Source organism: Dermacentor andersoni, chromosome 11, assembly GCF_023375885.2.
Source record: "Dermacentor andersoni chromosome 11, qqDerAnde1_hic_scaffold, whole genome shotgun sequence".
Taxonomy (NCBI): domain Eukaryota; kingdom Metazoa; phylum Arthropoda; class Arachnida; order Ixodida; family Ixodidae; genus Dermacentor; species Dermacentor andersoni.
Window position 1 is genome coordinate 44,767,395 of NC_092824.1, and position 135,709 is coordinate 44,903,103.

Genomic DNA, 135,709 nt, shown 5'->3' on the forward strand with positions numbered 1-135,709 from the left:
TATTTTATCACTGTACGGGAACCCTCCTAAAATAACAAAAGAAAGATATATATCTTCAAATATGTATGGCCTCACATGTGCAGGTCATAAATACCAGGTTCTCTAGCCGAGTGCCATCCGTGCGGTATAACCGAGCTCAGATTGGTCCACTTCGACTGATCAAATAGGGCACCACTGTATATTAAATGAGGCGTACAACTTCTGCGGCACCCGCCGTGGTTACTCAGTGGCTATGGTGTCAGGCTGCTGAGTACGAGGTCGCGGGATCGGATCCCGGCCACGGCGGCCGCATTTCGATGGGGGCGAAATGCGAAAACACCCGTGTACTTATATTTAGGTGCACGTTAAAGAACCCCAGGTGGTCGAAATTTCCGGAGTCCTCCACTACGGCGTGCCTCATAATCAGAAAGTAGTTTTGTCACGTAAAATCCCACAATTTATTTTTAAATTTAACTCCTGCGGGGACGGCACAGTATCCGCCTCCCGTGCAAGAAGACCGTGATTCAAATCCCGGGCCGCACAATTCTCCACCGGAAAATACCAGAAAAAAAAACCGTGTGTTGAGAAAATTGCACAAACAGGCCTGGAGTGCGGCCTGATCCCGGTGACCAGAACCGGTAACGCACTCTCTCACCAGAGCAGGATTGGCCACCCTGGTGCAGTACTTGGCCACAACCTCCTATATGAACACAACAATCAAACCCCAGCCATCAGTCCCCAGCAGCTGCGAAGCAACTGACCACGGCGGCGGTCAGACCTGCGACGCTGCAGAGGGTGCTAAGAATACCTGGCTCCGGACAGGCCGCCATCGGAATATGAACCTGGCAACGTTTAACGCTAGAACGTTATCTAGTGATGCGAGTCTAGCAGTGCTATTGGAGGAATTAGAGGGCAGTAAATGGGATATAATAGGGCTCAGTGAAGTTAGGAGGCCAAAAGAAGCATATACAGTACTAAAAAGCGGGCACGTCTTGTGCTACCGGGGCGTAGCAGAGAGACGAGAACTAGGAGTCGGATTCCTGATTAATAAGAACATAGCTGGTAACATACAGGAATTCTATAGCATTAACGAGAGGGTGGCATGTCTTGTTGTGAAACTTAATAAGAGGTACAAAATGAAGGTTGTACAGGTCTACGCCCCTACATCTAGTCATGATGACCAGGAAGTCGAAAGCTCCTATGAAGACGTGGAATCGGCGATGGGTAAAGTCAAAACAAAATACAGTATACTGATGGGCGATTTCAATGCCAGGGTAGGCAAGAAGCAGGCCGGAGACAAGTCAGTGGGGGAATATGGCATAGGCTCTAGAAATAGCAGAGGAGAGCTATTAGTAGAGTTTGCAGAACAGAATAATATGCGGATAATGAATACCTTTTTCCGCAAGCGGGTTAGCCGAAAGTGGACGTGGAGGAGCCCGAATGGTGAGACTAGAAATGAAATCGACTTTATACTCTGCGCGAACCCTGGCATCATACAAGATGTAGACGTGCTCGGCAAGGTGCGCTGCAGTGACCATAGGATAGTAAGAACTCGAATTAGCCTTGACTTGAGGAGGGAACGGAAGAAACTGGTACATAAGAAACCAATCAATGAGTTAGCGGTAAGAGCGAAATTAGAGGAATTCCGGATCAAGCTACAGAACAGGTATTCGGCTTTAACCCAGGAAGAGGACCATAGTGTTGAAGCAATGAACGACAATCTTATGGGCATCATTAAGGAGTGCCCAATAGAAGTCGGTGGTAACGCCGTTAAACAGGAAACCAGTAAGCTATCGCAGGAGACGAAAGATCTGATCAAGAAACGCCAATGTATGAAAGCCTCTAACCCTACAGCTAGAATAGAACTGGCAGAACTTTCTAAGTTAATCAACAAGCGTAAGACAGCGGACATGTTATACATGGATAGAATTGAACAGGCTCTCAGGAACGGAGGAAGCCTAAAAGCAGTAAAGGAGAAACTAGGAATAGGCAAGAATCAGATGTGTGCGTTAAGAGACAAAGCCGGCAATATCGTTACTAATATGGATGAGATAGTTCAAGTGGCTGAAGAGTTTTATAGAGATTTATACAGTACCAGTAACACCCACGACGATAAGGTGAGAGAGAATAGTCTAGAGGAACTTGAAATCCCACAAGTAACACCGGAAGAGGTGAAGAACGCCTTGGGAGCTATGCAAAAGAGGAAGGCAGCTGGGGAGGATCAGGTAACAGCAGATTTGTTGAAGGATGGTGGGAACACTGTCCTAGAAAGGTTGGCCGCCCTATATACACAATGCCTCATGACCTCGAACGTACCGGAATCTTGGAAGAACGCTAACATAATCCTAATCCATAAGAAAGGGGACGCCAAAGACTTGAAAAATTATAGACCGATCAGCTTACTCTCAGTTGCCTACAAACTATTTACTAAGGTAATCGCAAATAGAATCAGGAACACCTTAGGCTTCTGTCAACCAAAGGACCAGGCAGGATTCCATAAAGGCTACTCAACAATAGACCATATTCACACTATCAATCAGGTGATAGAGAAATGTGCGGAATATAACCAACCCTTATATATAGCCTTCATTGATTACGAAAAAGCATTTGATTCAGTCGAAACCTCAGCAGTCATGGAGGCACTACGGAATCAGGGTGTAGATGAGCCATATGTAAAGATACTGGAAGCTATCTATAGCGGTTCCACAGCCACCGTAATCCTCCACAAAGAAAGCAACAAAATCCCAATAAAGAAAGGCGTCAGACAGGGAGATACGATATCTCCAATGCTATTCACAGCGTGTTTACAGGAGGTATTCAGAGACCTGGTGTGGGAAGAATTGGGGATAAAAGTTGATGGAGAATACCTTAGCAACTTGCGATTCGCTGATGATATTGCCTTGCTTAGTAACTCAGGAGACCAATTGCAATGCATGCTCACTGACCTGGAGAGGCAAAGCAGAAGGGTGGATCTGAAAATTAATCTACAGAAAACTAAAGTAATGTTTAACAGTCTCGGAAGAGAACAGCAGTTTACGATAGGTAGCGAGGCACTGGAAGTGGTAAGGGGATACATCTACTTAGGGCAGGTAGTGACCACGGATCCGGATCATGAGACTGAAATAACCAGAAGAATAAGAATGGGCTGGGGTGCGTTTGGCAGGCATTCTCAAATCATGAACAGCAGGTTGCCACTATCCCTCAAGAGGAAAGTGTATAACAGCTGTGTCTTACCAGTACTCACCTACGGGGCAGAAACCTGGAGGCTTACGAAAAGGGTTCTGCTGAAATTGAGGACGACGCAACGAGCCATGGAAAGAAGAATGATAGGTGTAACGTTAAGGGATAAGAAAAGAGCAGATTGGGTGAGGGAACAAACGCGGGTAAATGACATCTTAGTTGAAATCAAGAAAAAGAAATGGGCATGGGCCGGACATGTAATGAGGAGGGAAGATAACCGATGGTCATTAAGGGTTACGGACTGGATTCCAAGGGAAGGAAAGCGTAGTAGGGGGCGGCAGAAAGTTAGGTGGGCGGATGACATTAAGATGTTTGCAGGGACAACATGGCCACAATTAGTACATGACCGGGGTAGTTGGAGAAGTATGGGAGAGGCCTTTGCCCTGCAGTGGGCGTAACTAGGCTGATGATGATGATGATGACCCGAGCTATAGCTTCCTCTTAAGGACGTGAGCTGCGAAGGTAACGAACACTGGCGCGGAGCACGAACATGCGCAGCGTGGGCTACGAATACCCAGAATTGAGACGATCAATTGGAACACGTAAGCAGTCATCACGCCATTGTTCTGTGCAGATGTCGTGCCGATCAGAAATGGCCAGAACGAAAGAGTCGGTGTCATATGCATCATATGCAGGGTGGTGGACAGGACTAAGGGAATGGCAGCCAGCATCCTTGCGCAAACGGTCTAACTTGTATAAAACAGCAAATGAATATTCTCCAACCCGTAGCGCTGATCTACCCTATCGTCCAGTGGGGTCTTTAAGTGAGGAGAGCCATCACAAAGCGTGGCGATAGGTAACCACGAAAAACGTGCGGCCGTATAATTAGCAGCGGAATATGGCAACTTCCCCAACTAACGCCATGTCGTTCTGTAATTGAAAAATTCCACTCGGCGGGTGACAGGAGGCGGCTGGCATATGTAATTACGCACTCTTCGTTGCGCTGCCATTGTAGAAATACAGCCCCAACTCCTCGGTCACTGGCATCCGTGTGGGCTTCAATGGCGGCAGATCGATCATAATGAGCCAGCAATGGGGGAGCCTTGAGCAAGCGTACGAGGGTGGAGAAGGCTTTGGTTTGAGCAAGGCCCCATGTGAAAGCAACGTCCTTCCTATGTAAGTCGGTTAGTGGGCGAGCGGTTTCGGCGAAATTCCTGATAAAACGACAGACATACGAGTGTAGCCCAACAAAGCTTCTTACGTCCGCGGCGGAATACGAAACAGGAAAATACTGGACAGCGAGAATCTTGTCAGGGTTGGGTGGAACGCTAGCGGCACTGACGAGATGGCCAAGAATGGTCATTGGACGTCGTCCAAAGTGACACTTGGACGAGATCAATTAAAGGCTGGGGCGTCGGAAAACTGCAAGAACAGGCGAGAGACGCGTTAGATATCTCGCGAAAGTTGGTGAAAAATATATGAAATCATCCAATTATAACAGCAGTGTGGATCATTTATAGCCGCAAAGTAACGAGTCCATCATTCTTTCGAAGGTTGCCGGTGCATTACAGAGGACGAATGTCATAACCATGGTTTGGTATAGGCCGTCAGGTGTTACGAAGGCAGTTTTCTCACGATTCATGTCATCGACCGAGATTTGCCAATAGCCTGATCGGCAATCTGTCGATGAAAAGTTTTTGGCTCCGTGCAAGCAATCGAAGGCATCATCAATACGTGGCAAAGGGTAGACATCCTTGCTTGCGATTTTATTGAGGTGTCTGTAATCCAAACAAAAGGGCCAACTTCCGTCTTTCACGACAAGGACAACAAGGGACGCCCACGGACTGCATGATAGTTGGATAACGCCTTTATTCAGCGTCTTGTTGACTTCTCTTTGCATAACTTGTCATTCAGCATGTGGAAGACGGCACGGCCGGCGGCACATCCGATTGGCGTCTCCGGTGTAAATTCTACGGGCGACCACCGGGAGGCCAGATGTCACCCAAGACATGTCTCTGAGAAGAATTTGAGTCGAGCACTAAAATTAAGAAGAGGGAGCGAAGTCTGATTGCCTTTAACAGTGAGCAGGGTATGAGGAACAAATTTTTGTTTCAAGCATTAGGTCACCGGTGGGACGCCGTCATAGACGCCGTCAGGAACAGATAGGAACAACACTAGACTGAAGCACGTTGTGCCTTGAAGCTACAGGTGGATGTCTTTGGGAGAGTATAACCATGGTTGCGCGACTGCCTGGCTATAGCAGCCGTGGGGCAGTTCAAGCTGAATGACACATTATTCCGAAACTGTAAGAAAAGGAGTCGTTAGGCGCCCCGCGATTCCAATGCCAGCGGTGCACATACCAAGTACGGTAGGCGTTCCTCCATCGGCGATGCGGAAGCAGCCTGAGCCAAACAGGAGCTAAAATAGTGAAAAGCCAGCGGGTGTGAGAACTTTGTTCAGGCGTCGGCGCAATTGGGCACTCATCACGCATACGTGCGTGCCAGTGTGAATCAGTGCTGGGACACTGACGATATCGATTAAAACGTCCATCAAGTTATGTTTGGTCAGCAAATTGATCAGATGGCTTTGCGGTCGAGTCGTCAATATGACGTCACCTTGGGCAGCTGCATAGTTTAGATTTGTGGAGACGGGTGTCGGGATGCGTCGGGGACGGTGGGCAATGAGTCTGCGGCGATAGGGACGATGGTCAACGAACTGGTGGCAAACGATATTGGTGAAATCGAAATCACGACGAGGGACTGTTCCAAGGAGCACGAGTGTGATTGTTTCGCTATTGCGGTGTCATTGGAGGCTGCTAAGAGCGCTCGCTCTGTTCGGGGCGATAAAAAGCAGTGAAATACGGTCACAGAGGGGAGGAGACTGTACGGTTGTTACAACGGCGAGCAACGTGACTGATACGCCGGCAGGCAAAACAGATTGACCGATTATCTGCGGTTCGTCCCTCGGCTGGATTTCGGTACCATGCAAAATACCGCGGACCAATCGATGGATAGAGAGAACGAACTTTATAGGAAAGAGCACACGAGCGTAGGTAACTCTTCCGCTCTGCAGTGGGCGGTCCTCTCAGTCCAGGAGTCCAGTGGCCTTAGCTGCCCTTCTCGCTCGGCCGACCATGTTGAACTGGTCTGTCGAGTCTGAGCTGGACAGCGCTGCCTGCCATTGCTGTGTGCTGCGATGTGGTATGCGTGTGATCTGTGGTGTGCTTGCGCATGCCTATTCCATGTGGTATGGCATCGCGCATCGATCGTAGTGTGGGCATTTAGAGGAATATAGCGCAGGGTGTATGGCGGGGTAGAGACCCAAGTGAGGATATGTGTATGTATTTGAGTTTTCGCCATATTACGGCTTCCTCTCGCGTCAGAGCATTGTGAGGTAGCGGTAGTGTCCTTCGTCAAAGGCGATGGTACTGTACAATATGCGGGTGGGATAATGGTATGGGCTCAGGGTGGAACAGCTAGGCTTGACCATCTCGCGGCTCCTGGAGCGCATGCGCTCGGGCGTAGGCATGTGCCTGCCGATTGCCACGTAAGGACTCATGCCCAGGAGTCCGCACGACTTGAATGTATGCGGGAGCTGGTACGCCTCAAACAGAATGCGATGTGCGACCCTGGAGATGTTGGCCCTGGAAAAATTTCTGCGTGCCGTCTGATTGTCCGTTAGAATTATGGCGCGCTCCCAGGGTGGTCTAGTCGTGATAGCTAACGCTATAGCTAGTTCCTCGGCCTCTGCAGCGCTCGCTCTGGAAGCCAATGACGCATTTATTTCGGTCCCGTGATTGTCCTCTACGCTGGTGACCAATGCGGTGCTCCTTGATTTGCTGACGGCGTCTACGTCTAAAACATTGGAGTAGTTCTCATAATTCCTCGTGAGCGCCTGTGATCGGGCTTGTCGCCGTCCGACATAGAAGGTCGGGGGCATGTTTCTGGGTACTGGTGAGACGTGCATGGTTTCCTCTATTCACGTTGGGATTTTTGTGAGTGCGCAGGTCTTCCGTACCGAATATCCAAGACGTTATAAGACGCAGTGTCCCGCTATTGTGCGTTGTAGCCTTTCCTTCTGTTTTACCAGGTGCGCCTCTGATTTTCCGTGCCCTGCTGTACACCCCTGTCTCCTGGCGGCGAAAACTAGCCGTTCCGAGTGGGAGTTTGAGCGATTGCTTATACGCCTTGCGTATCATCCGGTCAAGTGCTTCCACTTCCAACTTCCACATCGCTGAATTTTGAATGCAGTGCCCAGTACGCCATGCGGCGCACAACCAGAACCTGCACAAGTTGTATCTGGTCCTGTACCTTGAGCCCCCTCTCCCTGCTTGTCATTCCTTGCATCAAGCGCACGACGTGTGTGGTCGTGTATTGTAACTTCTTCATAGCGTATCCTCCACCCCCGACCTTTTGTGACTGTAAGCCGAGGATACGAAGTTTCTCGACCATTGGGATTTCTTTAGGACCTATTCGCAGCTGGATGGTTGGTGCCTGGGTTGTTAAACATCCTTTTGAGCGCTTCTCGATTATGAGGAGCTCCGACTTCCCCGGCGTGCATGGCAGTCTGCATGTCTCCGCGTATCATACTACGACGTCCACTGCCTCCTGCAGTGCCTCCTATTGTTCGTATATGCACCCTCCGACCGTCCATGTTGTGATGTCCTCCGTATACAAGGCATGTCTGATCCCCGGTACTTTCTCAAGTTGGGCTTGGGGTTTCATCACGGCCACGTTGAAAAGGGTCGGCGACAGCACTGCTTTTTGTGGCCTCCCTCTATTAGTTGTGTCTACTCGCTGTGACTTCACATTTCTCAGTCCATGGACCTAGAGCATGAGACAGCTGTGAAGCGACAATGACACATATAAAATTAACTCCAGCACTAGTTATTTCTTCAAGAACTATTGCCTGCACAAATGCTGCTGCACGCACGTTGTTCGAATTACTGGGGCGGGAAAAAAGAGCTGCAGGAGCCATGGCCTCAAGTTATCGCCGCGCTATCCGCGTCAGGTCATCTGACAATGATGGTCGTTGCACTCCTAGCCTGTCGTCACTCCTTTATGATGTCCTGCACAGTTGCGTAATTCACGCGCATGAGCAGTTTGAAAGCATCATCAGTTATCCCCTTCATTAAATGCCCAACCTTGTCTCACTCAGCCATATTGCTATCGGCCTTACAGCACACAGCCAGCATGTCCTGGATGTAAGAGACGTAAGATTCTTTCAACGTCTGGGCACGGTTCACTTTCTTAGCAGTGCTCTTCTGTCTGGCGGGACGGCCGAACAAGTCCCTCAGCTTCTGTTGGCACGTGTCCCACTCTTTAAGCTCTTAAAAAGAAAATATAAGGTTTTGCGTGGTTTTGCGTGCCAAAACCACTTTCTGATTATGAGGCACGCCGTAGTGGAGGCCTCCCGAAATTTCGACCACCTGGGGTTCTTTAACGTGCACGTAAATCTAAGCACACGGGTGTTTTCGCATTTCACCCCACTGAAATGCGTCCGCCATGGCGGGTATTTGATCCTGCGACCTCGTGCTCAGCAGCCCAGCACCATAGCCACCGTTAAGCTCTTCCTCGTGCTTGTCTTGCCACACCTTTGCCGTGCCTTGCAGGTAGAAGACCAAATTATCCAACATAATCGTCGGATCCCATATATTGTGGGCACTTATACACTCATACTTGGTGATGCAGTCTTTCACATCGAGTTGGTCGGTGCCGCAGAACGTTCCTGGATCACGCGGTCAAGCCACAAGAACCGTCGTACATACATACATAAATACATACATACATACATACATACACACACACACACACACATATATATATATATATATATATATATATATATATATATATATATATATATATATATATATATATATATCATGGCATAAAAATTATAATGAAAACTTATAGCATAAGAAGCCATCAAGGGCACCAAGGACAACAAGGAGGAAATTACTTGTACTAATTCAAATAAAGCAATTATACATTAAGCACACACACACACACACACATACACACACACACACACACACACACATATATATATATATATATATATATATATATATATATATATATATATATATATATATATATATATATATATATATATATATGGGTAAAATTTAATTTCGAATCCGTGTTGTACACCAAAAAGCATGCTGGCAATAGATGTGAAGGCAAACTCCCTTTATACGCTTAGATAGGTTTATTGTGATATATATGAGGAGCGTGTACGTCCATTTTGAAAACTCACGATTTCGGCGTATGAAGCTCAGCAATAAATGTTGGCACATCGCCGAGGATGAGGTGGGCAGCGCATCACTCACGGTGGATGAAGGATGACCTAGATAAGAAGAGGCGAGAGGCAGTGCGGAGGACGTAAGCGGTAGAACGGGCGTGGTGCCAGCTCGCCGAGGTGACTACAGATGACTACAGCGCCGAGCTAACTCGACGCTCGGAGAGGCACGTAATCACTTTTGAATCGGCGTTTGGAAAGATGAGTTAAATAAACAATAAGGTAATAATTAGAATGACAATGGCCGCAGAATTGCGAAAAGGATGCTTACGGGAAGTTTAACATTAGATAATCATATAGAACGAAATCCGTAACGTCCGTAGCGCAGCTTCACGGCAATGCTCGCATGATGGCGAAATCTGTCGTGTAGTCAGTCGCGACAACGGCGCATTTGTTGCCCGTTGCAGACGTAGCAAATGGGCCTAAGAGATTTGATGCCGACGCGAAAGAATAGTTGGGACGGGACATCGGCGGGATGTAAGCCTCCAGAGGTTAATAGATCAGGGCGTTTGGCGGTGCTGACAGATTACACAGGCAGTAACGTAGCGGCGCAAAGAGCGATGCAGGCCGTGCCAGCAAAAGTGGCGTCGTACTATATCGTAGGTACAAGACACACTGACGTGGCCGGCGGTAGGTGCGTCATGCAGCTGCTCAGAAACTTCTAGCCACATATGGGGAAGTAGGATGAGCCAAAGTTCCGGTCATCAGGCTGACAATTGCGTCTGTGCAGAACGACGCCGTTCCCCAGTACGGGTGGGCTGACAGTGGGTACAGGATACAGAGCAGCTACCCGACAGATAAGGAGACGTGAAGAGGCATCAGGGGCACGATCGGAGATTTTCTTCGATACGCGTCCTGTTCGGTTGCTGCAATGTCACAAAGTGGCAGTATGCAAAGAAGTTTCTGAGAACGGGGCGGAGAGAGCAGTCAATCGGCAAGCGGTGAACTCCCCGGAAGTTTACCTCCCTCGTTTGTCGTCTGCTTGCAGACCGTATGCTACAAAACGAAATGTTTCTCGTCTTCCAATGCATGAAATCTTTATATAAAAGAATCTATTTTTTCTTCTCAAGCTCAAATACGTTTTCAAATAGTAGTGCGTGTGACTACTGTAATTTATAAATATTAGTTTCTCTGCGTCGTTCCTAGGTGCTGTCGCACACAGGGACAAGAATGCAGAAAAAAAGAAATGACCGGAACACTGGCGCACTTTTCAAGAGAGAGCAACATTCCAGTGGCTCGCTGGCACCGATGATGGGGCCCATTTCGCTGTACAACCAACGTACTCTTTGTTTCGATACACTGTCTTTCGCTTTCTGTCATTTCTTCAAACGCGTTTCCCACCGCCACCTGCTCTCCTTCCTCCTCGAGCAACGCTAGCGCAAAACCTAAGTTCCCAATGCAAGCGCAATTTTTCTCGAATTAAACTATGGATTGCATCCGAACGTGCTATTCAGCTGCCGAAGCCACCGTCTCGATCCAATCCAATCCATCAGACGTGCCATGCGAAGCCGGTCTCGCAACGAGCGATGATCGATGTCATCTCCAAATTTCCGAACTCCTGTCGCGCTCGGCACCTAGCAGACGACGTGCTCGGTGGCAAGATGATTGACAGGAGCGTGTTGTCATTTTGACGTCACCAAAAAGGTGGCTGCGCCCCGCGGCTGGCGACGTCGGCGCGGAGGAGGCCAATCGCGCCCGCCGGTAACCGAACGAACGCGCCGAACAACGATCTCCGATCGCACCCCAGGGCATTGCTCAATGCGAATTTCGTGCGTCTAAAATGGCTAGGAGGCAAGCATTGGTGTCATGGGCATCATGGTCTGGACTGTCGACCGGGTGACCGAACAGATAGTGGGGGTGGATCTGTAAAGTGCTAAATTTATTTAGAACAGTGAACGTGCGGGCTTGTAGCCGCAGCGCCCGCCGACCCAGTCGTCCACTCGCGTCTTTCGCCTATTAGAGCCAGCCCAGGGCGTGGTGGTCAGTGATAACGAAAAATGGGCAGCCAAATAAGTAAGGGCGTAACATGGCTACTGCCCAATCTAACGTGAGGCACTCGTGTTCCGTGATAGAGAACTTGCGTTCTGTGGGTGAGAGAAGGTGTCTAGCCTACGCAATTACACGCTGTGCGTTGTTCAAGTGTTGAACAAGAACAGCTCCTATTCCATGGCCACTGGCATCTGTGAATTTCAGTAACAGCAGCTGGGTTGTACTGAGCCAGCTGCTGCTGGCTCACTACGACCCAGCTGAATGGGGAGCTGTTAGCTAACGGATGAGGGTGGCGCATGTTTCGGCTTGTGCAGGGTTCATGAGAAGGAAACATGTTTCTTTAGTAGGTCAGTGAGTGGGCGCGCGGCATGGATAGTGTTCTTCATGAAGCAATGGAGGCGCATAGTCCAACAAAGCTATTGACATCTACTGTGAACGATGGTACAGGCAAGTTATCGACCGCGCCAGTATCGTCAGAGTCAGGTTGAACTCCTGCGGCACTGACAAGGTGGCCGGGAACAGTATTCTTGCGATGTCCAAAGTGGTTCTTGGACGAGTTGAGGTGCAGGCCAGCACGTCGATAAACAGCAAGAATTGCCCACAGCTGCGTAAGGTGACTCACAAATGGCGGGGGAGGTTGACTAACATAGACAAGTGGGCCATTTATACCGCCGAAGTGTAGAGTCCCGAATCCGATCGAAGGCTACCGGGGCATTACAGACGCCGAAAAGCATAACTTTTAACTAGTAAAGCCAGTGTGCTGTTACGAAAACGATCTTTTCACCATCTATGTCATCTACAGAGACCTACCAATACCCAGAGCGAATGTTTATGGACGAAAATTCCTTGGCTCCGAGCTTGCAGTCCAAGGCCTCATCAATACAGCTTGGCGCATGCCCTTCTTGAGATGTCGGTAATCGACGCAAAAGCCCCAGTTTCCGCACTTCTTAATACGAACCACTGAGGACATCCACGGACGAGACGAATATTTGACGACGCCTTTTGTCAGCATTTTATCCACCTTATGCTGCATAACTTGTCCTTCGGCATAAAAGCGGTATGGACATCGGCGTATGGGATTGGCGTTCCAAACCTGTCGCGATAAGAAGCTCAGAAGCGATCGTCCTGCCAAGTCTGTCTTGTGGAGGCTTGGCCTGATTGAAATCGCCTGCGCATGATGCTGCAATTTGTGGGGATTGACGAATACGCTGGCGCTGCTGCGCGGGCATTCACCTGTTCTGCCATCCCTATGCCTCGACCACTTTCCACTCGTCTGCGGTTGTCGGCGGTGGCGCTGCACTCGTGCTCCATTTGCGGTGGGGGCGCTCAGGATGCCGCGTAAGGGCGCAGATAAGTCTACTGAATAAAACTCAAGGCAGCGATATTCCTGCTGGCCCGGCCTCTCCTTCTACTGGTGTCCTCGCCGCTCCTGCTTACTCTCGTCGCTTGTCCTCACAGTTTGGTCGCTCGCTTCGGGGCATGCGGCTTCGCCTATAGACTTAAGCGAGACATTAAAAGTTGTTTCGTAGTGTTTGAGCATTTATTTTGACCCGTATGTGGGCTTCTTTATTGTGTGCTGTCCTAGGAGAGATGATGGAATTCAATGAAATCGGCAGAAGCAGATGATTTTTGAGCTTTTTTTGGCAGAGTAAGTGCGCACTTGTTTTGACTCTTTGGGTTGGCTGCCTGCTTTCAGTTAAAAAACTTTTAGAAGAACTTCTTGCTGGGAGAGTTGGCACGTGGCTATGTTAGGAAGAGTTGAGCGTATAAAAGGACCAACACCGGAAAGAACGCTCTTTCCTTCTACGTCCCTTTTTCCGGCGTTCGTATTATTGTACGCGCAACTCTTCCTAACTAGAAGCATTTTGAGGCTAGTTTCATAGACAAGTTCCATTTAGTGTCCATTTCTGTCTCTAAAATCGAAGCTCTTTGTATCGTGAATATTGTTCACGTAATATACACGATCTTCATATACCTTCCAGCCTTTTATTGGAGTGTTATTACGTCCACGACCAGTGTTTCTGCAGGCAATAACATTCCCGCGGCTTGCACAGCGCAATCGCCTTCGCGAGTTATTTCTACTGCATTGATCAGATTTGTTATTTCTACTTCTAAGACTCTTGCATGGCGTAAAAGGGCTACGACGAAATCAAGGTTTCGCCGGTGCACGCGAAATGCGACGCGTTTGTGTGTGTGTAGCAGCATGTAGCACCTACTGATTCAACAACTCGATGTGTTTGCGCTGCTTGCAAGGGCGTACCTGCGTACCTGCAGGTACCACATCTGCTGCCATGTGTCTACCTTGCGTAGCTGTATAATTTAATCATGTTAGTACCACGATGATCAAAGGTAAGGGAAGTGACATATTCGCCTGAATAACGCGAGATTCATGTATAAATGTGCGCAATCAACACAGAGCATCCCAACGATTGTCTTCGGTGCGTCATGACGCTGTCATCTCAGCATGCAGTGAAAGTCGTCGTACACCTTCATGGCAAACTAATGGGTCACGCTGCCTCCCAGAGGCAAACATAACAGAGGAAGCTACCTTTACCTGATTTGTAAACAAAACATTTGCGTAGACGAAGCGAACACATGAAAATGGATTCCATTAATGAGCTTTTTACAAACGTTGGCCTTTTCAGCTGCAACGCAATTGTAAAACGCGGTAATTGATCTCCGTCTGGCGAAATTTATTTACAGCGCCTAAGAAAAGCTTGGACTGACAAAGCGATGTACTCTCTGTTGCACAATACTAATGCGCGTTACATTTTTAGCACAATATATGACAGAACACAGCCTACGCGCTCCATAGTTTCATACACTTGTTGACGATAGCGCAATCAGGAAAAAAATCTGAACGTGCACCGAGAATAGCACCCGTGCATAAGTTTACCCATGCCAGAGCTCCGTACCTGGTCAACAAATAAAAAAGCTCTGTAAGCAAGCTCGCTGCAGCGTCGCGACGACCAAATGTCATAGTGGCAAGTTTGCCGAGAGGCCGACAGAAAGAAAAAACAAAAGCGCGCGAAAACTACCACGTGATGGTGCTCAACCAGTCCGCCTTTTTAATTTACCTGTGCTGTCCTCTGCCGCGCGCAGCGGGAACCATTATAGAAGGGTGCCGGGAATTTCGACTGTTGATTTGTGTACCTGCGCCCATGTTGAGTGAGCGTCGGTTCTGCGTTTCGTAGATCGCGAGTATTTATTGATGCCTTCTCCGAGGCAGCATTTCGTTCCTGTAAGTCATGTAGCCGACGCCAATTACTTGGTGAGCTGGCTTGAGTGCACTGTTGGGCTAACAGTTCTGCTGATAGAGGTACACCGTTTGTCAAATCCCTAAAATGAGGTTTGAAAAGACCAGGTGCTTAGCAGAAACACGCCATTCTCTAGTAGTCACCAATGCAAATGCATCAGTAACGTAATTTTGTAGACGTACGACGTATAATAGGGAGCCATACCGATAGAAGAAATGCAGGATGAGATCTTCTCTACAATCTTCAACCAAAATACGCTAGACACGATCTTGAGTTGCACAGATTGTCTGCTCCCCCTGCAGAAAAGAACTGCAAAACCAAAAAAAAAAAAAAAATATGGCAGCTGTGATAAGCCATTTCTCCATTGGTGAACTCACTTTTTGCCACAGTAGTATTCCCCAGTACTGAATAGAACCATTTTTTTTTTCTTGCTTGCCTGCTTTTCGCTCAAGTAATTGCGCTCACCCACTACTGGAGAAAGAAGAAAGTAGTTGAAGGGTTTTTGGTTAGAAAGTGGGATGGGTGCGGTAAAAGATATTGGGATGTAATATGTACGCATTAAAGATAATAAAGGTTTAAATTAGATATACCAGATGATACTAATAGATTATGTGATATTAGACTAAAAAAAGTGTTGTTTAGATGAGCAAGTGCCACTTTATCAATATTGCGACGTACGTAACATTTTTTTCTCTAAGGCACTATAAGGCACTCTCACTCCATCCTGTTCTAAGCAGATCTGATTTATTTTGAGCAAATGTAGAGTTTCATGCGACATTATGTTCCCTGCTGCTCAGCCAAACTGTTAAGCGTCATGATAATTTTCATTTCTTTTGTGTAGTATTAGGTTACCATGTGGTCAGTGCTTTAAGAAATAGCGTAAAACACTTAGCTTTTTTACCCAGAAATTTCGTATGAAAAAGTTCTAGAACTTACCGGCTCGGCGTGTGGGTAGCATGACAACTGAGATTAACTACATTAAGCTTGCAAGTTTCGTTTTATCAATTGTAATTGCGTAGCCCGCGAAGGAACTGGACGGCCGAGCACTAATGTTCGCCCCCTTGAAGCGCCGCGCGATTTATTTTCGAGAAGGCAATGACGACGCAATCTGACCTGGCGTGCCCGCAGCATCCGCATGGTACCCAACCCGACGAGCGCCATCACACTTCCCATCACCGTCAACCTGGTGTACACGGCTTGGCTGCGAGCACTGACGGCTCAGCCGGCGGCGCAGATCAACGTCACCATCGCTTACATGGAAAGCGGTGAAAGACCGTCTTCATTAGACGGCATAATTATACGCGTCTCTTCCTGGGTGTACTGGGTATTCGGTCCGTCAACGACCTACACGTGTGCCTTCGTCGTGTACTCCGTATTTCCGATGACCGAGCGGTTAAGCGGAGCCCGAGACGTGCAGCTCATGACGGGCCTCTCGGGCGTCGACTACGTCTTCGCCCACTTTGTCTTCGACTTCATCTACCACCTCCTCTTCAGCGTGTCGTGGTGCGCCATCCACTACGGTCTCAGCTCCTACTCACTCAGCACAACCGGTAGGTGGGCCCGTTCGGCGGACTCTTTCGAGACCTCGATGTCGCGCGCGCATCGTATGGCGATTACGCAGAAAGGGGTCACTTCCACTCGTGCACTGAGTCCCCACCATTATCGCTTCTCTATAGCTCTAACATTTAACACCCGCAATAAGCAGCGTGTCTCATTATTTCCACGCTCAGAATCATTCCTTGCCACTCGACTTTGAAAGTCGGAAAGGTAGGGCGGTATTCTCGGGCGATCCCTTTCAAAGATGGTTTCACTTTAACAAGATTTCGTGAGACTCGGCACCGGAAACATCCACGTGTACGGCGTACAGCGTTTCTGGCCCGGTGTCAAGCTCGTCGCCTACGCACGGTCGCCGGGAGTGTTGTAGACCGCATACACGCCTTAGAACACGCACCTATTGAACGAGATAGAAGAAGGAAGAAGAAACATGTGCTTACTGCGGTAAAGCTAGGGAAACTATGGAGCAGGTTTTATTAGAATGTGAAGATGTCTACCCAGCGGTCGATTTAGCCACCACTGGACTCTTTGAAGACTTTGGGTTCAGCGAGAGCAGCGGAAAAGTAAACATGTCCGCAATAGAGATTATTAAGAGACAATTGGAAGATTGGTGGAAGACAACTAAGGAAACGTGAAAAAATGGAGACGTACAGAAGCAAAGTTCACAATAGGGAGTCAGAAAAACTGGTTATGGGAGCTTATAGTGTTTTTTTTTTTTTTTGCCTAAGTAGGACATTCAGCAGTAGAAGAGCAAGAGCTTGGTAGCGCAACCCACCGCTACTTTCCAATGTTGCCGCTCATAACATCCATCCATCCATGCATAAATCCACGCGTCCAGTGCCAAGTCTCGCAAAATCTGACGAAACTCACACAATCTGCGGACGTGATCACCGGACAATAGCGCCCCCAAACGCTAACCCCATAGCAGTATATATCATACAGGTCTAACAGTAAGTGGGCGCTAATCGTGCGAAACAGCTCTGCATGCCTACTAGCACGCTTCTTAAAAGTCCACGTCTTCGCCTGAGTTAACGTTGGCAACTGTTCTCGTAAATTCATAGCTGAGCTTGCCACGCTCTGCAAACGCTGCTGTTCCCACCTGCGCCTAAACTTACGCGGCCGTTGCGTGGTAGAAATTGCAAATTGCGGTTGAGTCGCACGATGTCGAACAAATAAGCAACGCTTTGCATATACTGAGGTGAGCATTATGAAGTATTCTGCGCATCAACCACAATTTTTAATTATTGTACTAATTAAGTTCCGAAAGAACATTTCATAGCTTTTTGTATGGATTTCCTCTCCTTGAGCATGAAATAGAGATGAACAAGTTAATGTAATTTTCTTTCATGTAAAATGTTCTTAGGCATTTGTGGAGATGTCTCACCCTTAACTGGCTTTGCTTAGCCAGCACTCGGAGAAGTGGCAGCTTCGGCCATGCCATGCGCATAAGCTGCATTTTGCATCCCAGCTACTTATCTAAAGACGGCTCTGATATCGCATCATAAAACTGTAGGCGTATGTCTCAGAAGCGAATGAGAAAGACAGCTCACCCGAATCAACGCAGAATAAGAACCGTGAGCCGTGGCTTCGTGTGCGACGACCTGGCACCGTCTTTACTATGTTCTCATGCGGGCACGTGCTGTTCGGGTTCTAGGCGCCGCTCAAGGGAGGGTACTGCAGGGCCCCCCGCCTAGACTGGAAGTCAGAACCAGACTGAGGGCCGGTTATGGCACTCTAGCGCTAGGTCAGGTGGCGCTTCGAGGCTTTTCATCGCGGTTTCCACGTAAGCCCTCTTAAGGCGGCCTAAGCTGACTGTCTTTTCACGGCCGTTCTGCAGTAGAGTGGCGGTTTTCGGGGTGCGGTGAAGGACGCGGAATGGTCCATCGTAGACCAGGGTTAGGGGTGGTCAGACAGCGTCGCGGCACACTAAAACGTGTGCTGGAAAGGCCAGGTCGGGGGTCCACGAAGACTGTACTGTGGCGGGAAGGACGGGGCGGAGTATGCCGGAGGCCTTTAACCCACTCCATGGGGCGTTGTAGGAATGTATGTGGCTGGGCTGGCAGCTGCGTTGATGTGAAGAAGTCTCTGTGGAGAAGCACAAAACTACCATACACCAGCCCTTCTGCTGAGCACTGTAGGCTTGTCCGGACGACGATCTGTAAACCCAGGAGCACAAGCGGCAAGTTGTCAATCCAGGTGGCGCAATTGAGGCGGGTAGCCAGGGCAGCCTTCAGTTAGCGGTGAAGGTGTTCCACTTTGTCGTTGGCACACGGGGGATACGCAGTGATACGGCAATGTCTGGCACTCAGAATGCGATTAAGGCAAGCAAAGAGGGAGGACGCAAACTGGCGTCCACGGTCTGTTGTCACGGTGCCAGGACAACCGCAGCGTGATACCCATGCAGAAAGCAAAGCGTGGCCAACAGTCTCAGCCGTGGTGTCATGAATGGGAACAGCCTACGGCAAGCGTATGAAACGGTCGATCATGTTGAGTATTTAACAATAACCTTGAGACACAGGGTAAAGGGCCCACGATGTCTAGATGAACATGGTTGAGGCAGCAGCTGGGTGTAAGGAAGACTTGGGGAGGCTTCTTGGTATGACAGGATACCTCTGTCACCTCACAGCGAAAATATTTGCGTGTTCAAGCGCGCCGATCACCGCTAATTACAGGCCAGGCATAGCGCTGGGGGAGAAGGTGCTGATTAGCCCGAATACCTCGGTCGTATATAAAGTGGAAAATAATGCGACGTAGTCAAGGCGATACAAAAGGGCGGGCAAGGTCTGCTGAGACATCGCACCACAAGGGATCAGGCGAGCATGGATGGGGCACAAGCCGTAGCGGGAGAGAACTCCCAAAAACGGCGAGCTCTCTGTCATTCTTGTGTGGAAGAGAGTGCGGCCCAGTCGACGGTTGGAGATGGAGAGTAGACCGCAGCTATACAAGAAAGGGCCTCAGCGGTGGTGTTGTAGGCACCTGTCGCATGACGGATCGCGGTTATAAATTCGGGGATGGCTAAATGACGGAGTTCGCGTCACATGTACTTCGATGAGTTGGTGTGGAAAACATACGTCCGTGGCTTCTGATCGGTCATCCGGTAAAACTGGCATCCTTCCAGAAAATTCCGAAAGTGCTGTAGTACAGATGGCTAGTATCTCTCCGCCAAAGACGTTATAGTAGGTCTCAGCAGGACGTAGCGTCCGAGAGTAAAAAGACAAAGGTACCCACTCGGAGTTAATACACTGCTGTATGGCAGCACCTACCACTACGCTGGAGGCATCCACTATCATGCGAGATGGGGCGCTGTGGATGGATGAGAAGCACGCCGTTCGTGACTCCTTTCTTGGCAGCAGTAAAGACGCCGTCGGCTTCTGATGACCAAGGAATTGCACATGACTCGCCAACGGTCCATCAAAAGAGATCGGCGACTGTTCGAAGCAGCTCTGTACAGTGAGCAATAAAGCGCCTGGGAAAATTCACAAGCCCCAGAAATCGGCGTAACTGGCGCTGTGTTGTAGGCTGGGGGTAATCCTGGATGGTCTTGCCATGGGACGGCAGAAGGCGTATACCCTCGGATGGTATGTGATATCGCAAGAACTCGAGCCCAGATGCGCCGAACACACACTTGGAAGCGTTCACAACCAAGATGTAGGACTGTGAACGTTGGAACAAAGCACGTAGATGGTGGTCATGATTTTGAGGCGTAGGGCTGGTGATGAGGACAAAATGAAGGTACGCGAACACAGTAGGAAGGCCCCGCCTGACCTCAGCGATGAACCGTTGGAAGGTTTGAGCCGAATTGCGAAGTCCAAGGGCACCGCAAACGGCATCGTGATGGCGGTCTTCGGTATGTCGATATGTTGGATGGGAGTTCGGTGGTATGCCTCAACCAGGTCCGCTTTGCTAAAAATGGCACAGCCGTCGAGGCGCCATGTAAAGTCCTGCATGTGAGGCAGCGGATAGCTGTCGTGGACAGTCTTGGCGGTCAACGCTTGATAGTCTCTACAGGGAGGCCAGTCACCACGATCACACTTGGGCCCTAAATGCAACGGAGAAGCCCACGCACTCGAGGATGGGCGTATAATGCCGAGCTGCAGCATGTGGTCGCACCCCCATCTGACGTTAGCTAGAAGGTCCCCAAACAAGGGCTGGGGTCGAGCAGCTGCTGGTTGGCCACGGGTGACGATGTGGTTTGCCACTGTATGTTTGAGCGTCTCAATAAGGTTGACTGGCTTTGTAACTCCGCGAAATCCGCCCTGACTTTTTCGAACGGAGAGCAAGGCATGAGCGTACGAATGCCCATGGGAGCAAGGTCGGACAGGAATCCAGAGATGGAGAGAGGAGTCAGACCGTCTGTGAGCCGACGACACAGCACACTGACGTCCAAGTCGAAGTATGAAAGGAATTCCGAGCCGATGATCGGGTGAACTACGTCTGCAATGACGAAGGCCCATAGAAAAGTGCGAATGCCGAGGTCAAGGCTGAGAAATCGGAGTTCATACGTCGCTATAGACGAACCAACTGCCCTGATGACCTGGAACGATCAACCTTTGCCGGGGAGCCGCACTGATATCTACTCCCATGCCTACAAGGAGCCGGGCTCGAGCGAACTTGTCGGTTATCATAGAAAGGCGGCTGGGACAAGGGAGACCATACGCCACCATCAGTAGATCTCGGTGAGCGTCTCCGAGCCACGAACAGAGAGGTGTGCACTTCGTTGCACGGTGTCAGAAGCGCCGATGGTACCAGCAGAGAGGAGAAGGGCTGGTACTGGACTCCAAGCTTGACGTGTGTGCGGAAGAGCGGGATGACCGAGACGAGGCAAACGGTTCTGCAGTAGGGGGCTCCGGAGTACGGCAATTGAGGTAGCAACCTCATCGATGGGGGCCTCAAGGCGCTATATCGCCTGGTCTAACTATTTATGGGGTTTTACGTGCCACAACCACTTTCTGATTGTGAGACACGCCGTAGTGGAGGACTCCTGAAATTTCGACTACCTGGGGTTCTTTAACGCGCACCTAAATCTACGTACACGGGTGTTTTCGCATTTCACCCCCATCGGAATGCGGCCGCCGTGGCCGGGATTCGACCCCGCAACCTCGTGCTCAGCAGCCCAACACCATAGCCACTGAGCAACCATGGTGAGTAAATCGTCGGGTCTGTAGGATGTACGACAGCTGTGATGGACGTGGAGGTCACGTGATGAAGCCGATCGGCGAGCGCCGCCAGGCGGTGTTGCGTTCTCCAGGGTAGCGTATCCCACCACTGCCGAGTTGTTGCGATGCCTGTTTATCAAACTCGACCGACGTTACTATAGGGTAGCGGGGAGTTGTCGGCGGGCTGCAGGCACCCTGTACACCATGGTGTACACCTGTACACCATGGTCACCAGGCAGAGATGAGACGACTTCTAGTGCGAAACTTGCACAGTTGATTGGTTGGTGAAAGATAAGCAGAAGAGAATAAAGCTTGAAAAGTACACTGCGGGGCCCTTTAAATAGGCCCACTAAAGTCTTAGGTGGCATGTTGCTCACGTCAACGCCACGTGATTGCACTGAGTTCCATGGGGCTTGGCGGCGGCAGCCACCCACACGGCGACCTTTTACGAGCCCGCCTCCACAGGTGGCAACCAGCAGGTCCGGGCTCGTAGGCGTTTATCCTTTCTTCTAGGGAACGTTGGTTAGTGGAAGTTCTCCTGTACAGCTTGACAGTTCGTGGAAAGGGCCTCAGGTTGTGGATAGGTGGCTGATCCATTGTCCCAGTTGACGTCTTCACGAGCGTGCCTCTGCTGGCGGCAGCCCAGGGTTTCTGTCTAGTTCGCGGAAAGGGTTTTCACGCACACACACAAAAGGGCCTGTGAACACTGCATGGCGGCCGCCAGACCAGCATCCACTTGAGACAACCACAGCGAATCAGGAATCTATTCTTCGTTTCGCTTAGGCATGCACACTCACGAAGGGGCCTGTAAGCACTGCGGGGCCCTGCCAGACCGATCATTCACTCGAGTCAACCATGGTAAATTAGGAATCCATCCTTCGTTTCGATGAGGCATGGCGGTAGCGCATCCTTTCTGCCCGGGGTGTTACACGCCAACCGTAACAGCGGTCGAGGGTGACGTCACCTGCCGCCTCGAGGACGAGGCGGATGGGCTGGCAAAGGCGCAGGAGGAAAAGCTCTCGAAGCAACGCTGACTGCTTGGGGACGTCGCACTCCCCGAGCTGGTGTCGGATCCAGCGGAACAGTTAGGAGGGTCGCCGGTCGCCAAGGTTCTCCTCAGTAAGAAGCTGCTAGAGGCGGAGGCGTTCCGACGGCATCAAGCTCTCCAGTAACTTGTTCTTGAGATGTTATGGCGTAGTGCCCGTGGGGGCGCTAATAAGGTCGGAGAGGCCGCTCGCAACGTCAGGAGGGAGAACCGAGGCGGCGTGGTGGTAGCGCATCGTTCCCGAGCTGATGCGGTTGAGGCAGAAATTTCGCCTCAATTAAGTGAAACCAAGCTTGCGGGTTCTGGAGGAGGCGAACCTACAGCAACGGGACATCCTGCAGACGTTAGTCCTGTTTCGTGAAAGGTTCAGGCAGATCAGTCACTGTGTTCGTCCTAAGTCACCACTTGTAGGTTTATGCCTCAGAGGTGAACATATAAAGAGAGCTGGCCAGAATAAAAGCAGGAATATAACCTCGATCTGTAGCTTCGCGTGTCACCACCAGGCGCCATCTATATTTTCTTCTCATGTGGATGCACGTGCTCCGGGTTGTAGCTGCCGCTCAAGGGAGGCCGCTACATACGTAAAGGCTAATTTAAAAATCACTGTGGCTGAAATGACTTGGAGAAAAGCGAGTGCATAGCTTTGCAATCTCAGCGTGTTACAGGCAATACGCTGCGGCGTAGTATTGTGTTACTGTCTCGCATGCGCTCAGCGAATGGCATATTCTGCCTCCAACGATTTAGTGTGCACATCTGGGGGGACATTTTCTATCCTGCACCCCCATTTACCTTTTAATAGGGACACTAAAGGCAAAAAGAAAATTCACTTCTGAGAATAAATCACCTGCGTACAACAACAAAAAGCTCCCTAGTAGAATTCAGGATGGTGAGTCAGAAAAGAAACGAAAACGTGAAGCTGGTAGCGACGCTAACTACCTCATTTGGGCCAACTTAGCTCGTTATGAATAAAGGTCAATTACATTTTATCCTAAAACAGACTAAGACGGAGCTAAGTAAGTTTTGAGAGTATTTGCTCCCGCCACAATGGGGCAAATACTAAAATATAGTTTGAAATCAGGGATGGCACACTAACATAAAGTGTTTCACTGCGATAATAAACAGAAGTATAACGTATATTATTTTTGTCCTTCCAGGTAGCATAGAGCAGAGGTAGAACACCGAGCCTTTATTCTGAAGTTCGGAAGTTTGAACCATCCTTTAATCAGCTACATTTTCACGCTTGATGTGGCGCCTGACACCTTCAAAACTGCAGAGAGCCAGTAGGCCTATATTAGTTCAGATGCAAGAATATTGGAAGATCCACTAAGCTTCAACAAGATACTCGCTCACCCCAACAGGAACTGGCCTCCCTTTTTCAGTATCCGTACGCTGCCTTACTCGTGACTTTTGCAAATAACCCTTTGCCTTGGTGCCTTGGTGCCTTTGTCTTGGTGAGGAGCACCTCATCAAGACGGCGGTCAGACCTGCGAGGTGGCAGAGAGCGTTAAGAATGTGTTCATCCGCACAGGCCGCCGCTGGAAACTGTGCCTGGCAACCTTTAACACACGCTCTCGAGTGGGGCTAGCTTTGCAAGCATCTTTGAGGAATTATCAGGCATCGCGTAGATTATTATTACACTTAGTGAGGTTACAACTGGGGAGCCTTATAGAGAGCCGAATAACGGCCAGGCTTCATGCTATCCTGCTATCCTGCTTCCTCATAAAAAACAACACTACGTAGGATTTATAATTCCTAAGAATATAGGTGGCAGCCTTGATGAATTCTACAGCAGTATAGCGAGGGTAGTAGTCGTCATAATAGAGCAAAATATGAGATATCGACTAAAGGTAGCACACGCCTATGCTCCAAGTTCCAGCAGCAATGATTAGGAAATAGGCCCGTTTTAAAAAGATGTTCAATTAGCAAAGGAAACGGGCAAGCTCAACATACTGTAGTCATGGCAGACTACACTGCGAAAGCAGAGGGAAAACCAGACTGGGGAACAAGCAACTGGCAGCTACACAATCAATTCAGCAACACTAAAGCAGAAGTCTTCCTGGACTTGGTGGAAAGGAATAGACTCCAGACTGTGAAAACCTTCTTGAGGAAGCGCAGTAGCAGGAAGTGCACGAGGAAAAGCCCTATTGAAGGAAGAATAACTGAAATAGATTTATTACATCTTACCCTAAACAGCAAAGTGCAGGATTTAGAAGTGTTACGTACGGCAAACGGGCTGTGACCATTGACTGGTGAAGTCTATGATTTTTCTTCATTTAAAGAGAGAAAGTGTTACCTTTTTTAAATACAAACAGGCCTACCGAGAAATATTAGGGCTAAAACCACAGGAATTCAGGCGGTTACTCGCGAACCAATATACAGCTTTAGGACAGGAAAATTAAACAACATACAGGTAATGAATAAAACCAGAACTAGGTTGATTTCAGAAACAGCAGTTGCAGTGAGAGTTAAGACACTAGGACAACCAGTAGGTAAGCTCTCTCAAGTAACAAAAGGACTTATTCAATAAACGACAAAGCATGAAAGCGTCTTAGTCAAGCGATGAGATAGAATTCGCTAAACTCCCAAAGTCATAAACAAGGATATAGTAAACAGTACTCCAAGCAAAAGCGTCTGAAAGATTGAGGAAGCAGTAAAAGTGGCCTAAACATGAAATCAGTCAGAAGAAAGCTCAGCCTACTACAGGGCGAGAACTATTAAAGACAAGTAGGGTAATGTCATCAGCAATTTTGATAGTATAGTAAAAGCAGCAGAATTCTATACGTACCTGTACAGTACGCAGAGCAGCAATGATACCTTCATTCAAAGCAATGATAACCGGGATACAAAGTCTCCTTCTTTACCTAGCCATCAAGTTTGAAGGGCCTTGCAAGATATGTCCAGGAGAAAAAGAGCAGAAGAAGAAGAAATTATTGTCGATTTATTCGAAAATGGAAGAGACACTATGCTTGAGGAGCTTGTGACCCTTTACACGCAATGTCTCGCGACTTCACGTGGGCCAGACAGCTGCAAGCATGCCAATTTTATATTCATCAATAAGAATGGGGAGGCTAAAGAATTGAAAAATTATAAGCCCATTAGCTTGCTTGCAGTATGGTCTAAATATTCACTAAGATAATTTCAAATGGAATCAGGGCAACACTTGGATCAACCAGGCCAACAGGGTAGCTTCAGTAACAGATATTCTTCCTCAATTGAGAAATCCGCATAGTACGATCAACCTCTTTAATGGCTTTGATAGATTATGAAAATTATTTGATTCATTAGAGATAGCATCACTCACGGAATCTCTGGTTAATCAAGTAGTACATGAGGCAGACATGAATATTTGAGAAATATCTACAAAGATTACAGAGCTTCCTTGGTTCTAAGCAGGAAAACTGGTAAATTATTTATCAAGAAAGAGGTCAGGCAAGACGACACAGTCTCTCCAAGCCTATTGATCACAACATGCTTAGAAAAAGTATTCAAGCTATTAGACTGGAGACTGGTAAGCGTTAAAATGAAGATCACTGGCGAATATCTCAACAACAATTGGTTTGCAGCTGACATTACCCTGTTCAGCAATACTAGGCAAATGAATGAGGACTTTAAGCGAGAATGTGTAAGATCGGGGTTTAATATTAATATCGAGACGACAATGGTGATGTCTAATAGTCTGGTAAGAGAACCAAGATTCATGATCGCCGCACAGCCTCTTGAGTCTGTGCAGGAGTATATTTATCTAAGTTTCTTATTCGCCTGGGACCCTGATCATGAAAAGGACAATTACAGAACAACAAAAGTGTGTTCATGTGTATACGCCAGGCATTAACAAATCCTGACTGGGAGCTTAGCACTCGCGTTGAAAAGTACTGCATTCTACCTATACTATCATATGGGGAAGAGGTTGGAACTGGGGAAAGAATCTTGGAAGTTACAACGCTCGCGTACGAGTAAAATACCACGGAAAGAGCGCTGGAGTGAAAAATGATAGGCGGGACGTTAAGAGACGGGAAAAGATCGGTGTGGACGAGAGAGCTAAAGCGGTTAGCCGACATTTTAGTTGACATGAAGACAAGAAACTGGGGCTAGGTAGGCCACGTAATGCTCAGGGTAAATAACCAATGACCATTAGAGTTACAGAATGGGTGCCAAGAAAAAGAAAGCGCAGTCGAGGACGGCAGCACGTTAGGGGGGGGGGGGGGGTATGAAATTGGGAAACTTGCAGACGCAAGTTCTAATCTGCTTGCACAAGACGAGAACAACAGGAGACCGCCTGGAGATAAAAATAGGATGATGATGAATGTTTCACGTAATGATCAGCCCTTGAAAAAAATACAGTTTTGAGAGCATACTTTAACATTGAAATATTATGAAGCGCTTTCGTTTTATCACTTTAAATAGAAAATTTCTCTGCGTACCAGCACTCCACCATATGACGTGTCGTCATTGTCGTCTATGACGCCGACAACAAGCCATCCCTACTCTATGCATCATGCATACTGTCCCTGTCAGATGTATGATCTCTTTGGTGTGATTCGGCACCGGTACTTTTAAGCACCACAGAAGCCTTCACGTATGCGCCATGAAACGCAGTAAACATTTACTATCGTTTCGCTTACACTTTAGAGAGCATCTCACCAGGCGCCATTCTAAATTTCGGTGACTGGAAGTTATGAAACGCCCTGTAAGGGCATTTTACACATAAACTTTTCACAGCGGTTCATTACAGGAGGGGGCATCAGAAATCACTGTCCAATTAGCACGCCGCCAAGAAGCTGAACCCACGATCTTTGGTGTTAGAGCGTGGTCGTAGGTGATTAAGGCAGAGGTAATTACGGGGACGTCAATTAGGTCACTCTGACCCAGACCTGTGGTTGTAAAAACCAAGTAATAAGAAGTAACAGTACATTCATATGAGAATGTCAAATAATTTATTGAATATCTCTTTAGCATGCAGGCTTTCGCCTTCGCCATCTTTGCCATGTGCTGAAGTGACTTAACCTTTCTCTACATTTTCGCCCGCAGCAGAGCCGAGAAACACTATGAAGTCCATGCCACTTTCCATCGGCTAGCGTCCATATGGCGGTGTTTTTTTTTTCGTGCTTCTGCCACACCGCAACCGCGAAACGCCGTCAAGGCTCTCCCCTTTTATCTCGACTGGCCTTTTTACGGCAATGTATTTCCGACACCTTCTCGCACACCACAGCCGAGAAACTCCGTTACGCTTGGCTTTCTCCTTTTGCCTCGACTGGCGTCCGCATGGCAGTTTTTTTCGTGACTCCCGCACCGGAGACGAGAAAACGGATCAAGGCCCCATCGCCTTTGCTAGGACTAGCATCCACGAGGTGTCTTTTCTTTCCATGCCTTCTCCTACACTGGAGCCAAGAAAGCCTATCATGGCTCTCACTTATTGCGTCGGCTGGCATTCGCAAGGCCTTTTTTCATTCCTTCTCCCACGCTGGAGCCAAGAAACCCCTTCAGAGCTCTCTCCATTTGCCTCAACTAGCGCTGCCAAGGCGGTGTTTCTTCCACGACATCTGTCACACCAGAGCTGAAAAACTCCATCAAGGGTCCCTCCATTTTTCTCGACTGGCAACTTCAAGGCGGTGTTTTTTTGTTCAATGCCTTATCTCACACCAGGGTCGAACACTCCATCATGCCTCTCTATCTTTGCCTCAACATGCGTCCGCATAGCAGTGTTTCTAAAGCGATAGCGTTAAGGGCCCCTTGCCGCAGGAAATGCGGCGTTGGCGTGTGGCGTCGGGCATCCATCGACTAAAATCATTTCAAATTTAATTCCGAACTACGCGTACCCCAACCACTCTTCTACTACCAAAGTTGCTCATAGCTTGTCTTTCATTCTTCAGAAAGTTATTCCTCAGAATTTTGAGAACAGGAGCCCAAAAACAATTATAATTAAAAAAAAACCGACAGCGCATACCTTTTATGCTATTTCTTCTACCTGAAATATTAAAAGTGCGAAACAATAACGGGAGACTGACCCACGCAAGATGTCACGTTTCTGTCAGAAAGCTTGCCTTCGTGCATAGTGTTCACCAGCAGCGTTTTCCCGTAAACATTATGGTTACTTAAGCTACTGTTGCCGGGAAGCATGAAAACCTGTCAGGCATGCTTGAATGCTATCGCGTTCCACTCTTAAAGGCGATGCTTAAGCATCATCCACATTTTATAATCAAAAACGTGTGCCACTTCTGCTAAAGTGGTTAGTAAAGGACCTCCATGCTAGTTACTACAGGATACAAAGGGAGCGTGCCTGTGTTTTTCCATTTCTTCCGGACCAGAAAGGGGAGAAACCTGTGTGTCGCTGTCAGAACTCTAGTGTAACCTGCTGCACGTATGCATCGAGTAAATATTATTCACTGCGTTCTTTCAACATTTTTTTTCTTGCCTTCCTCCATACTGAAGCCAGAAAAGCCCGTCAAGCCTCTCTTCCTCAGCCTCGACTAGCGCACGCAAGGCGTCGTTTCTTCAATGCGTTCTGTCACACCGGGGCTGAGAAACCTCATCATGGCTCTCCACCTTTGCCTTGACTAGCATCTGCATGCCAGCTTTTTTCTCGGCCTTCTCGCTCACAGGAACCCAGAAACCTCGTCAAGGCTCTCTTCCTTTATCTCGATTGGCGTCCTCACTCCGGCGTCTTTTCGATGCCTTCTACCACACTGGAGCCCACAAACCCCGTCAAGGCTGCCTCCCTTTCCCTCGAGTGACTTCCGCAAGGTGGCGTCTTTTCCATGCCTTCTCCCGCGCAGTAGTCGAGCGATCCCGCATCTTCGTATCTTAGCACACGTAGTCATCTAAGCTTTATCGTCGTACGCACAGTAAAATGTAAGCTGTGCAACGTGAAGCTGGACAGAGTGAAGCTTCAACAACACACACTCGGGCTATTTTCAACTCCGATGATAGTACACCGATGTTGCGACGAAGCAGGAGGATCAGAAAACCAGTTGTGCGGTTGTGACCGCGAAGGCCTGCTGAACTATTGTATTTTTGTCTTGTTTGGGTGGGGAGGAATGTGAGAGATGCTCATTGGAGCACGCACCGTTACATTGACGCGACGTGTTTTTAACGGTTGGCACGTCCGGCATGTTACGTGATCACGATGTTATATAAAGCAGCATCCGTGAAAATAAAGGAGATGTCTTTTCATGTGTGACAAGGTAGTTTCCCTTCCACTGCTCCCTGCGCGCTGGCTATTAGAAGGGGTTCATATAAACTCGACATCCACTTTGTCTCCGAGAGTACGTGCGAGCAAGTAAATGCTGGCTCGCACGCACACACACAGTATGCAAATACAAATATGCATGCCCACATAGGCTTGAATGAAGGGAAAATCAGACATCCACCCGTTCGTAGCAATTGCTACAAAGGAAACCCATACGGATTCCTCGAAAGAAAAGCCTCAGAGTTGAAGAAAAATTCGTCCTGGTCCGGGACTCGAACCCGGGACCACCGCCTTTCCGGGGCAGCCGCTTTACCATCTGAGCTAACCAAGCGGCTAGCAGATGGCAGGGCGAAGTCGAATTTGTCGACAACGCGAAGCAAAGGCAAGTGTTTGATGTAGTAGTTCTGCGGAAACCAGCAAGGTGGAGGGAAGTAGTGAATGAAGAGATAATCAGACATCCACCCGTTCGTAGCACTACTTCTCTCCACCTCGCTGGTTTCCGCAGAAGTACTACATCAACCACATTGGCTTGTACAGGTCTGCTCACATTCATAGTCATCCACGAACGCACATAGTTAACGTGCATACGCGCTTCGAAACGCTCGCGCATGCGCGTACTCACGCACGCATATACAAGAACAGGGAGCGATGGAATAAAATATTCTAGGCGTGCCCTGTGGAATAATTCACCCCAGCGTTATCTTTTAATTGTGTTTGTTATTTTACAATGTAGCCTTGAGAGACAAGAACACAGGGTTGTGAATGAGTGAGCAGGCAGGAGTGCCCGATATCGTAGTTGACATTAGGAAGTTTAGCTGGGCATGTCATGCAAGAGTTGGGGCACATAACCTTTGGTCTGTAAGAGTTAGAGAATTGATGCCCCGTGAAGAGAAACTCAAACCGGGATAGGTCACTTTCGCGTCATGATTACGCCATAAAATCAAGTTGTGTATGTATTTTATTCTTTTTCAGGCCTCTTTCTCCTTGGTTTTGCGTCTGCTGGACCGCTGTTTATTGGCACTGGCTACCTGGCGGCAGAACTCGTGGGGACCACAGCGGATGCTTTCCAATGGATTATGATTGTGTTCTCGTTCGGAGGTAAGAAGCAACCCCATTTTGAGGTCGCTGCTTGTATTTATCGAGAGAGCACCTTGAGCCTCCACAACTTCGTTGAAATCCCTTACAATTTTAATCTTATAAGAGAGTCAACACGTCTTTAAGCTCAGAAAGCGGTACAAGGCTATCGTTCTGAAGCGGCTTCTCAATAGCATTAACGCAATTTTAAGCACGAACAGGCAATAATTGATCGAACACCTGTTACTTGTCATTACATCGAAGTGGAATGTGCGATCAGACTGTAGCCAGTTTATAAACATGTTGCAGCTACAGAGAAAAAACATTCAACAAGAGCGGACACACTGCGAAAACTAGCCATAAGGAACACGTCGAGGTCTAGTGTTCACATGTTCCGTTAGCTGACGCGAACAGCTGAAGAAAGAAGTACGTGAAATTAATGTAACACGCAGTTTTAATTTTTTTTATTCTGTCCCGCTAAATCCAGAAAGTGTTGCGCATAGAGTAATTTCTCCATTATGACTTAACTTCTCGTACGTTACCTAGCGGAAAGCTATTGACAGGCCAGATGCACCAGATGCATGCGCCAGACAAGTCACCATAACGCGCGACGCCCGATGCATATGTGAGCGTTCGTCTGTTCGGTGTTCCCTTTTGTCTTGTTTGTGTAGCTGCGTGGCCGTATTTTGAAACGATCCACTTCGGCGATACTACCCCTTCGGTGATACTTCGCCGCAAAGGCCGCGCTGATTAGCTAGTTGAGCAAAATCGGATGACTTAGCTCATCCGGTTTCGCTAAAACAACCAATCAGCGCGTGCCTTACGATGAACTATCGCTCAGGCGATAGTATCGCAGAAGTGAATCGTTTCAGAATGCAGCACCTAGTTGCTTGCGCTGTCGGTGCATTTGTGCGTTCATGCTGCAGTTCGACACGGCACTCCACCAATTCAAAGTGAAGCAATTTTTTTTGGCATTTTGCGCTGCATTTAGAGCAATTTTGGCTTAAGGCACACTGGCTGTACCGGTTGATCTGGGGCGCTATAACGTAAAACTATTCCAAACTTTTCTATTCCAATTCTGCTATCAGCCCTCCACGATTGGTCAAAAACTTTTTTCGACCACCCCCACTCCACCTGTCTGTCACGCGACGTCACGAAAACCGCGATACCTCCCCATCTGATATGATGTGTACACACTGATTATGCATGATTTGATAGAAAAAAGAAAGACAGTTATTTCTTATTCGACCCCTTTTCGCCATTAGCCCTCGGCTATTGGTAAAAAGGTTTAGGGCTGCACCCACTTCAGCTGCCTGTCACGCGACGTCACAAAACCGCAAGAACTCACCGCGTCAAAGTGACGTGTACGCGATAAAGATGCATTAATATGCCGAACAAAACTGAATTTTTTTCGGAATAGCCGTAGGCTGCCCCGTTCCGAAAGGAATGGAAGATGGCTGCCGCCGATCGCTCAGACGCTGGCTACTCGCACCTGCTTGAGAGCATGAGTGCATTTGCGTAGAATAAAACTTCTTGCGTGGCCGTGTAACGTTTTCGAGCACTTTCGGCACGTTTACACCCTCATTCTGCCAACTCTTCTTTGCTGAGGGTCCGCTTTAGCGTCATTCTTGAGCTTCCGTTGCATGCCGCCGCTATTTTCCACCAGCCACCGCAAGCTTAGTAAGGGAAAGCCGACCAATCGTAGACGCCGGCACCACCCTCTTCATCTGGTTATCGACTTTCAGTGCAGTGGCTCGGCCCCATCGAATCCGTCTCCACTTGAGCGTTCTCCTCGCCTCTTGTCAGCCAATTAGATACTACAAACCACTCAGTGTAGGCAATGTTATTCGTTTTTCAAGCAAGCAAAAGTGACCTCCTATGAACGAGGAGAGCGTTTGATTGGTCTGTTCAGACAACCCTGCGGATGACCGCCCGGTGCTTGCGTTGGCGGTTACGCAAATTTGACGTCAGGAGATTGGAATAGAAACATATTGGAATAGTTTTACGTTATAGGGCCCCTGTAGCAGTCAGCGAAAAACAGCCAGGGGAGCTATAACGTAACAGTATTCCAAACTTTTCTATTCCAATTCTGCGATCAGCCCCCCGCGATTGGTCAAAAATTTTTTGGACCACCCCCACTTCACCTGTCTGTCACCCGACGTCACGAAAACCGCGATAGCTCCCCATCTGATATGACGTGTACACACTGATTATGCACAACTTGACCGAACAAAACAAAACTAGTTATTTCTGATTCAACGCCTTTCTGCCATTAGCCTTCGGCTATTGGTCAAAAGCGTTCGGGCTTCACCCACTTTCACCTGCCTATCACGCGACCTCACAAGACCGCAAAACTCACCGTGTCAAAGTGGCATGTACGCGTTAAAGATGCATTAATATGCCGAACAAAACTGAATTTTCTTTTGAATAGCCGCAGGCTGCCCCGTTCCGAAAGGAATAAAAGATGGCTGCCGCCGATCGCTCCGGTACTGGCTACTCGTCCCTGCCGTAGAGCATGGGTTTATTTGCGTGTAAGAAAACCTTTTACGTGGCCGTGTAACGTTTTTGAGAACTTTCGGCACGTTTACGACCTCGTTCTGCCAACATTTCTTTGCTGAGAATCGGTTTTATCATCGTTAAGCTTCCGTTGCATGCCGCCGCGATTGTCGACGAGCCACCGCAAGCTATGTAAGGGAAAGCGGACCAATCGCAGACGCCGGCACTAACCTCTTCATCCGGTTATTGATTTTCAGCGCAGTGACTCGGCCACATCGAATCCTTCTCCATTTGAGCGTGCTCCTCGCCTCTTGTGAGCCAATTAGATAAGACAAGCCGCTCAGTGTAGGTATTCTTATTCGTTGTTCAAGCAAGCAAAAGTGACCTCCTATGAACGAGGAAAGCATTTGATTGGTCTGTTGAGACAACCCTGCGGGTGACCGCCCGATGCTTGCGTCGGCGGCTACGCAAATTTGACGTCAGCAGATTGGAATAAAAACATATTGGAATAGTTTTACGCTATAGGGCCCCAGGACGCTGCGGCGAATTTAGTTGGGCGTGCACCGAATCACACTAGGACATGTCTGTGACGCTTGAAATCACCCCCAACATTATTGTTCCTTATTTCGCTTTATTAGGTTGCTTATACAGCGAAGCTGTATACCTCTACTGTCAAAGCAAATTTTCGCGTCGTTGGCTTGCTAAGCAAAAAAACTCGCCATGGGTGGGCCGATCCCGGAGATAGTGCAACGCCTGCCCGATCCGCGGCGAAGGTGAAGGAGGAAGGAGTTAAACACTCCCCATACCTGGGCCGATCCCGAAGATAGAGAAACGCCGGACCGACCTGCGGTGGAGGTAAAGCAGGCGTTAAGCCTCTCCATACGTGGGCCGGTCCCGAAGATAGTGAAATGCCGGGCCGACCTGCGGCGGAGGTGAAGCAGGCGTTAAGCACTATCCATATGTGCGCCGATCCCGCTGATAGTGCGATGCCGGGCCGGCCCGCACTGGAGGTGAAGCAGGCGTTAAGCCTCTCCATAGGTGGGCCGATCCCGAAGATAGTGATATGTCGGGCGGACCCGCGGTGGAGGTGAAGTAGGCGTTAAACACTACGTGGGCCGATCGCGAAGATAGTCCGATGCCGGGCCGACTTGCGGTGGAGGTCCAGTTCGCCATTTAGGGGTCCACATACACAGCTTCGCTGGTCATCCTTCTTCAGAAAGAAGAAAGGCACCGAGTTTTTTTTTTTTTTGGCCATGCTTGCCGCGCCAGCCGCTGCGACGCAGTTAGCGGAAAACAGGTCAGCCACAGCGACGACCTCTCTCTACTTACAGGTCGTCGGTAGAGTACAGCATGTACTCTACTGAGCATAATTGTGACACATTAAAGGCCACCTTCCCCTATAGCAGTTAACTTCTTTTGGTACTGACGCTCATCGAAAACTCTACCGGCGTGTTCCAGGAGTTATAGCACATTATTACGTTGCTCATGCCGGCAAAGCGTGCAAACGATAGGACAAGGAGGAGCTCAAAGACAAGGAGCTAAGACCTCAAAAATCCAGCTTACCTAACGACATAACACACGTTTTGCACCCACGCATTTGTCTTCGGTGCGCGTAAAAGGCATTCTGTGAGCATCTGGTCTGGAGTCTGTTGTGGCCACCTCTGTTTGCGTGGTGTACTATCTCGTCGACTGAGGCCAAGTTGTGTCGAAATCCTGCAGTCGACCGTGTATTTGTGGTTCTCAAGAACAGGAAATGGCGCTCTGGGCGTCATCATCATATCTTATGTACGGTATTGTTTGCGATGCGTCCGGTTTTTTCTACGTGATGTTTGTAAAATCGAATTGATTTTGGTGCCTAAAGTCACCCATTCACCACTCTCACGTTTCACCTGTATACTCTCTTTTCCCTGTGAGGTCCAAAGACCAAAATTACACATGTTTGCAATTTATTTTTTCATGAGGCCATGCGGCGGAGCTTTGTTCAGGAACTATAGCTACTTAACTGCGGCCCCAACAACGACACAACGCACACAAAGTCTGGAATGAGCATGTTTATACAGCAAAATTTAATTTCTTCGTTTGACAAGGTGTCTAGCATCTACTTTATCAAACTGTACGTAGAGCGGAGGGCAGCATGACGAAGGCTTGTAAAGATCACTTGCAATTTAATTTAAACCTAACAATTTAAAAAACGATTACGCACTGAAACAGCGTGAGGTTGAGCAATAAAAGCAAAAACAAGTACCACGCCGAACAGCGCAGCTGGCATAGCACGTACTAGCGAGCAACCAAGCTTTAATGGCGCGAAATCTAAACCAGAAGTGTAGTCCAGTTCTTCACAACAGCCGCTTGGTGTGCTACAGTCACTTCGACCGCTGGGTTCTATGATAATGTCCCCTGTCGTTGAATTTGACTCTCAATGCTTCACCACCTTTCACGAGCAATGTAGGCGTTCTTCAGGGCGCATTTTTATCGCCTACTTTGTTTAATCTAGTGATGCGAGGGCTGGTTGTGGGTTTACAACAGGTTCACGGCATCTGATTCACTATGTATGCAGACAACGTACCATTTTGAATCGAATGTGGCGGCCCTCTCAAGAAAAGAAGCAGCAACGAAGGCAATGCATAATGCGCTCCATATACTGGAAGATTATCTGAACGAGAAAAGCATGCAGACATTTCCGGAGAAAAAAAAGGTACACCCTCCCCGTTAAGACAGTGCAAGAAACGCAAAACTTTGAGCTGTGCCCTGCTGGCCAGAAACCTGCAAAAGCTGCGGAACGACATGTCGAGATACACGGCATTCCGATTCACGGGTGCAGCTGGTCGGCTGTAACCTACGTGTAAGAAAGTCCTGCAACTTGCGAAACGCATACCGCAGAAGCATGGTGAAGCTGACACCTGTATGATTCGTACTTTGCCGTCGGCAGTGCTTACGTTTAGGGCCTCTTATGGTGTCGTATGATTTTACCTCCCCAGAGCACAATATAATAAGCTACAAATTATTTTCTGGAAGTCTCTTTCAGTCATCAAGGGTCTTTCCCGCCACGAGCGAATGGAAGGTCTGCGTCGGTACGTGGGGCTTCCACTCAGGGACATCACCTAGAGCGCAAGGAGGGACATGATCGCAGTCGCTGCTACACATGCTCTAGACAGTAGCTATCGATAACATTTGTCGGAAAATATGCTAGTGCTTCCTGCTGTCACTGCTTTTGACGACGTGCAGGTTCCAGTCAGAAAACGTGTCGCTCACCGGCAAACAAAAGACTATCCCGGCTCTTATAGAGCCAAACTAGCAGGAGGGGCTGACTTAAAGCAAAATCAGAGACGCGGCCTGGAATCTTGCAATCCCCCAAGCAGCGCTGAATGCCGTTAGTGGCAAGCAGCGAGATGTGTATATCTACCAACATCATTGATAACCAAACATTAAGGCACTTGAACTGCAGGCCATCTTAACTCCCATGGAGAGGCTGAGAACACAGGTAGGGAAAACTATAGAAGACCACATAAAACAGTTCACAATTTTCACCGACTCCTTGGGCGCCCTAACTGCACTGACGGAGGCACCCAGAGTCGGTACGTGGCCGTATAATGTTTAGGCAACGTGTACTTGCCTTCGTCGGGATTACGGAATCGGTGGGAGAATCGACTGGCTCCCGGGACACTCGGGCATCATCAGCAACTGCGTGGCCAGCAGTGCACCGAGCGAGATGTCATTTTTCTGCTGGTATCCCCTGTACCCACTCCTTTTCGCTTCTGGACGCTTAGACGCGGAAGAGGAGCGTAAAGGTCCCAAAGTGCAAGGAAATCTCGAGCTGAAGGCAGGGGTTCTGCACAATGGCCACCCTTTGCCCAAGGTGCTCTCTCCGGGCGCGCAAGTCCTCGTGCATAAGCCAGGATGATCTGAACACTCTTCTCAGATGCCCTGGCTGAGTAGCGCGCATACCCGGCTTCAATGAAGGCGCGAAGTCACCAGAGGCAATGCCTGGCGAACGAAGGGAAAGGCGGGACAGAGCCGAACGTGATGCTCGGTGCTCGTCCGACGGTCAGGCACCCATTTGGGGACTGCCGCGATCTCGCTATTGTAAGAGAGAAACACAAGGGACGTGGCATTACTTCACAAGAGACATTGGATTGGATTGAATAACTTTAATGAGAGGTCCTGCGAGCTACGGGACGCTAGGTCCCATAGAACGGGCTGCTCCCACGTTGGGACCGGGAGTTGTAACTCCCTGGCCGCATCGTGGGCTCGCTGGACGGCCCATAGCTGCCCCGCCAGGTCCGTGCTGCGTAATGCTTCTTGTAGCCTGGCGGAGTCTTGATCCTTGTTTGCGTGGGTCCGACCACACGGCCAGAGCAAGTGATGTACGTCTAGTGTGCTATGGCAATTTTCGCAATATTATGTTTTGTATAGGTCAGTCATGTAGTGGTGTAGTCTGTTCCGCGTGGGGTACGTGTTTGTTTGAAGCATTCTGAACGTGAGGGCTTGAGGCCTGGTGAGCTTATTGTGAGGTGTGCTGTATATTCTGCAGTCTAGATAAAAGTGCTTTCTTATCTCGTTATATGTGGAGGGAGGGTCCCGATTCTCGCTGGGATGGTCACGACCAGAATAGGTGGCGTCGCGGTGGGTTAGGTCTCGCGCGCTCCTGTGAGCCATCTCATTGAGATTGCGAGGGGCGTCCTCGATATCTGCGAGGTGTGCCGGGAACCAGCAGATGGTGTGATGCTGCAGCGGTGCGGATCTATTGATTATTTGTAGAGCTTGGCTTGCAATTGCTCCTTTCTGAAAGGCTTTGACAGCCGAACATGAATCGCTGTAGACGTGGGTGGTGGTCGGGTCTGTGAGCGCGAGTGCGATGGCGACCTGTTCTGCTATCTCGGACTTGTGGGTCTTGACTGTGAGAGCGTTTGTGACTTGACCTTGCTTATTGATCGTGGTGGCAACGAAAGCCTTCCTGGTCGGGTATTGTGCCGCGTCTACGAAACAGGCTAAGATCTTCTTATCACGTATTTCGCGCAGGATGAACGATCCGCGTGCCAGCCTTCTGGGTTGATGGTGCGCGGGATTCATGTTCCGCGGGAGTGGGCGAACCGTGTAGGAGTTGCGTGTGTCCGTCGGAACGCTTTGATATAGGTTCTCCATTACTGTGGTGTCATGACCTAGTTTGGCTAGGATTTCTCTACCTGGTTTGGTTCCAGAGAGTCTTGTCCATTGAGCCCGTTCTTGAGCTTCGGCGATTTCTTCAAGTGTATTGTGCACCCCCAGTTGCAGCAGGAGCTCTGTCTCGGTGTTCTTGGGAATTCCCAGCGCTAGTTTGACTAGCTTCCTCAGTTGTACATTGAGTTAGTCCTCCGCTACCTTCCATCTGTGCATGGCCGCCTCGTAGGTGAAGTGGCATAGCGCAAAGGCTAGTGTTAGCTTCAGGAGATTTTCTTCCTTAAGGCCGTGTTGCCTGTTTGCTACGCGTCGTATGAGATTCAAGGCATTATTCGACTTCGTCACGATCTTCTCCACTGTCGCGGCGTTAGAGCCGTTGCTCTCAATGAGCATTCCAAGGACTCTGATTTTGCTGACATGTGGAATGGTTCCTCCGTCTTTTGTTCTGAGAGTAATGGAATGTGTGTCTCTGATTTCGTTCTTTGGCTTGGGACCGCTTCTCGATGGTTTGTAGACGAGGAGCTCCGACTTCGCAAGCGAACACCGCAGGCCGGTGGGAGCAAGGTATTCCTCGATCGCGTCGATCGCTTGCTGCAGAGCGCTTTCAATTGATCCCAGGCTACCTCCGGGGACCCAAAGCGTTACGTCATCTGCGTATATCGTGTATTTAACGTTCTCGATTTGATCCAGTTTCTTGCCTAGGCCGGCTAGCGCAAGATTAAAAAGCGTCGGAGAGATGACTGAACCTTGTTGTGTGCCCTTGCCACCGAGTTTGCATTTCTGGGACTTGATTTCCCCTAGACGGAGGGTGGCCGTTCTGTCGCCCAGGAACGATTTTGTGTAAGCGTAGAGTCTCGTGCCGAGGTCGAGGTTGGAGATCGTGTCGAGTATGTAGTCATGTGATAAGTTATCGAATGCCTTTCGAGGTCTAGCCCTAGGATTACTCTCGCGTCTCTCGTGTCTGCGTCAATGATCTCATGCTTGAGGAGCTTCATGGCGTCTTGGGTGGATAGTCCGGGTCTAAAGCCGATCATTGCTGCGGGGTAGACATCTTTTTCTTCGAGATGCCTCGAGAGCCTGTTTAGAACAGCGTGCTCGGCTACCTTGCCGACGCAAGACGTCAGCAAGATAGGTCTGAGGTTATTGATGTTGGGCGCCTTGCCCGGCTTTGGGATGAGCACGATTAGGGCCGTTTTCCAATCTTCGGGTAGGGCTCCATTCCTCCAGATTTTGTTGATTTCCTCTGTGAGGGTTTCGATTGAGGTTTCGTCGAGGTTTCTAAGTGCCTTGTTAGTTACGCCGTCCGGCCCCGGCGCTGACTTGCTGTTTAGATTCTGAAGTGCCGTACGTATCTCTTCGGTTGAGAATTCCCGATCTAGCTCTGGGTTGGCTTTGCCGCGATATGCTTCGGCGGTCGTGCCTCTAGCATTTTTGGCCAGCGGGAGGTACTTGTCGGCGAGACGGTCAATGAGCTCATTTTCAGTGGTAATTTTGAGTTCCTCGTGCATGATCCTGTTCAGCGTACGACCCTGGTCCGCTTTGGTTCTGGTTCTGTCTAAAAGATGCTTGAGCAGTTGCCACGTCGTCCCGCTGTTGATGCGGCCGTCCGCGGCGTCGCACACCTCGTTCCATTGCTGGTTAGATAGTTGCGCGCAATATTCTGCAATCAGCCGGTTGAGGGAAGAAATTCTTTTCCTCAGCCGTCGATTGTGTCTTTGTTCTTTCCATCTCTTGGTGAGCGATTGTTTGGCTTCGAGCATGTGAGCCAGTCGGCTGTCCATGCTTTGAACGAGGAGATCTGTCTGTATTTCCTTCGTGGCCGCCTTAATGTCGGCCTTTAGTTGCGACGTCCATTGTTCAATTGATTCATTGCCTGTTCGACGTTCGTGTCTGAACTCGCGGAACTTGTCCCAGTCGACGTACGTCATTTTTCTGGGTTCTCTAGATGGGGTGTCAATCGCTGTCTCAGCAATGTGATGATCGCTGCCCAAATCCTCGAAGAGATTGTTCCACTGATAGTTTGGAACGTTGCGGACGAAAGTGAGATCTGGCGTTGTGTCGCGGTTGACCGAGTTACCCGTTCTTGTGGGGTATGCGGCGTTCGTGATGAGCGTTAGGTCAAGTTCATCGGCGTCGTTTAGTAAGTACTTGCTCTTGGCTCTGCTGGCGACGTATCCCCAGGCCGTGTTAGGGGCGTTGAAGTCCCCGGCCACGATCATGGGGTTGTCGCAGGCACGCTTGCGGGCGAGCTGGAGTATTTGCCTAAATTTTTGTGCTCTGTGCCTGTCGACGGCAGGCGAACTATAACATCCATAAAGTTTGTGTGCGAAGTTGATTTGAACAGCGGGTTATGCATTTGTGGCTTCAATATATTTGTTTACCTTGTGCTCATAACTATTGGCAATCACATCTGGGTAGACCACCGAGGGATTCTTTTCATTAAAGTTCATTCTCTCTTTAGTTATTGCAGACTTTCGTGGTGACTAATGTTCGGAACACCAGGTGCATTGAGTGGTGAGAGGAAAAAGGTGACTACGACAAAAAGTGTGTGTATGTAAGTGCAGTGCTTGGCGAAGACGACCATGATGAAGTATGCCACACGAGAGGGCAACAGGGGTAACGAACTTAAAAAAGAAACAGGAGCCAATTAAAGAACTACACGAAACCCTGAAAACCAATCACCTGCTGTAGCACAGATGCGCGACAGTACACAAAATTCAAAGAACCAGTACTGTACAACCACGAAGCCACGATATGAAGAAAGAGACGAAGCGCTTTGGGAAAACGCAGCGGAGTTTCAAGGAGCAGCCAAGTAGAAAGGTCGGTCACTGGACCACAAAATGAAGACGGACCGTCGGGTTCCACACCCGAGCCACCAAAGCAGCCAACCTATTCCTTCGCTTCAAGACTTCGCCAGACCACGGACCGGAGGCCCGTGGATACCTATGCCCATGTGCAGAGCGTCAGTGGTTGGGATACGCCCACGGTATTACGTAGAGCTTCCTAGACAGACCGTCCTGGTCTACAGGTTCCCGCTGCGGCGCCTGCGTTTCCTGAGGTGGCTCGACACAAACGCTCCTCCCTAATACATGACCCGGAACTCAACATTACGACTGCTGTGGTGAGCTCATCATCGCTTCAAACATCGCTCTGCAGAGGTAGTCTGTTCTTGCTTTGGTAGAACTGCCTGCTCCCAAGTCCTTTGTTTGGCACCAAATTGTGCTGTAATGCAGTAATAATGAGTTTCCATTACGCAGCATGGTGTTAACTGTTTTGCTAGGGTCTGTTAGTTGCTTCCCCGTTCTTTTATCCATTAAAAAGTGTATGTTTCTGAGTGCGAACAAACGACTTTGTTCCTAATTGGGTGCTTTGAGTTTCTGCCCCAGTAACCTGCCGCACAGCCTAAATAGGAAAACCTACATTGTAAGGTCCACTCGTTACAGGCGCGGAACAGAATTTCGTGGCAGGATGATACCTGCTTTCCCGAGTAGATTGGTTAGTGCCCCTTGTCCCGGGTTGATGCATTGCAATCATATACCGTGTGTCCCAGCTAACATTAGCCAATCTGCCCAACAAAACTGCTAACGAAACGGCGCCAGGTGCAATTATAAAATCTGCGTTCTTAGGTTTTCAGGTGTGTGACGACCGAATACAGTGTGTCATCGGATCATATCTTGGCATAGCTTATCTTGCATGTTTTTTTCATGAGATTTGCTAGCCTTTGCGCCTTTGCTAGGACACCTTATATAACATCTTTTACAGTGGTAGAAGAAGGTACGAGCTGCTACGAAATCGTTCTTATAATCTGTCTGCTATACCACTCCTGCACTCTTTTAAACATATTAAACTAAACGTGTTAAGCTTGCATAACCTGCGATCATGGCATAATAATTAGAGCACTGGACTGCTGGGCTGAAGATGGGTTCGATAGCAATATCAGCCACACATATTTAGAGCATTCTGTGCAGACTTCACCATCTTTTGAGGTGTCTAACAGAAAACTCGAGGTAACTTGAGCGTACTTGATTGCGTCACACAGTGCGCATAATTACCAGTGAGGCACGAAGCATTTAAATGTGACTTTGAAAAATCAAAGAGTGTAAGGCGCGCATGTTGAATGCGCAGGCAGATATTGCAGTTACCACAGTCTAGCTATGCTGCCACATGGTTAGAAAGTTAGCAGATTTAGGTCCTCACCTACTTTTTCTAAAAGCTAAGCTTCTTTAGCGAACCCTCCTTCACTTTTCTTACTGTGGCTGTTGGTTGTTGCTGCCTCGCCGTACAGCTCATATAAAAAAAATATGAACTACGTGCCTAATGGCGGGATCCAACCTCACTCGCACAGCGTCGCAGCCCGACGCTTTAACCGATAAGTCACAAACGAACGTCTACTAATACCGTGCCAACTCCAACTAACCCTTTGAGACTATCAACCGTTATATCACCTTCCATAACACGGGTGTGCGACAGCTCATGCTTCGCCTTTAGACCAGGCGTCAAGGGGCTTCGTCTGGAGAGCTTGTTACGGAGAGTGTATGGTTTATACGAGCACTTTTGGCATCACCTTGCACTCGCATTGCAATACCAAAGAAACTAATGCTGGTTTTAGCACTCTGTGTATTTGTACAAAGCTTCGCTATATGTGTTTTTGAAAAATAGCGCTGGCTCTGTCATCTTTTTCTGTGTTTCCTTTCCCGTGATGATCTTTACCATTCTTTTGCGTTTCTTCTGGATTCCAGGTCCCGTTACCATCCTAATAGTCACCGGTCTGGTGTACGCGACTACGTCAGCTTTGCCGCACTATGTGGCACTTAGCATTGCTCCTTACACCCTGCTTTGCTTGTTCTTCAAGATATGGAGGAACGAAGAGAAGACCAAGCAGTGTGAGTTCCAGCTGAAAGAGAATCTCATCGAAGAGGGTGCAGTATTTTTTTTCCTTTTTGCGCAGACGAACGGCTCATTCCAGCTGCACAGTTGTGTGCAGTGTTCATTATCCCATCGGGGTCTCTAAGACATAGTGCGTAAACGCAGCCTGGCACGCGTCAGCCGTGACACAACGCTAGATAGAACGATGCATTCGTAGTTTCCTTAGAGGACGCGCGTATCTGCTACATCATTGACCGGTTTTCTTTTAGAGAGCAGATTTTTCATTACAATTGTCATCCTATCGGAGACTCGGCATATTCGAACCACGAACGTTCCCTGCCGCCACTAGAGTTCTTGGAACTAATGTCGATCCTTCCTCTCTTACTTAACAATCATGCAGCGCCTATCATTAAAAAGTAGAACGCCGGCAAATAACAGAAAGAAAAAAGTAAGTTCTCGTTCCCATCGAATTCAAAGAAAATTTGGGAGTGGCGGGTTATCAACCAATGTCCTGGTGAAGAAAACGCATTGATGAAATTACTGCCTGTGCGAAAATTCCTAAAAAGTGCCGGATAGCGTTATATGCTGCGAATATTCCAAACAGACTTGTCATAAGTTATATACAAGGAACATATGAAGGCATGTGGTTAAATTATAAGAAACTGATATTCTTAATCCAACATGTAAAAAAAACAGCTTCGCATGAAATCGGGATGTAATTCCGCACGGTCGCACAAGTCTACTGAAATTTCTTTCCACGCTGGGTCGTTCTTGTAGCCTCTGGCGATGGTTAAGCTCGATAACAGCAGTTTTCTCCAAAGCCTTGGTTTCACAAGCTGAAAGAGTATTCTAACGCCAACCGAAGCAAGGCAAAAGTACATGCCAAAGTGACGACCCTTGTAATGGCCAACTAGATTTGAAAAATAGGCGCCCCTGACTAGCAACGCCTGCGCACATGCTATGATTACTTTCCTTTTATTGCGCCTACAATTGCAGAAAAACCCGAGATGCACTCGCGTCTCTAGTGCCGGCGCCATCGTACTCTCACAGTCAGCGGTGAATGGGCGGCTTGAGCGTAGAGAGGCAGAGAGACAATACATTTTCCGATAATGCAATTCAAAGTACAGACCTTCGGTTTGAAATTCTCATTGCCCATTAGGGTAACGTATTCTGTAAGTGTCAACCTTGTGCACTATCCTTTACGGCCGCGCATAATTGCCTGGAGCTGACCGTGGTCTACCCAATGAAAAACATTGCCTTGGGGCGCCTGCCACTCTCTCACTCCTACCCAGACTCAGCCAATCAGCACTTTCACGGCAGCTGAAATCGACATTCCACTAGATGGACACTTCCAGATTACAACCCCCTGCTTGACCAGCACAGCACTTCTTGGATGTGCTTAACAAGGGCATGGACGAAAATAGAGGTTTCGGTTCGGGGACTGAGCCAATCATTTTGAGACGTTAGATGCAGGGCAGGGCGGAACTCTGGTAAGTGTACTGGTATGGGACTCGAGTTTTGGGACACTTTCATAGTCGGTGTGTGAAAGATACGAAGTGCGCGTTGTGAGGGCGGGTTGGGGGATGTGTTGACTTGGTAGACTGTGAGCGGGGTAATGCGGGAGTAGGACTGTGCACGCCTATTCATGGGCGCCAGCTGGCAGGTCGTGTTCATGGGGGGCTGCTGCAGGTTATGTTCGCCTAGTTTCGGTGATTTCTTTAGCACGCGATGTTCTGTCGAGGCTATTGTGTTCAGATACACCAGGGGCGTGCGCTGAGTGCGTTTCACTGTAAGACTGAGGGCAGCGTAATGCCCTCAACTGCACTCAAGCGTTTAGAGCTAAAAACCCTAGTTTTCAACTCTGCAGCTGCGTGCATATGCGACACCGTGGTGCACACCAGCTGGTGCGCACCGTGGTCTTAGAGGAAGGCACGGTTTACTTGAAGTTGCAAACGTTAGTGATTTTCCTTGCGTCTCATTTCCCGCTCCATAAAAGCACGGCTCTTCTCATCAGGAAACCATTGCGAGATTCCCAATGCGATTCCAGGGCGCTGTTAGGGCTGTGCAGTGGCTGGGGCATTCCTTGTGTCGCTCCTAATCGTCCCCCCGCGTATCACAACATCGCCTCAGGTAATCAGTAGAACGCTAAACCACGGTGTTGCTACGGTGTTCCTTTCAGTACCTCGACCTTTGGGAGAAACCACACACTTTGGAAATAGCCCAGTGGCGACTACCAGGCGTATCAGTACGCGGGCGTAATGAGTACCGCCAATGGCGTCAAGACGAGACCGACGGGAAACCCTAGCCGTTAGTCGGGGCACTGTGAAACATTATTTACCTTTTGTAATTTGGCATTTACTGTTCCTACCGGAGCATGCACACAGTAGCTCAGTAGGAATACAAGTGGCTTAAAGTGTGTGCGTACACCCCTGCTGGTAGCAGGGGTCACGCTGGCCTGGCTCCGCCACCGAGGCTATCTAGCATAGCATTGGCAAAATACAAAAGGCGCTGCCGTAATTTACAGCGAAGCTCTTAAGGGCTAGTTTCCCTAGGATCTTGCCCGTGTGTGGACAAAAACTCCCCATACGGGGGCCGATCACTAAGATAGATCCCTAGGCTAGGCCGACCCGCAGCGGAGGTGATGCAGGCGTTAAGCAATCCCATACGTGGGCCCTTCCTGAAGATGGTGTAATACCGGGCTGATCCGCGGCAGAGGTGAAGCAGGCGTTAAGCACTGCCCGTATGTGTGCCGATCCCGAGATGGTACAATGCCGGGGTGACCCGCAAGGGAGATGCAATTCTTCATTAAGGGGCCCACATACACAGCTTCGCTGGACATCCTTCTTTGCAAAGGGAAATGACACCGAGTTTCTTTTTTGCTATTTTTTAGCTGGACGGGGGCGAAGGCTCCACCAACTTGGTACCTGATTCCGTTTCAATGCTTCCTGGCCCACCGTTTCTCAATTACCCGCCTGGAGTGCTATTGAAAGCATTTTCGAGTTCTGCCATATTGTCAAGCTCGTTAATGGTGCCACCTCTAAGCCACCAGAAAGGCCATAGCGGCCCTCTGGGCCTTCTCTTGGCCAATGAAGGCTGACGAGATTATGAATACAAAAATATTGCGCAATTTGTGAATGTCCAGAAAATGGTGCAAGAATATGACAGTTGCATGAACTGCACGGCGGCGCCATCGAGACAGTGTCTTCGTTACTCGTTGGAGTTTATGGTTCTCAGCCGGTAGAGGGCGAAAGTAGTGGCGGTCCAGTGGCGCCCGTTTCTTTTTCTTTATGTTAAATTGATTTATTGGTAAACTGAGAACATATGGTAGTTTTATGTGAGCTTTCCCAACAGTGTCTCAAACTTTTTAGCGCATAACGGGGGAAAATTATTCGTCCCGCTTGTAACACGGTATAGCAGTCGTGCAAGAACAATTTCTGCTTTTCTTCCTCGAAATCAGAAAACTAGGGTTGGGAACACCTTATATTACTTATTCCAGTACGGCCTGCTTTTCTTATACACAAAGGCTAAGACGATGAAAGTCTGATGGATGGCCCCTAACTTCTTTTATCTGGAGCATGGAGAATGGAAGCAAAATATGAGAGGCCCGGACGTCACGTTTTTGAAGCCGGGAATTCAGCCATGCTCATATGTCATCTCCCTTTGCGCCAACAACGAGCTCGCCTGAGCAGATAGACCCGAACTTTGAACTTGCATTGCTACAAACCGCCGGAAGTGTGTGCTGCCGACACGCATCAGAACCACGCCTACGAAACACAGGTTTAGTGAAGAGGACGCGCTCCTGAGCTTTTCCATGCCACGTTGAAGACGACGACGAAGACTGGAGTGGGTGTGTTGCTGGCTTACACCCACACTCACAGACCGAAAACATACCTTTCAAGCTTACACCCGACGCTGCAGAGTCAGCTTGTCTAGGCTGCAGCTTGTCTAGTCTCACGAACAGAATGTGCTGCGAAAAAGAAACTCGCCGAAAAACTTATCTCATTTTCGGAGGGTGACCAGCAGCGAGAGCTTCAGGAGCGTGGTTGCTATCGCAAGGCTGGTGTTTCGTGCATGAGTCCCAGTGCTCCTTTGCGAAAAACACACTCTCCAACACGTATGTGCTGCTCGGCGCATCTCCTGCGCTCTCCTTCCTCCATGATCTAGGGATATTGTGGGCCCCTACAGCCCTTAAAAGAAACAAAGGTAGCGCCATCTCCTCTATTCTCCTCCTGCGCCGGCGTTAGCACCCTTACGCGGTGCTGAAGTAGCAGACGCTTTCCGAAAACGCTCTCGGCGTTCTCCGTGCGTCTCCCTTCAAGGCTAAGCAAGCGGCGGGAATACAAACCGCGAAGCTATATCGCTAGTCGGCACCGTTTTTCGGCGTCGCAGATCGCTTTCTAGATCGGTCAGCGCGGCGCTGCAGCCACCCAAGTACGTTTGATTATGGTTCGTAATGGTTTGAGGCAAATTGATAAGGCGTAAAAGAGGTATAACGGCTTAGAATGGTCGGAACCTCATCAGCGCAGCTGTTTTCCTACGTGCCGTCGCCGATTCATAATGTTCGGCGAAAAACTCAAGAGGTGCCTAGTCCAAAGATCGTCGAACACTCGTCAGGCGACGGTGATACATTGTCAAATAAACAGCTACTCGCCTAAGGTTCAAAAAGACATAAAACACAAAATCGCATTTCAAGACCGCTACGGGTCCCTTGCTCACAATGAAAATGAGCGCAAGAGGAGGCCATTATTCATGTGTTAGGTGGCGCAAAGTGGCGCATGTATACTTCGGGGAGGTTAGCCCGTGTCCTGTTAACCGCGTTTCTGGTCGTTTGAATATCTAAAGATTCTAAGAATAACCTTGAGGATAGTCGTTTCTCTGTCGCAATTATGCTCGCAGCATCCAAATCAATGATGCGGTTCGTAGCCATGTGATGATTCGTCATGGCTATTCAACTTGCATTACCCTTCCTTACATGGGTATGGTGCTGCTGAATCCTTCTTTTAAAATTCCCAGATTCAGCTGTGTAGAGTGCGTCACAACTCTTGCACGGAATCTTGTAGATTGCTCTCAGAAATCTTGACCTTTCCAAAGGGACTTTCACGCGTACGAGCTTCGGTTTTAGTTTTTTCTTTTTTTTTTGGCACGTGTGCGCTTTTTACGCCGTATCTGTCAAAATCTATTGCCACTGCCTCACTGATGCCTTGCGCGTCAGGAACAGCCGCCTGTTTCTGCTTCTCTTTTTTTTTTTTTAACCTAGCGTGTTAGTAACGGAAGACCGCAATGCTTGAGTTCTCAGAAGCTGTGCTGAATAGCCGTTATTGGCGAGGTCCTTCCTTACCACGGCTAGCCGTCGCTTGCGCAGTCCAGGCTCGGAGCAGGTGCACAGCGCGCGTGAGAACAGTGAAGCAACAACGGAGCGTTTCTGGCCTATAGGATGCACAGAGTCGAACCTCACATACTTCCCCGTGTTCGTCGGCTTCCTATACACACTGTATGCGACGCCCTTGGCAAAACATGTTCTCAGGACATCCAGCGAAGGAATCTTTCCATTGTTTGCTTCTTCCATGGTGAACTGGGTACTTGGTATAAAAGAGTTCAGATGCTCATGGAAAGGCAACACGTCTTGGCGTCGAATCACACAAAACCAGTCATCTTTTATCGGGCAAGAACTTTTGTAGCGGTTTTCTACGAGGTCATCGCAGAATTTCCAGGTGCCTCTAGGGCGAGTTTTGCACAGGCGACCGTAACGGAAGGTCCCTTTGCTCTTTGGAACTGCTGCATATAAAGCAAGAAGTGCGTGTTGTTCATGCAGAATTCCAGTAGGCGGCACAAGTCTTGCATTTCAAATGGCGCACGCCGAGGTAGTGAAGCGTTCTTCTCGAGAAATTCCTTGCAAAACTGGACTGTAATCGGCGGTAACACATGCAAGCATTGGCTTTCTTCAAAGTATGCTGCTACATTGATGTTATTGAGGGGTCTTAAGTGCCCCCGCTTTCCCGCGCCATCTGTCTTTGCAAGCGAGCAACATTAGCGATTCCTCTCTCTCGGAACACAAGTGGGATGCCCTAACTGCCCTGCGATCAGTGCCGATCTCAAACATCTGATCTGGTCCTGTCCTGCCGCCGCAAGCCTGAGGGGCAAGCACACCCGACCTCTAAAGGTGACATCGTAGGAAGACTGGGTACCACCGCAAGCAGATGCCACCAGTAGAATTAGCGCTTTGCTGTATTGTGCTAAGAAGGCAGGCATACTTCCTTTCACCTCATCCTTTCTAATAAAAGTTTCAATCAATGTCCGCTGTAGGTCAGTTATACACACCTCCTACATTCATCCACCTTGATCCAGAGTAGCACTCCTGCTTCGCTTCGCCTTCGCCTCGCCTGCGTGCCATGCATCCGACCTTGCGTTGCAATGATTGTAGCGTGCAGCGCCAAGTGACAAGTTCTGCGAACGTGCGGTGCGATACACAGGCCAACTGCATCCCCTGTGCGGCGGCCGCTCGGGCAGAACGCACCTGTCCACTTTGATTGAGCCGCCGTGGCTGTACAAGTGCAAGCGCGTTCGACGCACTTTCACAGAGAACACGACCGCTGCTCGCTGTCTCCGAGGCGTGGTAGACGTGGCAACACTGCTGCTTGCATATAATTCCTACAAGATGACAGTGAATTAAGTATCGTTACACGTTTTCAATTCGAAAGCAGTAGGACTTCACTACACTAGCTTGATAAAGCTTTCTTCCACTTTGCACTAATTTGTACCAGTCTAAATGCACCTTACTTCACTTTAGCACACTTCAGCACACCTCAATCCTGCTTAATCGTCTTTATTCCCCTTTAATCCACCCGGCTCTCATTTGGACCACCCTTAACCCATATTAGTCGACCTCAATCGACCTTAATCCATTTTATTACAACTTGCTTTAATTTGTATCAACCTTAATCCACTTTTATAGGCTTCAGTCCAAATTATACCACGCTAAACCACTTTTATCTAGTTTGCACCGACCTTAATCCATGTTATTGCCGCTAATTCACCTGCACCGGTACTGATCAGACCGCTCAACAGGCCTTCAGTGCCGGAGTCGGTGCGACTGACAACACCAATGGTCGGAATGCGCACCGCGGGATGAGGCGCAAGCTGCTGACGCTACCCAAGAACGACATCAAAATTATTATGAGACCCAAGAATGAAATAAGGTGAAAAAGCTAAGCACGCACCAGCTCTCAAGGGCAACTGAGAAGTGTGTGAGCACTTACAACACTGCAAGGATGAAGATTTCATACTGCGACTGCGGAATGGATTCAACATAATAATTGTAAGCACGCCGCATGCGCACACAACAGAAATCATTCGCCACATTACCCATCCCAAACTCGGATGTCAGGACTACGAAATGAACACCTATGTAGCGGTATCTGAAGACAGGCTAACTGGCGTTATTCAAGGAATTGACCCAGGCACGTCGACAGAAGAGCTAATGAATTATCTGCGAGTATAGTCGCAAGGTGCCACCGTCCAACCCGCAAAAAATGCTAGGCATGTTCAAAGCAGCGGTCATCCCGTTCGACGGCCCATCGGTACCACGTTTCTTCTTATACTACGGTGGGGAGGTGGCCTGCTATCCATACCGGCCAACCCGCCAAGTGTGTGATGTGTGCATGCAAAAGGACACAGGTTCGATCTATGCCCTACACCGAATGCCCAAGCCTGTAGACAATGTGGAACATTGCACTCAGAAGACAACCACACTTGCTCGCCCAAGTGTGGGCTGTGCGCAGGCCATATAACAGGCGCACTGGAGTGACCAATTCGTCTCAAAACCCTAGGACAGCGTCCAGCCCCCCATGCAGCCAGAGCCAGAGGCAGAGGTAAAAACAGAGGCAGGAGCAGAGGCACCCAATGAGGACTGCAACAGTAGCAGCAAAAAGAGGGGCTAAGCACCGACAAATAAACCTCAAGATGCCGATCGAGACCTCACTTTCAATCTTTCCTAGCACTTTCCCTAGCAGGAGGACCGCAGCAGCAACAGCGCCAGGAACGGCAACAGAACCAGAGGGAGAGGAAGCAGATGAAGAGGCCGATCCTGGAGGACGGCGGCAATAGCAAGGTAAGCTGGCCAGTGGGAGTAGCCTCCAACATGACTGTGTGCTTACATGAGGAACAGAAATTACAGACAGAAAATCAAGCACTCAGGCATGAATTTCAGCTTCTCAAAATGAAGCAAGGGCAGCAGGAACGAGGAATGACGGAACTTCGTTCCGTTGTGCAAGAACTTAAGAAATCTAAAGAGGATGCAGCGGCGCCTCACGCACAGCAAACAACACAGGTACACGCGAAGGAAGCAGGCAACAATTACGTCACGATCACAACACTTCAGCAAATGCTACTACAAATGACGCCACAACATACAGCACAAATAGGGATGCAAATAAACGAGGTGAAAAGCTCCCCCAGAAAGCAGTTCACAATAGGAAACATTAAGGACAAGGTATACCGTGCCTACCATGGACCTGCCATTGGCCAGTGGCACGAGCACTCCAAGTACTAGCACATGCCCTGCGAACTAACATGGAAAGCACACGCCAGGCAGAACCTGAACACCTAGACATTTGGCAGTGGAACTGCTGAGGATATCGCAAGAAAGAGGGCCCGTTCAATCAGTGTATACGTGCCCACCTTACGTCGCCAGATATTACCACACTCCAGAAGACAGGAGGAAGACCCTCCCTGCATGAGTACGAGGCCTTTGAGGAGCAGATTGAAGGCAATGTGGCCATCTTGGTTAACAATACAACAACAACCATCAACCATTACCTGATAGCGAGTACGAACATAAAACTTGTCGTAGTACAAATCATCACTAAACGGAAACGGTGTCTTGGTAATAAACCTCAGCGGTACCCCTCCCCCAAGCATAAGGGGCCGCTCTTTGCCGAATTTCTTTGGAAGCATGCAAACTCGGCAGAACCAACCCTTTAGTACTGTGATATCTCAATGCATGGGACCTCACCTGGGGCTACCCAAGACAGGATTCAAGAGGATGCATAATTACAAGAAAAGTAGAAGACCGCAATCTCGGCTTACTAACACACCCAGCATCCCCCACGACAATAGGCAACAGCATAAGCACGGACACAAGTCCAGACCTCACATACATCAAAGGGGGGCTAGGCACCTGAAGAACAGCAAGGCGCACAAGACAGCGGTCCAGTTACAAGTCAGCACACCGACAGACAAGCTCCTAGATTTGGGCGCTCGTAACGTCTTCCGAGAACACATAGAAGCCCAACTCAAGGTTCAAACAGAGAAGCTGATGCAAACTCCGATGACCAGAGCGCTCCTCCCAAAACTTGGATATACTGAACAGATAAGGAAAAGAACCAATACAATGGACATCCCAAACGAACTTCGCTGGAGGATCAGAGTGCCACGAATTCCCAAAAACATTTTTCCAAACCTCCATAAAGGCTGATGAACGGCACGGGCATACTAAATGCAGCGAACCTTTGCCAACAAGAACAACACAGTGTACGTGGATATGGTCAAGAAATACCAGAACTTAGGAGGAATAGTGGCCGCAGTGATAATCCCGGAGCACCAAGAATTGTCTAGTGGTTCACTACAGCACTGTACCGTAACCGAAGTCGAGGACCTAGCTGTCACCCTAGCAGTGTCGAAGGGCTTCAGGACCGGGCAATCACTCCCTTAATCTATGATTCATAAGCGGCCCACTGTAATATTCTGAATGACAGAGTAAGTTGCTCCGTACTCCGTGTACTTTCGAGGTGGAAAGCGATACAACACACTCTTCTGAACACCAAACCATGGTCCAACATAGGATCAAATGCGCTCCGGGACACGAGAGGATAACGGGACACGCGGGTAGCGGCACACACGAACGGGGTATCTCGAGCCTATAATACAAACCGAGCCCACAGCGATCCCGAATTCGAAGATCCCTCACCAGTGCACAAGGATTACCCGGCCATTCTAGCACATTACAGAGGTATCGGAAAGATATACCTGTCTCCATAATAATATCTTGCTAAAGAAGAGGCTGTCAGCAGGAGGCAACTTCAAACAGGCATATTTACCAATCTATTCATACTAAACAAAATCCACCCTACACATTGTGCAGACAAATGCCCCTGGTGTAACGTGAAACCCATTCTCTATCACGCTACAGGGAATGACTGAAAGCAAATGCGGTTCCATTATTACAAACCCAAGTGCGCAGTAATGGCAGGCACTGCTGGCCAGCGACCACTATAAAGACCAAATCGGCCTAGTGCAGCGAACTCGCAGGGCGGTTGGGGCCAATGGAACCCTGGACTAATGAAACCGACCCTGCTGACCCCAACTGGAATAGAAGTATCACGACTTAAGATCCCCGTGGGCAGCCACGAAAAGCCTCTGTAAATAGAGCCAAATAAACTTTTACAACAAAAAAGAGCAATAGGAATAATGGGTAGTACTTGCATTTGTCTGAACTTAGTGTTGGTTGACTAATACGTTCTTGCACCTTTGTTTATTACGCTTTATCTGCCTTCATTGTCGTAAATCCATCTTTGTTTTTCTAAGTGCCGATGACTATGAACACGCACAATCGCTACTAATTCCAACGATTCAGTTTGTCGATGTGGCCAAATCGAAACGCGCGACGCGTCTGAAGGCGCTCACTTTCGCACGACCAATTCGTGAGGGCATTTTATGCCTCTTTTCGAACCATGGGCCCGTGGTGCAATGGTTTCAACATCGCGCTTATGTGCTCGTGGTCCTGTGCACAAGTCATGTCGTCGGACAGCTTTAATTGTGCTTATGTAATTATTTCTTGCGCATTATTTTGTGTAGAAGGTCAAGCTCAGAAAGTTGCGAAGACATGCGAAGCCAGAAAGAGGGAGTTGCGGCATATATATCTACTGCCCATCACTCCCATGTTGGCCGAACCGGCCCGCTTGAAGCTCCCTCAGACACTAGCGCCACAGTTCCCTCTAGTAATTTTTGTACGAAGCTCACCAGCTGCTTGAACAACGGTAGTTTAAACCACCATTCGCAGAGCTTCATTGCGAAAGACACGGGGCTTCCGCCACAGAATATGAATGCAGCTCGTCTCTTCACTAGCGCGGCCCTCTCTTAAGCATTCTTTCCTCCGTGGCTTCATAGTTTTTGCAGCCAAATGAACTTCGCCTCAGTGAAGACCCTCTATCGGCTCGCGCGCGAGCTGCGCATGCGTCGTTGGCATGAAAACAGCCGCGGCAGCGGCGGCGGGAAGGCTTCCCTAGTATCTGAATAATTTCTATGGCAAGAAAATATTGTAAGGGCCTAGGTTCCTGGAAACCTAGGTGCTGTTTATTCTTAAGCGAGTACAATGAGGTTTGCATTCAAGGAAATAGAGTTGTTCAGAAGAATGGAGCATTTCTATTAGGAACGGAGGGGCTTGCTATTAAGCACGCGTTTAGCAGCGCCGGGAAGCAAACGCAAATAAAGAGCACGCGTAGCGAGAGGTGTTAATCTCACGGGCACAGTTTCGCCAAAAATTTCCGACTTAGCCTATAGATCAATTAATTGGCGAGTTAAAGAGGAGCCCATTCCGATGGATATCAAGATGTATCCAGTTAAGGGAGTACGCATAGCTTAAATAAGAAACGAAATCGGTGACTCTAAACAATTATTTCTTGAATGCCGATAAAGGCAGAAGAAATGAGACGAACTATCAAAGAAGCATTAGACAAAGAAAGAGACCAAGAATTTCGGAGAAGGACAAATATTAAATTCAACAAGACAAATCAGTGAGAAATATTGCTTTAAAGAGAAAATATTTCAATAAAAGTGCACAGCGCCAACTTCATTCTGACCAGATGCCAAAAGGCAAAATCTAAGCCGTATATTCTTCTCTTTAGTAAAATATAAGCTACCCATAGCATCCTCTCAAGTGTTATTTTTATTAGCTACAATCGAAGTTTCTGCTCAAACCGAAAATCAGCTTTGCCAGTTCAGCGCCCTCTTTGAGACAGCCCTTTGCAGCGCTGCTTCTCGGTGGCTGGTGTTAGTTGCAGGAGTTCTCGTTCTATGCAATCGCTTCTAAACGTTGATCTTTTACAGGTGACTTCCTCGGGTTGGACTGCACCGGCGGTCTAATGCAATTCACTTACAACGGAATAGGCTTCGAGTTAGTGGCCGTACTAGCCGAAGGCTTGCTCCTGATGGCGCTCATGATCTTCCTGATGTCCGGCTACTTGCTTTCGGAACACGCCCTCGTGAGCGATGAACTGCCCGGTGAACAAGACGTGGAGGAGGAGAAGAGGAGAGTAAAAGCTGCGCGCCAGAAGGACGGGCTCGCAGGCTACTCGCTCCTAGCCTGTAATCTGCACAAGCGGTTTGGCACGCTGCACGCGGTCCGTGGCATATACATGGCGCTCCGGCCCTCAGAGTGTTTCGGCCTCCTCGGCGTGAATGGGGCCGGCAAAACCACCACGTTTCAGATGCTGGCCGGTCTGATCAGTGTCTCGGACGGGGACGCTGTCACCACGGTGGCGAAACTCAGTGGAAACATCCGCCAGGTGAGTGGGGCCCTCTGCTCTTTATTGCCACGGCGTGATGAACAGTGGTGTAGAGCAACGGAATGTCGCCGAAACCACCATTCCGACAAGTGGGCATGCCTTAATCAGTGCTGGGGCGTATCGAAGATGCATGTATCTTAGATAGACTTTGCGTATCTTGTATTTGTACCCCGATACATCTGGCAAGACGTGTATCAGTATTTCTATTTCCGATACATGGAAGAATATATCATTTGCCTTAAGATACCAGATATTTCTATTGCAACATCACTGTAATAAAGATTAAACGTTGGTACATTGATTTGTCTCACCTTCATGCCTGTGGCATCGGACCTTCTTGCGAATTCGTTTATTACGCATTATGTACCTTCTTTGTCCTAAATTTCAGAGATGTCAACATTTTTGAAAGTTCAGAAGCTCTGCAAACACACACAGTCGACACTAATTACATCGGCTAAGCCTGTAGGAGTAGGCAAAGCGAAACGCACCAAGCGTCTCAATGCGTTGACTTGCCTGCAAGCAATTCATAAGGCGTAACGGTCTCAGTATCGGGTTTCTGTGCTACAGGTCCTGTGCTCACACTGTGCCGTTGGACAACGTTAATAATGTTTCTCGAATGCTCAATTACACACCACTTTGTCAAAAAGCATGAGCTTGCGAATTCACGAAGCCGTTTGAAGCCAGAAGCACAAAGTTTAGCCAAGCTCTTGTACTAACCGTAGCTCCTATGCTGGCTGAACCGCCCCGATGGCAGCTCCTGTAGACAAAGCAACAGAGTCCCACTATTAATTATTGTATTAATTCCTATGAATAATACTAAAGGCAAGCATATTTTTTTATCTTTCTACCAGAGCCCTAAAACAAGGGCAGGCGGTGAAGAGAGCGCCTCCCTGTTGGTAGAGGCGCAGACTCCACCAACAGGGACTCCACCGGCAGGGACGAAACGGCATTACGCAGTCGGGTAAGGCCGTTTTGCGCTGCCTTTCAAGAGGAACTAGCGCCTTGAGGAAAAGGTTTGAACGTGAGCTCGCTTCGCTACACCCACAATCCATCATTCTCCGAAACGTACCCAGACAAAAGGGCAACAGGGGCTGGCCAATGAATATAGCCCATGCAGGGGCATAACCAGCGGCTGAGTGTCGGATCGCGCACATTGAGCGACATTCACCGCGGAGCGGCTTCCACGCGGTCTCGATAAACGCTGCCTCGCCTAATCATCAGCGTCCGACGCGCCGCAGATGGCTGTTTGGCCGGAACGACACTTGCAATGAGATAGCGTTCAAAGCAGGTTAGTGTGCTGTGGTGTGGTTGGGTGCGCCGTTGCGAACAAGCACTATACCCAATTTAAGATTGCGGCTAGTATCATCTCAAATCAATCTGCTTTGCCGGCAGCCATATCATGCTATACATCTACTCTTGATTACGGGAGAGCCATATTTCTTTGTGTTCTCTACAGGACGATGGCCTCTCCCTGCGATTTCCAATTACTCCTGTCGTGAGCTAGCTGATTTGAACATGCACCTGCAATTTTTTTTTTCATTGCCCCACCTAACTTACTGTCGTCCTCGTCTACGCTTCCGTCCCCGCGGTAGAAAGATACGCGGTGAACCGTTCTGTAACTAATGGTCCGCCGACTATCTAGTACATATAGCCTGCCGAGCTCCATTCATTTCTTTTAGCATCAACTAGACAATCGACTTTGCCCGTTTCCTCACTGATCAACACCGCTCTCTTCCTGTTTCTTAACGTTACGCGTAACGTTTTTACTCCCATCGCTGTTATTGTGGTCCTTAATGTGTTCTCCAGCTTCTTTGTAAACCTCCGAGATTCTTTCCCATGTGTTAGCAACGGTATGATGCAATCATTTTACATTTTTCTTTACAAAGACAGCAATAGGCTCCCAGTCATGATTTTGCATTGCCTTCCGTTTTCACTACAACCCAGTTCCATTCTTCTGTAAATATCTTCCTCATGAACGGGGTCCTTCATGACTAGTTGACCTAGATCAACGTAATGCTCTACAGTCTATAGAGACTGACTGGCTATCCTAAATTGTTGTTCTCTTGCCAGTCTATAGAAAGTTGCCTTTGTGTACAACATCATAAAGTTTAACCCCGCTCTTACACTTCCTCGGTGGAGGTCTTCAATCATTTACCGAAATCGTCGCAAGGGTCGTTGATCAGAGCAATGTCATCTGCAAGCCGAAGACTGCTAGGATATTCACCGTTCATCGTCAGTCCTAAGCCTTCCTACCCTCATAGCTTGGACACTTCTAAGCATGCAGTGAACAACATTGGAGAGATTGTGTCTCCTTGCCTGACCCCTTCGTCGATAGTTAATTTACCTCCTCTGATAAGCCATTTACCTATCAACAAGGTGAATCCCGTGACGCCAAATGTGATGCGGCTATCATCCGAACTTAACTTCTTAGCCACCGTTGTTGCCACACACTCATCCGAAACGGCTGAATCTCAACTAAAATAAAACGATATGACGCATTTGCGCCACGTCGCGTCCGCATCTCGCGCAGGAGCAGCTCCAACTGCTGTCAACTACTCTAGCTGTAGCCGTACTGCTCCTGCTCTGCCATTAGTGCTCCTGCTCTGGTTCGCCCATTGGAACGCAGGTAATCTTGACCGAACACTGTCGGGACGCTTTCGAATGCTTCTGTTTGCCCCCAGGGACATGCGCCATTAATCATTCTAAAGAAAATCCTTCGACCGGACTAGCCGCTTCGTTGTGAAAGTTTAAGGGTCCCGAATTTTTCCATCCTTTCCACAACGCAATTCAATAGTTTAAATTGAGGAGTAAAATGACTGACAGTCATCTAAATATCCCTGCGGGATTCGAATTCGAAAGCAAAATGTCATCTCTAATTGATTGGTTACGTTCATGATGTGTAAGGTCTTAGATTGTCCCGCGTCCTTCACAAGTCTACCTTAATCCACCTTAATCCATCTTGCTCTAGTTTAAAGTTAGTCACCTAACTTTAACTTGTTCCAAATTTAAATATGTATTACTACCGAAGTCCTACAAGACGCTGATGATGTCACTGATGGTGATGATGATCACCACTCGCTGCGGACAACGCCGACTTCTATTCCTCATGGAACATTTAATGCCTTCGCATTAACAATGCACGCCTTTTGAAGGAAGTTCCGCAAATGTTTAAATGCGGTGGGGAAGGGCCTGCGAAAGCGTGGTCGGTGTAAAATGCAAGCGCAGTGCAACGTGTCGCGAAGCCCCGAATTTCATTAGAAACGTAATTATGGCTTATATTAAAATAGAAGTTACCTTGCGTACAACTCATTCCAGTCGGCAAGAGCTTACATATTGGCCAGTAATGCGGCAATGTTTGTTTTTCACGTCGCGTTATAGGGGCTCGATATTGAAGACCAGGCAGGAGTTTCAGCTACAGCGCCAGCGAAAGCAGACGCCATAGTGTGGCAAGACAACATAGGTGGGCGCCATCACTAAGCCCTTCAACAGCAAGCCACGACCACGCTCGGACGCAGCATCAAGTGCCGTAACTACTCCCGAGTTCGAGCGAGGCCGTGATAAGCAGAAACCCTACGGCTTCCGAACGGTGTGAAAACTTGCTTAGGCTATGACGCATTGGTTGTCAGATTTGCCTACAGCTGTGATTGATTTTTCTCCCATTTACATTTTTTTCATTTCTTTTTATTGATAATATTCACTCCCCTCTGTAATGCTCTTCACCTAGTGGATTATATATATTTTTTTCTTTATTTCACGTTCACCGCAGTGGCAGTCCCAGATCAGCTACTGCTTCCAGCTCGGAGGCCTACTGGACAACATGAATGCGTACGAGTACCTGTATCTGGTCGGTCGGCTGCGAGGCATCCCTGAGAACGAATTAAAGCCCATGGTGGACAGCATCTTATCCGTCGTCGATCTCACAGAGCACGCCTCAAAGCAGTGCGGCGTGTACAGGTTCGCAGATTTACATTCACGCGTTAACATTCTTAGTCCTTAGCCTACTTCAAGCACTTTTGCTGGATAATGCATATATGTACCCCATGTGTTTGTTTATATACATGTTTGTTTGTATCTAATCATCTTCCTCCCTAGCTAGGTCACTGGGGAGCCACTTTGACTCACGGCTAGCGCGTTGGACGGCGAAGGTTAGCTAACAAGGTTCGAAGCCAACAATCAAACCAGCTTGAGTCATTGAACATGTGGCAAAGCGTACCTACATGCAGCTCTTCAACAGAACTCTTTGATACCAATTTGGGTCTCTTGGTATATGCCAGTAGGTGGGCTGTTCTTAAAAGAATGTCTTTGAAGCCAACTTGGGTGTGTAGGTATGCGGCACTGGCAATGCGCCGCTCTACAATGACGAAAATGATCCCTTAAGTTTGTCTGATGTTGAGTGAAATCAAACAGAGGTCACAAGGGTTCATTACGGACATAAATTGGACACATTGGCAGGTTGATCCGTAAGCTCCCTGGCTATGTGCCGCTTTCAACAAACGACTTTCGCCCCAACACTTTATCAAGCTGCGACATTAACGTCCTGAGTGCATTCCGCTCTTAATGAACCTCTCGCCAATTCGCCAACATAGGGCCCGTGTTTTCCAGAGTTTGCGTGCACCGGCCCACAAAGCATTTCGGGCCCGACGCGCAGGCTTCGCGGCGGTGGCGTTAGATGGCTCCAGGTGTTTTCAGGGAAGGCCGTAACAGGAGTCCCGCTGCCGTACATACGTCATACATAATTCCTTTCGATGGTGACAATATGTTCAGTCACTGTATTGATTCAATGCTAACGCATGACCATCGTCAGTCATAGTGAGATGGGTTCTGCCGCTACCTTTTTCAGCGAGGTTGTCTATGCCTGGGTTCATGGGATTTCTGAGTGGCGTAAACTCGAAGGCAAACTATCACCAATGGCTCATACCCTAGTAAGGCAAAGGCTGCACGCATTCAGCAAAGTGAATTTTATTTATTTATTTATTTATTTATTTATTTATTTATTTATTTATTTATTTATTTATTTAATACTGTCAACCCCGTTCTTGGGGTCATTACCGAGAGGGTGGTGTGTCACGAAAACATGATACATAATTTTCTTTCTATGTAACATATTCACTAGCGCTCTTGGTAGTCAACACCAACAACGAGAAAAAGAAGGAGGCAAGAACAGTAGTTATACAAAGAAAAGTCAACAAAATGCTCGTAGCAAAAATTTAGTATACATCCTCGGAAAAGAAAGTATCTAACGCATTTTCAAATTCGGTAGAGCCCTCGTCGCTCATAACTGCATTAGGCAATCTGTTCCACTTTCAATCGTGTAAGGAAAAAAGGAGAAACAAAAAGCATCAGTACGTGTTAAGTAAGGTTGAATAGCTCTGCTATTGTTTAGACGATCGCGTCTCCTTCCTGGAGGTTGTAGATATAGATCCCTGTTTATTTTTGTTCGCCTACTCACGATTTTAAAAAACAACCTTTAGCCTATGGTTACGTCTGCGTTCTTCCAGGGGCTGTAGTTCACAAGATTTTAACAAGGCTGTAACAGACTCCATGCGCCGGTATTTACCGCATATGAAACGGACTGCCTATCTTTGTATTATTTCTATTTTTGCTTTCAGGACTTTCGGATGAGGGGACCACACAACACAAGCGTACTCCAAGACTGGTCGTACTAATGTTTTATAGGCTAGTAATTTCACGTCCCGCGTAGAGCATTCCAGTTTTTTTCTTTAAAAAGTATAGTTCTTGGGTTGCCTTGGAACATATATTATCAATGTCTGAGTGCCAATGCAATGTGTGCATAATACTGATTTCTAAGTATTTGAAAGAAGCTGCATTATTCAGAGGATGGTTTCCGATATGCTATATGAAGGAAAGTTCGCTCCTGCGTATATATGCGTAAATGTTGTTTTTCTCTAGTTTGTTTCCATGTCCCATTTTAAACACCAATCGTCTAATGCCTGTAAACGTCCATTGAGATTAATTTGGTCACCTTCGTAACCTAGTGGGGAATAAATCAAACAGTCATCGGCAAAAAGTTTCATTTTAACAGGCGGTTCAACAAGTGCACCGATATCATTAACAAACAACAAAAACAGCATTGGTCCCAAAAGGGAACCTTGGGGAACCCCACAGTACGCATGCAATGGATTTGAAATGCAATCCTCAATCCTTACAGACTGTTGACGCATAGATAAATAGGCCTCTATCCAGTGTATTACTTTTTACCTATTCCTATTTTATCGAGCTTAAAAAGCAATTTACGGTGAGAAACCTTATCGAAAGCTTTCCTAAAATCAACACTTATTATGTCTGTTTGTAGGTGTGCATCCATGTTCAAGTAGAAATCATGGAGTGTTTCTGTTAATTGTGTCACCCTAGAAAGACCGCTCCTAAATCCATGCTGGATTGTGGAAAGTAACTCTTTCGTGTCAAGAAAACTAATAATATGTTTTGAAATAACGTGTTCTAGGGCGTTGCAGCAAATTGACGTGAACGATATAGGTCGGTAATTGTTTACTTGCGTACGGTTGCCATCTTTAAAAACAGGGATTACTATTGCATTGCGCCAGTCTTGTGGAAGTAAACGAGTTTCAATTGACTTTGCAAATATTATATCAATATTATCTAAAGTAGAAGGAAACCCATTCGGCATATTGTTTCAAAAGTTCAATTGGTAGACCATCTGGTCCGCTTCCCTTCTTCGCGTCTACTTCACGCAGCAATTGTAAAACACCTTCACGGCTGATAGTAACTGGTTCCATTGCGGTCTTCATATCGCCGTTCATGTATTCGCCTATCTTATCACCTTTGTCTGTTGTATAAACAGACTGAAAGAAGCGATTGAAAGTATCAACTAATGCCCCCGTCACACGGACGCAGCTAAAGTCATTTTAACTACCTTCAACCAAGTACGTCTTTATCTCGAGGGAGATGCGTGCCGTGTCACACGCCAGTCCTTTAGCAAAGGAAGTTTAAGGAAGTTCCTAGCGAAAGGAGATGGAAGATCTCCCTTGCAGACTGAAGGGAGTACTCTTGTTCCCAGCGTGCTTGAATTTCGAGTCAAGAAATCACCCTCATTTCTAATAATTTCACTTTTACGAGCAATTATAACTATTTTTATTGCATATAGTATAGTATTTGAGCACTGACAAAGATAATTGAGTTTAGCAGCTACATTCGGCTTTCGAACCGGGCGTTCTCGGAATGGCTGCTGCTATGTAGCCACCATAGCTGCTGCGTTTGCCCTGACTGCGGCATTTTTTGTTGTTTTGGTCAACGCGATCGCACGTCTCGCGCATGCGGAATGAGTGATTCACGTCTTTTCGAAGAGGAGCGCAGCCGGCCGCCTATTCCACGAACTGCGTGGACCGAATATAACGTGTTTCTTTCATGACTGCGTACGAGGTGAGCAGCGCCTAATGGGCCCCCAGCGGCAGCTTTCAAAAGCTCGCTTCTAGGCCGTGTGACACGGAGCTAACTCCTTTGAGGTGAAACTCCCTTGCGGTCCTTTAAGGGAAGGAAGTTTGAAGGAGATCCGAGCTGCCCGTGTGACACGGGTATAAGTCTTCAACTCGCGTCAGGACTTTTCCTTCATGTTCGATCTGTTCAATTTTTTCCTTTCTTTCACTGAAGTAACGCCAAAATTTTAGTGGTAAACTTTTAAGAAAGTTGGCAAGCGTGTGATCAAAGAGCTGTTTTTTTCGATTTCACAAGGTCTTCTTTCATCTCAATTTTTATAGCTGCCACTTCCATCGCTCTCACTTTCCGTTTTCGTAGTCCTTTAATTTTCCGTTTCATGTGGATAATGCTGCGGATTATCCAGGGGTTTCGTTTGCGCGTTTTCTTAATACGAGTTGGAACAAAGCGCTCGACCTAAGCTATGATGCTACTTTTAAATCTTTGCCACAGTTGCTCCACAGACTCGCACTTCGATGCCTGCTTGAAGTAACTAAACTTTAATTCTAAAGAATCGATGATGGCGGTGTCATCTGCATTTTTAAAGTCTTTTACTTTTACCGGAAGAAGCGGTCTCCCTACACTGCACACACTGGTCTGTATGTTTAAAGACAACACTTTATGGTCTGATATGCCCTCCAGTATATCTAATGCATAATCTATTATGTTGTGCGATAGGAAAAAAAAGATCCAATAATGACTTTGACTTCTCTGTAACTCTAGTTGGTTCTTGCACAATTTGTTCCAAGCCGTGAGGAAATTTTATTTCCAAGAGCATTTCTGAGCGAACTGTTTCTGTCTCGCCGGGCAATAACCTTTGCCAATCGAACAGATCACGCATTCTTTGGAATCACGCATACAACACAAGCACAACATATAGCGTACAACATACAACAAACATACATACAACGTACAAGATAAAGAACAAGCTGAAAAGAAGCATCCGAACCACAGAATTCATAAGGCCCTCCTGCGCCTACATGCAATGCGAAGCACGCAGTGCTTCCCGCATACGTTTCCAGGGAAGATTTCTGTTGAGCGAATTGCCGGGCGACGGCAGCTTGCGACTTGGGGAGTGACGTCCCTAGCCTTTCGTATGTAAAATAACCTGTCTATTAACTCATTTCGATGCTGTTTAGCAGCACCACTGCGGGTAGCGGCATGCTGTCAAAATTACTAATACTCGCGTTGCTACTATTACTGCAAAATAGCATTACTACCATTACTCTAAAGTCATAAAACATTGCTTACCTCTCTCAGCATTTGTTGTGGTGGTTTTCAACAGCTTCGCTAGACATCCACTATTTCGCATGGCTGGGATGGCGGGTCATTTTTTGCTTTATGCTGCAGGCTCTACACTAAGCAATTATAAACATATCCGATACCACTGTGGTCAGTGTGACCATCTCTCTACCAAGTGTACGATGTCACATGGGCTTGAGCTGAGAATCTCGTGGGTGGCCGTGGGCAAATTTCCTTTTACAGCGAAGCTGTGTATGGCTAGCATTCCGGGAATACTTCTTGACGTAATGTCGACAGAAAATCTTCGTCATCGATGGCTGATAACCCCAAATGCAATGGCTCATACCCAGTAAGGCAGAGGCTGCAAGCACTCAGCGAAGTGAAGAAAACAACGCATATATCTTCATTAGAAGGTGCTCAAAACAAGCAACCCAACCACAGAATTAATGGCAAAGCGCTCCAGCTCCTACATAGTGGCTACGGTGTTGTGCTGCTAAGCATTAGGTCGTGAAATTGAATCCCGACGACAGCGGCCGCATTTCGATGGGGGCGAAATGATAAAACACTAGCGTACTTAGATTTAGGTGTACGTTCAAGAAACCTAGTTGGTCAGGGCGTGGTTTTCGCACGTAAACCCCATATTTATTTTTTGCGCCTAGATGCACTACGAAGCAGGTGGCGCGTCCCGCATACGATACCCGGTAACGTTTACTGTTGCGGAGGCTGCCGCGGCGACGGCAGTTTGACTGTAGCATACGAAGCAAGGCTTGACGTAGCTACACTTTCGTACGTAAAAGATTAACCCGCCTAGCAACTGATTTGTGTTGCGATAGTGCTATGGGAAGGCCATGTGGAGTAGGGCTCTTGGAGAGCAGCGTGTATACGAAGCACGGTTCGTGCACTCTTTCTCGTGCTCTCTTTGCAAGTGTACAAAGTAGCGGCCCAAGCGAGATCAAAGGCCGTCGAAACGTTTTAACGTTAAAATAACGTAAAGCGCATGTGAATGACGCCACGTGAATAATTTCAACGTAGGGCACAATGAGCAATCGTTCCAGGTGTGGTGTACAGCTTCGCTGTCCGACCACTTTCCCAGCGTGGATTGGAGACCATTCTTCCCTTTGTTTCACCACCGCGCGTCAGAGGGAGGTCTTCTGCCAATGGGAGCGAAGATACTCGGCGCGAAGTGAGGGGGGGGGGGGGGATCTTCGGTAGCTGTCGCTTTAGCGGTCGCATGACAAGACACATCGTTACTGCGAACTGGTTTAGCATTAATTGTTCAATTGTGCATTATGCAGCAGTTAATCTTTATGGCTGGCCGGCACACACGCAAGCGTGCCCATCTGGCACGTACTCATCCCGTCGTCGTCAACCGTTCCACTGGCTGAGGGCCAGAGATGCGCTGGGAAGCGACATACCTTATCCAACGTGCGCCACAGGGACACAGGCCAACGACTGGCGACCAAGAAATACTTACGCTTCGCTATTGAACGCTCTGTATCGGCCACTATGAAACCGTTTGACGGAAGTTAGGTGACCGACGAAGCAACGCGCGTCGTCTTCATTCATATTTATGCAAAGGCCCATTTTGAGGCCCAAAAGGTCCAAGATTCCTTAGCGAAAATCCCCACAGGCGTAAGATTTTGCAGCAAAATGTCCCCGCATTTCTCTCGGGTCGAGCAAACGCGATAAAGAAGGTTTCGTATCAGGCAGCAAGCGCCACACAGAGGCAGCGTCGAAGCCAACAGTTGATGCACCGACAAAAACGAGTCACGCTATCCGCTATTGGTGGGGCCGCTACGACTAGGGATGAGTGACCGCGACAAAAGTCCTTTCTCCTACAGCGATGTTTTCCTTCGGCGCTTCGTTGTCGAGTCATTGCGTGCGTCGAAGAGGGAGTCCTGGGTGCCAGCCAGGCCTCAGCGCAGCTGGACCCTTATTGCTGCTTACTGCTAGGCCTGTTGGACAAACATGGGGGCGCTTACTTTCCGGCGAGGCTATCTTAAGCAGCTCCTCCTCCCTCCTGGTATGTGCGAGTTATGTGTATTTCATGACGGCAGCCTTTGCGCAAACACTAAGGGACACAGACTGCTCGTCGCGCAGATACGACTTTTCATCGAGTTCACCTGCGAAACGAGGGACTCTGCACGCAGGTTGTCAGGGTCAGGGAAGCCAGGGTTATCTTCAAAGAAGCGGCAGTGTGGGAACTCGTTCTATCAGCGCACACACCGAGAGCAGCGACATCGCGACAGAATAGTCGGAAGCCCGGCGCAGTGGTGGTCCGGGCCTGATAAACGGGGCTCGGGGCCCGTACTTATCCACAAGATTGGACATACGTGACAAAACACGAAATTAAGGGTGATAAAACACAGTAACATGACGCAACTAGACGCTGAAGAAACTAAATATGTTGCTAAAGTATCCCACATTGTATCAAGAGATGAACTGAAACTGACAAAACACTGAAAATATCACTGAAGCAGATAAAACAAATTCGTAATCTGCCTAAAGGAGATGCAACTGTGTTTATTGGCCCAAACTGCTGGAGCAGAAATTAGCCAATCTGCTAGTTGTATCTGCAATTCATCATCATCATCATCATCACCATCATCATCATCATCATCATCAGCCTGGATACGCCCATTGCAGGGCAAAGGCCGCTCCCATACTTCTCCAACTAACCCGGTCATATACTAATTGTGGCCATGTTGTCCCTGCAAACTCATCCACCCACCTAACTTTCTGCCGCCCCCTGCTACGTTTCCCTTCCCTTGGAATCCAGTCCGTAACCCTTAATTACCATCGGTTATCTTCCCTCCTCATTAGATGTCCTGCCCAAGCCCATTTCTTTTTTTTTTCACTAAGATGCCATTAACTCGTGTTTCTTCCTTCACCCAATCTGCTCTTATTCCTTAACGTTACACCCATCATTCTTCTTTCCATAGCGTGTTGCGTCGTCCTAAATTTAAGAAAAACCCTTTTCATAAGCCTCCAGGTTTCTGCCCCGTACGTGAGTACTGGTAGGACACGGCTGTTACACACTTTTCTCTTGAAAGATAATGGCAACCTGCTGTTCATGACCTGAGAATGCCTGCCAAGCACACCCCAGCCCATTCTTATTCTTCTGATTATTTGAGTCTCATGATCCGGATCCGCGGTCACTACCTTCCCTAAGTAGATGTATTCCCTTACCACTTTAAGTGCCTCGCTACCTATTGTAAACTGCTGTTCTCTTCCCAGGCTGTTAAAGATTACTTTAGCTTTCTGCAGATTAATTTTTAGAACCACCCATCTGCTTTGCCTCTCCAGGTCAGTGTGCATGAATTGCAATTGGTCCCCTGAGTTACTAAGCAGGGCAATATCATCAGCGAATCGCAAGTTGCTAACGTATTCTCCATTAACTCTTATGCCCAATTCTTCCCAATCCAGCACTTGGTGCCTCTTTATGGCCAGGAATCTTGCAGGAGCGATGTCCAAATTATTCCGTGTGTGCAGCCACTGGCTCTCGCATAAAGATGAATGATTCACAGGAGCTTGGCATTTCCCTCTCACTTTCTTTCTAAATAATTTCAAAAATTTCAAATAGTGAATCCTCGAGTCGAGTATAAATGGAAAAATCATTGCAATTAAGCTTTTCAGTTAGAATTGAGGAAATTTCGAATTTTCGCACACTCCAATTAATGCTCAACGCTTTGCTGCCTGCTTTAAAATATTGGGCGAACACATCACCGTGCCACGTGGGACTACCGCCAGTTAACTGAAAAGTGACGGCCACATCCCAACTCAAAATACATGGGCAGTGGTAGAATACTATCAGGGTAACCAGTGCAGTGATTTAAGCATAGATGAACTCAACAAAGCCTATTGACGTAGGCAAAAACAAACTGAGTGTTCATCGTAGCTTTGAACGCAATATTTCAACGCAGCTTTCAACGCAAGAAGTACATCGGGTTTCTGTGTTTGTATGTTGCATTGAAGGTTACTATGGATTACAAAAGCCCAGCGTATTAATTTAGATTGAAGCTGATTATGCGGACCCTTTGCCATCGTTGTCAGACTTCGCTAAAATTCCGAAGATAGTGCAATGCCGCGTCGACCCGCCCTTGCAAGAATAAAAAGCACTTGCAGAACCACAAAAATAAATTCCTTGTAAAACGTAGTCACCACGCGAAGCACGCTAACGCGAAAATGAAGTGATATAATGGTGCAACAAAAGATTTACGCAATAGACTGCTTGCGAAATCTGAATTGCATGGTGTAACACTCGGTGTAACTAACACCGCTTCGCTCTTCGACCATTTTCACGGACTGCGAGGATCGGTGATGTTTTTTTTTTTTTTTACGCTGATTTGGATACTTAAAGGTTCATATTTAAGGGCGCTATAACACAATGGTCGTAGCAGCGTTTTCGGCATGCTCGAGCGAGATTTCTCTTGTTGATACTTCAGCAAAGCACCTAATATATAATGACTTTAATTCAAGTGTTTCACTCAGTTTACTCTCCGTGACTATTAATAATGCTGAACATGTTGGTCCAATTCTTGTTGATGATGTTTGGCCTTCCTTGGGCTAGGGCGGTAAAGGGAAATATGCAATTGTTTTAACACGTCGGTTTGAAAATCGTAAACAAATCTGTGTAAAACCTTCCTGTTCAGATGAAACAACTTTACCAGCGGCGTTCGGTTGTTACGGACGCTCTGATTTTTTTTTAAATTGCCTCTTTTAACAAAATCGATAAAGCGTGACTACCAAATGGCACTATCGTCTATCAATTGATTTGTAAAACGAAAATTCGGCCACTCAAGGGACCATAAGAGCGAAGCGGTCGCAGAGTGCTTCAGTGTTATTCACGAAAATATACTATTTCTGGCTGCGATTTAGTATATACAGTTTTTCATGACTGTTACGTACGGCGTAATTATTTCACCGAGGCCAAGCTCAGTTGGGGCCCCGCCGACCTCTTCCCTAGTCTGCGGTACATGGGCATCCCCTCTGGACATAAAAATGAGCTGATATGACGACTCGCAACGACGTCTCGTCGTCAACTCACTCTCTCTGTATTTTTTTTATTACTAACCGCACCGCGGTACGCTCCACAATATTTAACGCCCGTCTCGCAGTCAGCAACATCCGCAAACGTTGCTTTGCTGACGTGAGTGAGCACTTCTCCCCCCCCCCCCTCCCCTACTTCCAGCGGAGGCAACCGCCGAAAGTTGTCCATCGCTGTCGCTCTGCTGGGACTGCAGCCGTTCGTGTTCCTGGACGAGCCGTACGCGGGGGTGGACGTCGTATCACGGAACAAGATCTTCCGAGCCGTCGCAGAGATCAAGAAACGCTCGATGACGACCTTCGTGCTCACGTCACACAAGTGAGTGCTGTCAACACGCAGCAAAAGTCGTCAGACAACGAAGCGAGAGAGCAGAATTCGAAGGCTCGATTTGTTAGACAGAACGAAGCGGAGCAAGTCCAGAATAAAGTCCCAGTATAAGCATAGATAAACCGGCGCTTCTTTTTTAACACATTCTTGTCAAGTTTTCCCTGCAGCAATTGTCATGTTCTGGTGTAGACATCCCATAGACATCCAGAAAACGAAAGAATATGCAACACAACGTTAGCAGTGGGCAGCGCCAACCGGACGACAGACGTTAAGTCAACAACTCGCCCAGCTTGCTGCATTAATTCGATAAAAGGAAACTCTTTTTGATATATGTGAGCGGCAACACTGATAATTACGTAATTTGTCGTCTTTGTGAAGGAGATGAATGTCGATCTCCCTGAAATTTGACAAATTTCCATACGTCAAATCAAGCAGAGATTAAGCTTCTTTGGTTGAACATTGGGGCCGGCTACCTAAGGCATATAAACTGCCTTAAGTGGCACAAAAGTGGTCTTCAAATACTGTGTCGCCGTATTTTGTGCCATTAAGATAGGTGTTTAGGAGGTACGAACAACCAGACGCTCTTTACAACACACTTAGTTTCTGCGAGTTCAAGAGAAAAAGCTTGCAATCTTTGCTAAAAATACGTGTTATTTTTTTCTTTACATTTATCTGCCTCTCTCCGTTCAGGTGTGTATAGCAATATGTTCTATTCATTGAAAAATATTTGACCGCGAAGGGTTGTTGCAAATGTAGAATGGATACTGCAGCGGTAAATTAATTAAAGGAGGGTAATATACAAAATGCCTCTTGTAGGATCCGATTCCACATTCTCCTCATGACGCGACCAATCCTCTAGCAATTAGGCTACCGTGGCGGCTCTCCAATTGCTTGGATGTTTTTGTTGTGACAGCAATTTTATGGAGTCTCAAAGCGCATATGTGCCGTCGTCACCTCCATAATGTTCGGTATAAAGTCCAAGGATGATAACATCGCCGTCGGCGCGCCGTTTGCTGCATGTGAGCGTGAAAGCGTGCGGCGGAGAGCCGACGACGGGGCCTCAATCTTGCGTACGCAAGGCAGGAAAGCGGGGCGGAAGCGTGCCGTCTTCCGCCGCGCTGTCTAACTATATGGCTTTTACACAGTGAAAGGTTTCGTTGCGATTGCACTGTAAAGCACTGTGCTTGCTTACTATGACGCAGTTCATGACCTGGATGTACTTGGCCCATACCTTAAAAAAAATGGAAAGGCACGCAGGAAAAATGCCGATTATTCTTCTCTTGGGGGCGGGGGGGGGGGGGGGGGGGGAGGGCAATTGCGATAAATCCAGAAAACGGCTAGTTTTGTTCGACGAATCATTTCCACTTGGAGCTCCACGTCAAAGGTGGACTTGGGCTTAGTAAAACATGCTACCTGCGCTAGTGAAGAAAATTGGGCGAGTTGGTGGAAGTTCGTGTTGGACAAGCAGCAGGCGGGTAATGGACAAGCACGAATAGAGGATCGCAGACATTTCACAGGTTTTCTTCGAAACCGACACGAATACATGAACATGCACATGCGCTGCGGAGACCAGCGGGATGCAAGAATAGTCATATCACTTAGAATAAATACATGCGTTAAAAACCGAAGCAAAACAAAGCAGAAAACGAAGAAAAGTGAAAAAAAAAGACTGTTTATACGAGCGCCGAATAAAATCAAAGCTGGCAAGCTCTTTTCTTAGGAACCAGCATTCTTTCTTAGTAAGGCCACCAGATTACTTGAAAACAGATGTTGGCCCTTCGTGACTGTTAGGTACAAAAGTTGAATAAACATTTACACTTGAGTCAGTGCCGCTAGTTGTCAATTATGTTACCTGCGCTAAATCCGACGGAACGCAAATACCTGGCACGGCCACCAAACACTCTACAAGCTCATGCCCAGTTAAATATTGCGCTGGTAGCATGTCTCACGAATCTTTGAGCCGACTAGTGCGTTTAGCGGCATTAGTAATCTTAGGCTTGGCAATTCCATTAATGAAACACTAGCCACCTACGGAAGTGGCAGTATCATGAGAGCGGCGTGTTTGTTCAGTTTTAGAGCAAAGCAGCTGTTGCTGCCGCTGCTGTCGCCACAACCACGTCGAGAGGTACTCTGCGAGGGCAGACTATACTAATCCAGTTTTATGTACGGTATGTTACATTTCTGCTATTTCTGAAAAGTAACCGCCTTCGAAATTTGTCAAGTGCACAAATGACTCACGGGGTGCAGGCGGAAAGCCCCCTCAAAACACCATAGCATTTAGGGAACACTAGACGGAAGCGGTAGCGTTGCCACTTAGTGTTGGAAGCGCTTCTCTGCAGGCCGCAACAGCTTTGTGGCTCTGGCATTGCTCGAGGTCGCGAGTTCGATCCCTACGGCGGAAGCCGCATTTCGACGGGCGAAAATACAAAACCGCAAGTGTACTTAAATATGGAAACAAGTTAAAGAACCCCAGAGGATCAAAATTAAACCGGCGTCCATCACTACGGCTTGGCTCATAACTCGATTGTCGTTCTGGTACGTACGGCCTCGTAAGTCATCTGAAATTTAACACTCCTGCTAAGTTTGCATGTTCCCTGTGAGGCAACCATAATGCTCAACCCTTCTCAGCGATTACAAACAATGGCGCACAACAACACCTGAAGCCGACACGGGTCCCCAGAGGATCAAAATTAAACCGGCGTCCATCACTACGGCTTGCCTCATAACTCGATTGTGGTTCTGGTACGTACGGTCTCGTAAGTCACCTGAAATTTAACACTCCTGCTAAGTTTCCGTGTTCCCTGTGAAGCAATCATAATGCTCAACCCTTCTCAGCGATTATAAACAATGGCGCACAACAACACCTGAAGCCGGCACGGGTCCCCAGAGGACCAAAATTAAACCGGCGTCCATCACTACGGCTCGCCTCATAACTCGATCGTGGTTCTGGTACGTACGGCCTCGTAAGTCATCTGAAATTTAACACTCCTGCTAAGTTTCCGTGTTCCCTGTGAGGCAATCATAATGATCAACCCTTCTCAGCGATTACAAACAATAGCGCACAACAACACCTGAAGCCGACACGGGTCCCCAGAGGGTCAAAATTAAACCGGCGTCCATCACTACGGCTTGCCTCATAACTCGATCGTGGTTCTGGTACGTACGGCCTCGTAAGTCATATGAAATTTAACACTCCTTCTAAGTTTCCATGTTCCCTGTGAGGCAATCATAATGCTCAACCCTTCTCAGCGATTACAAACAATGGCGCATAACAACACCTGAAGCCGGCACGGGTCCCCAGAGGATCAAAATTAAACCGGCGTCCATCACTACGGCTTGCCTCATAACTCGATTGTGGTTCTGGTACGTACGGTCTCGTAAGTCACCTGAAATTTAACACTCCTGCTAAGTTTCCGTGTTCCCTGTGAGGCAATCATAATGCTCAACCCTTCTCAGCGATTATAAACAATGGCGCACAACAACACCTGAAGCCGGCACGGGTCCCCAGAGGACCAAAATTAAACCGGCGTCCATCACTACGGCTTGCCTCATAACTCGATCGTGGTTCTGGTACGTACGGCCTCGTAAGTCATCTGAAATTTAACACTCCTGCTAAGTTTCCATGTTCCCTGTGAGGCAATCATAATGCTCAACCCTTCTCAGCGATTACAAACAATGGCGCATAACAACACCTGAAGCCGGCACGGGTCCCCAGAGGATCAAAATTAAACCGGCGTCCATCACTACGGCTTGCCTCATAACTCGATTGTGGTTCTGGTGCGTACGGCCTCGTAAGTCATCTGAAATTTAACACTCCTGCTAAGTTTCCGTGTTCCCTGTGAGGCAACCATAATGCTCAAGCCTTCTCAGCGATTACAGACAATGGCGCACAACAACACCTGAAGCCGAGACGGGTCTCCAGAGGATCAAAATTAAACCGGCGTCCATCACTACGGCTCGCCTCATAACTCGATCGTGGTTCTGGTACGTACGGCCTCGTAAGTCATCTGAAATTTAACACTCCTGCTAAGTTTCCGTGTTCCCTGTGAGGCAATCATAATGATCAACCCTTCTCAGCGATTACAAACAATAGCGCACAACAACACCTGAAGCCAACACGGGTCCCCAGAGGGTAAAAATTAAGCCGGCGTCCATCACTACGGCTTGGCTCATAACTGGATCGTGGTTCTTGTACGTACGGCCTCGTAAGTCATCTGAAATTTAACACTCCTGCTAAGTTTCCATGTTCCCTGTGAGGCAATCATAATGCTGAACCCTTCTCAGTGATTACAAACAATGGCGCACAACAACACCTGAAGCCGACACGGGTCCCCAGAGGACCAAAATTAAACCGGCGTCCATCACTACGGCTTGCCTCATAACTCGATTGTGGTTCTGGTGCGTACGGCCTCGTAAGTCATCTGAAATTTAACACTCCTGCTAAGTTACCGTGTTCCCTGTGAGGCAACCATAATGCTCAAGCCTTCTCAGCGATTACAGACAATGGCGCACAACAACACCTGAAGCCGAGACGGGTCTCCAGAGGATCAAAATTAAACCGGCGTCCATCACTACGGCTCGCCTCATAACTCGATCGTGGTTCTGGTACGTACGGCCTCGTAAGTCATCTGAAATTTAACACTCCTGCTAAGTTTCCGTGTTCCCTGTGAGGCAATCATAATGATCAACCCTTCTCAGCGATTACAAACAATAGCGCACAACAACACCTGAAGCCGACACGGGTCCCCAGAGGGTCAAAATTAAACCGGCGTCCATCACTACGGCTTGCCTCATAACTCGATCGTGGTTCTGGTACGTACGGCCTCGTAAGTCATCTGAAATTTAACACTCCTGCTAAGTTTCCATGTTCCCTGTGAGGCAATCATAATGCTCAACCCTTCTCAGCGATTACAAACAATGGCGCATAACAACACCTGAAGCCGGCACGGGTCCCCAGAGGATCAAAATTAAACCGGCGTCCATCACTACGGCTTGCCTCATAACTCGATTGTGGTTCTGGTGCGTACGGCCTCGTAAGTCATCTGAAATTTAACACTCCTGCTAAGTTTCCATGTTCCCTGTGAGGCAACCATAATGCTCAAGCCTTCTCAGCGATTACAGACAATGGCGCACAACAACACCTGAAGCCGAGACGGGTCTCCAGAGGATCAAAATTAAACCGGCGTCCATCACTACGGCTTGCCTCATAACTCGATCGTGGTTCTGGTACGTACGGCCTCCTAAGTCATCTGAAATTTAACACTCCTGCTAAGTTTCCATGTTCCCTGTGAGGCAATCATAATGCTCAACCCTTCTCAGCGATTACAAACAATGCGCACAACAACACCTGAAGCCAACACGGGTCCCCAGAGGGTAAAAATTAAGCCGGCGTCCATCACTACGGCTTGGCGCATAACTGGATCGTGGTTCTTGTACGTACGGCCTCGTAAGTCATCTGAAATTTAACACTCCTGCTAAGTTTCCATGTTCCCTGTGAGGCAATCATAATGCTGAACCCTTCTCAGTGATTACAAACAATGGCGCACAACAACACCTGAAGCCGACACGGGTCCCCAGAGGACCAAAATTAAACCGGCGTCCATCACTACGGCTTGCCTCATAACTCGATCGTGGTTCTGGTACGTATGGCCTCGTAAGTCATCTGAAATTTAACACTCCTGCTAAGTTTCCATGTTCCCTGTGAGGCATTCATAATGCTCAACCCTTCTCAGCGATTACAAACAATGGCGCACAGCAACACCTGAAGCCGACACGGGTCCCTAGGTGTTCTACGTATTACGCCAACAAACAGCAGGAGTGCACGCAGGATAACGTTCAGCAGCAACTTACTACTGTCGTATGGGACTAAACGTTGAAGAAATTATACATTCACTGTCCACATCGCCGGTAGTTATCGGCCGTCAAAGCAAAAACACAGAAAGCTTCGCTTACGTGGATTTCCACGATGCGTAGGGCCTGCATGACTTTTTTCCAAGTACAAGCTATTCGGCAAGAATGCAGCACGAAACAGCTACGGTCCCGAAGGTCTGAGGGGAGGGTTCGCAAAAAAAAAACGTTTCTTCTGAAAGTGTAGCCACGTTGAACTCAATCCAGAGAAGTGGAACTTTGAGAGGCGAACTGCAACGGGAGAATTTGCTGCTCCGAAAAAGACGTTATTAATATCTGGTATGTAGGTTTAAGCACTGAGGATCCTCCGTCAGAATATTTGGCAAATGCCCGAGTGCGTGTCAGTTCACCAACTTTTATTTGACAGGGCCACTGCAAGGTTTCAGCACGTGTTGTCTTAGGAAAACCAAAGGTAATGATGAGCAGCCGCAACTTGAAGCACGTGCGCAATGAAATTTTTGAAGGCAGCTCGTAGGCGCCCATTCTTGCGGCGAGCTTCGCCATCCCTCATAACCGAACGAACGAGCACAGCGAATGAAAACAGCCCGAACGCGCAGCGCAGCGGTGGATGCAAGACGGCTCTAACAAATTGAGCGCCAGTGTTGTAACCTCTGCGCTGACATCCGTTGTTGCAAATGGGTCGCAAGCCCCAAGGGTAGCGTTGGCCTGGCGGCCTGGGGCACAACTGGAAGCATCCGAAGGTCCCGGCAAAACATAAGTCGACTGGTAACAGAACAACTTGTTTACTCTAACATCGCAAAAGAGCGGCCGGTCAGGTCGACCGAAGTGGAGAGACGGGAGAGCACGTAACACAACGGAAGAAATCGGAGCCTCTCTTGGCGTCCGGGGGCAGCTGCTCTTATACTCTCGGAGTTGAGGGCAAGAGGAAGGCCTCGTGACGAGACCACGTGACGGCGGGCACGGACAGGCTGAGAGACACGTTGAGACGAGTGTAGTGACGCATCCGCCAAGCCGGCGCCGATCAGACCTCCTCGCTTCACACTTGGGGAGCTCCTCTCCCCGGCTGCCGCGCTTTGACAAGCGTGGGCACACACACACACGCGCACACACGAAGACACGTGGCACTGAAACACGCCTGGACGCGCTTGGCGGGGAGGCTTTGCGGCAGCTCCGAACGGGCCAAAATGTCCGCCGCTTTGAACGAAGCCCCGGCGTCCGTTGCATCCGCGCCGGCTATACCGCGCGTCGTAGGCGAAACGTAACAGACCGCCCCGCCGGGGGAAGGAGATCCCGATGGTCAGGGGACTGCATCCGCGGTCCGGAGGGATGTCGCTCGATGATGCTCATAACCGAAGTCGGGCGTCCCTCGGCGTTTCTTGAGCGCAGCGCACAGAGAAGGCCTCGTTCTCACGTTCAGGTTCACACAGGACACTGCAAAGTGACTTCGTGAGAGTTACCATTTTTGTTCTCGTTCCCAGCAAGTGTGAGAACTACGCCGAAACTCAACCGCTCAGTCAGCAAGCACGGCACAACCCTCACTAAGCCATGCCAGGCTCTTTCCCCTTTTATACTACTGCCTAGTTCCTTACAGTAGTCTAGCAGCACTCAGAACGCGTCCACAAATCGGAAAATTGCACTAGAAAGCACATCATCACTTTGAAACACTACACAAAAGCAATATGTTGAAAATCCTGCCTCAGGAAGAAAAACCTTAGTAACAAATAACTTTGAGGCTGATTCTTACGTTAGGGGCTTCGACTTAAGCCATCGGCGTTACCGTTGAGACTCCCCTTTTTGTAACGCACCTCAAAGGAATGTTGTTGCAAAGCGAGGTTCCAGCGCAGGAGGCGGCCATTTGTGGAAGAGATTGTCTGCAGCCATTGGAGAGGGCAGTGATCCGTCTCGAAGCATGCGAAGCGGAGATCGCAGCGAGCGACCGTACACTAGCTCAGCTGGCGAAAACCCCGTAGCCGCATGCGGCGCGGTCCTCAATGCAAACGTCACCCCAGGCAGACACAGCTCCCAGTCAGTTTGTTGTGCAAACCACAATGCTCTCAACACGCGCTTCATGACGGAGTGGAGTTTCTCAACGGAATTCGACTGTGGGTGGTACACTGAGCTGTGTAACAGCTTTACCCCACACCTTTCGAGAAAGGCTGTCGTCAAAGCGCTCGTAAACACTGTGCCCTGATCTCATTGGATTTCCGCAGGAAAACCAACTCGCGCAAATATGGACAGTAGTGCATTGACTATCTCAACTGAGCTGAGTTCTTTAAGCGGCACTGCTTCAGGGAACTTTGTCGCTGGGCAGATCACAGTCAAAATCTGTCTGTACCCCGTGGCTGTTACCGGCAGAGGTCCCACTGTATCAATAACGAGCCGTCTGAAAGGCTCCGTAATGATAGGTACCAACTTCAACGGCGCCCTCGATTTGTCCCCTGGTTTGCCCACCCGCTGACAGGTGTCACATGTTCTCACAAAGTGGTCTGCGTCCCGAAAACACCCTGGCCAATAGTACTCTTGCAAGAGACGGTCCTTAGTTTTCTTAACTCCTAGGTGTCCGGACCACGAACCCCCATGCGACAAGCGCAACAGATCCTGACGATAGCATTGAGGCACGATCAGCTGATCGAACTCCACTCCCCTGCGGTCTAGATACTTCCGGTACAGGACCCCACCTCTTTCCACAAAGCGAGCATTTTTCTTGGCGATACCTTCCTTGACAATGCAGCGTATGTTTTCTAGGCTGCCATCCTTCTTTTGCTCGGCTATCAAAGCCGACCGGCTGACTTTTAGCAACCTATTAAGTCCGTCTGACGTAGGCGCGATGAGCTAATCTGCAGATAGCTCTTCTAACTTTCCCGCATCGGGAATTTCCTCTCCAGTATCTGGTGCCTTTAACGCTACAGGCTCAATTTTATTCAGTTCGGGCGTGCTCTGAATATCAGCTTGCTGCGCCTCTGACCCTTTCTCATTGTTCGACAACGTCGGCCCCGCAACTACCGCCTTTGCAGCGAGCTCCCGAACCTTCGATCTGGTTAAGGCCTGAACGCTAGCCTCACCAAACAAAAGCCCCTTCTCGCGCAGGAGGTGATCGGACCTGTTCGAAAATAGGTACGGGTACTGGGGGGGCAGCATAGATGACGCTGCGGCCTCCGTCTCAAGTGCTCCGAAAGGTCCTTCAATAAGCACTTTTGCTACGGGCAGACACACGCTATGAGCTTCCACTGCTTGCTTGATCCATGCGCACTCGCCCGTGAACATATCGGGTTCTACGTAAGAGGGGTGAACTACATCCATCGTAGCTGCGGAATCGCGAAGCACTCGGCATTCTTTCCCGTTCACGAGGAGGTCTCGCATGTAAGGCTCGAGAAGCTTCATGTTCTCGTCAGTGCTGCATAATGACAAAAACACGACTTTTGTTTTTGTTTCCGGACACTGCGCCGAAAAGTGACCCGGCTTCTGGCACGTATAACAAACGCGCGCTTGCCTCGTCTCGAACCGCTTTCTGCGTTCGGCTTCGGTTGCCGCCGTCTCCTTACGTTCAGTCGGACTGCTTTCACTCGCATCCGAACTACGTGTGTCCCCCTTTGCTCTCATGGGCGTGAACTTCGGCCTCTCAAACTTGGAGCCAAATTCACCCTTTTGACCGTCCTTAGCTCCACGAGCCCGACGCGTCACAAACTCCTCGGCTAGCTCAGCGGCTCTAGCCACCGTACTAACGTCTGGCCTATCCAAGACCCAGTACCGCACGTTCTCAGGTAACCGACTATAAAACTGTTCCAGCCCGAAACACTGCAGAACTTTCTCGTGGTCACCAAACGCTTTCTCTTCTTTGAGCCACTCCTGCATGTTTGACATTAGCCTGTAGGCAAACTCTGTATATGACTCACTTTTGCCTTTCTCATTTTCCCGAAACTTCCGACGGAAGGCCTCCGCTGACAGCCTGTACTTTTTTAGCAGACTCGATTTCACTTTGTCGAAATCCTCTGCCTCCTCTCTCTCCAAGCGAGCGACTACGTCGGCCGCCTCGCCGGGTAACAAAGTGAGCAAGCGCTGTGGCCACGTTTCCCGAGAGAACCCCTGCTTCTCGCACGTTCGCTCAAAGTTAACCAGGAACAAACCAGTGTCCTCTCCAAGCTTAAACGGCCGCATCAGGTCAGTCATTTTGAACAATACTCGTTCTCCTGCACCGTGTGCCTGACTTCCATTACGAGCGCGTTCCATCTCTATCTCGAGACGCTTCATTTCCAAAGCGTGGTCGCGCTCTTCTTTTTCTTTCTGCTCTTTTCGTTCGCGCTCCTGTTTCCGTTCTTTAAGTTCGCGCTCCTGTCTTTTTGCTGTCTCCCTCTCCTCAATGGTCTCAAGGCATTCCGACAGCTCGTCATCCTCAGCTTCTAACTCAAGAATAGCCCTTAGCAGTTCTGGTTTTCTGAGTTTGTCTAAGACATCCAGACCCAACTCTCTTGCAAGCTCCAGCAATTTTGGTTTGCGCAACGACTTCAAATCCATGGCTGCTCTGAATGCTGCTTTCTCTACTGCCTACTATTGTCTTGCCGCAAACTAACCCGGCAGCAACGACAACCACAATTACCAGCTCTGTTTCTGACACTAACAAAAGCCTGGCAAAACTCAGAAGAAGAAAGTCCCGCACTCACCAAACCTCGCAGCCAAGAATTCAGCGCTGCAGGCAACCAGTCATCACACAGGGCTCGTTGCACTGCTCCCGGATGGTCGTTGTGCTGCTCAGCATACAGTCAACCGCATATCTTCGCTGCTGGCCTCCGTTGTCGCGATCCCACCGCTGCCACCAGCTGTTGTAACCTCTGCGCTGACGCCCGTTGTTGCAAATGGGTCGCAAGCCCCAAGGGTGGCGTTGGCCTGGCGGCCTGGGGCACAACTGGAAACATCCGAAGGTCCCGGCAAAGCATGAGTCGACTGGTAACAGAACAACTTGTTTATTCTAACATCGCAAAAGAGCGGGCGGTCAGGTCGACCGAAGTGGAGAGACGGGAGAGCACGTAACACAACGGAAGAAATCGGAGCCTCTCTTGGCGTCCGGGGGCAGCTGCTCTTATACTCTCGGAGTTGAGGGCAAGAGGAAGGCCTCGTGACGAGACCACGTGACAGCGGGCACGGACAGGCTGAGAGACACGTTGAGACGAGTGTAGTGACGCATCCGCCAAACCGGCGCCGATCAGACTTCCTCGCTTCACACTTGGGGAGCTCCTCTCCCCGGCTGCCGCGCTTTGACAAGCGTGGGCACACACACACATACGCACACACGAAGACACGTGGCACTAAAACACGCCTGGACGCGCTCGGCGGGGAGGCTTTGCGGCAGCTCCGAACGGGCCAAAATGTCCGCCGCTTTGAACGAAGCCCCGGCGTCCGTTGCATCCGCGCCGGCTATACCGCGCGTCGTAGGCGAAACGTAACACCAGGAAAAGGCTGCAGCGGAACCTTAAAGCGGAAAGCGGAGGAGGAGGGTATGGTGGAAGCGTGAAAAGGAAACCATTGCGCTGCGCAAGACGGGCTCTGCGGCGACGATGGGAACGAGATGGTGCCAGAGTAGCGCGCATCTTCTGTTCACCAACGACGCCAACGATACCATATATGGAAACAGAGCGTGGCATGACCGAAAGTCTGTCTGCGGCGGCTGTTGTGAATCGCGCAAACTGGTCACCCACGCGCTGCCTCTCCCGATCTCTCAAACAGCAAGGCAGCCGCGCCACACTTTCGTCCGTTCGCAGCGTGCCGCAAGATACAGGTTGTCTGCGCCAGCCAACATATCTCGAAATGAAAACAAGCATAAAGTTGCACTGAAATTTCGCATTATGAAGTATTGCAATCGCAGGTGAATTTTTTCATTACACGATTGGACAAGTTTGAGGCGACTTGTAGTTGTTCTTGCAGCCTGAGAGAGAAAAAAACTAAATTTGAACGGCACTTTTAAGTGCTGTTAAAATTCGCCGAAAACATATCGTGTATCTAGCCGCCTTCATCGCCGCATGCGTACAGGAGGCCTTGAAACCAGAATATTAGAACCATCGAGAAATACCATGTAATTTAACCTGTCGCGATCAGGAAAATCCGTATACAGCGGATAATTTAAGCATCGTTTCGGCATTTCAGATACACGAAATGCGCTTACAACGACTGTGCTGACATGCCTTGCGCTGACTTTCTAGTAAGAATCCCCCCCACAGAAAAGTATATACCGCGGACATTTTGAGCATGTTTTCAGGCACGTGGGATCTTCTGGGCTGGAGTTCTCCGAAATAAGGTGGCCTGACAGCCCGCAGGGCTGCCGGAGTGAGCTCGATTGGATGCTTGGTTCCTACAATCAGAAGCTCGAATCCTTGCGTTGTAGTAATTATTTTTTCTCAAGGTGGGGGGGGGGGGGTGAAACTCGAGTTCACCTCCCCGACTACACTACATCTTCAGGCTTGGAGTGGCGCCTATCACCGGCCAAAATTACGAGGGCAAGTGGGGCTATGCTAATCCAGTTACAATCAAATTACGAAGAACCACTAAGCTTCAACAAGACACGCCGTCACAAGAACAGGAATTGGCCTCCCTGGTACAGCATTTGGCCACTCCCTCCCAAATGACTCATTTGATTATCCAATGGCCCCAGCAGCGGCGAAGGAACTTACAAAGGCGGCGGTCAGACCTGTAACGCAGCAGAGGGTGCTAAAAATATCTGGACCCGGACAGGCGGCGAGCAGAAAGTGACCTTTGCAACTTTTAACAACTTTTAACACCCGAACCCTCTCGAGCGAAGCTAGCCTAGCGGGACTCTTTGGGAAAATATCAGGCATTGTTTGGGATATCATTGGCCATAGTGAAGTTAGAATAACTGATGAGGCTTATACAGTGCGGACAAATGGCCACGTCCTCTTTTATTGAGGACCACCAGGTAAAAAGCATTTCGCAGTTGGATTTCTAATCCATAAGGACATAGCGGGCAACATTGACGAATTCTACAACATTAATTACGGGGTAGTAGTAGTCGTACTAAAGCTGAATAGGATGTATAGAATAAATCCAGTACAAACCTACGCTCCAAACTCCAGCCACGACGATGAAGAAATAGAACAGTTTTATGAAGGTGTCGAATCAGCGATGCGAAAAGTGCAGATTCAGTATACTGTAGTCATGGGTGACTTCAATGCAAAAGTGAGGGGAAAGTAGGCTGTTGAGAAAGCAATTGGCAACTATGGCGTGGATTCTAGGAACACTCGATGAGAGATGTTGTTAGAATTCGGGGAAAGGAATAAGCTGCGAATAATGAACGGCCTCTTCAGGAAGCGTTGGAACAAATCGTAGACCTGGAAAAGCCCTAATGGTTAAACGCGAAATAAAATTGATTTCATACTTCCTGTTGATCCCAGCATAGTGCAGGATGTAGAACTGTTATGTAGGGTACAGTACAGTGATCATAGTTAGTGAGGGCTAGGATTCACCTCAAATTGATGAGAGAAACAGTAAAATTCGTCAAGAAGAAAACGGGCAACCTAGACGTAGTACGGGTAAAAGCAGACCAATTATGGTTGGCGCTTGCAAACAAATATGCAGCCTTAGAACAGAGATGAAGATGACATAGAGCCAACGAATGAAACCGTAAGTAGGCAGGCTTCAAAAGGAGCAACTGAAGTGGGAGGTAAGGAACCAAGGCAACCAGTAGATAAGCTCTCCCAAGAAACAAATGACCTAATTAAAGATGGCAAAGAATGAAAGTTTCCAGCTCAGGAAGTCAGATAGAATTCACGGGACTGTCCAAACTATTCATCAAGGAGAAACTAAGGGATATTCAGAAATTATAACGTGACAAAGACTGAGGAAGCAGTGAAAGTTTACGCAGCCTGAAAACAGTGAGAAAAAAGCTAGGCATTGGACAAACCAATATGTATGCACTGAAAGATAGACAGGGTAATATTATCAGCAATCTCGAAGATATAGTAAAAGCAGCAGAATTCCATACCGACCTGTATACTACCCAAAACAGCCATGATGCTTCCATTTGAAGTATTAACGCGATAGGGGTAAGGAGCTCGTGTCGCAGAAAAGCCGGTGTCGTCGGCGTCGGCGGCGTTGGCCGTGAGCGATAAATCCCAGAAGGCACTTCATAAATAAAAAACATCTGGCAAGATGGGCTGGTGGGAATCGAACTAGGGTCTGCGGAGTGTGAGACGGAGACGCTACCACTCAGCCACGAGTTCGTCCCTTGAAAACGGGACAAAATCGCCTCTAGTTAATGCGGTGTTGCCTTAGAAACGTGCCGTAGAAAGTTATACTGCGGTGTATATCGGTAATTATGACCATGTAACTTACAGAAGTCACAGTTTCACGAGTAGCGAAGTACGTTTCCGCTAAATTTCTTCTGCGCTCTGCGCACACGCATAGCCATCTTGCGGCAAACACAGAAGTCCCCCTCCTCGCAATGTACGGCGCTGCCCCGACACGTGGCGCGCCACTCGCCCCATGACCGCGTCCGCCTTCATGGCGCGTCGGGGCCCGGCTATCTCTGCCGATTGCGACGTTTGGCTGGCGTAGCGCGTTTGAGTAGGCGGTGCGAAAGGGGTGCGATAACATTATCGCGTTCCACTCTTGAAGGTGAAGTTTAAGCGTCCTCCAATTTCTGAATAGGTTACAGAGGCTCCGTCTATAACTTGCGATGAAGTTATCAGGGCCTTGCAAGAAGCAGGGAAAAGCGGCACGAGAAGATTGACTACCAGTCGATTTCATCAAATATGGTGGAAACATAATGCTTAAGAAACTAGGGGCCCTTTATACGGAGTGCCTGTCTACTTCAAGTGTCCCAGACAACTGGAAGAATGAAAACGTTATACTAGTCCACATAAAAGGAGACGTTAAAGGACTAAAAAAATTATAGGCCCATTAGCTTACTCCCAGTATTATATAAAATATTTTCAAGAACAATCTCCCATAGAGTAAGGGCAACACTGGGCTTTAGTCAACCAAGGGAACAGACTGGCTTCAGGAAGGAACACTTCACAATAGATCACATCCATGTCATCAATCAGGTAATCGAGAAATCCGCAGAATACAACCAGCCTCTTTATACGGCTTTTATAGATCACGAAAAAGCATTTGATTCAGTAAGGACACCAGCAGTCACAGAGGCATTACGTAATCAAGGAGTACACAACGCTTATGTATATAGCTTGGAAAGTATGTACAGAGATTCCACAGCTACCTTAATTCTCCACAAGTAAGCCTATACCTATAAAGGGGTCAGAAAAGTAGACACAATCTCTTCAATACTATTCACTGTGTGCTTAGAAGAATTATTCAAGCTATTAAACTGGGAAAGCTTAGGAGTAAGGATCAACGCCGAATATTTCGGCCACCATCGATTTGACGATGACATTGTCCTGTTAAGCAATACTGGAAACGAGTTACAACATATACTTGAGGACATTAACAGAAAGAGTGTAAGAGTGAGATTGATTAATATACCCGCCGTGGGTGCTTAATGGCTATGCTGTTGGGCTATTGAGCACGAGGTCACGGGATTGAATCCCGGCTACGGCAGCCGCATTTCGATGGGGACGAAATGCGAAAACACCCGTGTAATTAGATTTAAGTGCACGTTAAAGAACCCCAGGTGGTCGAAATTTCTGGAGACCTCCACTACGGCGCGCCTCATAATCAGAAAGTGCTTTTGGCACGTAAAACCCTATAATTTTTGAAGATCATTATGCAGAAGACAAAGATAATGATTAATAGCGGGGCAAGGAAACAAGAGCTCATGATCGCCTGTCAGCCTCTAGAGTCGGTGAAGGAGTACGTTTACATAGGTCAAATAATCACAGGGGGACCCCGATCATGAGAACAAAATTTACAGAAGAATAAAATGCGTTGTAGCGCATTTTGCAGAAATTACCAGGTCCTTACTGGAATCTTACAATTATCATTAAAAGGGAAGGTGTAGAATCAATGCATTCTACCAATGCTGACATATGGGGCAAGAACTTGGAGACTGACAAAGCTCGAAAACGTGTTAAGAACCCCGCAAAGACGATGGAACGAAGAGTGTTAAGTATAACGTTAAGAGGCAAGAAGAGAACGGTCTGTATCAGAGAGCAAACAGGGATAGCCGATATTTAATTTACATTAAGAGAAAGAAATGGAGCTGGGCATGTCATGTGAGGCGCAGGTTCGATAACTATTGGGCCATTAGGTTTACAGTATGGGTACCAAGAGAACGGAAGGGCACTCTAGGACGGCGGAAGGTAAGTGGGGCAATGAAATTAGGAAATTCGCTGGCGCTAGTTGTAATCGGTTGGCGCAGGACAGGCGTAATTGGAGATCGCAGGGAGACGCCTGTGTCCTGCCGTGAACATAAAATACAATTATTATTATTACTATTATTATTATTATTATTATTATTATTATTATTATTATTATTATTATTATTATTATTATAAAGCTCCATTATATTATATCTCGTTTGTTCACTTGAGATGCTCCAATAGATGCAGTTTACAAAAGTCACACATCGCTTTTCGGAGGCGCAGAGTTACGGGCTCTTAAACTTTGGGCCCCTGCTACTTTGGCAGTCACCAATTTTAATCAGTTTTTCGTAAACAAGTGAGTATATTTATATATACTCCGCCTTTTTCAGTTGCCAAAATAAAACTTTTTTTTTTCAGAAATGCAACGCGTTATTCCACTTGGTGGAGTGGTTTTCTCGCAAGATCACTTCCGCGTTCTACGTTTCTATGAATAGGAGTGTCGGAGATAACATTGAGTTAAGTCGTCTTTTATTTGTAAAATCCACGTTTCTTCTAATACTGAGCACCGCACGAATCTCAACAACTCGCAGCATGGACGAATGTGAGTTTTCTTGCGACCGGCTCACCATCATGGTCGACGGCCAAATGATGTGCCTGGGCACGCTGCAACACCTGCGGGAGAAGTTCGGTCAGGGCTACCGAGTCGAGTTCTTTCTCAACCCCACTGTCGCTGTAGACGAAGTCAAGCTCATGCAAGCTGTGGACAAACTGTTTCCCGGCATTCAACTCAAGGACACCCAGAAGGTACACAGGTTATAATAATGCGTTAGCATTCTGGGGGCTTGCACTTTTGGGTGCTATGTATCTATCTGTGTTTGTTCATGTCCACGCACCTAAATCTGTTTGTATGCTTCTATCCGACCGTTCTTCCGTCTACCAGGGTCACTGGGTAGTCAGTGGCGGAATGGATAGCGCATCGGTCTGCTGCGGTGTGGTAACAACGTTAGAAAGCAAAGACCAGACGAACTTGGGTCACTGAGTAGGTGGCAACATATGTACCGCCCATAAACGAACATCTTTCATTGCTACATGAGCCACTATGGACGCATGACTGGGTAGGTACCACTATTCAAAGAGACCCTCTGAAGCCTAGTTGGAGAATTGAGTATGTGCCACCCGGTCTGTACTAATCTCGAATGAAAGTCTTTAACCACAACTTATGTACCTAGGTATGCGCCACTAGTGATGTGCCACTCTACAATAACGAAAAAGGTCCTTCAAATTTCGGCGATGCTGCGTGAAACCGAAACCCTGTCAGAAGAGTTCCTCAAGGAGAGCAACACGACACATTGGCAGGCTGCGCCCCTAAAGCGCTGCGTATGTGCCACTCTTCAAAGAACTTGTCACCAACTTGGATCATTACGTATGTGCTTCAGTGTGGACGGCGAGCGAGGGAGCAATTACAGAGTTATAACTCAGCGAGCCAGTGGGCAAGCTGTCCTAGCGGGCTGGCATAGACGCCAGTGCGCATGCGTGGTACAACATACGCAGTAACATCTACGCTGGCCTTCTGGGCACGTAGGCCCGCTGGCTCGCCGAGCTATACCTATTATCAGCGGTCGCTGATAATAGACCTCTCCCTGCTTGCAAACAATGTGACGGCACTGGGCGTGCGCGGTGCATCAGCATCGACATCATTGCGCCCACCAAGTTTCTCTCTGGTTGGCAAAAGCCTCTATTTCGGTTAGGTTTCCACGCGGACAACACACTATGGAGCTGCCGGAGTATGTGCAGTCGCTGCCCGAAATTGCGCGCCAGCGGTACGCCGAAGAGCTGGAAGTTCATGGCAACCACTATCCTGACCCGAACACAATTTCGGTGGGGAAGAATGACGCGAAGCCTTGGCCATACGCTAGGTTTGGGGAGATATACATGTACCTCGTTCACACGCCTGGTCCGTGCAGTGCCGAGGCGATGAAATCCTACCGATCGCTGAAAGTGTACGGCCTTGCCATAGAAGGGCGCGTACACAAAGTGCTACTTTCCGGCTTGAGTATGGAATGCTGTTTTCTGAAAGCAGAAGTGACGCCGTTGCAGAGGACGGCCGCCAAGCCTTACGAGGCATTGGCTCTTGTTTTTGGCAACGGCAGCTTCCACACGGTGCATTGTACGTGCATGGCTCGGTGAGTTGTCTTTTTTTATGAACATATTTTTCTTGCTATTTACGCTCAGTTATGAGCATTCATTCCTGTCATCTCATTAAGTTGCATTTGCAACGCGCACAGAGCCGTGTTGGCCTATTGCGTTTGCATCGATTGAGCTTTCCAGCAAGCTGGTGGTTCACCTCCAGCGAATCAAACAACATAAATCATAGTGCATGTGTTTAGACCGAGATATATGCTTGTTGGATTACGTTGTAGCTCGATGTGGTTTTAGCAATGTCGACAGCAATAATAATCTGAAACGATCGCTATCATATTGCGGCAAGTGTGCGCTCACGCCGTCGATAGGAAAGCAGCGACTTTGTGCAGGCACACAATGTGAACTGCGCGTTTGTTTTGGCTTGCCTGTGTGAAAAGTGCCGGGCATTGCACGGATGCCTTGCTATAACATCGTTTCGAAACCGCTAGTGAAACTTTTCGAAAAGCCGTCAGTGATAATTCTGACCTTTTCTTCTGTGGAGCCCAATTCTAATTTCCCATTCTGCTTTAGACAAATGGTCATGGTCTTCTTTGTAAAAATTGCTATGAATGCACAATTTGTTGTTTTCTTGCAGACTTGCAGAAGTCGGCGCACATATGGCAGCACTGCTTTTCAAGGTGGAACTGCTCGTTTCGTCTGCGTTTGCGAGGTCCACAGCATCCTAGCTTTGCGAGTGGAACAACACGTTTCGAGAAAGTGTAAGCCATTTTGTTGTTTGCGTTTTTTTTTTCAGTCTGGAAGGAATTTTCAACAAAATCAGCCTTTATGTTTGTATGTGCAAAAATAGGTACCGTAAAAACCGGAATATTGGTCTAGCCTTTTCTTTCAATATACCCTGGCAAAATGTCGACCCCCTTCTTATATACCGCTCACTTTTTACTGGCTTATACCAGTTTCTTCTATTTTTTTTTATTTGAAGTTTCCTATACTCCCCCTTTATCAGCAGTGTTATGCACACGTGCACTAGCAGAAGTTTTTATATGCACATATGTGCATTTTTTCACCGTACAATGTGCATGTCATAAAACTACTCATTCAAATCCTTATTATAATCATTCCCCATAAAATTCATATGGTCACACAATTGTCAATCCAGACGAAACAGTTGGTGTCACATCAGCAAGAAAAATCAGAAATTCCGATTTCCATACAGTTACAATAATGTATCTTCAAGAAATTATATGTAGGACTGTTTTCTCATAGCACATTCCCACATGTGAATACAGTAGTGAACAAAAAGATATGATATTTGACATTTATGTCTTGTGAGCTATTGTGCTCGGTGTTGGTGCTGCATTATGCTAGATCGATAGCCTAGGGCAATAGTTCTTGCAACATGCACTACTATGGTACTCTCTTCGCACCACATGGCCTACCTGCCGTGTGCATACTTTGCGTGTTCCAAGAATGTATTACAAGGAAACCGTAGTACCAACGAGTACTGAAAATGTGTGAGCGCTGGTGAGGTACATTTCATCAATAGGTGGACAAGGTGGCTGAGCAAAAGGTTTGGCATGCTACTCCACGTTTATTAGATAAAAAAGACTAATGGACTTGTGAAAAAAAATAACGCACATGCATCGTGAAATCAGCGCCGTGGCAAGTGGAGCTTTATGGCCCCATTAATAACCCAAACGCTATCCACCTTCATGGTGCAGCCAAAAGGAGAGTTCGATAAAAAATTTTTATTGATGGTTTATTGATGGTGCCATAAAACTTCTTTGTTGATACCATGGTGCTCACTGCTGCCCTTTCCCGAGCTTTTGTGCGAGTGGACGCATGTGCATTTTCTTTTCTCTAGTCATTTGATATCGTTATGCATTAAACTTGAGTAGTAGCATGCCAAATCTTTTGCTTGGCTATCCTATCCACCTATCATTAAAATGTACCTCACAAACGCTCACATATTTTCACTACTGGTTGATACCATGGTTTCCTTGTAATACATTCTTAGAATACGCAAATAATGCACACGGCAGGCGGGCTGTGAATAAAGCGCCATGGCAGTGCATGTTGCAGAGACTAATGCCCTAGGCCAGAGATCTGGCATACCACAGCACCAACATGCGGAGCACATTACATCGCGTATCGTTTTGACTATTGCACGTTAAACTGTTCAAGGAAGCTCCTGTAATATCTAAAAGAAGCATAGAAAAAAAAAATTTTGGAGGTGACACTATTGTCATGTTTGGCAAACACGGCGTTTGCGATCTCCCATGTAATCAACAAGAGACTTTGTCTCTATGTTTGTGTTTTAGGGTTATGCATTGTGTGGTAAAAATACAGATGTATACACTATCGTTGTGAAGTAACATTTCTTGCAAGTTTGAGCATCCCTTTCAGTGCCCTTGTGGTATTTGCACTGCTGTTGCTCATTGAGCCATCTTCACATTTGTTATACTTCTCTGTAGTCCTTTCGTTTGCTAAGTTTATATTAGCAGTGATGTAACACTTCTTGTACAATTGCCCAGGTGGAGCCTAGATGGGTCAGAGACTTGAACACTGTGAAACACCAACACGACAAGGTCTCCAAGGGAATGAATACGAAGCGCAATGCTGCACAAGCCCCAAAGGCAAAGTTTCCAGAAATTCTTGACTCGCTTTATTCAGTTCCTCCGTATGCAGTTGTGTTTATAGCATTCTCAAAGTATGCGACACTTGGTGAAGAAACAGACACCGCTGATGAAGGCGAGATTCCTACTGAACTGCCAGAAAGCTTGTGCGAAATGTATGACAAGACATGGGAAACCCAGAATAAATCTGCCAGATATGGTGAAATTGATTCATTATTGAAGACGCGGATGAGCCACAATGATGTTGCACAGATAGAAGAAAAAACAAGAATGCAAAGGAGGTGCTTGCTCTCGTTTCAGCAAAGATGTGGGCTGATAACGGGATCAGCCTAGAGCAAAGTTGTTAAATGTAAGAGCGAGAGTTCTGCAGCACGCCTAGCAGGCAACATTGCCCAGTCTCCTCTAGTGCTTTATGAAACTCGTCACAGAAAGAGTGTCGCTATGAAACATGGAATAGAGCATGAGGAGACTGCAAGGCAGCAGTACGTTCAGTACTAGAGGCAACACCACGTCGATTTTAAATGCAGAGACACCGACCTGTTTATTTGTGAGGAATTTCACTTTATTGCAGCCAGTCCAGATTACATTGTTGAATGCAGTTGCTGTGGCCGTGGAGTTCTTGAAATTAAATGCCCATACAAGTATAGAGATGTGTCCATTAATGAAATTATTGTGAAAGGTTTCTACCTAGATGAAAATTGTCGCCTGAAAGGTTACCATGAATACATGTTTCAGGTTCACGCTAAACTGGCTTCTGCAAACTTGAATTATTGTGATTTTGTGAGTTGGTCGAAGAAAGGATTCATCATTGTGCACATATTAAAGGACCGTGATTTCCTTACAAAACACATGTCTGTGCTAGAAATGTTTTTGAGGCAGGCCGTGCTTCCTCAGCTGTTGTCAAGGAAGAGCACCCAACATGTGTAGCTTCCTACAGGTGTGAATTGCCGGATGGATTTCCGATGCCCGAAAGGAAGACAAGCTATGAAAAGTGACATTCAGCTGGGTCGAGATCCTGCAAGCGTCTCAATTTCCCAACCAGAGGCGAACATTCAAGGAGGCTGAGATACATAGGAGGCTGAACTGCAAAAATGTGGCAAGTGCTTCGGAAGCTCACCCGTTATGAAAAGAAAAGGCCCTTGTAAGGGCCACCCAAAATATTGCTGGCGGGCACGAGATTCACGCACCCTTCTGTTTCAATCTAATAAATTACCAGTGTTCAACAGCATGATTACAATATTTATTTAGGAGAAATAGGAGAAAAACAACCAGAGTTTTGAGCACAGTGAGCATCAAAATTATGGTTGCAAGGCACAGCCAGACTCTGTTTATATGCCAAGAGGAAAAATTGCATGCGTCCCCTGTTTTCTCGCTTTCCAAAGCTTAACAAGTGTTTGCCTTATTGCAAAATTTGATGGGGAATAGAACCAAAGAATAGTTCCCATGAAATAAGCAATATTGGATTTCCACAAGTTTAATAATTTGTGTTCCTTACAGCATGCCATCATTTAATCCAGTTAGTATACACCTTAACAGCTTCAAAAACAATTATGATGCTATTAACAAATCTCTGTCTTGCGCAGTGGTCTGCTATGAGAGGTGCACTTTCTATTTATTTTTCCTGCATGTCTGGTCCTTGGCGTTAGTGATAGAAGTAAATTCTTCGCAGCATGTTAACACGGCAATTTTCACTTTGACGAGCATCGGTGCAATGCAGTTTGTGCTCTTCCCAGACACATGTATGGGACCATCCACAGTTGAGTAAAAATTATAATGAGCATGTCCATAATGTTCATGGTAGCAGCATAAGCGCAACGTAAACTGTGAATCACTACCGTTCCAAATGTGAAAATGTGCCTGTTGGCATTGTGCCACTATTGTATGTAACTAGTGCCTACTAAAAACACGTTGCTGCAGTTCTCTGCCACTAGCGTGAGAGACAAAATAGCGCCAAGTGGGGCGATGTCTTTGTAAAACATACTGTACGTGAATATAGAAACAAAATGGCAATACCCAAAGCACAAAGTTGCAATTTAAAGGCTACATAAACTTAGCATTTTCATAGCGCTGTTGCAAATAATCTATCCATGAAGTATCTATACCGACAGCCTACGAACACAGCATCACGGGTAAATCACGACGAGAACAAAATACATGATGCTTGTAGTCTGAGAGATGAATTCATTTGCCTGTTAATCATAAATACTCTGGGGAGCTTGCGAATCAGCTTGAGAAATTGAAAATCGGCTAATGGTGTGCCGATGGTGTTGAACCAACAGTTGGCACCACTATGGAAAAACCAGTTGTGCTGGTGTAAGAGCCACTTACAGCCTACCCTACTCCGCAGTGGCTCGATGCAGAAGGTGGTGATCCAGATTGCAGCACACGCCGCACAACCAGTCTGCAAGCATGAAACACGAAACTTTATGGAAGAAATACAAGAACAGGTACATAAAACAACAGGCAGAACATAACGTAGTAATTTGGGAACAGGGACCTCTTATTGGCATCAAAGATATATAGAAGCAAAATGGGGCTATTCAATATCAAAAGACACATTTTGTTATCTATGAAAACGCACAGCTGTCATGCAGTGCATCTAAAATGCATAAATTACTGAGATCACATTTGCAACTGATCCTAGATCTGATTTAGATGATTCTTGATCTGAAAACACTAAAACCATAATAGCAAGCTTCAGAGTACTGTAAATAACGTGTGACAATAACCTTCTGTGAACCAGTTTTGTTTTCAAAGAGTTTGTGTCATGACCAGGGGTCCTTTTGAATGCACTAACTGGTAAAACAAATAATTCGTGAGGACTGCAATCAGCACAACAATATCTAACCAGTCCTTCCTAAAGTAAGGCAATATGTTCTTTAGAATGTGTAATCACGTGATGCGGCCAATTTGCCTTCTGACGGTGCATTCGCCCTGCCCAAGCCGACATCACAAATTGGAAGGGTCGCACACGCAGCCGATCTTGGAGCAAGTCCCCAGAAAACACAAACGTCCACTGCTGCAAGCACTCGTACCGTGTACCGATGGTTAGCCGACTATACAGCACAGTGTGTCTCTGAGACCATTTTCTTATACCAGGCCGACAAAGGCACAACCAAATGAGGCGAAACATGCGTTCGAAGTGGAAAATCACAAACTTCTTCCGCCCTTTCAAGCCGCATGCACTTGAAGTTTGAGCCAATGCTGATATTGCTCAGTGAAGGTTAGGCCTAGTGGAGTCGAGTTTGTGCACCCGCTACCGGCAGACATGAAGTTTTCTGAAAAGTAAGCAGTTAAGATAAAGGGAACTATTTTTATAGTATAGTTCTGGCCATGGCGATTTGACATCAAGTACTCTTCGCACAGCACTGTACTGAGTCATCGTTCCCGAAGGCTGCCAATCGCATTCACTGCGTAGATAGGTGGGTCTGTATGTGTTATGCAGACACATTTATTAGTTGCAAAAATGCACTGTTTACCTCTGCATGAAACGGTAACCAAAACACGGTGCACACAGTAAAGCAACAGAAACAAACGCCTCGCTCAGTTGCCTACACTGTCGGCGATGGCACCCACATTTTCGCAAGAGAACTACAAGGCCTATCAATGAGTTCTTGTGTGAGCATAGTTTTCTCTAATAATACTAGATGAAATGCTCAAAGTTTACCTATGATGAAGTTAGAGAAAGTGAAAATATGGTATAACAATCTAATATATATGTATTCGGTTCACAGTCGCCGTTTTTTAAGGTGCTCGACCGCAGATATTGACTCGTCTCAGGGAGGACCAATGTGGCTCATTTGCACAGATATACGTTTTGCTACATATTGACACTATTTCATATCAGCAATCGGCTGTGTCTACAATATTTGAAGCTAAGCACGATCTGGGGGCTGTAGGTGTCGATGTAAACAAATGCACCGCTTAGATAAATTTAATATAGAAGGCTGTACTCGAAGCCTCTTCGAATATGGGAAACGTCTAAAGAATGTGTAAGATGAATAGAAAAAGCGAGCTGCCCAACTGCAGAAATCACAGACAAGAAATTCCAAGACAGCCGTGTCGACAGACGGAACTCGGTGTACTTTTATCGGCTGCACTGTTAACACAACAGCGCAATCAGGCCTCCATTTCTCACCCAGTAGTCTGTGATTGCCGTGTAGCTTCCGGGAACAACATGCTGCCCCGGAGAAGCCATAAATCATTAGTGCTATTTATGAAACGTACAATCAAAGCACACTCAGCATTGGCACAGCGACACAAAACATTGTCAGGAAAATCAGGAGATTGACACGCGACTTGTAAGCACATGGCCAGAAATTAAATTACAGGTGTTGCATTTCCACGGCACGTGACCCGAACAGTTACGAGGCACAGACCACTCGAACATAGAAGACGTTTATTTAGGGGCGTGCGATAACTTTTATCCCCTGAAGTGGAAAGGGAAGTGGGAGTAGAAAGAAGGAACGGAAGTATACTGCGCATGCGCAGAACTATCATGACGAAGACACAACACTGCCCTCTCCTCAAAAATGGAACCGTTGCACTGGCTTGCGCTGCCTCGTTGACCGGCGCAGGACTTGCTGCGAAGCTTCAGCTGGACTCAAGGTGGTTGGGAGAGGAGGGGTGCGAGGTCGAATGCTGTCGTCCGCCATTTGGGCTGTATCTTAAGAAATAACTGGGGCGGCCGCTTCCAAGGAAGTGATTGCATTGGTGGCCGTGCTAGGACCTGGCGTCTGGTTGGACCCTGGACCACGAGCAGTCGTATCGGTGTCCAGAAACCTTGGCGATGAATCCGAGCGGCGGCGCACCTGATCGACGTGGCGCTTGACAATGGCTGTGGGAGTCTGTACGGTTACCATTCGTGCTCCGGTCGACGATTTCACACGACCAGGGATCCACTCTTCTCCCTGTCCATAATTTCGGATGTACACGCTGCTGTCTGGCGGCCGTGTCTAGTCGTGGTTCCCCTCAGTTGGATCTGCAACAGTCACAGGGAAGCAGGTGTCTAGACTCTATCTTATTTGATACCCAAGGAGCATCTCTGAAGGCGATTTCCCAGTCTTCAGAGGTGTTCGTCTATAATTGAACAGTAGCCGTACCAATTTCTCGCCAAGATCGCCTCCTTTTATTTTCTGAATACCCTCTCTTATCGTTCGCACCGCCCTTTCAGCAGCTCCGTTTGACTGTGGATGAAAAGGTGCCGTGCACAGACGCGTGATATTTTTTTGCTGCAAATGTGGCAAATTGCTTACTCGTGAACTGTGTGCCGTTGTCCGATACGATTGTACGTGGCACACCAAAACGGGCAAATATGCTCCTAAGAGCCCTTATTGTGCTTTCCACATTTGCATGCTTCATAGGAATCGCTTCCACCCATTTGGAGTGCGCGTCCTCTACAACTAGGACCATCTTCCCGGTTACGGGTTCTGCGAAGTCTATATGAATCCGAGACCACCGTTCTTCCGTCTTCGGCCAGTTTAGGGGAGGTGTGGGCGGTGGCATAGGTAAATTTGCTATGCAACTCCTACAGTTGGCCGCGCGCTGCTCTATGTCCTGGTCAAGTCCTGACCACCAAAACAGGGAGCGTGCCGCGGCTTTCACAGCCTATGATCCTTGGTGGGTTTCGTGAAGAAGTTGCAGAAAACGCTCTCTGGCGTCACTTGGTACGACGACGCGATTTCCCCAGTATACGAGGCCGTTGGCCAAGGACAATTCTAGCCTACGCTCATAATAAGGTGCTAAATCGGGCTTTATGTTTGGCTTGCTTTTTGGCCAACCGCGTAACACGTAATCTTGAACCTTACGCAATGTCGAGTCGACGGCCATTAGGTCCTTCAGTTCACGCGTTGTTACCACACCTTCATCTAAGCTTTCGAGTGCGAGGACGTACTCCGGGGGCTCATCTTCACCTCCGTCTCCGGTGGTCTGCAGTGGTAGTCTGCTGAGGGCATCCGAGTTCAGTAGTTGTTTCCCAGGAACATACTAAAGCTTGTATTTGTAGCCTCTGAGGTACAGTGCCCATCCCTGAATTCGCGCAGCCGCCATAGTCGGTGTCTGGCGGTCGGGTCTCAGCCGGCTGACGAGTGGCTGATGATCCGTAACCAACGTAAATTCACGACCTAGAAGATAGTCCCGGAATTTTGTTACACCGAAAACCAAAGCCAACGCTTCACGTTCTAACTGAGAGTAGTTCCGTTCTGCTTGGGTCAGCGTTCTTGAGCGAAAACCTATAGGTCTATTTACGTTGTTAATAGAGTGAAACAGAACTGCTCCGACCCCCAGTGACGACGGATCGCACTCTAGCTTGAGTTCCTTTGCAGCGTCAAAATGTGCAATAATTGGAGCATTTTTCAGACTTTCTTTTGCTTCATTGAAGGCAGCCTTTTGCGGTGCGTTCCATTGCCACCGCGCGTTCTTTTCCAATAGTTGATACAGCGGGGCTATGTACGTTGACATGTTTGGCAAAAATTTCGCGTAGAAAGTCACCATCCCGATAAATGACCGTAGTTCGGTCACGTTCCGCGGATAAGGTGTGCGAATGATAGCTTCCACGTTGTGTTCTATTGGATGAAGGCCCTCGCCGTCAATGCGATGTCCGAGGAATATAACTGCCGGTTGTCGAAATTTACATTTGTCATACCGTAACTTAACCCCATGATCCCAAAAACGCTCTAAAACGACTTTCAATCGCTCTCCATTATCGCCTTTCTTTTTGGACACGATTACATCATCAAGATAGGCTTGAACGCCGCGTAAGCCACTGATAATCGCGTCGATTTTTCTGTAGAAGATCCACGGTGCAGACGATATTGCGAATGGAAGCCGATTATAGCAAAATAATCCTTTGTGCGTATTGATTAGGCAAAGTGTGCGTGCGGCTTCGTCTAGAGGCACCTGACGGTAAGCGCCGCGCCAGTCGAGAATGCTGAAGCATTCACCGCCACTTAAAGCTGCGAACATATCCTCGATTACAGGAATAGGATACTGTTCGATTGCGCAAACCGGGTTCAATGTCACTTTAAAATCGCCACAAATCCGCACCGAGCCATCTTCTTAATTATACCGGTACTGTGGGCCTTGCCCCATCCGAATGGCTGACTGGCGATAAGATGCCAAGGCAACCGAGTCGGTCCACCTCCAAAGCTACCTTGTTGGGTAGAGCATAAGGAAGACATCTCGCCTTACAAAACTTTGGTATTGCTCCATCTTTGAGGTGCAGGCTTGCTGGAGGACCCTTCATTAGACCGAGTTCCGTTGTAAAGATCAATGATAGAGTGTATAAGCGCGACTGGACGAGGACGAAGAAAGAAACAGCTACACAGACACAGCGCTTCACTTTCAACAATAGATGTTATTTTCGCACGCATCGATAAATATATACCTAGCGAGCGGAAACAAAGGTAACAGCAAAAAAGAACATTGAGTGGTACATTTCGTTGGACCGGACACGTGTGCAAGGCAAGGGAAAAAAGAAAAAACATGTACTACAATCGTCACAAAGACAAACCAAGGAATCGTATCTCCTTTTCCGATAGTGACACCGAAGGCTTGCTTACGCACTTTTGCTCTAATTTTGCTATCTCGTAGGCCTCTACAATCTCCCTCGTCATCCTGCTATGAGCCTTATACAGAACGGAAGTCCTTTCAAACATCGGCTTGCAGGAACAATCTCGGCAGTGAATACCCAAATGACCCGAGATTGCCTCAGTGACGTTATATTGACACTCCTTTAATCTCTCGTTGATGCATCTGCCGGTTTGACCAATATACGTACTTCCGCATGAAAGTGGGATGGCATAGACAACGTTATGAGTACAGGTTACAAATTATTTGCGATGTTGGGTAGAACGTGAGCGCCTTTTGTTATTTTCTGTGTTAACCTGTTTGCATAGCTTCTGTGGACGCTCAGGCGCAGAGAAAACCACGTCTACTCCCGATTTCGCCGCTATTCTTCTGAGATTATGTGAAATGCAATTAATGTATGGTACCACAGCAACTTTCTTGGCTCTAGCATTGGTACTGCTTGCATTCAACGCGTTTTTGCACTTTTTGCTTAAACCCTCCGCGACAGAAGTTAGCATGAGCATCGGGTAACCAGAATCTGCCAGGCGCTTGGCCTGCTCTTTGAAACTGGCTTCCATTTTGTGGTCACATGACTTCGTCAAAGAATTGTTGAAACACGATGTCACTACTGCGCGTTTTACAAGTTTTGAACGAGCGGAATGAAATGGTAGGACTGGCTTATTGCCTCTCGGCTGATATCTCCAGCATGTCATTTGTGGATAAAAGTACAATCCTAAGTCTAAAAGCCTTATGAAATTGCCTATGGGGACTTCATGTGTCAAAGACAAAGGGGACAACACATTAGTGAATGAGGTTACGGTTTTTGAAACCAGCGAATCAAAATTGTCTGATTTGTTATTTAAAATGATTAGAAAATCATCAACGAATCTGAACACTTTCGCGACATCGGTGTCATTTTTGAGGCGTTCATCAAGAACCTGGTCACGGTTAGCCAGAAACAAGTCACTTAAGCAGGGAGCAATACATGACCCAATGCATGTGCCATCTTTTTGTTTGACAACATTTCCTTCCCAAGTCACGTAAGTCGAATTAACATAAAAACGAAGAAGTTCTAAAAATCTGTCGCTAGTCAAACCAAACGAGCCGCTCCAAACTTGTCAATGCAGTCAGACACACATTTCATCACGCCATTCTGTGGGAGGGAATAATACAGATCTTTTAAGTCAATAGAAAAAGCGGCCAGATCTCTGACTTGACAGTCTTTAAAGAATTCCACCACTTGTTCTGACTTGGTTACCAAAAATGGGCCGTCGATTGGCAAGAGCTTTAAGTGCTTATGTAAGTACGTCGCTACATGTTTCTGCCAAGTAGCATTCCCTGACACTATCACTCTGAGGGGACACTCCGGCTTGTGCGTTTTTGCAGAGAAAAACAATTCAAGGTCCCCCTTTGTGCTTTTTTCAATAGACCGAGATAAGCCATCTAGTTTGAAGCTTTTGCATAGCTTCTTTGCTTCATTTTGGACTTTCTTAAGTGTTACGTCCTTGTGGGCTCTGAAAGTTGACGAAATGGCTTCGCGAGCCTTCCTAATCATTTTAAATAGCAAATCAGACAATTTTGACTCGCTGGTTTCAAAAACCGTAACCTCATTCACTAATGTGTTGTCCCCTTTGTCTTTGACACTTGAAGTCCCCATAGGCAATTTCATAAGGTTTTTAGACTTGGGATTGTACTTTTATCCACAAATGACATGCTGGAGTTATCAGCCGAGAGGCAATAAGCGAGTCCTACCATTTCATTCCGCTCGTTCAAAACTTGTAAAACGCGCAGTAGTGACATCGTGTTTCAACAATTCTTTGACGAAGTCATGTGACCACAAAATGGAAGCCAGTTTCAAAGAGCAGGCCAAGCGCCTGGCAGATTCTGGTTACCCGATGCGCATGCTAACTTCTGTCGCGGAGGGCTTAAGAAAAAAGTGCAAAAACGCGTCGAATGCAAGCAGTACTAATGCTAGAGCAAAGGAAGTTGCTGTGGTACCATACATTCATTGCATTTCACATAATCTCAGAAGAATAGCGGCGAAATCGGGAGTAGACGTGGTTTTCTCTGCCCCTGAGCGTCCACAGAAGCTATGCAAACAGGTTAACACAGAAAATAACAAAAGGTGCTCACGTTCTACCCAACATCGCAAATAATTTGTAACCTGTACTCATAACGTTGTCTATGCCATCCCACTTTCATGCGGAAGTACGTATATTGGTCAAACCGGCAGATGCATCAACGAGAGAATAAAGGAGCGTCAATATAACGTCACTGAGGCAATCTCGGGTCATTTGGGTATTCACTGCCGAGATTGTTCCTGCAAGCCCATGTTTGAAAGGACTTCCGTTCTGTATAAGGCTCATAGCAGGATGACGAGGGAGATTGTAGAGGCCTACGAGGTAGCAAAATTAGAGCAAAAGTGCGTAAGCAAGCCTTCGGTGTCACTATCGGAAAAGGAGATATGATTCCTTGGTTTGTCTTTGTGACGATTGTAGTACATGTATTTTTCTTTTTTTCCCTTGCCTTGCACACGTGTCCGGTTCAACGAAATGTACCATTCAATGTTCTTTTTTGCTGTTACCTTTGTTTCCGCTCGCTAGGTATATATTTATCGATGCGTGCGAAAATAACATCGATAGTTGAAAGTGAAGCGCTGTGTCTGTGTATCTGTTTCTTTCTTCGTCCTCGTCCAGTCGCGCTTATACACTCTACCATGGATTCTAACCAACTAGCCCGCCAACGTGTTTTAACCAAGTGGTAAAGATGTCCTGGTGGTCTGTGAAAATGGTCTTCTCCTTGCAGGTGTCCATTTCGCTCGTTGCTGTGGCTATTGTGTCCCTGTATTTGTTAAACATTATGATGAACGCATTACAAAACACAAATGTGTAACATAAATCAGAAATACTTTGATAGACCCACTGGATTAACACAATGAACCACTCATTGCACTTTCCATGATGGTGATCTTGCAAAGTTCGATGTGTGGCATTCCAAATAAACAATGTGATAAACCCAAGCTAAACGTGTGCATAGCCTCATTAAGAAATACAGACAGAACCAATAATATAGAAAGATTTGAATAAACCATTGGAATTAACCCAGTGATAAACACCGGGGCCGCACATTTTAGCTTCGCTGGTTTACCATCTGTACAGGGTGCATGGGCAGTAATTTTTTCTGTTATTGTTTGTTAAGTATTGTATAATGTTGTGCCAGTAAAAGACGTTGGGCTAGTTGGTGCAATGCATTGTTACTGCTTTTTTTGCTGGTTTTCTTTTTTTAATGTTGGGCCTTCTTCCTTTTGTAACAACTTTTTTATTCCCCCTCGCATAATACTCCAACTTTGCAGCCTGCGCGGTATATAAATAAATAAGTACATAAGCACGTCATTCATTCATATGCATACACCTCGTACCATTCTTTGCTCAACAAATGTCACTGTGTCGATGTCTCGCAGCGTGCATCTACATTAATTGCCGTTTGCTTTTTGGTATAGTTTGTGAACACTGCAATGCATAAAGATTACATGACATTAAGGTTGTGACCTATGTGGTGCATAAGCAAACCTTGCAAAAGATGACATGTTGGATTATTGAAAATAAGACAAATTGTATATATCGCAGTTACTTTAACAGCATTTAATCGACCACTAGACAAAAACTTCACTTCGAATAGATTCCAACACGTACACTGAGTCTGCAGATGTTTTTTTTTTTGTTTGTGCTTATTAATATAGTCGTTACTCCATGGCCACATTGTAGATTTGAAAACAAAGTTAAATAAATTTGTTTGTTGCAATATAACAATATGCGGAGATCACTGCGATTACAACACCAGAACTTGATACAAACGTGCACAGTATAGGATGCAGACAAATGCTCAGGACAAACTCCAGAATGTTTGCATCCTGATACTTATGAAAGTGAAGAGTTTCATTCCATGGATGTCAATGAGAGGGAGAAAGAAAACCTAATTGTGTTCGTGGAACAAAACTGCATTAATAAGCTTAGAGATATAGTCATTGCTTAATACTTTCGAGATTAATAATTATAGCTTGCTATCGACATTGAAGCAGCCTTTCGACAGCAAGAAAAGGAAGCAGTTTTTCCAGCTCTGAACATTGAATTGCAGGCAATGCAGGCAGGCATAAAGTTCTGCCAATATGATCTGTTTATCAATACCAAATTGGAATAAACATTGAGACTTGCATTTGTACTTCCTCTGGCTGAGCAATCTAGTTTGAAATGACTCCCATAAGCATGTCATAACAATGTTGATCTAATACAGATTAAATGCATGAGTAGCTTAAGAAATCTGGATGATTGCTATAAATTAGAGTGAAGAAACTATAATATTTAATAACATTAAAATATAATAATAATATTTATTTCCACAAATTAGGCTAACCGTAAGCGGCGTGCGGGGATGAGCAGAAAGCTGAAAAATTCTACGGCAAGTGCACCGGCCGTGGATCTACGATCCTGCATTATGAATAGCGCGTATTTATATGGTCTTCTTGTTAGAAATTCCGAATATACCACCAGCGCGAGACACAGGAGAACAAACTGGGCGAGAAGCGTGTCTTTTAGATTGCTATGCTACAACGTAAAGGTTTCTACAAAAGTGACTTAACTGCTCGAAACATTTGATGCGTAGGCTTTTGCGCCTTTAGAAATATTTAGAGAGGACTCCCATATATATATTCGCAGTGCAAGCACAGCGATGGACGAACCAGGCTTGTGCTAAGGTTGAATTTCACAACACAATTTTCATTCCACGTCATAATCACACAGATCTTTTGAGGCTTCGTTCAGGGGCACACGTGGGCTTTCGGGTTAGTGCTTCTTGTTGCGTTTGGCGTAAGAATATGGCTAGGAGCAGGCACCACATGTGCGCAATCACGGGCAATATACACGCATCATTTCTCCAGAAGCTGACGCCGAGCACGGGTAGCGCGAGGATCTTGTTGGGCTGACACGACGACTTCGTGGCAGCCGAATTCCGAATAATGCATACGCGGAGAGGGTAGCTATATGAACTTGCCGATAGCTCATCTTGTAGATTGTTGTAGCGCAGGCAGAACGAAACGGTCATAGAAGGTAGATGAGACAACCAAGACAACACACAGCGCTTTACGTGCCCCATGTCGCACAGAACTACAGAAACTGCCATCGCGCACTCCAAGACAAATCTTAACGTTTTTAAATTAGTAAACGTACATATTATTTGCTTCTAATCAAGAGAAGTCAATAATATTATAATGTAAACGTTTTATTCATTACAATAAAATAATTATGCAGCGTGTGCCACGAGACCTGGCAGTAAACAACCCTGAGCGTCGCACCCGTCGCATTGTTGAAATCGCAATCATGTGAAATGAGCCCTCTAAAAATCGCATTGCGACGCGCGCGACAGCACCGATTTTCGTCGTTCCAGTCGCAGCATGTGAAACAGCCTTAACACGTATGCGCGGCAACCAAGACTTCTAGATAATACAACGAGAGTATCCTACATTGGAGAATGCTCACAAAGACTCTTTGCGCATCATTGCAATTTCAAGGGAAATACGGTACGATTAAGATACGAATTAGGTGAAAAAACACGAAAATGAAACACGACATAGACTAGTCAACATTTTTTATTCGAATCATTTGAACATCCATGCCCGTCGACCTTCTCTTGTTTATCGTCGACACTTGACAATTTCCTTTTTCTCTTCAATCTTTTAGTGAGAAGAGATATGGTCCCCTAGCATGTATTTGTTCGACGGTAATACTCAGTAACCCTTGTAACAACCAGGCACTGAAATTTTTATGCTACTCGCCGTGGTTGCATGGTCACTTTGGTGTTGCGCAGCTAAGTTCGACGTCAAGGGATCAAATCCCGGCATCGGCGGGCGCATTTCGATGGGGGCGATTAAAAAAAAAAAAAAAACACCCGTCTACTTAGATTCAGGTTCAGGTTAATGAAACAATAGCGGTCAGAATTATTGCAGAGTCCCCCTGTACGACGTGCCTCATTATTAGATCTTGTGGCACATAAAATCTCATTATTTAATTATTTTTTTCTTACCTTTCATTGTTCATTCATACACTCGAACCAAACCTTGCATGTATCTGTTCAGACGGCAATGTTTGCTGCGGCTGGTAACAACCAGGCATCTCCGGTTTTTTTCTTGCATCTTTCAATCAGAGACGATGCGTTTCATGGGAATGTATGTGTTCGGATGATAATGTTCGGTGTTGCTGATTAAAACTAGGCATTCCTATTTTGCTTTTAAAACCTTCACTAGGGACCGATAAGCTTATCTAATGCATGTGAATGTGTGATGTCTTCGATAACAACCAGGAGCCTCAGTTTTACTCTTCAGTCTTTCACACGCGACATATGCGCTTATGGCATGTGTACGTATGTTCATGCGGTAATGGTGGATGCCCTTGTTAACAATCCACTATCTCGATTTTATTCTTCAGTCTTTTAATTGGTGCCGATGGCCTGCTTAGGCATGTATTTGTTTGGGTGGCGATGTTCGTGGTTGCTGGTACCAAAGAGCTATCACGGTTTTATCCTTCAATGTTTCACTAGGGACAGATATGCGTATCTGGCATGTAGGTGTATATTCAAACAGATATGCTTAACGGACAAGTACATGTTGAGATGGTGATGTCAAGTTTCCGTGGTAACAACCACGCACCTCGGCTTTATTGTTCAACCTTGCACATAGAAAATTATGCTTATGTACATGTTTTGGTATAGTAACGTTCGGTGTGCCTGGTAACAACCAGGTGTCTCAGTTTTATTATTCAGTTCGAGCGACTAGGTTTCTTTGGCATGCGTATTGTACGGCCGGTTATGTTCGGTGTCCTTGGAAACAACAAGGTACTCTTGTTTAGTGCTTCATGTGTAACAGATATGCTTACCCGTCGAGATTGTGTTCTGAAGGTAATTTTCAGTCTCCTTAGTTACAACCAGGTACTGTGGTTTTATTCTTGAAATTTTCACTTTGAACACATATACCTTTCTGATATATATCTGTTCAGACGGCAATGTTTGGTGCCGATGGTAACAACTAGCTACCCCTGATTTATTCTGTATTCTTTCACTTCTATGAAATATGCAAATAGGCATATACGTCTTTGTTAGATAATGCTATCCCGTGTGTGCCGGATAGAGACATGGAAAAGCGAAATAAACACGCGAAGCTGAAAAAATGGTATTTTGACATCCTCTGTGCTTCTCTTCTACCAATGATAAACATTTTGACATTTAGAATAACAATAAAAACTTTCATTGCTTTTAGCTAATTAGATGTAAGGAACCAAAACGTTTGCTGAAGTGTTATGAACAAGACTTTCAGCAACGTGCATTTGGTAATATTCCTGAAGAATAACTCGTCCTTTTTGTTTAACTTGGAGCATGTTACCTTGGTAACCCGTAAGCGATGCCATATGATTTAGGCAAGATTCTCGTGAATTACGCTTAGGAGGCATGTAGTATATTTTAAGGGAAGGGAAAGGGGTATACGCAATGGCTGATTTTTTAAATCTTTTATTGCGCCTAAGGCTCACATGCAGTACACCATAAGTGGGTGTTTTTGTTTTTCGTCCAGAACCTGCTTTACTACCACCTTGTGGAGCGAATCCCTTGGAGCGAGCTGTTCACCAAGGTGGGGAAACTCCAGAAAAACTACCCCCTCGAACACGTCCTCGTTGGCGAGAACACCCTGCAGGACATCTTCTTGAACTTCGCCAAAGCACAAGGAAGCCTCCGTGTTGTGGCTGTTGGTTCAGCACCCAGCGTTGGTTCACCATCCAGCAGCACAAGATCTCCAGGGGCCCTTTCGGCAGCTACGTCAGCTTGAACGTAGACCCGACTAAGGCTTCAGCAAATTGCTTGACGGGCGGAGCAATAACAGCTTTCATGGCATCAAATGCTTTGAGCTCAATATTTTATTTTGCTGTTTATGACGGCTGTTCCTCGAAGCCTCACTTAAGCATGGACTAGAAAAGGAAGAATACAGAAGCAGGAGGGGTTTAGCCTTAAGAGGAAGCTTTAGCTCGGGCACAACTCCGACGCGGCCTATTCAAGTACATATTAAAACGCAAAAAATGTTTTTCTGAGATTACCCCTGGACCGATTTTGATGAAATTTGTTGCATTTGAGAGAGAAAGTTAAATTCTAGTGACTGCTGGAAGCGGAATTTCGATTTAGGGCTTGAATTTCCCTAAAACAATTTTCAAATATATCATCGTGTGAAAAAAAATTGAAACACGAAGTTTACAAATTAATGGCTCTGCATCAAGAACAGATATCGCGATTCTGTAAACGGCAACCATTAGATCATTCAAAGCGGACAAATTTGATGCGTCATTTTACATCTTACGTGATTTTCTTACATTGTTTTCGAGGGTTCTGCAAAAGTTGTAACTACATAATAATAAACTTTTGGAGGTTCATGTGTAACATATAAATTTTGTCCGCTTTAGATGTGCTATCAGATACAATTCACAGAATTGTGATATTATTTTTCATTGTTGAGTTACTGAGTTGTAAACTTGATAGTTTCGTATTCTGAAAACTTTCGATTTTTGCCATTTTTTTATAAAATGTTGACAACCTAAATCGAAAATACGAAACCAACCGTCACTAGATTTTAAGTTGTTCTTTTAAATGCAGCAAACCCCGTCAATTTTGGTGCAATGGTTGCCGAGAAAAACGAATTCTCCTTTTACATGTATTTGGATAGGAGCACCCGAGCTAAAGCTTCCTCTTAATGTGGCCTCCATTATGTGCAGAAGTTCAGAGGAACACCTATGGTCATTTTATTTATTTCTGCCATCGACGTGTCTGTAGCAGTAGCAACGTTTGTGATTCCGAAACTCACAAGAAGAACACCGCTAACGGCTACTTATCTTAAACAAGCATTAAGGTCGCATTTATGAACAGATAAAACTGAAGAACAAATAACACATAAAATGGTTCCTCTACACTAACATCAAGAAGCTGAATCCATTGCCAACGTGTACACACATACGGAAGCTGTAATCATAGCTTTGATATCCGCCACGACGGTTTCTATGACACTGGCACATCTAGATATAAATTTACGGCAGCTACACACCACAACTGTATCAAAAAGTGCAAGCACAGACAATTTGCACCATTCCTACCATTAAATCAATAACTAAACTAGTAGGTGAGCAGAACGAGAACAAGGTGAAAACGGGATACAACGTTTCGACAAGTGGAGTTATCTTTTTCAAGGCACCATATGCTTTCTTCGCCCCAGTGTATATAGGTAGGGTTCTTCTAAAGGGCAAAGCGGGTAAGGCGGGTGGGTGCGGCAATCAGCGAAATTGTGTTAGCGGCGAGGATGTAGAATTCAAAATCAAGGACTGCTGTGCACAAGGCCGGTGACACGGCCGTCCGTCAGTCACGTGTCAACGGCCGTATGTCAGCCGGCGGGTCAACTACGTGCACAGCACCCCTCTACTACCTGTTTCGCGGGTCGTCATGGGCTATCCTGTCTCTGAAAGAGATAGCAGAACGAGCTGGAGAAACCATCGCTCTTGAAAAAAATTATCAAATAAAATACTAAAATGGAATAAATAAATAAAAGGAAAAATGGAAATAAATGGAGGGAAAGCCACTAAGCAACCAAGCTACGAAAGAAAATACAAAAAATCATACCTCATCCATAAGTTCAAGACATTACAACCAATAAGCATAAACGTTTCAAAGGGAGTTTTAGAATCTCTTCGCTAGGCTAAATTTCAAGCTATAGGCAACAAGACTTAGTTTGGTTGCTTAGTGCCTTTTCTTACTTTCTTTCCTTTTTTTCATTTTATTTATTATTTATTCCGCAGCACTCCTTTATTCTCGATTCTAAACCCTCGCCACTAACACGCTTTCCCTCTTTGCCGCATCCACCCGCCTTACCCGCTCTCCCCTTTAGAAGAACGCTACCTCTATATACCGCGAAGAGAAAATCATATGTCGCCTTGAAAAAGACAAGTCCTCTTGGCGAAACATTGGCTCCCGCCTCGATCTTGTTCTCGTTTTGCTCACCGTCTTGAATTACCATCTCCCGCTTTCCCCCTGCTTTTCCTGAGCTAGTAAATGAAATATGAAGAAGAGTGTGACCATCTGTGCACTTCCTTCTAACTGTGCGGAAATCGTGTTTTCTACCGCACCAAGGAAGGCTACACACTAAGTGTCTCTTCAAGTACATGCTTTTCATCAGGCGCTATTAAAAGAAATTATCTGTCTTGTGTAAATAATATTCTTCCCTAAAACAAGGGTGTGTGTACACAAACCCTTAATGTGCGTGTAGGGAAATCACTGATTCTAGCTAAGCCATTTCTCACAAGTTCAGCTGGCTCTATAGATATGCAACTGTAAATTGACCACAGTATACATAACAAAAAAGTAATCGGTCATCTAGGGTGTTACAAAGCACTATTTAGGTGAACCATTCTAATGCCGCCCCGTCGAGGCTTCAACTCGGCGTGCAAGAAAATGCGGTCGCTTCGGTACAATAAAAAGAAAACATGATAAATATTCTGCACGCAAGGTGCCGCAGATTCCTTTGACTCGTCGCGGACTTCCTCATACGGAAATCATTTTGGCGCAGAAGCCATCTACACCTATTGCAGCATCAACGGTTATGGTCTCATTCTAATAGACGTTTCAGTTGGCGATGTTGTCCTTCGCCGTCCGTCGAAGCTGTTGCTTGGAATGAGTAAACTTCATTTTCAGCGTCCAAGCAATATTATGACGTCGCCGTTAACACGACCTTTAATACGCCCCGAAGACGTGGCGGACCGATCACATTCAAGGCGCTTATCTATGTCAAGATGAGCCCACACAGGGGTCCGAGCCGTAGAACACAATGTAATGATGGTCATGTGCAGACGATGATGTGTCTAAGAAATGTACACACTAATTTCCCCCCGCAACATAAAGAAACAAAGAACGCCTTGTGAAAGGCTTTATATGAGAAACGTGGACAATCTTGGCTGCGCGACAGCGAGGTAAGTTGGAACAAGAGGTGGGACGTGATAATTGACATGAGAAGCCTGCTCCAAAACAGTGTATGGGCCTACGAACCTATACATGAAACTTGTCGCAAAAGCCAGGAGTGCGAACTGCTGTTCGGAGGAGCACTTCGTCGCCAGGGTGGAAGAAGACCGCGCGATGAGATGCGTCATAGAGGTTCTTGCGGTCCTGTAGCCTTGCTTCAGGGTTGATGCGGGTAAGCTGGTAACATTGCAGGAGGCGGGATCTGTATTGTTCACAAGAGCATGCAGCTGGAATGAAAGATAGTGAAAGAATGAAAGATACGCCAAGAAAATAAGAGCGCGAATGGCCTTATACAAGGTAGAATGGCGAGTGACCACTTGTGCGTCGTACTGCAGTATTACACCCAAAAATTGCAAATTGCGAAATTGCTTCCCAATTGATGTGGTCTGGTTGAATGTGCATGGCTATGATCTCGGAGAGCGTGCGGCGAGAGCGCTCAGTCAGGCCATTGGTATGAGGATGGTAACTGGAGGCTCTCTTGTTTGCGCAGGGTAGCGGGCCATGGGTGAAGCTTGACCACTCATAGCAAGTAGGCCCAGGACGTAGACAGGAGAAGACGATCAGAATGAACTGATTACCGAAATGCTTCTCCAGGTTATAAGCACCTGGTATTTCCCAGGCGTAGCGAATTGTGGGAAAGTAGGATGGGTGAGTGCCGAATTCTGTCAGCGGTGCCGCACCCAAATGAGGCCGGTGATGTTGGGCGTTTACATGCCGTGCTGAGTATGCAGATAGTGGCCGCTTCGGTCTTCATTGGAAGATTAGCTCAACTTTCTCTGTGACACATACTCGCGAAAGCACTTCGCTACCATTTTTACAGCGAACATTCGCTATGGTGGCTATACCCGCGCCGAGAATATCACACAAAAAGGCGCCATGCATTTGCAATGCCAGTCTGTTTGTTTGACGTCTGCTGCCTACACTCATCGAAACCGCAGTATAGAAAGTGCAGTTTTCATGATACGCTACAGCTATAAAAATGGCTTCGTGCCGGTAGATGGAGCTACGCCTCTACACTAAGTTAACAAATGGCAACTTCCTGCATTAACTACATTCGTGCAGCCAGTGTAGGTAAAAAATAGCCGCATTGATTTCAAGAAGTGCCAAATTTATTCCATAGAGCGATTAATTACAGCTGACGTCGGAACGGCAATTGCGCAGTGAGTGTCATTCGCTCTGTTTGCACGCATCGAGTTCTGGGAGACAGCAGGCAGGTAGAAGGAGTGTATATGCGTGTGCACATCTTGAAAGCGCGTGCGTGTGTACTTGAGTTTGTGTGCGCGCACGTTCTTGTGCCCACCTGTTTCAAGCAGCGTGCGCAAGAGTGCATGTATGCGATTGCGAGCATGCGCGCGTTTTATTGTGTATGCGTGCATACATTTTTGTGCGGGCTTATATTCATCGGCGTGTGTAAATGTGTATAGGGGCGAACGTGTGATCTGTGTGTCTTTGTATGTTTGTGTGTGTGTCTGTGAGAGAGAGTGAGAGAGTGGTGTACGTGATGTTTCTGTGTAAACGCGTGTGTGAAGGTGGGAGCATTTTCATCCTTGCACCTACCTTCAGAGACAAATGGGATATAGACTTTAAAATATTTGGGTTTTTACAAGCAAAACCACGACTGACTCTGAGGCACGCCTTAGTGGGAGACTGTGGCACATTTCCGATAACCTGGGGTTCTTTAACGTGCATCAAAATCTAAGCACACCGGTGTTTATGGATTCGGCCCCCATCAAAATGCAGCCCCCGGGGCTAGGATTTAATCCCGTGACTTCATGCTTAGCAGTCCCAACCACATAGCCACTAAGAAACCACGGCGCGGATGTATAGTTCCACAGTGACAAGAACGAATGCCACTGCCCTTATAGCATTATGTCTTTCTGGGAGCGAAGTCAGCACATAAAGTAAAACATTTAAGAGCCAATCGACTATGTGAAGGTGGATGACCAGCTAAACTGCAGAACACCACACAGGTTTAGACAAGGGGACATGTATATATTTTCCTCATTCGGTAAGGATAGTGACGTTAGCTTTGTGATTACTGTGAGATTCACGGATTGGTTAGGTTACGAACTTAGGCGAAATGTTGGGCAAAGTTAAACCTATACACGACTGTTGTTGTGTGGTTGGGCGCTTTGGATTGATGTGCCACGTAAAACCAAACGTTTCTTGCACAAACTCGCTGAACTATATCTTGTCTTGTTTTAAATGCCCACATTGAAGTACAACCACGGTTAACAGATGCGCGGTGCGTGGTCATGAACTTATCAGTATCACACTTGGGTGTGCCTGGACGTATATATATATATATATATATATATATATATATATATATATATATATATATATATATATATATATATATATATATACGCACTGTATATTACAAAGCCGTCTTTCGTTTGTACGGCACACACATCCGTGGAGTCCACTGCACTGTCCTCTTGCGAATCGAGGGTGCATGGTTGTACATACGTTTCCTCTTCAGCATATATGGCAATGCCACCTGCTCGTGTGTTCATGTGGTGTTCACAAACGATTCCTGCATATCCACCGACTTGAAAAAATTCATCTTTTTTTTATATGAACCTTTATTCAATAAAACGTTAGCTACGTTCAAAACACTTTTTGAACCGATAAATGCTGAGGCTGGTGGCCGGTCTGATACAAAAATTACAAGCAATTCAGCAGCAGAGCGTGAAGGGCGGAAGAACAAGTGAAATGTATACTGTGCTATACTATACAACTGTAATAGAAAATATTTGCGAAATACACGCAACAAATCTAAGAGAAAAATATGACATAAGAAGAAAATTCGCATAAGAGTTACAAAGTTTCATTACACCTTTAATGCAGTATAGTGGTCATTTTAAAATGTCTCGCTGCTTTAACCTCTATCGATAGTTCGTTCCATATTTTGACACCACTGAACTCGACCGGGAGTTTACTGTATACATGGTTACATTTGGGCAGAATAAAATTTCAATTGAAAGTTTGCCTTGTGCTACGAGGTGGTAAAACGAAGAGGCTGAGCGGAAGGGGAGAATTCGTGTTCATGATAGTGTTGATCAAAAGCGAAGTTATGTAGTTACGCAAGGACCAAAACATTAGTGCCTGATTAACATGAAGAACGTTGCTCCCGGAATGAACCGAATTAGTAGTTATTTCATGCGATGCTCGCTTTTGCAGACAAAGTGAAGGTGATAAGTAGATTTTATATGTTCGCCCTCAAGATTCGCAACAGTAACTCATGTGTGACTGACAGAAAGCATAGTAGAGAGAGCGTCGTACGTTGTACGGAAAATATCTAGCCTTAAAGACCGCGTGGCATCCAAAGGCCAATTTTTTGCACACCTTGTTAATTTGTTCTCTCCAGTGTAAATGACTATTAAAAATAACTCTAACGTGTTTTAAATGCGAAACTGGCTGTATTAACGAGCTACCGAGAGTAAGTGTAATTAAAATGTTGGTTGTCTTGTACCTAGAGTGAAAAATGACGTACTTAGTACTGTCTACATGAAGTGTCAGGCGATTTTCAAAAAACCAAGAAGACACGTTTTTCAGTTCAGTCATTATTGTGGTTTGAATTACCAGAATAGATTCTCCAGTAACAATAAGAATAGCGTCATCTGCATACATTAATAATTGTGAAGAGGTAAGAGCCTGTGGGAGGTCGTTTATGTAAAATGAAAACAATATGGGGCCCATAACAGAGCCCTGTGGTGCACCGCAAGTTACTTAACATGTGATATGAAATCCCTAATATGTACCCTTTGCTTTCGGGAGGATAAATACCTACCAAGTAATTTAGGTGAGCTCTCTGTAAAGTCATAGCTTTCCAATTTCTGCCGCAAGATGGGATAATAAACCGTGTCGAATGCCTTTTTAATACTCAAGAAAATATCTACAGCTACCTTATATTGATGCATGGCAGAATTAAGAGCATGGGGTAAAGTTAATGCAGCCGTAGAAGTAGATCTATCTTCTACAAAACCGTGCAGCTGAAGTGTAATATTATTATTCTCTTTAATAAATTTTTCAACCCGTTGCGCAAATAGCTTTTCGAACAGAGTAAAAAAATTAAATTATGGGGTTTTACCTGCTAAAGCCACTTTCTCATTATGAGGCACGCCGTAGTGGACGAACCAACTGGGGTTCTTTAACGTGCACCGAAATCTAAGTACACGGATGTTTTCGCATTTCGCCCCCATCGAAATGCGGCCGCCGTGGCTGGGATTCAATCCCGTGACCTCGTGCTTAGCAGCCCAGCACCATAGCCAATGAGCAACCACGGCGGGTCTTCGAAGAGTGTTGAAGACACTGAGTAGTGACATTGGCCTGTAACTACTTGGTTGGTTTGGATGTCCATCTTTATAAATGGGAACCACTTTTGCAACTTTGAGTATATCTGGGTAACAGCAATTTTCAATGGAACGATTCTACAGGTGGCATAGGACCAATGATATCGACGTTTTCTTTTGTTACCCGCAGCTGGATGCTATCAAGACCTGCTGCTTTATTTACTGCCATCCTACTGACAACAGATCATAAATCTTCCATAGAAATGTCATTAAAATTGCAGTTATTGCATGCAGTTCTGGGTCCAGGTGAAGTAGATAGCTGCTATGGGAATTGGCTAGTAAGGCTAGAACCAACATTAATGAAGTAATCGTAAAACCATTAGCAACATGCGGAGAGATACAATTTGGTGTGACAGTTTGTCGATCTATTCCATCTACGTTTCTATCTTCCAAAGTTGTTTCACGTCGCCTTTGTTTTGTGTAACCAGTTTTGTATAATACGCTTCTCTTGATTTTCTAATCATTGCTACTGACTTATTCCTGTAATACTTAAACTGCTTGCTGTAATACTCATTTGTTTTATTTTTTTTCCATCTGTTGTAGTATGAGTTCGTGCTCTTCAGAACAGCAAGTATGTCTCGGCTTTGTCCTGGGGCACATAAGTTCTTCATAATTATGTTTGCAATATTCGCGTGTAGACTGGGCAAATACATTTGTGATATAAGAAACAAAATTTACAAATTCAATATCTACATTATAACTAACCAGGTTTTCGAAGTTATCACATTCAAGTGATGTGCTCCCTCTCGCAGAATCATTAGATGAAGATCGCTTTGGGTGACTTTGACGAGGTGTTATCACTCAGGCTCGTGGTCGGAACATAAACGTGGGGCAATGATCGGCGACAACGACATCGCAGATACCGGCTCGCAAATTCATATCAAGATTGCACAACATGTATTCAATGAGAGATGCGGATTGACTGGTTATTCGTGTTGAGGAGATAATCAAATTCTATAATTGTATGACTGAAGGAGAAAGACAGTCACTACAGTCGTCCGATAATAGATCAACGTTAAATGTCACCGCAGACTACAGTGGCATTGTTTGTTGTCACATATGACATAAAAATGGTTTCCATTTCCCAAATGAACTTATGCACTTTATAATTCGGCGGACGGTAAATCACGCCAATTATGAGGCCACACTGAAGCTTTGGGAAAAGGGCGTCCGTTGCTTCACTGCTGTGTTTCTTAACTTCAGAAGCGCAATAGCCAAGTTCAGCTTTGACGAAAAAGGCTACGCCACTGCCACGTGTGGAGCCGCTACTAGACAGCGATAGCATTTTGTAGCCTGGTATAGAAACAGATTCCCCTTCTTTTAACCGTGTTTCTGTGATGGAAATTATGTCATATCGGAAGAAAACTGACAGGTATGCCAAGAGATTATCGGAATTTTTACGGATACTTTTTACGTTGCAGTGTAGAATAGATAAGTGACCAAACGCAAGCCTGGTTTGTTCTATTTCGGGAGTGGAATACGTCATCACATTAAACAACTCTGCTCAGGTCCTCTGCGCATGTCACGTGAAGTACTTTTGTTCTTTCTGCTTTCCGCGTTAGAATGCTGCCATCGGACACCCAAGTATATTTCCAGTATTTTTCTCGTTTTGCTGCCAGAGCCTTTCCTAAAATATTTTATTCGCCGGACAGACGTGTTCATTGAAGAAAATAGGGCTATTCAGCTGAAAGCCCAGCGCGAATGTGCTTAGCTGGCACTTCTTGGCTGCTAGCAGGACACGGCGTCGGACCTTGATGGAGGCGAACTTTACAACGATATTTGATTCGGTTTTATCTTCTGTTGGGGCATGGTGTATAACATCTATGTCTGCTTTCTTAATATTAGATTTCAGCGAAGAGCAACTAATCTCTATTATGTCAAACAGGTTATCGTCCTGTGCTTAAGGAACGCCCTTTATTTCCAAGGTTATCTTCCGACAGCTGGAGGTCAACCACCTAGCTCCTCAGTTCTTTCTATTCCTTTACAAGGCGGTTGTATTTCGGTTTAAGGTGATGGGTGTCATCTTTTACAGAAACAAGGTCTCTTGAGAGCATTACCATCTCTGTCTTGAATTCTTCAAACTTTTCATTCATGAATTTCATTGACTCTTTCACACTCTCCAGTTCTCTCTCGATCACGTCTGTCAACGCCTCTTTCAGCCTCTCCTCCTTGCCATTGAGTCGAGCCTCAAAATCAGAAAATGCTTTTGCCAACTCTTTTATCGTGGAAGGTGTCTTGTCACCCATTTTACGAAAGAAGTATGCACTAAACACACAAAACAGACAGAAAACCAGAAATACTTGGAGCAGATCAGGAGCTACAAGATGTGGCTCAAAAACCAACATACCTGCGCAGAAATGAACAGCGGGTGAGTCACTGCTCAACCGTACGGCTGCCTGGTCTGCTCCGAAGTGATGGTCCCCCCCTCCCCTCCCAGGCTTCCCCGAGGCTATATAGATTCCAGGCCGCCTGCCGTCATGTCGTTTCACGAACAGAACAGTGAAGGCGTTGCATTGGTAAATCCGAGGTGCTCGCAGTTGCACGTGTGAAGCGCTGCAGTATCTTCGGCAGGATAAGCACTTCGTCCGGCCATCCGGTCGTCCGCGTCGATACTGAAACCTTGAAGATTCTGCCGGTGGGAACTGCGCAGAAATAAACAGCGGTTGAGTCACTGCGCAATCCTGCGGCTGCCTGGTCTGCTCCGAAGTGATGATCATTAACCAATTTATGTCTGCTGCAGGACTGCAAGCTTTAATCATATCTCTGCATTGCATTAGCTAACTCCATTTCATGCCAGTGAATTATGCTATGTGTAATTACACCTCCTAATCCTCAGCTGCAAATTACTGCCCTCCTTTGCTCGGCCCCCATTGTGGTACTGTTATGGATTATCAGAGACCTGTTTTGCATATTATATATGATAACTTGTAATTTCTATCCTCATCTTTTCCTTGTTCATATATTGGACATCATAGGTCATGCTGCACATCAAATTGTCCTGTCCAGTAGCAAGTATATTCAGTGCAAATTTGGCAATGTATAAAAGACTGAGTGTACAGCAGCAACACCATTAAGTGATGATTGACTAGCTATAAAATTAGATGCATGCGGGTGCTAGCCCACTTTTTTACCAAGTTTGCAATATATACTGCGATTACAAGCCAATCTTACGATTTCATAATATAAATGTGCAAATATTAAGTTCGAATATGAATGAAATAGTATTTGCTATTCAATTCGTATTCGATACAAGAGTTCACTATTTGAAGTTGTCGAAGAGTATATTTGTTTTGTTCAAATACTGTAAAAGAAAACAACAGCTTTTGCAACTTAGGAAGATAAAGATTGATATAAATGGAGAATCGCTGAATGATTCTGGTGCAGGAAAACTGGATTCGTTGCACAGGTGATCCAGTTTCTGAACAAAGATATGGAGGAGGTCATTTACATGCTATAGTTGAGTAACCATGTCCTGCCTTAGGCAGACTTTGCATTCGCTGTGTCTAATTAGACAAACCAATTTATTGTTTGGTCACTCTCACCATAGGTTTGGATTCCTTCACAATCATATGCGGGGCTGCAGTATTGCCCTTAGCTCCTTCAATGGGCTCTATACTCTACTATTCTCTACTGCTCGCACATGTGTCTGGGACATGCTGTTCATTTTTTTATTAACATCATTGTCATCGTGCACCAGGTATGATCATACTTTTCTTTTTTTTTTCTCATTGACAAGCTTCTTTTGACCTGACATCTAGTTGTTAATGGCATTAGACACAACCAATAATACCAACAAGTTTTTTGTTGCCAAACAGACTCCAGGGCCTTTTTTATTTCACTATTTTAGAAATTGGGAATATTCAGTATTCGATGTGATATTCAGAGGTGCTTTTTCTCTAATATTGGTATTGAGTCAATTGGAAAAGTTCACTGTTCAGGCGCGCCTATTCAATATTGAAACTCCAACAATAAAAAGCTAGGGTGTCAGTGCGTGAGTACACTGTCCCTTATTGCTGAATGGCGCTTACGTACTATGTGCATAACTTATCTGCTTATACTATAAGCAAGAAAGGTGCAAAAGGATTGCTTGGAGGCAGGGGGCAGCTGCAGAGATAGAGCTTGCTTGACGTCATGTCAAGCGTTGGGGGCACCCAGATGGTGTTGATATCTGACGTCAAGCTGGGGTATAAAACTGGTTGTGTCTTGTTCTCCGCAACGGCTCTAAAAAGTGACAGAGGGGCGCTGCACCAAGAAGGCTGCAGCAGAGAAAGCTCGCAGTACTTTGCATACTCTGGAACAAAGGGAGCGACAGACCGTAAGGAGTTGAGGAATACAACTTGATTTTGACAGCTCATGCTGTCTTTGGCAGACATGCTATTATCTGAAAGTTGTATATATCTAAAAGGGGCTCCTTGAAATTTCCAGTTCTTTCTTATACACAGTGCGGCGACTTGTGTGCCAAAGGCATGGAGTGTTTCATTCATCTCATGATTAAGAGCATTTTTTATTGATTCACTACTTTTTGCATTTTAACTATCGCACACGAGCTTTGGAATCCTTAAGTGCTGCGGTGAAGTGTAAATGTTGATTCTATAACTAGTATCGCACTGCAGAGCACTTCCTTCGTTCCAAACAGCTATGCACAGACTTTTGTGCTAAGAGAAAATAAATGTTTGCATTCACTGACTGCGCTTGAGCGCTGCCCATGTATTCACGACCTAATTTCACAGTTTGAGACTGAATCTAGAGCGGAGCAGTAGCAAATGGTTGCAACAGAACTGATTGTTGACCTTGTTGGTGCTTGCTCAAATTCATGTTTTTTGCCACAAGTTAAAACACACACAAAAGTAAGACAGAATACAACACGGGCAGCAACAAAGCCCCTGTTGTCTGCTATGTATCTTGCTTTTGTGTGTGTTTTAACTTGTGGCAAAAACATGTCTTTTAGCAAATGATTACGTTCACCTTAAGCACAAGCGCACTGTGCAGTCATTCGTTTGATTCCACGACGTGTTACTTCTGTTAATGGCTTTACAGCAACGATTTGGCACTTCGGTGAAGTTCGACAAATTTGTAACGATGTCGCACGATACTATCGAATTTAACGCTTGGAGAATGAATTTTGAGCGCAGCGGTCGCAAATGGTTACATTCACATTAAGTGCACGCCCGCTGTGCATACATTCATATTATTACGATATGATCGGTAAATACCCGAGAGACGAGCCGCCATGAGAACGACGACGAAGTGGGTCAGTGCCCTTGGCGCGAGTGAATGTCGGCCTGGCGCTCTGGCTCCATTCTAGTGTAAATAGTCTGTAAATAGCCTCTTTTGTCTGTGTCTTTCTACACGTAACATTCTGGTGGAGGTCAGCGATCCCCGTCCTCGCCACGGAACTCCGGAGTGGTCGGTACGTCGAGCTTGTCACCATGCCTCCCGGTGACGAGCCCGCCTCTGCAACGGCTTCGGCTGGCCCGACTGCTCCCGTCGTCACGGTTGCCCAACATCGCGACCCTGGTGTGTTCTCTGGCCTGGAGGGACAGGACGTTGACGAATGGCTCAAGCTATATCAACATGCCAGCGCTAACAACAGGTGGGACCCAACCATTATGCTCGCCAATGTCATCTTTTATCTTGGCGGCACGCCACGCGTGTGGTACCAGACGCATGACGAAGACATCAGCAGTTGGGACTCTTTCAAAGAACAGCTACGGGAACTGTTCGGCGACCCCATTGGCCGCAAGGTTGCCGCGAGAAAGGCTCTTGCGTCTCGCGTTCAGACATCTACAGAGCCGTACGTTTCCTACATCTTCGACGTCTTGGCTCTATGCCGCAAAGCTGACGATGCTATGTCTGAATCAGATAAAGTGTCACATGTCCTAAAAGGCATCGCCGACGACGCTTTCAATTTGCTTGTTTTCGGCAATGTCTCGACAATCGACGACATCATTAAAGAATGCCGTCGCCTTGAACAAGCCAAGAGCCGTCGTATCACACACCACATCACGCGGCTACCCAACACCGCTGCTACGTCGACATGTGAGGGTCGATCGCGTCAGGCCACCACCTGTGACGACGTCACCCGTATTGTTCGCCGCGAGCTTGAGGCCGCCTGTTCGCCAGCTTTCTCCACGACGCCTCCCGATCCGCCAGCAACCACGATTGCCATGATTCAGGCCGTAGTCCGACAGGAATTTGAGAACATGGGTCTGAACTCCGTGTGTTCAACATCTCAACCCAGCGTTCCCCAGTTCTCCACCGGCCCTCCTCGTCCCCGACAGTCCTTTTCCGCCACATCTCGCCGCAACCCGTCCGATTGGCGTACCCCTGATGACAGACCAATCTGCTTTCACTGCTGTCGCATCGGCCACGTCGCTCGTCACTGCCGCAACCGTTGGCCTCCGCCTCCTCGGACATACGCCGCCACTTACTCCCGCACCTTTGGACCTTCCGTTTCCTATACCACCCGCCATGAATCCACTGCCGCTGATGCTCCTGCTCCGAACCTTCGCTACAGCCACTCGCCCTCACCTCGACGCCGTCAGTCCCGTTCGCCCCAACCCCGCCGCTTCTCTTCGCCGCCTATCACCTCCCGGGCCCAGCCGGAAAACTAGGCACTGCAGCTTCTGGAGGTGAAGCTGCGTTGTCCACACTGCCCTCAAATCCTCTGCTCACGTTAAACACGAACCAAAACCTTCTTGACGTTGACGTTGATGGCTATCCTGTCACGGCACTCATCGACACAGGGGCACATCTTTCTATTATGAGTGCTGCCTTCCGACGACGACTGAACAAGCTCCTCACTCCAGCGTCGGCACGCGTCGTCCGCGTTGCGGATGGTGGTACTGTGCCTATCATCGGCATGTGTACGGCACGTGTTAGCATCGCCGGCCGCCACACTCCTGTCCTCTTCACCGTGATTGCTCATTGCCCCCACGACCTCATTCTCGGCCTCGATTTTCTCTCCGCGCATTCTGCTCTTATTGACTGCTCTGCCAGTACCCTTCGCCTTGAGTTACCGATTCTCGCAGAACCTTCTGACGCACCCCAGTGCCGCCTACGCCCCACTGGCTTTATTTGCCTGCCGCCAAAATCAATAGCCTATATTGAACTCTTGTCTTCCCCACCAGTCCCTGATGGCGAGTACCTCGTCACTCCTCTGCGCGACATTCCACTACAGTATGACGTTACCGTGCCTCACAGTATACTTACTGTTACTGCGAACCGCACTTTCATGCCTATCTTTAACTTTGGATTGGCGAAGCAAATTCTACCACAAGGTATTTGCCTTGCCAACGTTGATTGTCTCGGCGACCATCACGTGGCAAATTTATCAACCGATCCTTCTTGCGAGCTTAGCAGGCCTCTCGTGCCAGCCTCGGCCGCCGATCCCAAGATAGAGAAAATGGTTGCGACGGACCTGTCTTCTGCGCAGGCTGAAGACCTTTATCGAGTATTATCGGCCTACAGAGATATTTTCGACTTCGACGATCGCCCTTTAGGCCAGACGCTCGCGGTCAAGCATCGGATTCTTACTGGCGATGCTACTCCTATTCACCGACGACCGTACCGAGTTTCTGCGTCGGAACGCCAAGTTATTCAAAGCGAAGTCAACAAAATGCTAGACAAAAACATCATTGAGCCTTCTTCGAGTCCCTGGGCGTCACCTGTAGTGTTGGTTAAGAAGAAGGATGGCACGTGGCGCTTCTGTGTAGACTACCGTCATCTGAACAAAATTACTAAGAAAGACGTCTACCCGCTCCCACGTATAGACGACGCCCTTGACTGCCTCCATGGTTCCAGCTATTTCTCTTCTATTGATCTTCGTTCTGGATACTGGCAGATTGCTGTTGACGATATGGACAGAGAAAAAACCGCGTTCATCACACCTGATGGCCTATACCAATTTAAAGTAATGCCGTTTGGATTATGCAACGCCCCTGCCACCTTTGAGCGTATGATGGACTCCTTGCTCCGAGGTTTCAAATGGTCCACATGTCTCTGCTACCTCGACGACGTCATCGTCTTCTCACCCACGTTCGACACTCACCTTGAGCGTCTCACAGCTATACTTGATGTATTTCGAAAGGCGAAGCTGCAACTTAACTCGTCCAAATGTCGTTTCGGCCGCCGCCAAATTACTGTTCTGGGCCACCTCGTTGACGCTTCCGGAGTACAGCCTGATCCTGACAAAACTCGCGCTGTCCGAAACTATCCGGTTCCGAAGACAGCCGCCGACGTTCGAAGTTTTGTAGGGCTATGCTCGTACTTTCGTCGTTTTATTCAAGATTTTGCGGCAATTGCTAGACCCCTCACTAATCTTTTGAAGAAAGGCGTACAGTTCTCGTGGGGTACTGCAGAAGCCGCCGCCTTCTCTCGTCTCGTTACTCTTCTCTCCTCACCACCCATCCTCGCCCACTTCGACCCTGATGCCCCTACAGAATTGCGTACAGATGCCAGCGGTCATGGCGTAGGTGCCGTCTTAGCCCAGCGTCAGCGTGGCCAGGATCGCGTTATTGCTTATGCGAGCCGCCTCCTCACACCACCGGAGCGCAACTACTCCATTACGGAACGAGAATGCCTTGCTGTAGTCTGGGCGGTAGCGAAGTTCCGTCCTTACCTTTACGGTCGCCCTTTTTCCGTAGTCACTGACCATCATGCTCTCTGCTGGCTCTCATCGCTAAGAGATCCTACAGGCCGGCTTGGTCGATGGGCTTTGAGGCTACAAGAATTTTCATATTCCGTCGTGTACAAGTCTGGCCGCCTGCACCAAGACGCTGACAGCTTGTCGCGTTACCCTGTTGACGACCCTGACTCCTCCAATATTACCAGTGCAGCTTGCATATTCTCTGTGTCGCAGCTGCTTCATTTCGCCGACGAGCAACGTCGTGACGCCTACATCAGAGCACTCATCGACCGTTTTGAACACACTCCGGCCGACGCCACACTACGCCTCTTCGTCCTCCGCGATGGTACTCTGTACCGTCGTAACCTTCATCCGGACGGCTCTGAGTTCCTACTTGTCGTGCCTAAACACCTCCGCTCAACCGTTTTAGAAGAGCTTCACGACGCACCAACGGCAGGACACCTCGGCGTATCTCGAACCTATGACCGTGTACGTCGCCGTTTTTTCTGGCCGGGCCTTGCCCGTTCCGTGCGACGTTACGTCGCCGCCTGTGAACTTTGCCAACGACGCAAGAAGCCTTCCCAGCTCCCCGCTGGTTACCTACAGCCGCTCGACATCCCTGCCGAGCCCTTCCATCGTGTCGGCTTAGACCTTCTCGGCCCATTTCCGGAATCTACATCAGGAAACAAGTGGGTTGCAGTCGCGGCGGACTACGCGACCCGCTATGCCGTAACACGCGCTCTTCCGACCAGTTGCGCAACTGATGTTGCGGACTTCCTCCTGCATGATATCATTTTGATTCATGGTGCTCCGCGTCAATTGCTAACAGACCGTGGCCGTACGTTCTTAGCCAAAGTAATTGACGACATCATGCGTGCCTGCGCAATACAGCATAAGTTTACCACCTCCTACCACCCTCAAACGAACGGCCTCACTGAGCGTTTGAACCGCACCCTTACAGACATGCTATCCAAATACGTTTCAGACGACCACCGTGATTGGGACCAGGCTCTACCTTACATCACCTTTGCGTATAACTCTTCCCGTCTCGACACTGCTGGCTTTTCTCCTTTTTACCTCTTGTATGGCCGTGAACCGATGCTACCGCTGGACACTGTGCTTCCATCCAACACAGCATCAACTAGCGCTTATGCCCGTGATGCTATCGCCCATGCTGACCATGCTCGCCAACTTGCGCGCGCTGGCTACAAGTCTCTCAAGACAAACAAAAGCAGCGCTACGACCTCCGTCACCGTGATGTCACTTTTGTCCCCGGCACCCTCGTGTTACTTTGGTCACCATCGCGTAAAGTTGGCCTTTGTGAGAAACTGCTTTCCTGTTATACCGGCCCATATTGCGTGCTTCGCCAAGTGACAGATGTCACCTACGAAATCGTTCTCGCCACGCCCACTACGTCCTCTGCTGTGACTACCAGTGACATTGTCCACGTCGCCCGACTCAAGCCCTACAACTCTCCACGTGCCTTGGATATTTAACTGCACCGTGACGGCGCTTTTGCCGCCGGGGGGTAGTATTACGATATGATCGGTAAATACCCGAGAGACGAGCCGCCATGAGAACGACGACGAAGTGGGTCAGTGCCCTTGGCGCGAGTGAATGTCGGCCTGGCGCTCTGGCTCCATTCTAGTGTAAATAGTCTGTAAATAGCCTCTTTTGTCTGTGTCTTTCTACACGTAACAATATGATTTCATGATGCCTTACTTCGGTCGCGGGCTTTATCGCAATACTTTTGTAGGGCTGTGAAGCTTCATGAAGTTGTTGTAAGATCGCATGGTCTGATATAATTTGACGTAATAGAGCATTTCATTTTGTTCATAGAGGCAATGAAACTTAATACTGAGCTCGCAACTCCACGGGCATAGGCGATTTTTTGAGACTGATGCTAATTCTGTGCAGGTTTCTTTTGGTGGAAGCCTTTACAGCACGAATGGTATTCATGCTGTGAAGCGTGCGGCGACAGTCATCAACCATAGCCGGCATTTTTTCGAATGTTTTATTATGCTTCTGTAAACTAAGGCTGTACGTTCACACTTACGCTTCACTTAAGACTTTATGGGGATTCTTTCACAGCAAAAGCGCTTAGCAGAAGCGTGCGTTGAAGAGCCGTGAAAAAGAACTGACCCAGAGGTAACGTAATGCCCTATGGTCATTGGCGCGGCGCCGTGTAAGTACTTGACAGAGCATCGGATATGCAACGCGGGCAGCGCGTTCGCAGAACTTTCGCTTCCACGCTGCGTCTTGCAGAACAGTAATGAAGCAGTAATAAATAAGTGAAATGCTGACATCCAGCTGTAAACCCACATTGTTCATGTACGCAGGTACGAGGGAGATGCGCGGAACCAATGTAAGTCAATCCAATCCACTTATGTGCCAGTGTATCGTAGTGTTCGCGGGTTCGCGTCTCTTGTGCGCGTCATTTGAATTTCATGCGTGAGCATCCCTTCCTAATGCTTTTCAGTGATTATGAGTTCGGCGATGAGGTTACGACGAGTTTTACAATGTTTGTATCTAAACAATTGCGACTGCTTTCGGTTTGCTATAACTGTTCACTGCCTGGATGGACAAGTAGCGTGTTTTGAAAACTGCACTTCAAGTGCGGGATTGGGCACTGCGTCCGAGAAAATCTGCACTTATTATGCATTACCGAATAGCTCCCAGACAACGAGTGCATGGTGCCGCCATCGCAACGTAACGTCGAATTTACGCGCGTTGGGTGTTCGCACTGAAATATGTACCGATGTGTAGTGTAGGTGATGTCCCTGAGATAAATTTAGTAGGAAACTCTATGCCCTTGCTGATGACTGTGCTCTTCCATAGTATGGGCATACCGCCTCAGATGGTGCAACGTGTTCGGCTGTCAGCATCCGTAACCGGATAACACCAAGGCAGCTCGCCCTAGACACGGGCGCACTCTTTTCGCTGCTTTTGCTCCATCACCATGTAACCGAATAATCATTCGTTAAACCGTTTCCTTTTGTGTCAAACCACGGCTTCCTGCCCACAGTGGCACAGTTTCATACAGCCTAATGCAGCAACTCTTCTCTCTTCTGCTTTCACTCAACGCCCTGTCATGTCGTTCCCAGTGAAAGCTGCATTAATTGATGCACTAGGCATGCTTGAACTCGGATTTAGCCCTAATGAAACTTTGCTCGTGCCAAGTGGTATCGTGAACGCTCTACTCCCTGTCTTCCATGTCACGCGCCTCTATCCACAGCGAAAGTGTGACACCTGATTTAGTACGAACACATTTTGATGAAGGAGTTTTTTAATACATTGATGAATTAAAAATACTTTGCTTCACCAAGCTTGAGTGGCCTAACATTGGTGTGCAAGTAGAGTGAGCTTCATTTCCTCTCAGCTCATAATCCCGACATACGTGATTGGCAGACAGGTAAAAGGTTGCAACTAAACAATATGGTAATGTCACTTCTAGGTGCTTGACACATTAAGAGATAGTATGGCATACTTACAAGTAGAACATTAGCATGACATATTATCAGCATGACACGTTAACATATAATATAAACAGCTACAAGGATAAACCAAGGGGATCTTATAGGGCCAATGTTAGTTGATTACTTTGAATGCAATGGCATTATAGGTGAACTTAACCACTTTGAGGAATATAGCAGAAAACGTGGCCTGATACCGAAGGCAGTGCAGTCTAACACAGCATCTGAAACTATTAGCCATCAAGAGGGAAGAATGCGAGAAACTGCCGTGTGTTGCACGGAGCAGATGTTTCAAAAAGTGACTTTGGCACGAGAGAAGTAGGCAGGCAATTATGGGTTAATGGTTAGAACATCGAGCCGCTAGCTGCGCTGGACGACAGATTATATCCCACCCACAGTCACACACTGCTTTATAGCATTATGGGTGGACTTGTCCACTTTGGAGCTTGGTGGAGTGTACACGAGTGTCACAGTGCGCACGAAAGCGCACGTTTGTGAGAGGTACAGGGTATAGTAATGCTAATTGGATAAATTAGAGTTTTCAAAGTCGCACGTGCACACAGGTGACACAATCATCACTCCTATTGCATATTTAGACAGTTATCAATGCTGTGTTCTAGCCTAGTCTTCTTAATTACTTACACTTAATTGCCGGAGAAACATTAGCACATGCAAAGAATTCTCTGGACAGAGTTCTGTGACACTCCGCTTAAGACCTATTAATCGACGTGAGCTTCTTGCAGTTAGGCATAGGGGAAGAGGGATGGGTCAAGTGCATAGCTTCACAGCAGCATCGTAAGATGCTTAGTTGTGCAGTCTGTGAATAACTTTTTCTTATACGTGTATGTTTAGTGTGCTCCACCAATTATGAAAACCCAAAGACATAGGTGTTTAGTAACTTTCGCGTGATTATTAAGGCGAAAGAAAGCCTTAGGTGTCTGTGTTGGCGGTTGACTTTGGCGAAATTGCGCCGTGACGAAAAATGGTCGTCGCCGCGAAAAGTGAAAACACCTCAGAAAATGCTCGGATTGATGTCACATTTCTCAGGGAGGCTCCTGTAAACAAAGTAAATTAGTGGCTTTGAATAGAAAGTTCGGTTTTGGTGGGAATCGAACCCGGGCCTCCGGGGCGCGAGACGAGCACGCTTCCCGGTTCTGGCTTACCAAAGGTGCGCCTATTGCGTGCACGATTGCACAAATCAGGTTGCAGCCATCTCGCTGACTAAAGGTGCGGACTAGTGCGTGCGTCATTGAGTGGTGCACATGACGGTGCGGAGGAGGTAGCGCCACGTCATCAGTGTATAAAATGAGCGCGTTGATGATGTCCCCGAGGTCTACAAACAGTATAATACTTTCGCATTTCCACACGTAGCAGCCTTAAGTGTGTGCCGAATTTAGCCGGGACCCAGTCCTGTCTCAGGTGGTCAAGGTGGTGTCCCGTGGAGAGGAATTGGTGCAGCAGTCCTATAGCCACAAGGCCGCTGAGCTGAGCTTACAGCAGGGCTGCCTACTATGAAGTTCTAGGGTAGTGATCCCACAAAGTATCCGGTCCAGGGTCCTGCAGTTGCTGCACGCGGGTCATCCTGGCGAAGAAAAGACTAAGATGGTGGCCCGGTCCCATGTTTGGTGGCCTGGCCTGGACCAGGACATCGCTCACTTGGTGCAGAGCCGCCAAATCTGCCAGGAGCATCAGCGAGCCTCGCGTCATGTGGAGATCACCCTCTGGTCGTTCCAACAGAGACCCTGGTCCCGCCTACATGTGGACTTTGGGGGACCCTTCAAGGATCATTACTTCCTGGTGGTGGTGGACGCCTTTTCGAAGTGGGTGGAGGTTGTACCTGTCTGCTCCATCAGCAGGCGCGACCATTGCAGCACTACGACAGGTCTTCGCCGCCCAGGGGTTGCCGGATGTCATCGTGTCTGACAATGCTCCTGCTTTCGCCAGCACAGAGTACCTGGCCTGGCTGACGAAAAACGCAATCCGCCGAATGATGGTTCCGCCGTACCACCCTGCTTCAAATGGCACAGCCGAGCGGGTGGTGCAAACCATCAAAGACAAGCTCAAGAATAGCCAAACTGAGGATTTTCGGACGCAGATTGCCCGGATAGCGTTTCAGTACCGGACCACGCCCTACGATGTCACTGGCCGTGCCCCTGTGAGCTCCTGCTGGGTCGGATGGTCAAGACACCCTTGGACGTCTTGCACTCGGACCTCCGATCCACAGTGCTCTTGAAGCAGCTGAAGCAGAAGCTGGCTGCTGACCAAGGGTGCCGTCCCGGGCCTTTGCCAGAATTGGGAGCTCCAGTTTTCGCCAGGAACTTCCGTCTTGGTGTAAACACCGACGAGCTGCGAAGCGTCCGTCTAACGGAGGTTGCCTCGAGCGCCCTCCCCCTTGTTCAATAACCCGGGTGGATCGTGACACTGGCGACGAGGATGGGATACTCGTGACAGTAACTGCTGTCGCGCCAGGTGTAGCTGCGCAGAAAAGTGGCTGTGCGCACTCTGAGCATTGACGTCACAGTCGGAGCAGCGGCGACGGTTGTCGGCGGCCTCGAGTGATGGAGGAGTGCGCACGCTCTTGCGGCTCGCCAGGACGGCCGCGCAAGTATGCCACTGCAGAAGAAGAGCGTGCCGCTGCGTCTGCACGAGCACAATGCCGAAGACAGGGAGATCCTGAACTGCGGAAGCAAGAAGCAGAACAACGAGAGATGCAATGAGCAGAATAAGTCAAACGACGACAGCCCCTATCGTATATCTTCATGTATTACCGAATGTGCAGCAGGCTTTCGCCTTCTTGTGTTGCAAGAGTGTAAGACCGGCAAAATTCGTTGTTTTTGTGAGCCTGTTCGCATTCTTTTCTTCGTGCAAGGAAAAGGCACTTCAAGCCATACGGGTTCATTTTAAAGTACCTAGAACAGCTACTCGTGACCTGAAGCATCCAAACAACATGGTGATAAGAATTTCAATGTGGCAAGGTATGCTGTCTAAGACTTAGTTTATTGGTTACCTTAGCCTACAGCAAAATCTTAATAAAAAGCCATAAATTCTTAGTACCATAGTGATGAAATCTTTAAGTTGTGCATGTTTACGTGTTTTCTTCACAACACATCTAATTTATAGATTTTCCTCTAGATATGTAATAAAACAAATTAGTTTTCACGTTACTACTCATTTAATCAAATTTTTGCATGCTCAACAGTGTTATAGTGTAGTGAAAGTGAGTATGGGAACCAGGCACGGAAATGTTTATTTAGTGTCTTGGAGTGAGTGCTCAACACCAAGTTTTAACACTTATTGTGAAATTAACTTGGTATTATTTTATCCCTCAGATACGTCACACCTTTTCACACTCATTTCATGTACTGAAACAGGCTACCTTTATGTAACAGCATACAAACTTATCTGCTACATTAAAGTAATATTTACGTGGACTGCACTGCCATACATCATAAAATGCGCTGTATTCTTTCAGTCAAGCGAAGTATGAATAAGATTGAATTAATATCGAGTTGGTTTTCGGGTAACATTAAAATGCCCTTTTCTAGACGTTCCCTGAACATCCACATAATATTCATAAGTCTTGCAACGCAATGTTTATGGGATACTCAGAAAATGTTCTAGAAAAACAAAGAAATGTATGTAGAGTACATTAAAATGTGAATTGGAAGATTGAAACGCGTTCAAATTCTTTAAAGTATGCTCCGTGAAGGAACAGGGGCCGAATTCTTGGTCACCCACGTAACAGTAAAAGCATACGTGAAAGACAATCGAACAATAAATGTGTGTTGTGCTTTTCAAGCGAATTTCTCGCAAAAGAGCATAATCTGTGCTTGAGAGTTTGGTTCTTGTAGAGTGCTGCCCTTTAGCGTGAATTTTTTTTATGCTGTTGTCTCTGTCCACTTGTGCTCGTGACCAATAAAAATTGTAGGCAAAGCTATACCTTGCCTCAAATTTGACAGTGGTAAGCACCCGATCAAAGGCGAGTATTCAGAGGCTGGCCCAGGACCAAGATGGCACTTTTAGCGTAGTTAGTGCAAAAAACAAACGATTGTGTGTAGCCTAGCTGGTTCTTGAACATAGAAGCCAAGTTATGCTGCCTAGCTGATACGACATACTCGTAAGTAATAATAGTAAAGCACACAAGGTGGTGCACAATCATCTTGTGCGCGGGATTGAATCCCGGCCACGGCGGCCGCATTTCGATGGCGGCAAAATGCGGAAACACCCGTGTACTTAGATTTAGGTGCACGTTGAAGAACCCCAGTAGGTCTAAATTTCCTGAGTCTCCCACTACGGCGTGCCTCATAATCAGGAAGTGGTTTTGGCACGTAAAACCCCATTATGTAATTTTAATCATCTTGTGTGTGAACCATGCAGTGCAAGTTGGCTTCCATGAAGAAGACGCAATGCATAAAAAAACTTTCACAAAAGTAATGCAAGTCCAGTGTATATCTCTTTCTTGTGATGTGTGGTTTTCTTGTCTTTTCTTGCGCTCACTATGTTAAAGAGAAGTAATTCTCCTAATTTCATAGCAGGTGAGTATTGTTCACCTGCAAAATAAATGTAAAAAACTATTTATAGCTAACATGTTGCACTTGCCTGTTACATTTACAGTGCCAGCTTTGCAAGAAAATTAAAATTTATAATTAATTTTTATTGGCAGAACCATTACAGCCTGCTGTGCAAGTCTGATTTTCCATCTTGGACAATAGCTTACAATTTAGATAGAAATATTCTAAAACTGGTACCCCGCAACATAGAAAGAAAGAAACGAGCCCAGCCGGCCAGATAAAGCCTCAGCTTGTTTCTTTCTTTCTACGTTGCGCTGTACCAGTTTCAGAATGCAATACCAACTCGCCCAATCCTCAACTCTAGTAGATAGAGGCACACACGCGCCTGATGGTAGTGTGAATCTACGGAGTTAGTACATCTAGTGGACCCGTACGAGAGAGAGAAGAAAACCAAAGGTGGAAGTACAAAGAATGAAAAAGATTCTGCAACTTGCACTCAGATATGAACGTGTCACTGTGACAAACTGAGTGCCTTTGCTTAGCATCAAGACTACTCTGCAAGCAGGCACAACAAATGGGTTAAAATCTTGAAGAACGTAGCCTGCATAATTTCGGTCACTTCATTTCGAAAAAATGCATAACGCACAGGTATCCCACCACGTCCACTATATTCAGTCAAAATAGAGTACTAGATGTAGCCTCAATGGTTCCTTTACACGTTCCGTCAATAAATGAAATCTCCGGATACTTTTACCAAATTTCATGCATGTGCGTTGTCCGAAGCAACACAAACTGCAGGTTATTACTTTGATTCTTTTCATAGTGAATGACCCAGTTTTGGTTATTTTCTAACAAGGTGTCTATTTCTTCTAAAACCATTTGTCCATGAGCCTGCTCATTGCGAATATAAATAGAAAGCAATTGCTTATAATTGTTAGCATCTTTCGTAGTTAACAACTTGCCTGTTTCCTGTTCGACTAAATTTTTAAATGTTTTGGGCCAATATTACATTTAGCAAGAATCAAAGAATTCTACCTTCTCTGCATCGTTCAGAAGCCTGCTTTGAGGATGCAAGTCATAATAATTCGTTTCGTGATAATGCTTAGTTTGCAGCTTGGTTATATTATAGTGCAGAGTAAGCGATTTACACAGGCTTACTAATACTGTCATTTCACAACCAGTAGCATTGTATGCTTGCTTGGGTCGCTTTCTCGTGCATCTTGGTTTTATAGCACGACCATGAGCACGGCAATATGAAGTCCTAATATACTCAAATTCTTTAGATTCTGTTGCAAATTGACTTCTGTCAGACCTATCTATTGTGACTACGTGCTTGCCCTCCATGCAACACTCATCAAAGCTTTGCCTAAAAGAAACAAACTTATCAAAGGTGGCATTGAAATTAACTTTGCTGCCTCCTCCATGCAATGCATTAACAGTCTTAGGAACTGTGGTTATGTTGGCACCAGTTCCTTCACAAAAAGCCAGAGCATCGGAGCTGGCAGGCCCGCAGCTGGATGTCAAAGCAGCCTCACAACACCTACGTCACGTTGAAGCAATGCACCCAGCTTTGTTAAGGTCACCAGCCTCTGTGCCAGGACTGCTCTGATCTGTCCTCCATGTTGCATTGTTACTGGCCTACAAAATTAGCAGACAGTAACCTCATTTGGAACACCATTTATGACAGGTCTGCACGCAGCCGTAGCAACTACCAAGCAGTCTTTATTCTGCCTGCTAGCCACATGCTGCACCTTGCCGAAAACATCACAAATGGCATCACGAGAGGCACTGGCTTGTCCTTCAAACTTGCTATCAGAGACATTAGAAGAAGCAGACTAAGATTTTCTACTGTCAATGCATGTCTGTTTCTGGTTTACAACTGCTGTCAAAGGTGAAGCGATCTTCAAGAACTTGGCAGCTGTCGCAGCAAGAACTTTGCCTTCCCTCTCTGCAGCCAGGCCATAGCTGCATTCTTGCGTGTGCAGTGCCACAGCCTTCTGCCGCCTTTTCAATACCACCAGTTTCCACTCATTGTCACCACACTGAGAGACGGCCTCTAGCAAAGCAACTTCTCAACACTGGCCTCTCCTCCCGCAGAAGAGCACACAGTAGGAGCGCTCTCATGCTTCTGTGTGGCTCTCCTAGTTCTCCTAACACAAGTGGTTCTTGCAACTCGACCAGGGATCATTGGCTCAACAGACACCCTACCTCGGCTTTTCCCCTGCTTGGTACACTTGTGCCATGAAAAATGGGAGAAGGCAGGCTGTCCCAGGTCCACCAAGTCTTGCTTCTCTTGCAACGGACACGGACACCGTCAACAAGTGAAGAGCCAGCACCTTGAAGGGTTCTGATGGGCTGGTTGGTGTCGTGCCTCTTCAAGGGAGCAGTGCTGGCTTTCCAGACAGGAGCTGCTGCTATAGAAGGTCTACTTGCTGCTTGAGAAGGAAAGAAAATATACAAAACAAGTGGAGGAAAGTCAGCCTCAGAAATGGCAGGATGCTGTCCTGCCGAGTACAGCCCGTCAATGAAGGCGCCTGGGTCTCCTTGTAGCACTGTTGGATGCGGCTTCTCTCCAGATGGATCGACAGAGTGCAGGCCTCCTGGTACAGGAATTCTGCCAGCACCTTGTTACAAAGGCGCCTCAGGTGGTCTCCACCTCTGCTGAGGCAGCTGAGCCCGTTGTCCACGAGACCACATAGGTAAGCGAAGGCGCACAGTACTGCACCCGTGCAGCATTAACTTTAGTTGTCATTCAGGTCACATAACCAAGAGGATTGAGCTTCCCATTGGCAGTACTGATTCTGCCCTCGAGGAAGAATGGCAGAAAAACTAAATGCATCATTGGATTCCTTTCGATGATCCTCTGAGCGACCTGGCGATACTTGTCCATGCACATGCTGACACTGTCAACAGTGTTGTTAGTGCAAACGTGCATAATGGCGACATCAAAACCAGCTAGCGTGTCAGCAATCATTGGCAGCAAATACTCAATCCTTATTCCTCTATGCGCGGAAACACTGACAAAATACTGGTCCGTGAATTTCACTATCGAGTCGCCGGCAACCAAGACACGTGTCATGTTGCAAGCAGTACAATCTAAATGACACCAAGAAGGAAAAAACTGCGAGAAAATAAATCTGAGCTTTTTCACAAAGGAAAGAAGGCTACCTTCAAGTCAGCAATATATATGTTGAATCAGAGAAATTCGCGCTAGGGATGAACAAAGCAAGAGGTCGCGAACAAGAATAGCAACATCGGCAGATACAATCAATATACAAGATAAACATGGAGAGACTATCAATCGTTTCTGATATTATGAAACGTCGGATCGGCTGCGTGTCGCAATCAGGAACAAACGATGTGTAAAATTGAGCAATGGGATCATCTTGCTCCACGACAATGCCCGTCTCCACGTCGCTGATGCGGTCAATACAAAACTGGCAAAGTTCAAGTGGGAAACGTTGCAACATCCGCCATACAGCCCAGGTCGCCTTGCGACTTCCACATTTGGGAGCACTTGAAAAAACTGCTCAAGGGAACCAGATTCGTATTGGACGGTGGCGTAGAGTCAGTTACAGATTTTTGAAGCAGCAACCCATGGAGTTTTATGAGATAGCTACGCGGCTCGTTAATCAGTGAGACAAATGTGTAAATGCTCATGGAGACTACTTTCAAATAAAGTACCCCTTTTGTCACACATTCGCATCGGCTCACTTTCATTTGAGTCGCCCTCATATATTTTGCAGAACTCCTGCTTTTTATATGTGCTCTCTGTTGCTACTATAATTTCGGAGCAATTACTCGCAATACACGACCGGTGACAGCTGCTCCTGCGCCATAGATTGTAACAAAGGACAGCGTCATTGAGATTCTTCCCTCGTCGTAGCATAGGTACCAAAATGTAAACAATGTTCTTGAATACAGAGAGAGAGGGGGGAAGATGCAAATGAGAGAAAGGCCGGGAGATTAAGAAATTTTCATTAAAATATTTTTCCTCAACATGTACATTTCATGGACTTTACATTTTTCATATCAGCGGCATGCACTGCCTTGCTGGTTTCAAACTGATATAGTTATAAAGGTCATGTGACATTTTCTTTACTTATCAAATATACAGAAAACATGGAAGCATTGATATCAGTTATTTCGGGCACAATTCTGAGACATACGAGTATATTATTTTATGATAAAATACGTATTTTGCTTGTCTCGGCAGTGCGTAGCGTTCAAGAATTCGTCTGCATCATCTTTAGCAATGGCAACGCAGTTATTCTTAATGTTTAATGTATTTTATATCTCGACTATTTCTTTGAGGAGGAGGCCGAGCTGCAAAGTGACCCCCCCCCCCCCCCCCCCCGAACGAAATTTCTGACTACGCCACTGATCGAGCCTCCTGGTGACGTCCTTTTGTTGGAAGCAGCGGAGTATCCTCCTGTGAGCGCAGCAGACGTCGCATCAGCCACTCTGCGTGATCCTTGCCTGTCGAGTGTGAAGAAATGGGTCGCAATTGGCTGGCCAGAACAAGGTGTGCCCCCAGAATATGCCGCCTATCAGGTGAGGCGCGAAGAGTTGTCTTTTCACCGTAACTGCCTTCTGTGGGGTAACAGGGTCATACCATCAGAAGAACTGGGAGAAAACGTCCTCGCCATTGTGCATGCAAATCACCCTGGCATCACGGCCATGAAAGCTCTGGCAAGGTCATGTGTGTGGTGGCCGAAGAGCGGTGCCCAGATTGAAGATTTCGCGCGTCATTACAAACTCGGTCAAGAGAACAGGCAAAGCGAAGCTAAAACGCCTGTGCATTTCTGGACGAAACCCGAAAGCCCATGGAGCAGAATTCACATAGATTTTGCAGGGCCGGTTAAGAGCGTTTTCTTTCTTGTTGTCGTGGACGCGCTATCAAACCGGGCCGAGGTCGATATAATGCCATCGCTTCACTCCTCAGCTGTGATCGAAAAAAGTGCGTAGAATGTCTGCTTCATATGGATTGCCGGAGTTAGTTGTTTCTGATAACCGCACAGCCTTCTCGAGCAACGAAACGCAATCTTTCTTGAACAAAAATGGCGTGCCCTACATGTATACAGCGCCCTACAATCCCGCAAGCAACGGAAGGGCTGAGCGCATGGTTCGCGAGCTAAAGTGTGCGCTTCGAAAGCAGAGCCAGGGCACCATGGCATGTAAAGTTTATCGTTTTTTATTCAAGCAGCACTCCACGCTCTTCTCAGAAACCGGGAGGACGCCAGCAGAACGTATGCTGGGCAGGAGCTTCCGCTCTGTCTCGTCGAGATTGCACCCTGACGTGAAAGGCCCTGGAT

General features: G+C 47.1%; 1 protein-coding gene across 1 annotated transcript; it reads left to right on the forward strand.

The window, feature by feature from the left end:
- Window positions 1-30,631: 30,631 nt before the first annotated feature.
- LOC126518177 (phospholipid-transporting ATPase ABCA3-like) lies at window positions 30,632-106,331 on the forward strand. Its single transcript, XM_055064752.1, has 7 exons — window positions 30,632-30,747; window positions 43,116-43,259; window positions 55,345-55,802; window positions 59,569-59,756; window positions 69,685-69,858; window positions 86,591-86,804; window positions 105,954-106,331. The coding sequence occupies exons 1-7, from the start codon at window positions 30,726-30,728 to the stop codon at window positions 106,203-106,205; spliced, it is 1,452 nt and encodes a 483-aa protein (XP_054920727.1). The 5' UTR covers window positions 30,632-30,725; the 3' UTR covers window positions 106,206-106,331.
- Window positions 106,332-135,709: the final 29,378 nt, after the last annotated feature.

Coding starts and splice junctions, on each gene's coding strand:
- LOC126518177 (XM_055064752.1), top strand. CDS start 30,726: ATGATTGTGTTCTCGTTCGGAG. Junction 69,859..86,590: donor TTCGTGCTCACGTCACACAA/GTGAGTGCTGTC, acceptor AACAACTCGCAG/CATGGACGAATGTGAGTTTT. Junction 86,805..105,953: donor AACTCAAGGACACCCAGAAG/GTACACAGGTTA, acceptor TTTTTCGTCCAG/AACCTGCTTTACTACCACCT.